This window comes from Phocoena phocoena, chromosome 14 (assembly GCF_963924675.1).
Source record: "Phocoena phocoena chromosome 14, mPhoPho1.1, whole genome shotgun sequence".
NCBI lineage: Eukaryota > Metazoa > Chordata > Mammalia > Artiodactyla > Phocoenidae > Phocoena > Phocoena phocoena.
This window is the reverse complement of record NC_089232.1, coordinates 9653166-9791949: the sequence shown is the minus strand read 5'-3', so window position 1 is coordinate 9791949 and position 138784 is coordinate 9653166. Positions and strand designations below refer to the sequence as shown.

At 54.2% G+C, this 138784-nt stretch overlaps 4 protein-coding genes across 7 annotated transcripts in view; 3 read left to right on the top strand and 1 right to left on the bottom strand.

Moving 5' to 3' along the window:
• Positions 1-12618, top strand: part of PROM2 (prominin 2) — a 16810-nt gene extending 4192 nt beyond the window's left edge. The window contains exons 4-25 of the mRNA XM_065891628.1: positions 109-158; positions 600-802; positions 898-1018; positions 1313-1376; positions 1601-1690; positions 1973-2172; positions 2567-2641; positions 3444-3507; positions 3752-3911; positions 4230-4382; positions 5316-5439; positions 5995-6086; positions 6214-6298; positions 8809-8955; positions 9445-9516; positions 10257-10349; positions 10485-10538; positions 10822-10902; positions 11125-11193; positions 11810-11899; positions 12100-12206; positions 12555-12618. Coding sequence (XP_065747700.1) covers positions 109-158; positions 600-802; positions 898-1018; positions 1313-1376; positions 1601-1690; positions 1973-2172; positions 2567-2641; positions 3444-3507; positions 3752-3911; positions 4230-4382; positions 5316-5439; positions 5995-6086; positions 6214-6298; positions 8809-8955; positions 9445-9516; positions 10257-10349; positions 10485-10538; positions 10822-10902; positions 11125-11193; positions 11810-11899; positions 12100-12206; positions 12555-12618 — 2258 coding nt within the window. The remainder of the gene's footprint in view (positions 1-108; positions 159-599; positions 803-897; positions 1019-1312; positions 1377-1600; positions 1691-1972; positions 2173-2566; positions 2642-3443; positions 3508-3751; positions 3912-4229; positions 4383-5315; positions 5440-5994; positions 6087-6213; positions 6299-8808; positions 8956-9444; positions 9517-10256; positions 10350-10484; positions 10539-10821; positions 10903-11124; positions 11194-11809; positions 11900-12099; positions 12207-12554) is intronic.
• Positions 12619-35840: 23222 nt separating this feature from the next.
• Positions 35841-108152, top strand: KCNIP3 (potassium voltage-gated channel interacting protein 3). 2 transcript variants are annotated; one of them, XM_065891677.1, is made up of 8 exons: positions 35841-36012; positions 99470-99594; positions 100045-100114; positions 100374-100444; positions 105646-105753; positions 106491-106595; positions 107429-107491; positions 107994-108152. In XM_065891677.1, the coding sequence occupies exons 1-8, from the start codon at positions 35856-35858 to the stop codon at positions 108039-108041; spliced, it is 747 nt and encodes a 248-aa protein (XP_065747749.1). In that variant the 5' UTR covers positions 35841-35855; the 3' UTR covers positions 108042-108152. The 2 variants fall into 2 exon arrangements, with proteins under 2 accessions (XP_065747749.1, XP_065747748.1); XM_065891676.1 differs by lacking the exon at positions 35841-36012 and adding an exon at positions 84890-84992 and having other exon boundaries at positions 107994-108041.
• Positions 108153-123417: 15265 nt separating this feature from the next.
• On the top strand, positions 123418-133317 carry LOC136133844 (fumarylacetoacetate hydrolase domain-containing protein 2A). The gene is made up of 8 exons (XM_065891242.1): positions 123418-123584; positions 126176-126423; positions 127852-128068; positions 131191-131250; positions 131448-131610; positions 132661-132769; positions 132882-132969; positions 133091-133317. Exons 2-8 carry the CDS (start codon positions 126182-126184, stop codon positions 133151-133153), a joined length of 942 nt encoding a protein of 313 aa, XP_065747314.1. The 5' UTR covers positions 123418-123584; positions 126176-126181; the 3' UTR covers positions 133154-133317.
• A 1069-nt stretch (positions 133318-134386) lies between these two features.
• Positions 134387-138784, bottom strand: part of LOC136133650 (glycerol-3-phosphate acyltransferase 2, mitochondrial-like) — a 9427-nt gene continuing 5029 nt past the window's right edge. The window contains exons 8-19 of one of the 3 annotated variants that reach the window (XM_065890888.1): positions 138422-138521; positions 138109-138321; positions 137649-137768; positions 137398-137480; positions 136946-137064; positions 136209-136279; positions 135877-136135; positions 135640-135788; positions 135381-135458; positions 134738-134859; positions 134526-134646; positions 134387-134422 (exon numbers count right to left, since the gene is read on the bottom strand). In XM_065890888.1, coding sequence (XP_065746960.1) covers positions 134387-134422; positions 134526-134646; positions 134738-134859; positions 135381-135458; positions 135640-135788; positions 135877-136135; positions 136209-136279; positions 136946-137064; positions 137398-137480; positions 137649-137768; positions 138109-138321; positions 138422-138521 — 1471 coding nt within the window. The remainder of the gene's footprint in view (positions 134423-134525; positions 134647-134737; positions 134860-135380; positions 135459-135639; positions 135789-135876; positions 136136-136208; positions 136280-136945; positions 137065-137397; positions 137481-137648; positions 137769-138108; positions 138322-138421; positions 138522-138784) is intronic. The other 2 variants (XM_065890889.1, XM_065890890.1) reach the window with 2 other exon arrangements.

Genomic DNA, 138784 nt, shown 5'->3' with positions numbered 1-138784 from the left:
AGGTGGTGGGAGGGCCCCCTTCGGAGAGCCCACCTTTGCCTGGCAGCGGGGGTGGACGCAGGGGCAGGGCAGTCGCTGCCCCCAGACCCAGCTTGACTCTTTTCCTAGAGCTGATAAAGGCCTTGCTGAATGAGCCATCCTCCGTGAAGGCGGATGAGGTGAGCGGCCGGGGGGGGGGGGGGGGCGCTGCCGGGGGAGGGCGTTCAGCGGTGAGCACGAGGGACCGGAGAAGGAGAAGGGCCTCGTCGGCTCAGCCCACTTGCTGGGTGTGCCCCAGGGTGGGGTGTCTGGCATCCCTTCCCCTTTTCCGTGAGCACTGCAGTCCGCGGACCTGATTTCTAACCACGGCTCTGCCCTTCAGCGGCTGTGGGGTTTGCAGGGAGCCCTAGCCTCCCTGGACTTCAGTGTCCTTTCTTTGTAGGATGGTAACACGGTGCCCCTCACAAGAGTTAAAGGAGACGCGAGATGTGTGCATAGTTCCCCCGCCGCCCCGCCCCCGAGTGTGCCTCCCTCCCCTTGGGTTTCCCTCCGGAGTCAGGCGGGAGAGGGCTGGGATGGCAGGGTCAGGACAGCCGCTCATGCCTTGCTGCCCTGCCCAGGTGGTGCAGTATGAGGCAGGCTACGTGGTGTGTGCCGTGATCACCGGCCTCTACCTCCTGGTGGTACCCGCCGCTGGGCTCTGCTTTTGTTGCTGCCGCTGCCGCCGGCCCTGTGGTGGCCGAGTGAAGATGGAGCACAAGACGATGGCCTGCGAGCGAGGCACCCTCATGGCCTTCCTGCTGCTGACCACCCTCGTACTGCTGTGAGGGGCGCCCAGGTCAGGCGGGAGGCGTGGGCTGAGGCCCAAGGTGTCCACAGGCATCCAGCCAGCCCCTTGCTCTTCCCCCATCCCTGCAGGATCGGCGTGGTCACTGCCTTTGTCACCAACCAGCGCACGCATGAGCAGATGGGCCCCAGTGCCAAGGCCCTGCCGGAGACTCTGCTCAGCCTCCGGGGCCTGGTCTCCGATGTCCCCCAGGTGAGCGCCAAGTAACCCCGCACGTGCCCCCATGAGCACCAGCCATGGGCGGGACAGAGCAGGGTAGGTCCTGCAAATTCGTGGGTACCTGCGCATGAGAGAGGGTGCCCCTTCCAGCACACACCTGACTGCCCCCTGCTGGAGAGTCCCTGTAATCCATGACGGCACCCATGGTATTCTCAGCACAGACGCCCAGTTGTGGCGGGTAGTGGGGGAATAAGGGCTGGGGAAGGGACGGGAGCCAGGGTGTCCAGTGACAGGAAGGAGCAGCCTCACAGCCCTGTGTCTGCCTAGGAGCTGCAGGCCGTGGCACAGCAGTTTTCCCTTCCTCAGGAGCAAGTCTTGGAGGAACTGGATGGTGAGGATTCCAGCTCAGGCCTGCCTTGGGGAGGCCTCTCATCCCCTCACCCCGGGCTCCACCTGGGAACACCCTCGCAGAGGCGGGGATAGGGTCCAGCTGGGGAGCACGGCGGCCACTCTGCCGCAAGACCACCCTCCGGAACCCAGGGGAGGAGGATGGTTGGGTGGGGAGGCCCCTAGTCTCCTGGGGTCCAGCCCTGCAGACTGCCCTGTGCTCTCCAGGTGTCCACGGGAGCATTGGGAACACGATCCACACACAGCTCCAGAGCACCGTGTATGAGGTCCTGGCCTCTGTGCTCAGCCTGGGCCAGGGTGAGTGTCGCTGGGGGGCAGGCCCCACCCTCGCCCAGCCCTGCACTTCTTACGCTGTCTGTGGTCCCGCCCCTGAATTTCTCACGGCTTTATCCTAGGATTCCTTGTGGCACCTTTGCCCGCTCCTGGCTTAACGTGCTCCAGGGCAGTTTCCATTATAACTACAGAGATTAAGGACCACCAGTCCCCTGGGTTTGGGAGGGAAAGATGTTCTGCCTCCTGCAAGGTCTCCAAGGATGCTGTAGCAGTGGAGACCACTCAGTCCAAATGTGGGTCTCGCAGCCCTGCAGGTCTCCGTGGACCACCTCCGAGCCCTGAACGCCACCTCCGTGGAACTTCAGGAGGGGCAGCAGGCCCTGGCGCCGGCTGTCCAGGGGCACCGGGAGCGCCTCCTGGCCCTGCTGCAGGAGCCCAGCTGCCAGGGCTGTGCAGAGGCCCTGGACAGAGCCCACGCCTTGGAGCTGGGAGCTGACTTCAACCAGGTGCAGGCCCAGGCCTGAGGCCCCTTGGGGTGAAAGGGGGTGCTCTGCCCGCTGCCCCAGGAATCCCCGGGCAGCCTCTCTTCCGGCTGTTTCCTGAAGCGGACTCCTGATCCCTTTCCCTGGGCTGCCCCTGCCCTCTCCACGCACGCAGAGTTAACGATGGTCATCCTGGCAGTGGAGTGAGAGCTTCCCTGGGCCACGCGCTGTGCCGTGAGCCTCGTGTGACTTTGCTTCTTGAGTTCTCACTGCCACCCAGGGCCTTCGAGGCTGTGGTGGTCCCCATCTTGCACACGAGGACACAGTATTCAGAGGCCTCTGCCCCCATCCTTCCCCAAGGACCCCTCCCAGGCCTCTCTGTGGACTTTGTCATAACAAGCCCCTCAAACCATTTCAGGTGCCCTCTGTGGATGATGCCCTGCATCGGCTGAAAGGTGTCCCAGAGGCCAACTTCTCCAACATGGTCCAGGAGGTGAGTGCCTGCCCCAGTCTACCCGACTTCTTCGCAACCTGGCTGGGAACTCAAATGTGAGGGGCCTCAGTTTTTCTCTTTTGGGGTGGGAACCCAGTTGAACCTAAGACTTGGGTCACATCAGGGCCTCGCCTACCACGTGGCGCCCTGGGCTGGAGGCTCGCGATGCTGGTCCTTGTGTGCACGGGGTCTGGTGGGGGAGGCAGGCCTGGAGCTCAGAAGGAAGAGCTAGGACCCTCAGGGGGTGGGGTCTGGGGATGGCCAAGGAGCGAGCACACAAGCTGAGCCCCAGACGACAGGCGGGCTCTCCTGGGTGGAGACGGGCTGTGGGAAAAGGTGCAGCATGAGTCAGCATCTATGACCCGGGGCCTGGAAAATGCCGGGCTTGGGGAAACGGTGAGTCAGTCGTGCTGGGTAACTAGAGCAGAGTGCTCCAGGAGGAGGGAAATAGGGCCTGAGGCTGGAAGAATAGACTGGAGCTGGACTTCAGGGAAACCGCCCTGGTGGTCCTGTGCAGAGTGGCTGGGAGAGATGAGAGGATGGCTAGGAGTCTACTGTAACAGTCTAAGCAAGAGTGGCGGGGACAGAAAGGAGCAATGTTTGGGGGAATTGAGTCAGGCCAGGCTGAGGGAGAGGAGAAGAAGGCACTGACTAAGAGAGCAAAGGGAAGCCTGTTTCCTGATTTCCTGGTCTGGGAGCACCGAGGGGGGATGCTCTCCCACTGGACCTGGCATGCAGGGGTCCCCCAAGCTAGGACACCCGGGCGGACAGCAGGAGACACAGCTGCATTTGCTTCCGGCAGGAGAACAGTACCTTCAACGCCCTCCCGGCTCTGGCTACCTTGCAGACGGCCGACGTGATCAGAGGTGAGGCCCTGCCCAGGGGCCAAGCTGTCTGCCTAGGATGCCCCCCAACACACCCCTACCTACGAGGCTTGTTGAGAGAGGAGTGGGGTAGTGGGGTGGGGAAGATGAAGGCTGTCCTCTTGGCTGGACCTGGACAGAGAGTGAACCATCTCTGTGCATCCCAGATGTTCTTCCTGTCCATCCATCTCCTCCCTGGGCCCCTGGGGGTCTTCCCCATCCCATAAGCCCCTGCTGCTTTGGGCAGAGCTGAAGAAGGTGGTGGCCCAGCAGCCTAGAGAGCTAAGGACACTGGTCGAAGCATTCCCAGGCTGGGAGGCGGCTTCTCGCTGGAGCCGAGCACTGGAGGAGATGGAACAGAGCAGCCGCCCCTACCTGAAGGAGGTGCAGAGATATGAGAAATACAGGTGCCTGGGAACCCGTGGGCGTGGGTGGAATGGGCAGCTCAGCTTCTCAGCCACCCTGGAACCAATTTCCAGCCCTCATCAACCCTCCTTATACTAAGTCTCCACCTCCATTTAAGCCAAGACCCCTCTCTCGTTGGGCCTCTGTGTCCCCACCTTGGCTGTGTGCCCTGGGGATCTGAGCCTGGGGACCCTATAGGAAGTCACACTTCTAAAGCCTCAGCCTTGGGGTAGTGGCCCCACCCAGCCACTAGGCCCTCCACCAGCCCCTCCTGTGCCCACTACTGCCCTTTCCGTGACGTCCCACCTTCTCTGTGGCAGGTGGATGGTGGGCTGCCTGCTGTGCTCTGTGGTCCTGCTTGTGGTGGTCTGTAACCTGCTGGGCCTCAACCTGGGCATCTGGGGGCTCTGTAACAGGGAAGACCCCAGCCACTCGGAAGCCAAGGGCAAGGCTGGAGCCCGCTTCCTCATGGTGTAAGAAGGGCTGGGGAGAGAGGGAGGGTCTCTCCCCCTGCCCCCGGGCTGGTACGTTCCTCTCATGCCCATGGACAGCTTCTGTGTAGCTGCAGGAGCGAGTCCTGGGGATCAAGAGACTGAGCTGTGGTCTGGCTCTGGGCTGACCTGCTGGGTGGCCCTGGGCAAATTATAACCCACCTGGGCCTCAGTTTGTATAAAAGGGTTGGCCTAGAGCAGGAATGCAAATAAGAAGCACTTCCCCTTCCCACACCAGTGGCAACTTTAATAATTAATGGGCACCTTTTCTCTCTGAGCCCAGATACAGCCTCAGAATCCTGCTTAACCCAGTGTCCAGGCAGCACTACCATTAGGAGGTGGCACCAGAGGTAGAATCTGTTTGCCAGCCCTGAACTAGATCGTCTCTAAGGCCAGGGCTGCCACATTCAGTTGTGCAGGAGGGTCACTGTATAAAGGTGCCTGGCCAAAGGGGTGAGTGAAATCCAGCCCATGTTTCACTCTCCAAGCCTCAAATCCTGGCATGGGGCCACGCCTGTCTCACAAAGAAGCCTTGGTCAGTGGCACAGGTCCTACTCAGATGCTGTAGGTTGCTGCCTCTGCTGGTGGGTCATGGCTGGCCATGCCAGGTGGCCCCATTGAGGCTGAGCTCTGGAGCTGGTCACCTCCATGTGTCCTCGGCCCAGAGGCCAGCAGCCCTGGCTCTTTGAGCAGAACAGCTGTGCTCTCCTCTAGGCTGCCAGGGCCAGCCAGGGCAGCAGCGGTAGAGTGGGGATGGGGGAGGATGAGGTGGGGCCGGTGAGCAGTTCTGAGTCCTCTCTCCTGCCCCGGGGCTGACTCACTGACCATGCTGGCCCCGGGATGGAGATGGGGATGGAGCGCACGGTCCAGGGCATCCTCCCTCCTGTCTCAAGCCTGTCCCTCCGCCTTCCCCAGGGGCGTGGGCTTCAGCTTCCTCTTCGCCGCGCCCCTCATCCTCCTCGTCTTCGTCACCTTCCTGCTGGGCGGCAACGTGCAGACCCTGGTGTGCCGGAGCTGGGAGAGCGGGGAGCTCTATGAGGTGGGCCTGCCCCGCTCTGGGGCCCAGAGGGATGAGGAGAGAGCTGTGGGCAGAGCAGGAGGTTTAGAAGGAAGTAGGAGCCCGAGGGGTTAGAAGGGAGAGAGAGACAGGAGGAATGATGGAGACGGCCAAGGAAAGAGATGGAAAACCACCAGTGAGAGAAAAGAGCCAGTGAGTCCCCGGAAGGCTGCCCAGGCCCCAGGCAGGGACCTCGAAGGATGGCCCCCAGACCTGAGGCCCTCTGCCCTCCTAACACTGAGTCTTGGAATTGGGGATCCTTGTTCCCTGTTGCACTGAGCAGGTGAGCCAAGATGCTGGCCTGGGTCCTCCGCTGAAGACAGGCCAGCCACCCTCCTGGAGAGTCACGGGGAGGGTCCCTGCCAGGATTTAGGGCCCTGGAGTGATCTGAGTTGAGTTACAGGCAGGTGTGGGCTGGAGTCCCAGGGTTGTGGTCTCTGCTGTGCCAGGGCAGCGTGGGACTAGGCCCTGGGAAGCTGGGTGGCCTTGCCCCCCCACTCCCCGCTCCAGGCCCGTTCCTCTGTGTCCCATCCCCAGTTTGCAGACACTTCGGGGAGCTTGCCGTCATCCATGAACTTGTCCCAACTTCTTGGCCTGAAGAAGAACCTCAGCGTCTTCCTGGCCTATCAGTGAGCGGGGAGCCTGGGCTGGGGGCCGGGGTGTGAGGAGGGGCTGAGGTGGGCATCCCATTAGGATGACGTCAGCCCCCACCTGCCCGCCCTCCTCTCGTCTCTGATGCCTGTCGTTCCTCTGCAGGCAGTGCAAGCAAGGGGCTGCGCTCTGGACGGTCCTGCAGCTCAATGACTCCTATGACCTGGAGAAGCACCTGGATATCAGCCAGGTGAGAGAACCTTCTGGAACACACTGGGGACCCTTCCTGCAGATCCCCCCTCTTCCGGTCTTGCCTTGCTGGAGGGACCATCTCCTTGAACCCGAAAAGTCTACAAGAACAGTTGAGGTGCCTCAGGGGCAGAGGACCCGGGTGCAAGCTCAGGACCTGGCCCAGGGCTACAGCCCAGGGCAGCTTCCAGAGCGTATGGGTGAGTGCGTGAATGCCTGGAGGCTCTGACCAGCTCTGAGCACTGCGCTCCCGGAAAAGCTGAACACAGGTGAGGTTGAGGCCGGACAGGGTGGTGACAGTGAGTGAGAGGACTAGGGTGTGTGTCCTGACTGAGGACAGGCATCGTCGGTTTGGATGCTGCAGTGGGAGCGGGGAGGTTGGTGAGGGAGTGTGACAGTGAAAACGGTGGTGATGAAGTTGGGTACCACTGGAGGGGGGCTCCCCACAGCCTGTTCCCTAACCATTGGACTTTGCCAGAACTTGCTATGTAGAACTGGAGAGATTTACTCACACTGGCAAGAGACAGTTCTAGAACAAAGAAAAGGAAGTGCTCCTTCACGAGAGGAGACGTACTTTGAGAGCGTGGTTCTCCTCAGGGTGCACAGAAGCTGTAAAACACCCCCTCCTTTCCTCTCTTCACGCCCAAATGAGGTGGGAGGAGAGCTGCCTTGGCTCCCAGGGTCCCCCAGGAGCCCTTCCCAAGCATATCCTGGGAAAACCACATTTCTCCCACCTGCTTCTCCCCCACCCCTCCTAAACTGCCAACTCCTGATTCTGCCTTGTCTCCAGAAACCTTCCAACTCCTCTTGAACCCACCACCTGCACCTAGTCCGCAGGCTAGCATAGCCAAGTGGTCCAGATTTCAGTCCCAACTCCACGCCTTAAACTATAACCTGGGGCAGTTTCCTTAATGCCATAGCCGTCTCCTCTTTCAGCGTCTCTAATCAGAGGAGAGGTCCACTGAGCCGGCACTGTTCTGGTGCAAGGCCACAGGGTGAAGGCTGGCCACAGAGGGCTGCAGCAGGGGGCCTGAGCAGAGGAGGCCCTGTGCTCTGCTGGCTGAAAGGGGAGGGCTCTCAGCCCTGGTCCAGGGAAGGGAGGGGTCCAGGTCACAGAAGAGTCTGGACAGATAGGGCTTCAGGTCCAGAGGGACTGGGCAGTCCTTGGGGGCCATCTGGCAACAAACCAAATGTGACCTTAGGAGAACTTGTCCTCGAAGGAGATAATAGTGAGCCGATGATGCAGAGATAATTAAGACAAGGTGTGCTTTCCCGGGCCCCACGAGGACTCCGCCCGCCTTGAGACATCTCCTTTACCTGTGTGTTACTGGTGCCTGAAATGCTGCTCCAAGACCCCTGCCTCTGAGAGGATGGGTCTTTTCTCCCCCTGGGGAAGGCAGTGTGAGGGATGGCGAGAGGTGAGCTGAGCTGGGCTCCGTACCCTGAGGCTCCGCCCTGTCTTTAGCCTCTCACCTGTGAAACACTGGGGCTGAATTTCATGCCCTTTAAATCTCTCCCAGCAATGGTTGGAAAATGTCGAGTCCCCTTTTTTTTTTTTTTTTGCGGTACGCGGGCCTCTCACTGTTGTGGCCTCTCCCGTTGTGGAGCACAGACTCCGGAAGCGCAGGCTCGGCGGCCATGGCTCACAGGCCAGCCGCTCCGCGCCATGTGGGATCTTCCCAGACCGGGGCATGAACCCGTGTCCCCTGCATCGGCAGGCAGACTCTCGACCACTGCGCCACCAGGGAAGCCCTCGAGTCCCTTTTTATTTTTATTTATTTATTTATTATTTATTTTTAAAACATCTTTACTGGGGTATAATTACTTTACAATGGTGTGTTAGTTTCTGCTTTATAACAAAGTGAATCAGTTATACATATACGTATGTTCCCATATCTCTTCCCTCTTGCGTCTCCCTCCCTCCCACCCTCCCTATCCCACCCCGCCAGGCTCGAGTCCCTTTTTAAACTGTGCTCTGTCTTAGAAATGTGATTGTGTCTATTCACTCATTCATTCATTCACTCATTTTTACACATTCAACAAATTTGTACGGCACCCACCACGCATGAGCCTCTGCTCTAGACGCTGAGGGTTTGGTACAGAGTGGGAAGATGAGGTGCCATCCTCATGGAGCTGATGGCAGTAAACTAGTACCCAGATAAGTAAATAGCACACAGGTGCTGTGAAGACCTTAACACAAGGTGACGTGATAAAGATGGGCCGGGGAAGCTCTTTTTCTTCTGCGTGGCCTGGGAAGGTCTGTGCTGCTGTCCAGTAGCCAGATAGGCGCTGGAGGAGAGCTGGGTCTCGGTGTGGGTAAGGTGGAGTTGGGGATGGGTGGGGAGCAGAGGCCTGCTGGGAGCCTGTCTGGGGCTGGGAGTGTTCAGGGTAGGGGCCCTGGATATCCAGAAGGAGGGCCCTGAGGGCCTGCTGACCCCTCACCTAGGATAGCAGCTGTGGGGTCCTGGCTCACCCACAGAGCACGGCTCCACCCTGCTCCCTCCCTCCCAGTACACTGCCAAGCTGCAGCAGGAGTTGCAGAAACTCAAAGTGGACGTGAAGAATCTGGACCTGCTGAGCCCAGCCGCCCGCCAGGACCTGGAGGCCCTGCAGAGCAGTGGGCTCGAGAGCATCCACTACCCAGGCTTCCTTGTTGAGGTCAGCAGTGGGCACCTCAGGCCAGACCACGGCAGAGCAGAGGGGCCCGCAGAGGAGCTGGGGCTCAGGGAGCTGTCTCACCTTGTCTTGGCCCTCCACCGTCCCTGGACCCCTCCACATGTCCCTGGGGCCTCTTCTGCTGGGGGTGTCTCCAGACCATGTGTGTCCCAGCTGCCAGCACCTGGGCTGGGCGAGAATGAATGTGCCTCCACCCAACAGCGTGTGTTGCTGTCCGTGGTCCTGAACCCACTGCTGTGGCGAATGCTGGTGGGACGTCACCTCTCCTTTGGGTTACACCAGAGGGCGCCTCATTTTTTTTTCTTTCCTAATGGAAAGTGTCTCATATGTTTCACAATTTCAGGTCAAACCCACTGTGACTGATGTGTCACAATAGACTTAGCTGGTGTGGGTGCTTTTGCAAAGACTGGGAATTCTGGGGCTGGGGGAGCCGGGGTTCATCCCCTCTTGGCCTCTCCTGTCCGTCTCCAGATTCAGAAGCCTGTGGTGAACATCAGCGTGGAGAAGCTGGCCCAGGAGCTGGAGGGACTGGCCCAGACCCAAGTGAGAAGGGAACAGAGACCCCACTTGGCAGGCTGGAGCCAGAGGCCTGGGAGGGGGGACGGGGTAGGAGTGCCTGGATTGGGGAGGGGACTGAGGGCCCCTGTCACCGAGGGCTGAGACTCTGGACCCCCGGCTGGGATGAAGGGTTCTGTAGCATCAGTTCTGGCTCGAGCTCTACCACCAACTGGCTGTGTGGCCTTGGGCAAATCATTCCTCATCTCTGGGCCTCGGCGTCTTCATCTCTAAAGTGAATTATCACCCACCTCAGATCAGATGACATCAGATGTGGTCTGACATCGCACAGCTGGGCAAGCATTGCTAGGTGCACACCGCTTGTGGAATCTGCTGGGACAGATGCTGTGAGGACAGCCTGATGGATCAGATATCATGACAGTTGCCTCTAGAAGCTTAAAATGTACTGGGAAAAGTAGCACTTTGTATTTATAAATATAGAGAGTTTAAAAAGTTCTCTTCAAGGCAACTCATAGACACCCCTCTCCTACCCCCCACGATGCGCAGAGCAAGCTAGGGCCGGACCTGGAACTTGGGCTCAGGCCCCCAAACCAAGATCTGGCCAAGGAACTTAAGGAGCCCTCAGTTTTCTGCCTCTGAGGCCAACCTCTGATTCCAGCACTTTCCACGTCCGTCCAGTATGTCTGGTCGAACGGTTTGGTGAAGGATGTGTCGTCAAAGCCTGTCTCGGCCCGGGCAGAGTGCCATTCTGATATGTCTCCCCTCAGGGCAATACTGTGCTGGGGCAGCAGCTGCAGAAGGAGGCCCAGGGGCTCAGAAAGCTCCATCAGGAGAAGCTCCTCCTCCAGCAGAGGCTTGTGGTAAGTCTGGAGGCTCAGGGAGTCCAGGACCTGGAGAGGAGATGCAGGGAGGGGGCAAGGAGGAGGAGAGGGATGCTGGGAACCCTCCCTCCTACCACTTCCTTCCCCTGACCGGCCCTGATCTCTTTTTCACAGGCTAAGCTCAACCTCAGTGTCCATGCCCTGGCATCCTCTGCCCCACTTCTCCAGGTGGCTGCTGGGGATGGATGGGGTGGGGGGGAGCAGGTGGGCAGCAGAGGGAGCAAGAACGTGCGGTCCCAGCTGGCTTGGGACCTCACCTGCTCTACCCAGGCCCCCTGGAAGTTGAGGGTGGGGTGGGAAGATCCTTGAGGACCGCCATATGTGTCCTCTGTCCTTAGGGCCTAACACCGCCCACCCCAAGGTGAGTATGTTGTGTGTCGTACGTTGAGTTAATGAATGGATGAGTGAATGAGTGGCTGTTCCCTGACCGAGACCCTCTCCTCTCCCCCAGCCAGAGACCTCAGATGTCCTGGACAGAGTCACTCACCTGAAAGGAGAGCTGCCTACCTGGGCCACCCGTATCCTGAAGAATGTGAGTGGGAGGATGGGGCAGGGCTGGGGGGTGGCTTCAGAGTCAGAGGTGAGTTGAAGGGTTAAGGCTCGCAGGGTTCCCACCCCAGGATTCTCCAGCCCTGCCCCCTCACCGTGGCTCCCAGGAAAGCCAGCTTGACCTGTCCTGATGGTGCCAGGCATGGAGGGCAGGGGTGTTGGCCCTGGGACTCCGACCAGCCCAGGGCTCCTCTCTTCCCTGCAGGAAAGTGAGTGTTTCCTGACCCGGGAGATGGGCTACTTCTCCCAGTACGTGGCCTGGGTGAGAGAGGAGGTGAGTGTGGGCTCAGACCCTCCTGGCCTCAGGCAAGCTTCCAGCGGTACCAGCTGTTCAACCTCCTCTGCCCCCTGAGAGCCCCTGGGGGTGCCCTAGGCCTTCAGGATTGAACCCAAACTCCCAAACCTGGCATCTGGCTGGCTGGGTTCTGCCCATCCCCCAAACTCTGCCATAGCCCTTCTCTGAGGCCTGAGCGTGGGCCGGGCTGTCTACCACCCACACTGGACCGGCAGGGGTCTCGCTTAACCCTGAGTGTGTCTGTACATGCGTGTGCGGGTATGTGTGTGTGCAGGTTTGTACGTGTGTGCAGTGCATTGTGTGTGTGTGCACACATGTTGCCTCCCAGTGAGGGTGTGACTTAGAGAACAGCTCTGGGCACACGGTAGGGGCTTGACCCAGGCTGGTGAACAGGGTGGGAAAGGCAGGAGGTGAGCGATGAGCTGATGGCAGTGTGTCCTCCCTTCTCTGTGTTGCCACATCCGTGTGTCTGTGTACAGCTGTGCAGTGGCTCCCCACTGTGTCCCTGGGCCTGTCTGTGTCCCTGTCAACCTCCCTCTGAGCACCTGTGCGTCTGGGTGTGTCTGCATGTACCTGCCTCACGTTGACACCACAGGTGACTCAGTGCATCACCACCTGCCAGCCCCTCTCCACAGCCCTGGACAATGGCCGTGTGATCCTGTGTGACGTGGTGGCTGACCCCTGGGTGAGTGCCCCCCAGCCCATCAGGGCTTGTGGACGTGGAGGCCCCCACGGGAGGGACAGCGTGAGCGGGGCCCTGCCCCGGGCCTACACCCCCGCCCTTTCCCTCAGCTCTGAGAATGCGTCCCCGTGCCCCACACTGAGTCAGCCGGGGGACTGGGGGTGCCCAGACACAGTGCGTTGACCTCACCTCCTCTGTTCCAGAACGCCTTCTGGTTCTGCCTGGGCTGGTGCGCCTTCTTCCTGATCCCCAGTGTCATCTTCGCTGTCAAGACCTCCAGATACTTCCATCCCATCCGGAAACGGCTCAGGTGAGGAGGCTGCCAGGTCTGTGGGTGCAGCAGGGGCCCAGGCAGGAGCCCTTCCGGCTGCTGGGCCCGGCCCCTGCTGCACGCCATCTTGAGACCTCCAGGCAGGGGAGACTTACGCCTAACGCTGAAGTCACACAGTCTGAGGAGCTCCGGGGCCAGAAAGTCTTCCATGTGTCTACCCTGAATCCTTCTTGCTGCAACACATACACCAGACCTAACTTTTGGGCACCCTTGCTACCCCTGAAGAGCTTCTGAGGCAGGAAATTCCGGGCTCTGGGCTTGTTCCTGTGTCGGGGCTGAGGGCCTGGGCCTGGGGGCCTCACTCACTCACTCCCTGTGATGCTGCAGTGCCAGCAGCTCTGAGGACACTCAGCCCTTCCACATCCCCCGTGTCACCTCCCTGAAGCTCTAGGACCGCAGTGAGTGAGTTTCCCCCTGCTTTATTCCTTGGTGCCAAGGGTGGGGCTGAGAAGGGAAGGGAAGGGTTTGGGTTCTGGGGTCTCCAGGGCCCAGGAGGGCAGGAAGGTTCTGGGACTTGGCTGGGACTGATAAGCCTGAGCTCAGCTCCTCCCCTCCCTCCTCCACCCCCTCCCCTCCCCTCCCGTCCCTCCCCTCCCCCTCCCCTCCTCTCCCTCCCCTCCCCCTCCCCTCCTCTCCCTCCCCTCCCCCTCCCCTCCTCTCCCTCCCCTCCCCTTCCCCTCCTCTCCCTCCCCTCCCCTCCCCCTCCCTCCCCTCCCCTCCCCCTCCCTCCCCTCCCCTCCCTCCCCTCCCCTCCCCTCCCTCCCCTCCCCTCCCCTCCCCTCCCCTCCCCTCCCTCCCCTCCCCTCCCCTCCCTCCCCTCCCCTCCCCTCCCTCCCCTCCCCTCCCCTCCCCTCCCCTCCCTCCCCTCCCCTCCCCTCCCCTCCCTCCCCTCCCTCCCCTCCCCCTCCTCCCTCCCTCCCCTGTTTGTTCTTAATCCACAACAGGGATATGGACGCAAAGTGATGCATGGGGCTGCCTGCCTTCCCTGCTGACTTTGCCTGGACCAGAGGATTTCTGTCGCTTTTGCCACCAGAGCCCAGGCTGGCATCCAGGCCTGGACTGTCCTCCAATTCCAGTTACCTGAGCCCATCTTGCTACTCCCTTTGCACCCCTTTCTGCTCACGACCCCTTCATTCATGCTCAAAAACACACTTACCTTCTGTTGAATCTCAGAGCAAACAGGTTCCTCCAGGTGTGTCTCCCTCATCCTCCTTGCGGCAATATATTAGCTCCAGGAAGAGCCCGTTCTCCACCTAGTGGAACCTCCTCTTCAGCCCCTTGGGCAGGACACTCTGTCCCATCGGCCCCTCCCCCTGCCCATGCCTCCCACTCCTCTCCAAGCTCCTTGCCCCTTTTCCTCCTCTTCTCTGACCCCCCACTTGCCCCACTTCACTCTGTGCCCTCCCCAGCCCTCACTTCCTCCCCCCAGGGAAGCCCTTTCCCCCCCTTTGTCCCCTCTTTACCTGTCCCCTTACTACCTGTCGGCCACAGGGACCCCTCCTGCCCAACCACACTAATCAGGTAAAGCCACTAGGCAGGCCAGGGGCCACCATGGCCTGGGCCTGGGCCGGCTGCAGGCTCTGCCTCGTGGCCCCTGAGCCCTCCGCTGCTCAGGGGGTGGGGCCCTCCACAGACCCCGGCCTGGATGTCTGGCCCCCAGGGGGTGTGGGAGGCCCGTGTGAAGGCTGAGCCCCCGTCTGCACCTTGGGCTGGAAGTCACACTGCTGTCCCTCGGCTTAGGGAGCACTGACTCCCTAAGAAGGGACCTGGGATGTGGGCTGGAGCAGGGGCTCCCCCTCAGCTCCCCAGAAGGTAGCCTCTTCCACAGTCACCACCCAGCTTTCCAGGAGAGATCTGGTGGCCACAAGAGGATTTTGCACTGTGGCCCTTACCTCTTTTATCCTATGCCCCTGACTGGGCATCACCCCTAGTCCATCCCTGTGCCCTCCCTGCATGCTGGACCCTGAGTTCCAGAAATGGGGAGGAGGAGGGGAGAGAAGAGGTGGACAGGACCTCGGATCCATTGAAGTGTTCTCACTTGGCTAAGTCTTGGCCTTGGATCCTTCAGCTCTCCCAGGCTGGGGCCCTGGATGTGGTTTGTGCTTAGTGAGTGTTTGTGGAGAGGAGAATCCAAGGCCTCCTCTGACCACAGGCATCCAGGGGTCACCCCAGTAATCAGCAGGTGGGGAGTGGGGCCCACACTGAGAGCAGGCAGACTTGGGTTCACACCTGGCTCTAACGTTTGGTAACCAGGGCACCTTGAACATGATCCATGGGTCCCCTAGACCTCAGTTTTTCCACCTATAAAATGGGGAAAATAGTCATAGCCGCCTCCTAGGGTTGTGAATAATGTGACAGTGTGTGGAAATCCCTTGGCAGGGGCCTGGCACAAAACAAATACTCAAATGCTGCTTTTTTTTTTGCCATGACTGCTCTGGGCCGGGGGCAGAGCTGGGTCTGGGCAGATACAAGCGAAGAGGGAGATGGGTCCCTGTTCAAAGGAGCAAAGCCCTTCAAGATTAGAGTCTGCTGAGTTTCAGAGGGTGTCTATGTTTAGTTGCATCTTACAAACCAGCAACAAATTTGCTACTAGAAATCGGGATGGTGCCTACACACTGTATTGTCACTACTGCATGCACACTCTCAGACCAGCATCCTTGAATGTAGCACAATCGCCTCTTCTGGGCTTTTCCCAGAGGATTCTTGGCTTGCTTTTCATGTTGCCCTGTGTGGGGAACTGTAGCACCCTGCGTTTTAAGAATGAGATTGATGGGATAAAAATAGAACTAGAAAATGATTAAAAACTCATTTCTAGTTCTCTATCAAAATTGCCTATCTTACCTTTTATGTATCTGAGCAAACAAATATGGTTATTTTAAAGTTCAATAACTCCCTAATATGGAGCCTCTGTGAGTCTGTTTCCAGTGTCTGTTGTTTCTCTTGGTTTTTGTTAGTATTGTCTTGTCTCCTCACATACTTGGCAAAAATTGAGTGCCACACTTTGTTTTTTTTTCTTTTTTCTTTTTTTTTTTTTGCGGTTTGTGGGCCTCTCACTGCTGTGGCCTCTCCCATTGCGGGGCACAGGCTCTGGATGCACAGGCTCAGCGGCCATGGCTCACGGGCCCAGCCGCTTCACGGCATGCGGGATCCTCCCAGACCAGGGCATGAACCTGTGTCCCCTGCATCGGCAGGCGGACTCTCAACCACTGCGCCACCAGGGAAGCCCAAGTGCCACACATTTTATATGAAAACCTGTAGAAATAATTTGAGGCACAGAATGAAATTATCTTGCTCCATGAGGATTATGTTTACCTCGGGCAGATGCCTTGGGATCCTGCAAACCAGGTTGTTTTACTTTACTTTCAGGGACTGAGATGATTTGCAGTCCCTTGGAGCACTTGTCTATTTCTAGTTCATTCATATTCTGGGGGTGAAACCCTCTGGGGTCCCAACCCAAAGCATGAAAGATTTGCTGGGTAACCCCTGTTCTTGGTGGGCCTAGTTTTGACCTCCTTAGTCCCAGAGGCTGTTAACAGCTCTGCCCAGCACCTTTGCAGTATCTTCTGGGTTCAGCAGACCCCCTAGGGAGAACGTAACCCCAGCTGCCAGCACACATCTCTGGGTTTCCTTCTTTTCCCAGAACTTGGCCCTGTGATTTTTTTACTGCCTTGTTTGCTCCCTGATACCCCTGAATCAAACTTTAGAATATATATATTTTGAGCAGCTTTTCGTTGTCCTCAGTTGGGAATTTAGTCCAAATTACCTAGTCCAGCATGATCAGAAGTTAATAGTCCTAAAAAATTAACTGAGGTTCCCCCTGTGAATTGGGAAAGGCTGCCACTCATTGAATTTAGTATCCAGAAACCTTGGCCTAGGGCATTGCACACGGACTTTTCAAAGGAGCTCAGTTCAGAGCATCACTGTGGGCTCTGGTAACCTGGAGGTGGGGTGGCACTCAGCAGATGACAGACAGAAATAGCCTCAGAGAGAAATATATTACATATTTTCCCAGTTTTAAAATGCTGGGATCCTACAATGCTCATCCTACGTTATGTGTGAAACAAAGCCCCTTCGAGGTCACAGTCTCATCTGTTCTTATGACATTCCCTGAAGCAGGTGGGGCTCATCATCCTGTTTCACGGTTGAGCAGATGAAGCTCTGAGAAGCTCTGTGGCTGATTCAAGGTCCCATAAGTCGAAGCCCTGCCAGGCCTTGATTCAGATGCCCTGACCCTGGTGGCTCTGGAGGTTTCCTCCTGGGCACGCTGTCAGCCGCGTTCTCTGTGGGTGTGTGGGAGGGAGGCTCCGTCTCCCAGGAGATGTGATCCGAGTGTCCTTGCTGTCCCTGTAGCAGGAGGGATGACAGATTGGAGGCCCTGGGAGTTCTGCCAGCCTGGCCATCCCAGAGCAAAGGCCATAAGCAATGAGTGGCAGATTCTGCCAGAGAAATGCTACATGGGCCAGGGTGTCAGGTCCCAGGTGGCTGGCCAGTGTAGTTCTGTCTGGCTCCAGGTGTGCAAAGGAAGGGCCATACGGTTAGGGGCCTGCTTAGGCTCCCTGAGGGGACAAACAGAGTTTCATTTATTGAGCTCTGAGTATAAATCGGAAAGTGTGCCGAGCACACACGTGTATTAGCTACGAGATAGACACTGTTATTTACCTATTTATGGTTGAGAAAACTAAGGCACAGGACCGGATGCGGGCTGAGTAGAAAGGGCACAACTTACCCCAAAGAATCAGCTGATAATGGTGGCACTTTATAATTCAAGGGATACCTGCATTCTCTGGGTGGTCAAGGCCAGTGTCCCTCTTACCCTCCTGGACCCAGGGCCTGTGCTCTGAGCTCCCAGTGCCCTGTCTCTCCAGACCTGAATGCAGGGACTGAACCAGGAGTCTGGTGGCCAGCCTGGGCCACACCCCAGGAATGCTGGAATGAAGCCTCTTCTCCATGGCCCCTAATCCTTCCTTGCACTCCACGGCTGTGCCACCCCCGGAGCAGTTAGCAGTTACCCATCTTACAAACAGCTCTGCAGCACCAGGGGAGGGGAAGGCAGGATGTGCACAGAGATGAGCCCACCCGGCCCCCGACTTCTGCCCAGCAGCAATGACAATTTCAGCAGCCGGAGCCCTCACCATACTGACGGTACCCAGGAGTCAGGCTTTGAGGCTGGGGGAGAGATTTGGGGGAGGCGAGATGAGCCCAAGGGGATGGGTGGGGGACCCTCCCTTCGCATCAAGCCAGAAGGAAGGGGCTTTAAAGAAAGCCTTCAGAGCCTTCCAGGTGTCCCCTGCAGTTTGAGAAATCCAGCAGACGCGTCCCAGCCCCACCTGCGAGGTCTAAGGCACAAGAGACAGGCCGGCTGCTTTGCCGGCAGAGCCAGGAAGAAGGCTGCTGGCCCAGACAAGAGCCTCGTGGGAGGGAGGGTCAGCTGGAGGCTGCCTGGGGGTGTGGACAAGCCTCAGCTGTGCAGAGATGGAGCTGCCTGGGGGGGGCTCCTTGGCACCCCTGAGACCTACGTGAAGTACCCTGGTCAGGGGGAAGCTGCAGAGGTGCCCAGTGGTGGCCAGGCTCTGAGGACACATGGAGGTGCCCGCAGGAGGGAGAGGTATAGTTTCCAACCTCTGCCAAACCCAGAGTGGCGTTCAGGACAGCTCCAGTGGGAGGCCCCAGCCCACCTGAGCTGGGCGGAGGCCTGGGCTGTACAGCAGAAGGGCTGGCCTTGAGCGGGCCGGACCCCAGCTGAGACTGTTGTGTGAGGTGTCGTGAACCGCCGAATCTCCCTACCAAGCGGCATCCCGGGTCTGCTAGGTTTCCATCCAGCCGCCGGGCGGCGGGCAGCGGAAGAGGTTTCCAGGGCCGGTGGAAGACCCAAATAAGGCTGCATTCGGTGGCTTTCCAGTTCCACAGCTGTGCCAGCTCATGGTGACACCAGAGTGCTGTGGTGTCCAGGGAAGCACTGTTTTGGGGCAACAGACATTTCTTGAGCTCCTGTGGGGAGGGGTTTCCACATGCCTGGTGAGACCCACCTCCACCCAGAGGGGGCCTTCCTCACAGGCAGGGGCTCTTGGTGGAGCAAGGGCCCAAACCCTGAAACTGTATTGAACATCTTTCTGTCTGTCTCTGTCTGTGTGTCTGCCTCTCTGTGCCCCTCAGCCAGGGGAAGGCAGAACCAGGGCCCGAAAGGATCTGGAAGAAACATACAGACTGGGGACTCCATGGGGCCAGGTTTGGAGTACTGAGGAGGGGGGGTTTGAACCTGGGCCTGGAGTGGAGAGGATTGTGTGTAACAATTGAGGAAGGTCCGGAAGACCCCCAAGGCTTGTGGGTAGGGGTGGTGTGAGCCCCTCACCAAGATGGGATTAGAGTGAGGCCCTGAGCCAGCTCAGATGGCTTGCCACTGCCTCTTCTCAAATGCAAGCTACTCAGCCTTCCTCCAGGCTTGAAATGAGCCCCTCCTTCCCCCTTCCACACTCCTGCATCCCCGGGCTCGCCACTCTGCAGTGAGGAAAACCACAGCTGAAGCCTATCAGGCTGGAGTTCGTGGCCGACAAGGCAAGGTCGTCCTGAAGCCTTCCTTGATCTTTTTCGGGTCTGATGCACTGCCAAAGAATCTCCGGAAACTCCCAGACATTCTCAGGGAGAGTTAGCCGCTGCCCACGTGCCCACACCACTGTCGGGCGTGCTGAGGCCCACGTGGGGAGCCCTGCTCTGGGGTGTCCTTGACCTCCACGCTCTCCTGCCCTTTCTCATCCCTGCATTCCCCACAGGCCTGTGTGGGACCAGCTGGAAGCGCTCTAGAAAAGCCCCCGAGGGCGCTGGGGGAGGAGGGAGGATGGGGGGCACAGATCACGGCGGGGCACCCCCCATGTGTGTTTTATGAGGTGCACCCCCTTGGTGGCAGCTGAAGTGGGAGGTACCCCAGGCCCAAGGGCATGGGGGCCTGGCGGGGGAGGGCGGCTGCCCTGTTTTCTTGTAGCTGGAAGCTCATTAGCTTGTTAATTGAGAAGAAAGCATCTCTGGGTAGCAGAAGTTCAGTCCTGACGCCAAACCTGGGGGGAGGGGCATTCTCTGGTTCCACCTCCGAGCACCAGGCCATAACTAAGGTCAGGCCTGTCCTGGACAGCACGGCTGGCAAGTGTCCAAGTTGATGTTTGGAGCGTGGGAGGTTTGGCGGGTCTTAGCCGTGTGTTCACTTAGGGGTGAAAGGAACAGGCTTTTTGCACCAGCTTTGCCACTTTCTAGCCTATGACCTTGGGCAAATCCTTTAACTTTTCTGGGTCTCACCCTCGTCATCTGCAGAGATAATGACACTTCGCTGCTGAGGCCACGGTGAGGACTCAATGTGTTCAGGGAACCCCTGCTTGTTCAGAGCCAAGGTCACCAGGTGAAAAGGCCCCCAGGCTCTCAAGGAGCTCGGCCTCTGAGCCTGACCCTGCAGCCGCCCTCACCTCTTCCAGGCCACAGCCATGGGCGGCGGAAGGGGGGCCAGGGTCTGCTGAGTTCCTGCCTGGCACGAGGCCCAGGCGGTCCTGGAAGTCCAGCGGGGCTAGACACACGGGCTGCCTCCTGTCTAGAAATAGTCGTCCTCCCTCCATGGGCAAACAGCTCCAGACTATTTTCTTCCTCCCACGATCTGAAAGTTGGAGCTGATTGGCTGGCTCAAAAAAAAAAACACCCAAAAACAAAAAAAGAGAAGGACGTGCAAGTGCTCTTGTGTGCCCAGAAGAGGGGGTGTCTCAGGGCTCTGTTTCCAGGGGAACCAGTGGCACAGGCTGGCTCCTTCCTCAGGGTGCAGAAAAGAGAAACTTGGCTGAGGTTCCAGGCACCTGGCTCCTGGGTGGTTTCCCTGGGGGATGAGCAAATGCCCAGGAGTCTGCCCTCCTGAGGGGCAGCCAGGGTCCCCCCTCCCCAGGATGCTCAGGGGCCCTCACCCCTTTCCTCCACCACCACAACCCCCAGGAGGTCTGGTCAGGTCCCTCAGCTGCCCTGATGTGGTCCCAACCTGAGACACAGACGATGGGAACAGACGCCAGGCTCCCTGGAGTGTATAAGGAGCTCAGGTTTGGAGAGGGCTCCCCTACGGCAAGGACCAACGTGCAGTGAAAGGAGATAAGTAAGCGTGGGGCACCCATGAAACTAGTTGAAGGACCCCTGCCTGTGACCCACGTGACGTGGCCCTGGTAGCCATCACCATCTCTGGGTGGTGAGCCCCCATCAGTGGGGCCATTGAGGGCCCAGTGCCCAGAGCGATGTCTCCATCAGGAGGGTGCTCCGGATGCCAGGGGTGCCCAGGGGTCATCTGCAGGGTGGCTGGAGGGACACCAGGGAGATCCCCCTCCACAGCCCACCTGGACTGCAATGGCCCGAGGTCATGGGGGGGGTGTCACTCCACCTGGTGTCCATAGGAACCAGTAGGATGAGAGAGGGGGCAGCAAGGAGGGGAGGGCTGGCCTCTGCGCGCTCCACTGCCACGCCTCCCCGTGCTGGGACAGGAACTTGTGCCGGAGTTCCCTGCCCCCAGCCCGGGCTCTCGGCAACCCCCCGACCTCTCCCCGCTCCAAGGATGGGGAGCAGAGTGTATGCTACAGACAGACGGGGCGGGAGAGGGGGACACAGAGAGAGAGAGAGACCCCCGGCGACAGGCTGAGAGGGCAGGGTTAGGAGTGGTTTATACCCAGAGAATAGGACGGAGAGGCTGGGAGAGAGACGGAAAAGATGCGAGAGGGAGAGGGAGAGACACACACGGTGGGAGGTTGAGCGGGGGAGGAGACAGAGCAGAAGGGGCGGAGCTTAGGGTAGAAGCGCGCAGGGAGGGCGGGTGGACAGGGGGCGGGCGCGGAGCCGCCGGTAACAATTACGTCTGGGTCCCAGCAAACATGAGGCAGCTGCCCGCCGGGCCTGGCAGTCCTGTTCTCCTCGGCTGCGCAGTGGGGAAGCCGGCAACAGTTTCCTCCGGTGCCCAGGATGCAGCGGGCCAAGGTAGGCGCCGGCGCGGGTGGAGAGCGGGAGCTTCTGGGGGTTGCCCCGGCCCAGGGAGCCTTGCTGTGCCTCCACCTTTGACCCCAGCCCCTGCTGTCTCCTGTAGGGTCGCTTTTGGGAAAGTAAATGTTGGGGTGTCCTGGCTGGGAGGCTAGACTCCTGGGGCCCCGTTTGGACGGCGGGGGCTTTAGGTATTTGTGGAACTGAAGCTGGACGGAGGAGGAGCTTGGGGTCAGCCACCTGGTTCAGTTAAGTCCCTGGGAGTGCTGACCCTGAGCCTGGGCCCATGGCCTTTTGCGTTGGGGGAAGGCTGAGTGCTGGGAGGCCGTGTCTTACGCTCGAAGGCTGGTCAGTGAGTGCATCGTCTAATTATCCAAGTAATTAATGAGTAGCCACTTCCTAAAGGGCTAGGAGACCCCTGACAAGGACGACTGTGATTAGTTCCCACTCTGTGGGGCTCTTGGGAAGTTGGAGACAGAGAGTGCAAGGAAAATGCCTGGAACAAAGTTCAAGAGATGGTAGTGAGGTGTTGGGAAGGATGAAGGATAATTAAATGAAGAATAAAGAGGGAAAGGAAAATACGCTAACCCCCAGAATAGTTAACACTCAGAACATCTGTCCTGATGCCTGGCCAGCTCCCCACATGTTTGGGACAGTCTTGCTTTGGAGGGAAGAAGAAAGACCAGGATTAGATCTGGCTGATCGTAACAGAACAGATAACAGTGGTTTGAGCAAGGTTGCTTGCACTTATCTCTCATGCAGAAGTCCGGAGGGAGGCAATAGAAGGCTGGCACGGAAGCCCTACGGTCAGCAGGGACTAGGCTCCATCTGTCTCACTGGCTTCTATTCTTGAGGCTACGTTAAGGTCCAAAATGGCTGCTGGAGCTCCAGCCAGCACATACAGGCAGCAGGAAGTAGAAAGAAAGGCAAAAATAAATCTCGACTAAAATCAGGGTTTTATGGGTAAGGAAGAATGGATACTGGGCTGGCATCTGGCAGTCTCCCCCAACTCCACCCCATCCCCCCAGAGATGGATTCCTGCCTCTCTGTCACCCATGGGGTCTTGTGGCTGCTGATTCCAGGCCATACTACCCCAGAGCCCCAGGCCACCCCTGCTCTGTCTGCTCCCTTGCTCAGGGGTGCCAGGAGGATTGGCAGAAGTGCTGACAGGAAACCCTTCGAGGCTGGCGACAGGGCGTGTTGAGAAGGTATTTTCTCTCCAGGCACCTTAAGTCTCTCCCACAACCTTCAGGCAGACAGGGCAGAAGTAGAGAAACTTAGCACCTTGTTGCACGCACGCTCACAGGCCACGTGCTCACTGCACACACGTGCCACAGCTGGCACAGGTCACACGCATCCAGGGTCGTCAGTATGAGCGTGCAATGCACAGCCACGCCCTGTGACTGTGCCCACAGCTGCCTGTGCTGCCTGAGTGCACACGGAGGTGGGGATTTCCACAGAGTCAGGCTGCACGCAGGTGTGCACGCAGCCCACCCTGTCCACCAGGCATGGGACAGTCCTCCTCCTCTTGCCTTTCCTCTGCTGGCCCTACCTGCCAGGAGGCCACTCCCTGTCCCTGCCGGATGGGTGGAGTGAGTGGCTCAAGTCCCACAGGTGCATCTGCCCCTTCCCTTGGCCATTGTGACCCCACACTGGCCTCCGCCTTCCCTCACAGCCGGGCCCCAGCGGATCTCGTGGTGCCTGCCGGGGGCCTTCCTGCAGCTGGGCTGGCCAGAGGCTGGAGTGGGCCCCTCACCTTCTGGTGCTGGGCCAGGCAGGGACAGTGGTCTGAGGGAAGCCACCATTGGGTCCCTCACCAAGGTCAGCAGAAGGATTATGAAAATCACCTTCCCCTCTAGTGGCAACAGGGACTACAGTTCAGAGCACAGGCTGGGAGTTGCCTGACTCATCCACCCTCAGTGCCTGTCACTGTCATTTGTGGATCCTCACAATGTCCTGGGAGGGCAGGCACTGCCACTTCCCCTTTCACAGACACGAGGCTCCAGTGCGGTGGGGACAGGGGGTGGGGATGGGGGCTCGTCCAGCCCACCACCAGGACTTGAGCTCTGTGAACTCTTAGGAGAAAGGAGCAAAGAGAACTGCAGGCTCTGCTTCTGGGTCTTCAGGGAGTGATGTCTTCATGACCCGGCATGTCCATCAGGACCCGCTACCTGCTCCGGTTCCTGCCTTCTTGTGGGGCATTTGTGGGAGGTGGGCCCTAATCTTCTCCCCTGTTTCCAAAGTAATCAGAGCCCTGAACTGTACTGGGGAGTGTGGTGGCTCTGACTCTTCTCTAGGTGGAGCCTGGGACAAGGTCAGGGCTGAAGGGCAGGAGCCCTGAGGTGGCCACTCCTCTCTCCATGGTCTTTCCATTAGGCTCTGCACCTGCATTATTCCCCTGGACCCCCAGGCAGCCCCGAGGTCGCTCTTGGTATTGCACTCCCTTTACAGATGAGGAAACTGAGGCCCACCCATGATTGCAAGCTATAAAGTGTTACAGCTGGGATTTGAACCCTGCTGTGTCTTGCTGTAAAGCTCAGTTGCCTAGGGCTTGGGGGGATGGATGGGGAGGTCATGGGAGAAGGCTACAGGGAGAGAGGGGCGTGCCTGTGACCAGGCAGCTGAGGAGGTGCCCCATCCCTGTGGGGGCTGGCTCCATGGCGTTGTGGCCTGTTGCACCCTCCGAATCCTTTAGAGAGTGCACATAAGTCAGATCCCACCCCTGGCCACGTATCCCGATTAGCCATGTGACCTTGAGCCAGCCACAGCCCCTTGTCTGGGCTGCAGATCCAGAGCTGCAAAGGAAAGGACCCCAGCGTTTCGAAATCAGGAGCCCTCTTCTCATCAAAATCTTCTGCAAGAGAGGGAGCTGCTTTGCCACCTCGGGCTGGCTTGGGGCCCACCTACTCTCCCGCCCCACCCCAAGGCATCTCTGGTGATGGCCAGGAGTGCTGCAGAGCCCTGAATGTGGCCTCTGTGAGGAAGAGGGGCAACCTTGGTTTCCAAGGCAAAGAAAGGAGAAGGGAAAGAACTTGGCAAGTCTTCCTTTGCTGGTCCTCCAGCCCCGGGCCGGAAGGAGACAGAGCAGAAAGGAGGGTGCAGTGTGGAGTGAGTCACTGTGTCGCCCTCCCCATCTCCCCATCCCCAGCTTGATGTTTCCCTGGAACGGGTGCATCTGTCAGCTGTGATCAGCCCACATCCTAGAGCGCCACAGAGCGGCCATGTGACAGGGAGAGAACCAAGGGGACCTGCAGGCACCAGAGTTGGAGGGGCCTTGCTGAGCTGAGCTGGGCAGGACAGCTGAGAGGGGCCTGTCCCGTCTCCCGGTTGGCCCAGCCTCCCCGCTCTGATCTGTTGCCTGAAGTCTCTGCCCAGCCCTGCCCTCCATCAGGCTGGCCCGCGCCTGTGCCGTGCTCAGCTAGGCAGAGCAGCTGCTGGCCTTAGCCGGCCTCATCTCCAGCTCTGCGGCCGGCCCCTGTCCTCCCCTGCTTCCAGCTCATGCCTCCGGGGCAGGCAAGGGATAAATCCGAGTCCCGACTGCTGGTGCTATGCCTGGCCCTGTTTTAAGATCCTCGCTTGGGACTTCCCTGGTGGTCCAGTGGTTAAGACTCCACGCTTCCATTGCAGGGGGCGTGGGTTCGATCTCTGGCTGGGGAACTAAGATCCTGCATGCTGTGGGGTGAGGCCAAAAAGAAATCCTCCCTCAAGATGGGCACTCTGGGCAGTGAGCCCAGAGAGCCACATTCTAGCCCCAACTCTGCCCAAGTGACTCCGTGAGCTCGGGCAGGGTCCATCCCCTTCCTGGGCCTCAGTCTCCCCATCTGAGCCTCAGATGCGCTCATAGCCTCTGCCAGACCCCCACTTGAGGTCGGGCCCTGTGCTGAGCAGTGGGGGCTGGGTGTAGAGGTAGGGGGGCCACCACCAAAAGCTCCAGGATGCTGTGATGCAGATTGCCCCGCCCCACACATACGCCTCCTGGCCTGTCACGAGGCCCACCTCCGCTATTTGTAATTGAGGAGCCCGGCCAGGAGCGAAGGTGGTTGCGGAGATAACACAGCTGCACCTCGACAGCTGTTAGCCCAGCTCTGCATCAGCAGATCTGGGCTCGGTCCCAGCCCCCTCATGCCCTAGCTGTGTGTCCTCAGACAAGTTATTTAGCTCCTCTGTTCCATGGTCTCCTCGTTTTCCTGGAGGAAATATCAGCGACCTCCTAGATAAATAAGATCCTACACCAGCCCGCTTAGCACAGCCCCTGGTGCATCGCAAGAGCTCCGTAAATGGTGAGAGTGTCAGTGTTATCATTTTGGGATTACTGAGTAGAGCCTGGGAAGGGCACTCCAATGGGAGAATGTTGTCAGTGAGTAGCTCGGAGTCCATCCCTGGGTTGATGAGAAACCCTCATTGCCTGGGCAGCAAGAGGCACGTGAAGAGCTAGTGTCCTGGCCGAGGTGGCAGCATTAGAGGCAGGGCAGGGACAACCCAGTCTTCCCCTCCCCTGCTCCAGTGCTCTGGGAGGGGCGGCACCCAGGCGTGTGTGTGTGTGTGTGTGTGTGTGTGTGTGTGTGTGTGTGTGCGCGTGCGCACGCCTGTGTTCTTCAGGGACTCATGACAATCTCAGCTCCCCGCTCAGGAGGCAGGCCGCCTGGCCCGTACCTGTTGGTGCTCAGGGGTGGGAGGAGAATCGAGGCTCCCCGAAGCCTCCCTATCCCAAATCCTCGGGGCCCGCACGACACAACGCCCATTGCCACTTCCTGCCATCTGTCCCAAGTGCTGGAAATATAGCACGCAAAGATGAGTGGGCGCTCAGTGAGCTTGCCTGAAGGAGCACCCAGGGATGGGGTCAGGGCACCAGGCAGCCCCGCAGCTCAGCAGGGCTGCACGTCCCCGCTGGCCCAGGCTCTGGCCTTGAGGCAGCCCCAGCCCCGCCCCGGGAAGGAGGGAGATTGTGAACCCCAGACTCCTCCTTCCCGCAGACAAGGCCCAGAGTTTCCCATCCGGTGGGATAAGCCCTCTAAACCTTAGCTGCACTTTCAGATTGGCTGAGGAGCCTTATAAAAGTAGAGCAGCACGGGCCCCACTGAATCAATAATGCAGCCCCCGGGCAGGCGGAGATGGGGAAGTCTCCCAGGGGATTCTGAAGGGCAGCCCGCTGAGTGGAGCGAGTTGGGTGTCCCCGCTGATGTCACTGGGCCCTGGGCTTGGCCCTGCCCCTTGCGCTGAGCATCAGAAGGGTGAAGAATAGTGCTAATCACTCCTGCTTGGCGGGGGATTGTATATGTCACCTCGTTTAACCTTCTCCATAGTCCCGTGAAGCCCTGTTATTATCCCCAATTTACAGATGAGCAAACTGAGGATCAGGGTGGTCAAGTACTCTGCCCAAGGTGGCCCAGCCAGGAGGGGAGGGTCCAGGAATCAAGTCCCTGTCTGGCTGACCACAGACCTCTTCCCACTGTACTGACTGAAATAACATCAACCGGCTTGAAATTCCCCCTCCTCAGCTAAGTGTGTCTTCTGAACCAGCATCCAGTGGGTCCTGGTGGCTCTTACAAAACTGTCCATGCTGTGTCTCATGCATAAATGCCTGTAAACGTTTGGGAGAAGTTAGCTGTGCCTCTTGCATATGCATTGACTCAACAACATTACCTCTGAGGAAGGGAGCCTGGATGTTCTCGCCCCAAAGGCTGCCACGTGCCCACAGGTCACCTCTGCCGAGCCTCCTCTGAGATGCTCTTTGGGGGTTCTCTGGAGCCCAGCTGACGAGAACCACAGAAACTGAGCCAGCTGCTCAGTGGTCTGGCCTTGGAGTGCCCCTAACGGCCTGACCAGATGGGCTTCCACAGGGCGGAGCTGTGCACGCTGGGCATGGGGCAGTGAGCAGGGTCAGCCACTCTGTGGACTGCTGGCCTTTCTGGGGGCCTGTTGGGGGTGAGGAGCCACCAGGTGGGATGTCCCGGTCCAGGTGCCAGTGGTTTGTTTAAAATGGTCTGGTCTCTTTCTATGGGGTGGTGAAAACTCTCAGATGATGGTTGAGAATGGAGCGTCCTCGTGGAGAATCTGGACCACATGTGTGGGGAGCTGGAAGGCATGAGGTCTTGTTCTGCTTCCAGTACCCATCTCCGTGGTGACGATGTCACAGTTACTGAGGAGTCACCTTGACCCCTCCATCACTACCTACACCTACAGCAGATCCTAAATACTCATCACGCTGATATTTCCACCACCCATCCCACCGCCTGCGCCTGGCTCAAGCCCCCCACCGTAGTCCCCTCAACTTGGGCAGCCCCTCCTCATTGTCCCCCAGTTCTCCTCCACACTCCACAAGACCACCTTTCTGAAGGTGACTGACGCTAGCCTGGGGAGCTGGGGTCAGGGTGTGCCCTGGCAGCGGGAGGCTGCCCCAAACCCCCCAACTGGCAGGTCTGACCACCATCTAGAACAGTGCTGGCCAATAGAAATGCATTACAAAGCACAGGTATCATTTTAAATGGTCTGGCAGACACATTAAAGAAAGTAAAAAACAAATTATTTTTAATAATATATTTTATTTAACCCAATGTAAATATTATTTCAACGTGTAATCAATATAAAAATTATTAGTGAGCTATTTTACATTCTACTAAGAAGGATTTGAAACCCAGTGTGTATTTGCACTGATGGCACATCTCAACTTGGACTAAGCCCATTTCAAATGTTCTGTAGTCACATGCAGGGAGTGGTCACTGAACGGGACACCTCAGTCCGTGATCAGACTCCAAATGTCCTAGCTGTCTGTACTCTGCCTTCACCCATTTGGTTTTATCTGCCACAACCTGTGCTATTGTTTCTTATTTTTCCTTTAAATTAACTCACATTTTAAATTTCAGTAAGTTCATTTAAAAGGGAATCTGTAGGGGCTTCCCTGGTGGCGCAGTGGTTGAGAGTCCGTCTGCTGATGCAGGGGACATGGGTTCGTGCCCCGGTCTGGGAAGATCCCACATGCCGTGGAGCGGCTGGGCCCATGAGCCATGGCCGCTGAGCCTGCGCGTCCGGAGCCTGTGCTCCATAACGGGAGAGGCCACAACAGTGAGAGGCCTGTGTACTGCAAAAAAAAACAAAACAAAAAAAGGGAATCTGTAAATCATTATCATAAAAGGATAGCTAGTAGCAGTCGCAGCAGTAACCATAACAACGCCATGAAAACAAAACAACAGCATTAAATTCCAGCCCCTCCCACCCTCCCCCACTACGTGGGCTGCTGAGTCTCAGAGCTGGAGCTAGAGGGATGCTGCGGGCACCCAGAGTCTAGGTCATCCCCTGTACCAGGCACAAGATTCTCCCAGATGCTCCACCCGCTCCAGCCAAAGCCCAGCAGGACACACCTGAAGGTGAACTAGTTGGTTGACTCCTTGTTGCCCTTGACTGAGAGAGAACACGCACCACGGGTAACATGGTGAGCTTGGTGAGAGGGTGTGAGAAAGTCCTATTACAGGATCTGGGCTTCAGCTGGGCAATTTGCAGGAGGGCGTACGGAACCTCGATCCACGTCTCCCCCCATCCCGAACCCCTGGCCCACTAATCGGTTCCATTTCTAAAATGTTATTTTGAAGTGTTGTATAAATAGAATCATATAGTATGTGACCTTTTGAGATTTTAGCCGTTCCCATGGTACGAGTGGTATCTCCTTATGGTTTTAGTTGCATTTCCCTGATGACTAATGATGTGGAACAACTTTTCATGGGCTTATTTGCCACCTGCACGTCTTCCTCGGTGAAATGCCTGTGGCTGTCTTTTGCCCATTTTCTAACTGGATGCTTTGTTCTTTTACTGTTGAGTTTTGGACGTGAGGGTCTCTTGGGTGTCGGGCTCTGTGATGCGGAAGGGCAGCGCACACCGCAGGCCAGGGCCAGCTCTCAGAGCTGACATTCCAGGAGAAAGAGAAAGGGATGCACCTCGGGAAACAAATAAATAGGGTAGGTTCAAAAGCAGTGTGCTGGGAAGCACAGCAGGTGTTGTTATGGATGGTGAATGGCAGCCTAGAGAGAGGGGTCTCCCATCACCTGGTCTGACTGAGGCCTGACAGGGACAATGTACAGGAGCAGTGTGCAGGGGGAGGGGGGAGGAGTGGACAGGGGAGGGGGGAGGAGTGGACAGGGGAGGGGGAGGAGTGGATAGGGGGAGGGGGAGGAGTGGATAGGGGAAGGGGGAGGAGTGGACGGGAGGGGGGAGGAGTGGATGGGGGAGGGGGGAGGAGTGGATAGAGGGAGGGGGGAGCAGTGTGCAGGGGGAGGGGGGAGGAGTGGATGGGGGAGGAGGGAGGAGTGGGTAGGGGGAGGGGAGGAGTGTGCAGGGGGAGGGGGAGGAGTGGACAGGGGAGGGGGGAGGAGTGGACAGGGGAGGAGGGAGGAGTGGACAGGGGAGGGGGGAGGAGTGGACGGGGGGGCGGGGAGGAGTGGGTAGAGGGAGGGGGGAGGAGTGGATAGAGGGAGGGGGGAGCAGTGTGCAGGGGGAGGGGGGAGGAGTGGATGGGGGAGGGGGAGGAGTGGATGGGGGAGGGGGAGGAGTGGACAGGGGAGGAGGGAGGAGTGGGTAGGGGGAGGGGAGGAGTGTGCAGGGGGAGGGGGAGGAGTGGACAGGGGAGGGGGAGGAGTGGACAGGGGAGGAGGGAGGAGTGGACAGGGGAGGAGGGAGGAGTGGACAGGGGAGGGGGGAGGAGTGGACGGGGGGCGGGGAGGAGTGGGTAGAGGGAGGGGGAGGAGTGGATAGAGGGAGGGGGAGGAGTGGACAGGGGAGGAGGGAGGAGTGGGTAGGGGGAGGGGAGGAGTGTGCAGGGGGAGGGGGAGGAGTGGACAGGGGAGGGGGGAGGAGTGGACAGGGGAGGAGGGAGGAGTGGACAGGGGAGGGGGGAGGAGTGGACGGGGGGGCGGGGAGGAGTGGGTAGAGGGAGGGGGGAGGAGTGGATAGAGGGAGGGGGGAGCAGTGTGCAGGGGGAGGGGGGAGGAGTGGATGGGGGAGGGGGAGGAGTGGATGGGGGAGGGGGAGGAGTGGACAGGGGAGGAGGGAGGAGTGGGTAGGGGGAGGGGAGGAGTGTGCAGGGGGAGGGGGAGGAGTGGACAGGGGAGGGGGAGGAGTGGACAGGGGAGGAGGGAGGAGTGGACAGGGGAGGAGGGAGGAGTGGACAGGGGAGGGGGGAGGAGTGGACGGGGGGCGGGGAGGAGTGGGTAGAGGGAGGGGGAGGAGTGGATAGAGGGAGGGGGAGGAGTGGACAGGGGAGGAGGGAGGAGTGGGTAGGGGGAGGGGAGGAGTGTGCAGGGGGAGGGGGAGGAGTGGACAGGGGAGGGGGGAGGAGTGGACAGGGGGGGCGGGGAGGAGTGGGTAGAGGGAGGGGGAGGAGTGGATAGAGGGAGGGGGAGGAGTGGACAGGGGAGGAGGGAGGAGTGGGTAGGGGGAGGGGAGGAGTGTGCAGGGGGAGGGGGAGGAGTGGACAGGGGAGGGGGGAGGAGTGGACAGGGGAGGAGGGAGGAGTGGACAGGGGAGGGGGGAGGAGTGGACGGGGGGGCGGGGAGGAGTGGGTAGAGGGAGGGGGGAGGAGTGGATAGAGGGAGGGGGGAGCAGTGTGCAGGGGGAGGGGAGAGGAGTGGATGGGGGAGGGGGAGGAGTGGATGGGGGAGGGGGAGGAGTGGACAGGGGAGGAGGGAGGAGTGGGTAGGGGGAGGGGAGGAGTGTGCAGGGGGAGGGGGAGGAGTGGACAGGGGAGGGGGAGGAGTGGACAGGGGAGGAGGGAGGAGTGGACAGGGGAGGAGGGAGGAGTGGACAGGGGAGGGGGGAGGAGTGGACGGGGGGCGGGGAGGAGTGGGTAGAGGGAGGGGGAGGAGTGGATAGAGGGAGGGGGAGGAGTGGACAGGGGAGGAGGGAGGAGTGGGTAGGGGGAGGGGAGGAGTGTGCAGGGGGAGGGGGAGGAGTGGACAGGGGAGGGGGGAGGAGTGGACAGGGGGGGCGGGGAGGAGTGGGTGGGGGGGAGGAGTGGACGGGGGGGAGGCGTGTGCAGGGGGAGGGGGAGGAGTGGGTAGGGGGGGAGGAGTGGACGGGGGGGCGGGGAGGAGTGGGTAGAGGGGGGGGGAGGAGTGGATAGAGGGAGGGGGGAGCAGTGTGCAGGGGGAGGGGGGAGGAGTGGATGGGGGAGGGGGAGGAGTGGATAGAGGGAGGGGGAGGAGTGGACAGGGGAGGAGGGAGGAGTGGGTGGGGGGGAGGAGTGGACTGGGGGGGCGGGGAGGAGTGGGTAGAGGGAGGGGGGAGGAGTGGACGGGGGGGAGGCGTGTGCAGGGGGAGGGGGAGGAGTGGACGGGGGAGGGGGGAGGAGTGGAGGGGGGGTGGGGGGGGGGAGTCGTGTGCGGGGCCCGGGGTCGGGGGGAGCGTGTGGCAGAGGAGCAGCAGGTGCAAAGCTGTGAGGTGCTCGAGCCGGGCATGTGGGGGCACGCGCAGAACAGATGAGGCGGGCAGTGAAGGCGAGATGGACTCACAGGATCAGGTGGGACTGACTGAGGGGTTTGCAGGTCCGCACAGGCCCTGGGTTTTACTGGCACGCAGCAGAAGCCACTGGGGCCTCGAAGCAGGCTGGTGGGGGACTTAATTTGCGCTGCAGTCTCCTCACCAGCCCAGGCCTCGTCAACTCTGTCACCTCCCTGCACAGAAGCATCAGGGAGTGAGGTGGTGTCGCCTTGCGGGGCTCCCTCCTTCGATGCCCGAGAGCCCCCCTGTTCAGGAGGAGGGAGTCCGGAGCGGCCATTAACATTCCCCGCCGGCCCCGGCAGACCCTCCCTCGGACAGACGAGTGTCAGCTAGTCATGAGGATGAGCCGGTGGTCACTCCCCCGGCCTCCTCCCTCCCGCACCTTCTGATGGGCCAAGTACACGGGCCTCGGCCTCTCCTGGCATTTGTGTGGCCCTGCTCGTGCCCAGCCACTGTGGGCCCTTCCTCTCCTCGCTGTCAGGACCCCCCTCACCCATTTCAAGTGGGAGGCCATCCCAGGCCCTGCCTGTGGGCCTCACAGCGGGGTCCTGGCCCTCAGCCGGCTGGAGGACATGGCCCAGGGCTCCTCCACCCTCGTCCAACCCTCTCCACCAGGAGAGGTACTCCTTAGCCTGGGACATTAGTAAACCATTACTCTGACATGGCTGGGGGGCTTAGGAGCCCCTCGCCATCTTCCAAGGCCTGGCGGGGGCCTGGCCCAGGGAAGCTAAGCAGGACTGCCTGAACTTTGGAACCAGGAGGCCATGAGTGCAGTGTGGCCCTGGCATGCCCCCAAGCTTCTCTGAGACTTAGTTTCCTCATCTTTAAAATGGGCATGGTGTTTTCAACCTCCTGGGGTTGTCATGACAACGAGGTGACCTTAAGGCCCAGGATAGACATGCATGAGGGGGGCTCTCAGCCCCGCCTTGTGGGCCCTCCCAGCCGTCCCAGGAGGACAGAACCCCGGGCCACCGGCTGGGTCTCCCCACATCAGCTCAGGCCTGGCTGTAAGAGTGCCCAGGACTAGCCGCAGGCTCTGTCAGGGCGGCCCCTGCCAGCAGCGCCAGCGCTGTCCTGAGATGGGGGGTGGGGTCCCTACAGACAGCTCCTGCCTGAGAAACTGAGGGCCACCTCAGTTTCTCCCTCTGATGTTCTCTCCTAAGCCCATATGCAGAGCCTACAGCAAAGAATTCAGGAAATAATGAAGCACCAGCTGCCCAACTTCCCCCTACCCGCCTCCTGGACGGAAAGAAAGACTTTATTCATCGAGGCCGTTTCTCTCCTGAAGCAGATCATTAATAATGGAGAAGGTCTCTCTCTCTGACAGCCTGGGCAGCGCCTGTGTGCACGTGTGCGTGTGTATGGATGTGTGTGCATGTGTGTGGATGTGTGTGTATGGGCGTGCGTGCGTGTGTGTGTATAGGGTGCCTCCCTCAGCATCCCTGGCACCCTGGGGCCCCTGGCCACCCCCGCTCACCCCCTGTTTCTGCCCCATTGGGATGGTGAGTGCCCACCTTAACTATGGCTCCGGGCACCACTAACCGACCCCCATTGGCAGGCTGAGCCTTGGAGAAGAGGAGGAATGTGGTGGGTGCTGCCGAGGGTGTGTCTTGGGGAGGTGGCTTGCGGGGGTGATGACTACAGGAGGGAAAGCCAGCAGCTGGGACCTGGCTGGGACGGTCCTGAAAGTCAGGATAAGGGGTTTGGATGTTGTCCTGTCTGGACGGCCACTTCACCGAAAGCTGACCAGGAGGCCAACCGCCCAGCCCCAAATGTGGACGGGCCTCATGGGGTCGTGAGCCAACTCAGCACCTGGAGGGTTCTCCCTCCTAACCAGAGCCTGCAGGAGGCAATGCACCAGCCTCCCCTCACCTGGGCATTCGCACAAACTCCACAATTTAGGGAATATTTGTAGGGTTTTTCTTATTCCTCAAGTTCAGGAAAGCCTCCCTAGAGGGCATGAAAGAACCTAAAAGGCCAGAAGCTTGCTTTCCCAGCTCTCCTTGCAGCCAGGGATTAGGCATATGACCTGGGCTGGGACAATCTGACCCCTCTGCTCTTGACCTTGAAACTGGAGCTAGTGCCTCAACCGAGACTCCCCCAGCAGCCTCCAGGTTCCAGGGGCAGCAGGGCCATCACACCAGTGGGGGGCCCCAGGCCCAGTCCCCCTGGGATGGCAGTGCTATCCCCAGGGTCGTGTTATTCAGCAACAGCAGAGGTGCCCTTGCTGTCCCATGGGTGACCATGGCTGAGGTCTGGCTATCCAGCAGCTTGCTTCTTGCTCTGGTCTGTCTTCCGAGCCTGGCTCTCTGTCCTTCCCGGGGAGGACTGGCCTGGGCTCCCCACTGCTGATTCCTTTCCAGTTACCATCAGCCTGGGTCCGTCTCTCTGCTTCTTGTACCTGAGAACCTAACCGAGGCAGGGGCTGCGCTGGGGTCTCTGCATCTGCAGAACTTGCTCGAATGTACATCTGTTTGTGATTTATTTCGGACACCCATATACTCTTCAGGACTGTACAAATGTAGCACACGTGAAACCCCACAACCCTGGAGGGACATCACCAACCCGTCACCCCATTGGCCATTGTCCTGGCCAGTCAACCCACCCCCTCAGAACTGGTACCCACGGGGGTGCGCTGCTTCCTCCCATGTCTGGAGCTCAGACCGCGCATCCCGGGTACCATGAACCTGGGGCTACCTGTGGCAGCGACCCAACGGGCCAGGCCACACCTATGGCACTGCCACCCCAAGCAGGAGGCATGGCACAAGGGCAGCAAACCAGACTCAACAGATGCCCAGAGGGCCATCCTGCTGCCAGCCTGGGCACTGTCTGTAGGGACCCCACCCCCCATCTCAGGACGGCACTGCCACTGGCAGGCCAGGTGCGGGTGCTCAAAATATTGATGTAGGAAAACAAATCTCACCACTCCGGGCCTCCACTGTGACCCCGGGCTGTCCTTTCCCCAGCCACACTCACAGCCCAGCATCTTAACATCCCACCCACAGCTCCCTCCTCCAAGATTCTACCCATCAGTTTTGTTTTTCGGGTTTTTTTAAGTCTTTTGAGTTTGTTACAATATTGCTTCTGTTTTATGTTTTGGCTTTTTGGCTGTGCGGCATTAGGGATCTTCGTTCCCTGACCAGGGGACCAGGGATTGCACCTGTACCCTCTGCATTAGGCAAAGTCTTAACCACTGGACCACCAGGGAAGTCCCTCCCCCATCAGCTGTTTGAGTCGTTTCTTCAGATGGTTGCACAGAGTAGATTAGTGGGTTGCATCCATGTGCCCCCTCCTGGGGAGGTCCTCGGGCCTTTGATGCAGCCTCGGTTTGCCTCAAGGTGAAAAAAGATCGAGGACTCTGGCGTGAAATGAGGAGGCCAACTTTGCTGTGTGACCCTGTGCAGATCTGCTCCCCACTCTGGGCTTTAGTCAGTGAGGGGTTTGGGCTGTGATCTCTAAGGGACTGTCTGGCTCTGACAGCCAGGCCCGTGCCAGGGTCGGGGGTGTTGATGAGTAAGTCTGGACCCTCACCTCCCTCCTTCCAGGGGCCCCATCATGTAACAGACCAGGGTGCCCAGTGGGGGAACCCCTGCCCATAGACCCTGCCTTCAATCGGGAGTTCTTCCAGCAAATTCCTACTGCACAGTCCGTGCTGTTGTGGAACTATCGGTGCAGGGACAGACCCAACTCCCTCAGCTTTAGAAGCCACGGGGGCTTCCTGGGGGAGGTGACTTGCTAGCGGGATCACCTTTTCCGTGTGGAAGTGTGGAAGGGGTGTGTTCACAGAGCAGCCTGGTGTGGCTGGTGGGGAGTGTGTGTGGGAGCACAGCGTGCACAGAGCCCCACGGTGGCCTTTAACGTCATTCTCAACCCACTCCTCCAGCTTGGATCACTGGCGCAGCTTCTTCTAGCGGACACTGTCTGTGCCTGCGAGGTGGCCTCGCCACGCAGTGACCAAGGGCTCTTGGAGAGAGAGTGGGGCTGCTAAGAAACCGGGCAGGAGATGACCAGGGGCGGGGGCAGCAGCGGGACTGCGGGCTCCTGGCATGCATCCCTGAAAGGCAAGCCCCTGGGTGGAGTGAAGGACGGCCTGGGGATGATGGGGGGGTCCCCTTGGGGAGCAAGGGCTCAGGGCCGCTCTGCCTGTTCCTGCTGCAGGAGGTGATGAAGCTGGCAGATGGCAGTCTCCTGGGGGACCCCGGGCGCACACCGCTGAGCAAGGACGGTGTCAAGTGGCAGCGGCCGAGGCTCACCCGCCAGGCCCTGATGCGGTGCTGCCTGGTGAAGTGGATCCTGTCCAGCACAGCCCCGCAGGGCTCAGGTAGGGGTTGGGCTGGCTGGGAAGAAGGTGGGGGGTCTGTTCTGAGCGCAGAGACCTACCCTGGGACCCCAGCCTGGGCCACACCACCTCTGCTTCTGCGGGGACATGTTTCTATTCTTTCACGCCTGTGCCCATTCATCGCTGCCTGCTCCCGCAGGGTGCTGACCTCAAGGCGGGGCCCAGGGAGGTGGGGACAGATCGATAGGACCGTGCTGGAATTTTCCCAGCTGGGAGGATGGAGCGGGGCTTCAGAGCCTCGCCGGCCGGGTGACCTTGGGTGACACAGTCTTCCTTTCTAAGTCCTGTGTGTAAAGGGGCGCTGATACTCACCTGCAGGGTGCAAACACGTGCAGGGGCCTGGGAAGGAGAAGGCCCGGACTTCAGCGCCCCCTCGGTCCTGCCCAGTGCAGCCCAGGGGCTGGGGCTGGCTCTTTACCTCATGCTGCGTTCTGGGAGTTTGTGGCAGAAATGGATGGCCGGCACTTGCTGTCGGCGACATTTGGTGTCTGTGATGCAGGGGGGACCTCATGCAACCCCTATACTCTCACACACCTACCACACACTCACACTTGTGCACACCCACCAAGTGTGCACATACCACCCACTCACACCTGTGCACACCCACCAAGCACATGTGGGTGCGCACACATCACACACATAGGCGTGCATGAGACTCTGCCTCTTTGACTTTAAGGAAAAGGTGAAGACTTGGATCCTGACAGCTGTGTCTTGTTCGTTGTCTCAGACACTGTGTTTTCCAGGGAGCCTCAGTCCCCTTGCCTGGAGAATGGGTATATTCACGGCCCCAGCCTCCCAGGCTTGATGGGGTGGGGCCAGCAGTGTGTGCGGGCCAGGCCCCTGTCCTTTACCTGCACACCCACTCTAGGGGCTCCCAGCATGCTTCCAGTCCCCTCCCTTCTGCTTCCCTGAGCCCCTGCTACCTGTGCTGCTCCGTCACCCTTTTCTGACCGTTCCGTTACCCAGAGCAGCCTCCATGGAGGCCCTGGGGCCTGTGAATACACACATGTGGGGTCCGTGTGTGCTCTCTCTCTCCAGCTTCTTGGGACGATGCAGAAACGTGAGGTTACTACAATTTCATACAAACAGCTTAACTGGGAAGCTCACATCATCACGGGGCTGTTTTTCTGCAGCAGAGTAAAGCAATTGTTTTCCATTAGTGTAGGAACAGGGAGCAGAGGTGAGCCGTGGCGCCCTCGTGTGGCTGGCCTTGTGCACCCGACGGGCTCGGGTCTGCTCTGATGGGCCCAGCCTCGCCTCGCTGGAGGCCCAGATTCTTTTTATTTTTTTTAGACTTACGATCTGAAGAATTTTATTTTATTTATTTACTTACTTATTTTTATACAGCAGGTTCTTATTCGTCATCAGTTTTATACACATCAGTGTATACATGTCAATCCCAATCGCCCAATTCATCCCACCACCACCAATTTTATTAAAGTATAGTTGACTTACCATGTTGTGTTACTTTCTGCTGTACAGCAAAGTGACTCAGTTATACATATATATACTTTTTCATATTCTTTCCATTATGTTTTATCACAGGAGTTCCCTGTGCTCTACAGTAGGACCTTGTTTATCCATTCTATATATACTAGTTTCCATCTGCTAATCCCAAACTCCCAATCCCTCCCTCCTCCACCCCACCTCGCCCCTCGGCAACCGCAAGTCTGTTCTCTATGTCTGTGATTCTCTTTCTGTTTTGTAGATAAGTTCATTTGTGTCGTATTTTAGATTCCACATATAAGTGATATCACATGGTATTTTTCTTTGTCTGACTTACTTCACTTCGTACGATAATCTCCAGGTCCATCCATGTTGCTGCAGATGGCATCATTTCGTTCTTTTTTACGGCTGAGTAGTATTCCATTGCATATATATGTACATCACAGCCTTCTCCATTCATTCGAGGCTCAAATTCTTACTGGCCTGCATCTCCAGGGTCTTCTTGGCAGCAGCTCAGGCTCCTCCTTCTCCCCCCGTGGATCTTGCGGCCCCTCCGTGACCCCGGTGTCTGTCTCTCCCTCTCCGGTCCTCGGCATCCGGCACCCACCCCACTCCCAGGCCTCTCTCCTGCTGAGCCCTGGCTCCAGCTTCCAACTTCCAGCAGAAACATCTGGCACACGGTGGTCTTCAGAATGGGGCTGGGGTGTGGTGTGCCCCCCTTGCTGAGCCTTTTGCACACCTGAGTGTGCGTGGACACGGGGAAGAGCAAGCCCGGGGGGCAGGATGGGTGTGTCTGGGGTCGCAACGAGAGGAAACGGGGCCGAGGGGACCACGCCCACGGGTCCCACCTTTAGCTAGATGGGCTCCTAGATGGCAGCGTCTATTCCCGTCAGCTCCTTCTAGAGCCGTGTGGAAGCCTTTGCTGAATGGCTGGTCACGGCCATGCAGCAGTGCGGGTGGGGAAGGGGTGCAGGGCCCAGGACACCACCAAGGGCTCTTCCCAGCCCTGCCCATTCCCCTGGTGACATGTTTACCAGGCACCCTGCCAGGCCATGTGGAACACACAAAACGCAATCCTTAGTTGTGTGAGGCTGGCACGGAGGTTCACTCTGTTTTACTAAAAGTAAAGAGCAGACCGACTCTCAAGAAGGTCACACGAGTCAGCGGGTCCCACGGGTCAGGGGCTGAGCGAGGTCTCTGACCTGGAGAGTCTTCCATGTGCTGTGGGCTGGGCGCCCACTCTGATGTGTGTCTTCCCTGACTTTTCTCTCGGGAGCTGCGGGAAGGCGGGGCTCGGGGTCTGCGGAGGCAGCAGCCACCCTCCCAGGCAGAGGAGCCGGGACCCCAGTGCACCCCTCTCTCCACTGAGCATCGCTCCCGGGCCTCAGCTCTGCAGTCCCATCACATCCCTCGAGGACACCTTGCTCACACCAAGGGCTCCGTGTGCTCGTGAAATGATCAGCCGTGTGCGGACGAGGTGCCTCTGCTCCTTCAGGAGCCTCCTGGGGCTCTGGGTGCAGAGGACAATCGTGCCATTCAGTGTAGCTCTGTCCCCGCGCTCAGCCTGGCCCAGCTGGGTGTCCTGGGCTGGCGCCTGCAGAAGGCGGGCGGGTGACCGGGACGCTGCACCCTTGTTGGCGGTAGGGGTGGTTTCCATTCAGCAGAGGCGGCCTGAACCACAGACTTCTGGGACATCTTAGAGCAGGACCCAAGGAGCGTGGCCCAGTGGAACACGAGGGTGGCCTGAGCCTCGGCAACTCGGCAAGGAGTGGGTGGGACTCAGGGACCAGGTGGCATGAGGACAGGGGGCCAGGCCAGCTGCTGCTGCTGCACCCTGGGGGTCACCCCTGGGCTGTAAAAGCCCCAACATGGGGTCGGGAGCCAGTCAGCAGCGATGGCCTTTAAGATGGGTGGTCCTGGGACCGGGCCGCTCAGAGCCGTTGGCGTGGCCCCAGAAGTGCATCCCTCCCCAACGCTGGGAGGCCATCCTCAGTGACCCAGGGGCTGGCACTCTGAGCTGCTCTGCTTATCTCCCCGGCACCGAAAGTTCCTCCTATCAGAATGTCAGGCCCCCTCTCCAGGGGCACGGCTGAGCCACCAACCGGACAGACGCGCTTCTCAAGTCTGGCTTGCACGAGGACAGTGGGACTGGGTGCCTTTAAGTGTAAGCCTGGAATAATAATACCACCCACAGAGTAACCTGGGGTCTTCGTGGCAGACGCCTGAATCCAGGCTGGCTGGTTTAAGCAGAGAGGCATTTACTCTCGGCTGTTGGGAAGTCTGCAGAAACTCTACAGGGCCAGAGAAGGAGGCCTGGATGTGACAAGGCCAGGGCCCTGCCTGCTGCTATGGGAAACACCCCATGTCCCAGCCCTTTCCGGTGGGGACGCCGGAGCTGCAGCCACGCGCTCCTGTGTGGCAGTGACCATTCCCCACGCAAGGGACACATTCCTGCCCCTTCCCCCAAAGTGCAGACCCAGATTCTCAGGCACGGCATCCATCTCCGGGAGATACTCATTTCTCCTGGGGTTTGTCACCCCCATGTAAAATCATAAAGTCGCCACCACCACCACCAGCACGCATGATAAAAGAGTGGTAGTAGATACCAAATGTGAAATAGATAGCTAGTGGGAAGCAGCCGCATAGCATAGGGAGATCAGCTCCGTGCTTTGTGACCCCCTAGGGGGGTGGGATAGGGAGGGTGGGAGGGAGGGAGACGCAAGAGGGAGGGGATATGGGGGTATATGTATGCATATAGCTGACTCACTTTGTTATACAGCAGAAACTAACAACGTTGTAAAGCAATTATACTCCAATAAGTATGTTAAAAAAAAAAAAAGAGTGGTAGTAGAAAGGTACGGGGATGAAAAAGTTAATTAGCTTGTCTGTAATACATAAGGATATATAACTATATACTAACAGAATTTTTTTTTAATTTAAAAAAATTTATTTATTTATTTATCTGGCTGTCTTGGGTCTTAGTTGCGGCACGCGGGATCGCCGTTGAGGCATGTGGGATCTTTCGTTGTGGCGCTCGGGCTTCTCTCTAGGTGTGGCATGAGCGTTTTCTCTCTCTAGTTGTGGCACGTGGGCTCTGTAGTTTGCGGCACGCAAGCTCTCTCCTTGAGGCGCTTGTGGCGCGTGGGCTTAGTTGCCCCGAGGCACATGGGATCTTAGCTCCGTGACCAGGGATCGAACCCACGTCCCCTGCATTGGAAGGCAGATTCTTTACCACTGGAGCAGCAGGGAAGTCCCTAACAGAATTTTAATGTGTTTGAAGCACCAAGATATACTCAACATCATGTTTCAAAGTGAGATGCCAGATCAGGTGCAAATTTTCAAGGATTTATCTGAAAACTGTATATGGCTTTTGAAGCTTTTACCCTTATCAAAAGTGTAGAGGGCTTCCCTGGTGGCGCAGTGGTTGAGAGTCCGCCTGCCGATGCAGGGGACGCGGGTTCGTGCCCCGGTCTGGGAAGATCCCACATGCCGCGGAGCGGCTAGGCCCGTGAGCCATGGCCGCTGAGCCTGTGCGTCCGGAGCCTGTGCTCCACAACGGGAGAGGCCACAACAGTGAGAGGCCCGCGTACAGCACAAAAAAAAAAAAAAAAAAAAAAAAAAAAGTGTAGAAAGTTGAATGGTTAGAGCCTGGAGGGAAGATGATTTGTGAAGAGGATTTCTCTGGAGAGTTCAGCCCCCCAGTGTGAAGGAGAGATGCTTCAGTTACCTTTTGTTACCTAACAAAATACTCCCAAATGTAGTGGCTTAAAACAACCACCATTTTTTTCTCCCAATTCTGTGGGTCAGGCCTTTGGGCGGGCCCCCCTACCTTCCCTCCGATGGTACTTCTACTCCACGTGGCATCAGTTGTGATTACTCACTTGCCTTTGCTTAGCTGGTGACTGGGCTGGGCTGGGAGGTTCAGAAAGGTTCCACCCACACGTCTGGTGCCTCAGTGCCTGTCTTACTCCACATGGCTGCTTGAGCATCCTCACAGCATGGTGGACTCAGGTACAAGATGGCTGACTTCCAGGAAGAGGTGGTCCAATAAGTAAGGCAGAGAGTTCTTTTTTTTTGTTTTTTAGGCAGACAGTTCTTGAGGCCGAGGCTCTAGAACTCACACAGCATCACTTTTGTTGCATGCTATTGGTCAAAACAATCATAGGCTTAGCCTAGCGGAGGGGAAATAGACTACCTTTCCATGGAATTGCAGTATGAAATCTGTGGCCATTTTAATCCACCGCAGGGCCCTCAGCTAAGAACCAACCCATGGTGGAGTGATTCAAGCTCTCATTCTTGAGCGATCTGAGCCCTCAGTCATCCTACCTATAACTCCACCCCACCCCCACTTACTTTCATCCCTGTATTTGGCAATATGAATAGGTTGCGTGGTGAATTCACTAGGTCTGAGACATAGTTCCCATCCTCCACCCCATGTAGGGGTAGCACCTTCTCCCCTGGATAATTGGCATTATTCATCCCAGCCAACGCCCTTTCATGTCAGTTGGCCTGAGTGGTGTGGGGAGCCCCAGATGGCCAGGTGACAGTCTCAGCTCCCAGTTCAGCAGATGCACTGATGTCTCCCCTTTGGAGAAGCATTCTTCTTCTTTTTCTTCTTCTTCTCCTTCTTCTTCTCCTTCTTTTTTTTTTCTGGCTGCGCTGTGCGGCATGTGTGATCTTAGTTCCCTGACCAGGGATCGAACCCCCGCCACCCGCATTGGGAGTGCAGAGTCTTAACCACTGGACCGCCAGGGAAGTTCCAGCATTCTTCTTTAGGAATCTCAAACCTCTTATCCAGAGCCCAAAGTATCGGAGATGAGAAGCAAAAATGCTGCAAGTATGTGGTTGGGGCTGGTGCTTCCGTTGGTTCTGGACCCATTCTTCTGGCTGGAGGAGGAGCATATATGGTGGCACGTCCAGGACAGCACCTGCACCTCACCACTGGCACTGGAACCAGTGCACGGTGGGCTCTTTTGCTGTCCTGTAAGTCCAGCCGCTTCTGGGCATGGGGAATAGGGGGAGGCCCGTGCGTCTTGTCAGCACTGGCCTTTGGCCACAACTCTTTGCTGTAAAATGAGTCTTTGAGTCAGTAACAATGATGCATGGGACACAGCGATGGGCGGTGTTGTTGGCAGGAGCAAGGTGGGCAGAAAGCGAGGTCTGTATTCAGAATGAATGTCAATTCCAGAAAGAGTAAACGATGGTCCCTGCCAGCGTGGAGCTGACCTGCCACCTGGTGGCTGGCTTGTCGCCCTGCTGGCAGGCTGGGCACCCGACAACAGCTGTAGCCAGATCAGCCCGGTGAGGGGAAGTTCATTTCGTGGACCCATGAGTAATCTTCGTCCCCCATGGTTCTTCGTTCATGGCCAGGAATACAGGCTGACTGACGTGCACGGACAGGCCATCTTGTCCACCCGACTCTCGGTGCCTCCGCAGGCCTGGCTGCCCTTTGGACAGCGTCCACAAAGGACTGTGACACCTCACACCTCCTAGTCACCACTCCTCCAATCTTCTTCCCTCCACCTCCTTGACCCCTGAACGCATGCTTACTACCCACCCCTGAGTCAATGTCAATCTGTACCTCAGGCCACCCCTCCTTCCAGACAACTTATAGTTGGTGCCAGCATTTCTTGCAGCTCTGTCTGTAAATTACATACACGTGCTTTTCCTCCTCAGACGGTCTTAGGGACTCCCCATGAGGCCACAGGTGTGGGTTGAGGGGAAGGTGGCGATGCAGCTGTTAACCATGGGGGTCTGAGCCCCATTTATGAGCAGACACCTACCTGAGCCTTCTAGACCCCCGACCCTGAGCTTATACATAGCGCCTGTGTGTGATGGTGACGTGCTGTGCATGCCCCTTTAGAGCTGGGGGAGAGGTGGACACTTAGTTCCTGATGGGCAGCTCAGGTCTCAGGGTCACCTGGTGTCCCACAGTCGGGCCTTCCATCTCCCCGAGGGCCCAGGAGTGAGCCAGAAGTAGTGTCAAAAGAAGAAGAGATTTTTGCCAAAGAAAGCATGGCTTTGCTCAAAAGCAGAGGCTCCTACCGGGGCCCACCCTGGGCCCTGCAGAGCACCCTAACTTTCCACAGACACACTGTGTGCCATTGAATGTGCTGGGTCATCAGGCCCAAGGGGAGAGCTGCTTGTTACGCAGCCTGGACCTGCTGCACAGCCTTTGCTTGTGCCTGGAAACAGTCTGGAGCAGCACAGCACCTGTGGTACACAAGAAGCCCCTTGTGTACGTCCTTTCACTGGCTAGGAGTGCAGGGTACAACAGCTGGTCTTTCACTTTGGAAGGAATGTTTTTACTTGCCTGCCAACAGAAACCCCAAACAACAGTAGCTTACTTTAGACAGAGGTATGTATCTCCTATCTGAGAAATCTGGGCTAGGCAGCGGCTGGCACTGGTTTAGCAGCTTGGGGATATCAGAGTCAAGGTCTAAGGGGTTTTTTGCTTCTTCCCTCACAGTTGCAAAGTTGTTGCTCTGGCTCCAGCCATCATGGCTTTGCTCCCGACAAGAGAAAGGAGAAATCAGGGGAAAGGAGGAAGTGGTGATGCCTACATCAGGAAGGCAACACTCTCACAGAAATCTCTGGAAGATTTATGCTTACATTTTACGGGCTAGAGCTGAGCCACCCTGACTGCAAGGAAGGCAGGGGATGGCGGTTTTTTTCAAGCTGTGCACATTTCCACCCCCAACGAAATCTGAATTCTGTAGGTGAAAGAGCAGAGGAGAATGCTGCAGTGCTGTTCTCCGCCACACGTACCTCGTGGGGTTGTTTTGATGCCCAGAAGGGCCTTAGCGAGCTGCCTGCGTGCACCGGGTGCACCGAGAATGTGGGCTGTGGGTCTTCAGCAATGCCTGCTCCAGTCACATCCTTGGTTTTTCCTTATCCCCCTCAACACAGGGATCCCTTCCCATCTCCCTTTTCTCCACTCCACAGAGGCACCGCAGGGCTGGGGCTGGGGTCAGTGAGCAGAGGGCAGAGGTGAAGAGCTAGCCAAAGGCCAAGGCCCCCACTCATCCCCCAGCTCTGTCCAGGGTCCCTGGCCCCTGAGCCTCCTGGGCAGGGGGTGGATGGGAGCAGGGCTGTTCCCTTTCTGGCTGCACAGAAGCCCCAGGACCTAGGTGAGGCCCCTTTGCAATGAGATCACACCCTCAGCCGAAAATCACACCAGTGGCACCTCCCCCATTGCTGCTGGGAGCTCAGGAGCAGTGCCCACCCCCGCCCTCATGCCCTCCCAGGAGCCCTTCTGCCTCCAGGGAGATTGAGCACCTGGGTCCGAGGAGCCAGGCGAGGGGCCGGCCCTGGGGCAGGAGCAGGGCTGACCCCGGCAGGGCACCGGCCGGCCCCCGGGGGCTCTGGGCTGGGCTGAGGGGCAGGCGGCCCTGGGAAAGGCCAAGAGAGGGCAGAGGGCAGGGACAGAGATCAGAGGAGAGAAGGACAGGCCAGAGAGGCCGAGACACGGAGGGACAGGCTGGGACCCACAGGACTGGTACTGAGACTGAGAGACAGACCAGAGGCGGGAGAGAGAGAGAGTTCTAGAGGAAAGACTGAGTGCCAGGCTGGGAAGACGCAGGCAGAGGGGGCACAGAGCAGGCTGGGGGGCCGGTACTGTGGCTGGTTGGGCAGAGCGAGGGCAGGAGAAGGGCCCCCGGGCCAGGCCTGGCGATGGCGGGGCGCGGCGAGGCCCCTGGCGCACCCAGGGGGCTGCCCTGAGGCTGCAGCTGTGCCAGCACGGCTGCAAGAAACACCTGGGCAACACCATCAGCTTCTCCTTCCGCTTCGTCTCTGGGAACCTGACTCGAGATGAGGACTGCTCTGGCAGGACTGGGGGCAAGGGGGCAGGAAGGGGCAGGCTCGGGGTTTAAAACTGTGCCCACTTTGAATGGGGCAGGGGTGACGGGGCACAGCGGTCCTGAGAGCGGGACTGGAAGGGATGCCCAGCCTTAGAGTCCTGCCCGGCGGCCGGTAGACAGTGAGTGCCAAGCCCGGGCTCCCCCACCCGTGGGCCTGGGGAGGGAAAGCAGGTGGGAAGGGGGCTTCCTTCTCCAGGGCACACCGACTCAGGCACAGCGAGCATAGGCTGGGAGGGGGCTGGCGGCTCTCGGGCCGGGGGTCCTCTCCCCTCTCCCCTCCCTCACTGGGGACCCCTCTCCTCTCTCAGCAAAGACAGATATGACATCTGTAGCAAGGATTAAATAAAACAAGCAAGCGTGTAGAAAGGCCTGTGTCTAGAAAGTACTCAATCAGTGATAGCCATCTTTCAAAATCTGTAAAACCCACCAACCTGGAATTTCTAGCAGGGACGCAGCGGGGGGCTCCCCTGGAGCCTGTGCTCTCAGACTCAGGCCTGCGGAGGAGCCCCGAGTGGGAGTGACTCCGGGCAGGCTGGGTCCCACTGCCCCTCTGCCTCCCTGCCTGCCCCACCCCGAGCCAGGTGCTCAAGGGCTGAGCAGGACCTCGTCCCAGGCTGGGCCATGCGGACCATGCAGACCAGGCACAGGGAGAGGGGCTCCTGCGTCTGGGGCCCTGCAGTTTCCTTGGCAGGACGCCCCAGGAAGGGCTGGTGTCAGGAGCTTCAGACCGTGGAAGGAGAGACCTTCAACAGCTTGGGTCTTGTGTGTCCTTTTGTTCTATCCTGTTATTGGAGGGATGCGAAGGAAGCTAAAGAAATCACGATCCCCTAAAGAGAAATCAAATTAAATCTCTAACACATAAAGATGAGGCAGTGGAGACATGTGACATGTTGGCTTTTTAGCCAAAGCTGAAAGCTACTTATGCTGCTCAAAGAAGCTCATGGCCACTGAGGGACAAAGGGCCAAGCGAGCGGGGCTAGGCTGGAGCACCTGACCTTTGTCCCCTCTCCAGGGGCGGGTCCCCCATCTTGTTCCCTGCCCTGTCCCGAGTGCCTAGCACAGAACTTGGTGCTTGCCTAGCACAGGCCCCAAATACTTGTCAAATTAATGAATGCTCTTTTAAGAAGGATCAAAATTAAAAATTGAACATATAATCAATCATCTCAAAATCGGTCGAATAATAACGGTTTAAAACCCTCAAAAGCAATAATAGATCTCTAGGAATCAGAAGACAGGATTCTGATACAGTGAAGGTTTGCAGAGGGAGCTCAGATGGGAATGTGAGTCTAAGGCAGGGGGGCAACCTCAGGGACCTCCGGGGGGCACTTGGACCACTGCTGCTGCTGGGAATGGGAGCCCAGGGTCACCCCGGGCTTTTCAAGAGAAGGGAAATGCCTTCTCTGCTCACGGTGCCTCTAAGCCCTGCCTCCCAGCTGCTGCGAATTCCTCTCTCCAGGCTGTCCTTTTGGGGGAGGATGGAACTTTGAAGATGGTGGTCCTTGAAGAGAGATGCCTGGGGGCTGGGCCCAGGGGCAGAGGGAGGTGCCTGGCATCTCAAAGCCTCTGGCCATGATCCTTCTAGCTACTCCCATGTGCTCCAGCTGGCTGGTGATTTGGAGCATCTCTCCTGCCCACACTGAGCCCCTCCTCACCTGTCCAGCCCGGCAGGGGTGTAGGGAACGGCACCAGCTCCGCAGGGCGTCTGGAAGGGTCAGTGAGCGCCCTGGCTTAGTGGAGTTTCAATCCACAGGCATCTTTACTGCTGGTAGCTTTATGCACCTTTTCTAAACCTTCTTACCCGTCTGATACCGCTGCAGGTTCATGGGTGCTCTCTCTTGCTTCCTCTGTGTCAGTCTTTCTGGAAAGGGAAGGAGGATACTGCAGGTCTGTGTCACCTAAGGGTGCAGTCTGCCTCCCGGACCTCAGGTCCTTCATCTGACAACAATCACAAAGGCCTGGGCTTGCTGGTCTCCCTCTGAGCCCCTTCCAGCTCCGGGGAATGCTAGCTCTGGGATTCACAGGATGGCCAGGGTGGGAGGAGCTGCCTGGGGGCAGGAAGCGGGGAGGTGGGACGTGGGCAGCCGATAAAGTGCAAATACTTGACATCAACATATGAAACAAGCTGGAGGAAGCGCGGCTCTTTGTCACCTCTGAGCCTTTCAGGTTTGCTCTGTGGAATCGCTCTTGCCAGCCATTCAGATGAAATTTTGTGCACATCCTGTGGTCATCTTTCTGGTGTTAGCGGGTACTCAGGAAGACTTAGAGCTCCAGACCTTCATCCACCCCGGAATCTCCTCCCCCTGGCTCGTTTCAGGCTTAAGGCTGGAGCAATAGGGCAGGGCGTGGGCATCTCTGAGCATCTCTGCTCTTTCTCCATTCTGCTCCTGCGGGGTTCCGGGGCCAGGCCAATGCCACCGCCCAGTTGTTGTTTCTCACGCCCAACTGTTGAGATTTCCCCTCTCCAGGCAGTCTTTCTCGGAGGAGGATGGGCCCCCAGCTCTCTTCCACAGCGTCCAAGGGAGCCCTGCAGAAACACACCCTCTGCCTCCATGACTGTTGCTATGTGGGTATCCACGTCCCTCCCATCACCCTGGGTACTTCTGGCCAGTGTAGCCATGACCATCACCCTGACCTCTTCCAGGTGTGCGTCAGACCGACCTGGCCCTGCATCCCCCAGACTCCAGGGACACGTGCCCAGATCCCCACAGGCTTCTCAGATGCCCCTCACTTGGACAGAGGACCAAAGCCCCCCTGTGGGAGGAGGAGGAGTGACACCCCAGCACACCAGCCAGCCTTTCCGGAGACATTCCCTTCCTTTGCCTCGCCAACATTTCTCTTCTCTGGGTGAGGAGGGGTGAGTCACAGAGTCAGTTTCTCAGTCCCCTAGTGTGACCTGCAAAGCTGATCTTGGCCTTTGGACCTCTGCCCAAACTCAACAGGAACAAAATCACATTTAATACCTGGACATGAGACATGGAGTCCACACCAAGGCGGGGAGAGCCCTGTCTTCTGGGCCTCACACCGCACCCTGCAGCGGGTGCCCAGACCCGGGGCTCCCAGGGACAAGGCAGGAATGGGGCAGAGGCTGGGAGGGGCCAGGAGAGAGGGCTTGGGCTCCAGATTGAGAGAGCAGAGACCCAAGGTTACAGACAAAGTTGGGCACAGCTGGCTTGAATTGTCAAAGCATCATTCTTGATGTGTTAAAAATATCATTCTCCTACAAATAGACAGCATGTGTCAGGTTCTATTGAAGTCCTTAATGAGGCAACCAGCAGAGTGACAAAGCTGATGCGAAAGAGAAAGAAACACAGGGAGTTCTAGAGAGGATGGAGATAAAAGGAACACAGAGGTACTGCTGCTCAGGTACGAAACTAGGAAAGATCCAGGGCAGTGAAACCACCACCCTCTGCCACAGAGGAGAGGAAATCATCACATCTTATCAGCTTTACAAGCTTGTACGATGTCTGGGCCCTAATCAATTGCACTGCTTAGTTCTGCTCCCCTGGCCAGTCAGATGCCCTGGGCAGGCACTGGACAATGCCCCAGCAGGGCCCGGAGGACCATGCAATGCTCTTGGGCTTTATTTCCACATTTTAAAAACAATTTTTTTTTTTGCGGTACACGGGCCTCTCACTGTTGTGGCGTCTCCCGTTGCGGAGCACAGGCTCCGGACGCTCAGGCTCAGCGGCCACGGCTCACGGGCCAGCCGCTCTGCGGCATGTGGGATCTTCCCGGATCGGGGCATAAACCCGTGTCCCCTGCATCGGCAGGCGGACTCTCAACCACTCTGCCACCAGGGAAGCCCTAAAAACAATTTTTAAACAGCAAAGAATCTTAACTCTGCCACTCATAGCTGTTAAAGGGTAAAAGGTAAAAAACACACTAAAGGGAGTTCCCTGGTGGCCTAGTGGTTAGGATTCTGGGCTTTCACTGCTGTGGCCTGGGTTTCAATCCCTGGTCAGGGAACTGAGATCCCACAAGTCCTGCTGTGTGGGCAAAAAAAATTCAAGAGTTTATTTGAATTGGGTAGCACCAAACCAAAGGTGGTTAGGAGTGTTCCACTGACAGGAGCTAATGGGGAGGTTTTTATAGAGAAGATGCAGAAGCAAAGCAAAGCAAGGAAATTGACTGGTCATAGCTTAAGCAGTTGTCTTATTTGGGAGAGCCTGTCTCTCATTAGTTGTTCATAAGTTGCATTTTCCCAGATTTAAGTGTGTTGACTCTGGCTTAGGTTTTGGTTTGTTTACATAAGCTGCCAAGGCCTTAGAGGCACCTCAGTCCAACAGCCTCTTAAGTACTTTAACAATTCCTCCCTTTTGGTCATCCTCTCATGCATGAGAGACTGACCAACAATTTGGTATTACTGCCACTGTCCATTACCCTCAGGGGACTTATCTCATTGTGAAATTCATAGGTTATGATGTCGGGCCATGGGAAAATTGTTTTTGCTTTTCATCTCGTCCATCTTGTTCCTGTTTCTGACTTGCTTCACTTAGTAGCATCATCTCTAGGGCCATCTATGTTGCCGCAAAAGGCATTATTTCATTCTTTTTTATGGCTGAGTGGTATTCTATTTTTTGTATATAGAGAAACCATCTGATGTACTGCTGATGGCTTCAAACTTGCATGTAAGACCTCTAAGAGAACATAGGCCCCCAGGGAGAATACGGTGGTGAATGTCAGGAGGATAAAACCAAGAGACTGAGTTTGCTCCTTAGTCAGGGTCCCCATGAACCAAACCAGTTGGTATCAAGTAAATCAAAGAATGCACCTGAAGAGGCATCAACCTTTTTTAATCAAGTGGCTTGTTTGCTACTTTCTTGTATTTGAGTTTCTACTCTACCAGAGTTGTTGATCCAGGTACAACAGGAGGTCATTGCTATGGCACAGACTCCTTGTTCAACCAGCAGATAATCTAAAGCAGTTCTGTTATCTGAAACCGTTTTATCAGCTCAAAATAACCCATAAGCCAAAGAGCCATATTTTGGGGTGGCAGAGTTTGTTACCCTGTGTTCCTTGCCTTTGAAATTTCTCCAAGAAGTCTCACAGTCTAGAGTTCAAGTTGGTAGATGTCTCCGTCTCACTGAACCAGTCTCTTAGTACTGAGAGCAGGTCAGTTCAGTTAAACAGTTGAGTCTCATTTCCCGAAGAGGTGTTGCTGAGTGGGTTTCCAAAATTAAGCCTATATGGTACAAGCAATCGTATTTAATAAGACGTGTTTCTATGGAAACAAAGGAAAAACAAAGGATAATGGTTGGAACAGGTTATAGATCAGTTTCTGAGTCCAGAGGACAGCCAGTCGAGAAGATTTCTGGATGTTGGGTTCCTAGATGTTGGGCTCAAAGCAGCTTTTGTAGTTTGAATGTCTCTGGTCATATCATTGGATGTTCTAGTGAACTTTCTCAGTGGACCACACAGCAACAGGCACAAAGTTTATCCATCCGTGAGCTGATGTGGTGATTTCTCTGAAGTTCGTATCAAGTCGTTCAGCTGTAGTTTGCAGGGCTTGGGGAAAAGGACAGTTTTTATTCTCAGAGATTCTAAGTCAGAAGGGTGGAAGAAAATTGGAAACATTAGTTTGGAGGGTTGTAGCCAGATATTGGAGGAAACTAGAAGAATGTAGGATCCGGTGTAGTTTCCAAGTAGATAACAAAACCTCAAGACAATGAATCTGACCTCCACAAGGGGGTGTTAAAGTTTTCTACAGAAACATAATTTTTCTCTCTACAATTACCCTTCTAATCACAGTAAGATGAATTTCTTTTCAAAATAAGCCTAGTCTCATTAAACTTGGCCTGATTATTTGCATAAGAGCAGCAAGAATAGTGACTTTATGCCTATTCTTTTTTTTTTAATTTTATTTATTTATTTTTGGCTGTGTTGGGTCTTCATTGCTGCACGTGGGCTTTCTCTAGTCGCGGTGAGCGGGGGCTACTCTTCGTTGCGGTGCGCGGGCTTCTCATTGCGGTGGCTCTTCTTGTTGTGGAGCACGGGCTCTAGGCGCACGGGCTTCAGTAGTTGTGGCTTGCAGGCTCAGTAGTTGTGGCACGTGGGCTCAGTAGTTGTGGCTCGCGGGCTCTAGAGCACAGGCTCAGTAGTTGTGGCGCACGGGCTTCGTTGCTCCGCAGCATGTGGGATCTTCCCGGACCAGGACTCAAACCCGTGTCCCCTGCACTAGGCAGGTGGATTCTTAACCTCTGCGCCACCAGAGAAGCCCCTATGCCTAGTCTTAAAGATGATATTCCATTTAAAGCTTGGTGATACCTCAGGCTTTATTGGCTCAACCCTAGTTTATTAAATTTTTAAAAGCCTCTTTAGTCTAAGAAGCCAAGTCAAGGACTTGTCCAATTTTGTCCTGTTACAAAGAGGACAGATTCTTATTGAACTTATGCAAATACCTACATTGTCATAAAAAATAAGAATATTCAATAAGAGTTTCTGAATCCTGCAGAGATCAGGTAGAGAGAAGAAGATAAATATATACGATTTCTGTTTACAAAAGTGTACTTTACCAAATTGCTGTGATATAGATTACTTAAATCAAAAGAGAAAGGGGGTTCTTTAAATCTGAAAACAAACCATTGAACAATCAGCAATGTTTCAAAGTCATAAAATTTATAATTATCCTCATCAGTTCATTCATTCTCATGTAATTAATTCCTTTCCTTTTCTTTTCCATTATGATTTACGACAGCATATTGAATACAGCTCCCTGTGCTATACAGTAGGACCTTATTTTTTATCCATCCTATATATAATAGTTTGCATCTACTAATCCCAAAGTCCCAATCCATCCCTCCTCCACCCCACCTCCCTCTTGGCAACACAAGTCTGTTCTCTATGTCTGTAAGTCTGTTTTTGTTTTGTAAATAAGTTCATTTGTGTCATATTTTAGATTCCATGTGTAAGTGACATCATATGGTATTTGTCTTTCTCTTTCTGACTTACTTCACTTAGTATGATAATCTCTAGGGCCATCTACGTTGCTGCAAATGGCATCATTTCATTCTTTTTTATGGCTGAGTAGTATTCTATTTCATATATATATATATATATATATATATATATATATATATATATATACCAATCTTCTTTATCCATTCATCTGTCAATGGACATTTAGGTTGTTTCCATGTCTTGGCTGTTGTAAATGGTACTGCTGTGAACACATCGGGGTGCATGTATCCTTTTGAATTAGAGTTTTCTTCAGATATATGCCCAGGAGTGGGATTGCTGGATCATACGGCGACGCGAGGAACCTCCATGCTGTTTTCCATAGTGGCTACACCCCTTTATGTTCCCACCAACACCATGTAATTAATTCTTGATTAACACTTGACCTTGGGTCAGTAGTTTTGTGGATTCATCAGTTTCTCCATCAGAGTTCTGAAAATTCTGATTCAGTTCAGCGGTATGATCTTAAAGTTATCAGAAATCTGTACTTGTAAGAATTCTTTCCATGAATCTCTTTAAAGAGGAAGCACTTTTGCAATTGCATCAGAGTAAAACCATAACTGTCTATAAATGTCAAAAGACTTAAAAGTGGCCATGGCTAAATATCTGATGAGAGTTCATTATAATGCAGCTAACGAGGAATTTTTATTGTTTCTGTGACATACAACATTTTAAGGTAATAACTAGAATTATGATTATGTTACACCAGGACATATCAGATCTCTAGGAATTTTATACAGTTTCTCATTCTAAAACAACCAGTTATTCTGCTTTAAAACAAAATAACTCTATTTTCCCTTAAAATTGCCTTTCCACATTCCACACCTTTTCTTACCAAAACACATCCTACTTTTATTGTATACAGAGTCATTTTTCTTATTACTTCTTGTAGTTTTGATTACATATATCGATCAGAATTCTTAACCCTTAGAAACCTTAATTTCTATTGAAACCAAGAAATGAGCCATTGTGGACTGTTACACCAGCGTTCTGTACATTGGCAAACTTATCGATACATTTCATAACTTCTAGAAGCATATTCTTCCTCACAGTGAGCTAAAATACTGAAACATTAATTACTGAACATAGGTTTATCTACTTTTGGCTTCTTATTACGGGGGGACTAAAGATATTTGGGTCTATTAATAAACATGTTTTGTGTTTCAGTATTTTATCTTATTTGAAAATTGTTTGGGAAGGCAGTCTCATATATGCAGTCTTTTGACCCCCTCACTCAGCCGCATGAGAATGGACCTTGGACCCAGAACACTTTTTTACCAGGAGATAAAGAGCTCACACAGCTTGTGCTGGGCTTTTCACCTTGTATGGGAATATCCCTCCTTGTTTAACTTTCTGAGTATTCCTTTGTCTCTGCTTAAAGCGTGTGCGTCCTGTGGTAGCTGGCCGACCCACTGTTGTATCTGTCCTCTGAGAGGAGGGGACAGGGTTCTTCCACTGTGGCATGAGAGGAGTGCTCATAGATCACTCACTGCCCTGTGTCAGCTGCCAGAAGAGTCCTGCTGGCCATGGGGAACCAGTCTCCATTATCAGAATCTATCTTGCTTGGTCTCTTCTCTATGTAAGTAAAGCGTTCCATCCAGTGCTTGACTGTGTTGTTTTCCTTGGAGACGCCAATAGAAGAAGCTGCAGTGGGCAGAAGTGTTTAGAATCCTTCCCTGGGATTGGAAACCAGCACTCTGTGCTCTTCTCCCTTGGGACTGGTAAAAAGAATAGGTGGGCTTTGAATTGCTTCTATAGCTGCTTTTTCTGTTCTTGTAAAGACGCAATTTGAAAGGCAAGAGCAGTCGTTTTCAGTTCCTCAAAGAACTGGGTTGCAGCCTAAATGATATCAAGGGCTGGACCCACCCATCCAATTTGTTTCTTTATATCAGGGAGATTTCCAACTAAGGTGGAAATTAAAAGGTTTCTATGTTCTAGATTTACAGCTGTGTATCTTTGGAACGTGTTAACACATGGTTCCACAGAGGCTTCAGAATACTGTCTTTCCCTCTGGATACATAGTTCTATATTATTTTATTTTATTTTTATTTTTGGCTGCGTTGGGTCTTCGTTGCTGTGCGTAGGCTTTCTCTAGTTGCAGTGAGCGGGGGCTACTCTTCGTTGCGGTGCACAGGCTTCTCATTGCGGTGGCTTCTCTTGTTGCAGAGCACAAGGCTCTAGGCGTGCGGGCTCAGTAGTTGTGGTGCACGGGCTTAGTTGCTCCGCGGCATGTGGGATCTTCCCGGACCAGGGCTCGAACCCATGTCCTCTACATTGGCAGGTGGATTCTTAACCATTGCGCCACCAGGGAAGTCCCATAGTTCTATTTTAGCTTAGGAAAGAAGGCTTCAAAAAAGTTCCTATCAGGCTCTGAATATCAGTCTCCAATTCAGCCAACTTCTGACCATAGAGTTCCTCTTAAAGAAAAAAAATCCTTTCCAATATCTTACCATCAGGTTTTAGCTGGGACAAACAGCAAATATTCCTGGCAGTACTGAACTCTTTAAAAGAGACAATTTTGATTCATTTAGTCTCAGAAGCTTCTGTGTGCCAATCAAAAATGCATCCCATTTTTCGGGGCAAGTTTGGGGCTCCTTTAATCTCTAGGGCATCTTGTACATGGATAAGCTTATCTAGTTAAAAGTCCCCCACTGCAGCCACTGTGATTCAAGATTATCTTAGTTAGGTTAACCCACTTGTTCAGACAGACACAGGTTCTGGGCCTATAATTTTTTTTTTTTTTTTTTTTTTTTTTTTGCGGTACGCGGGCCTCTCACTGTTGTGGCCTCTACCATTGCGGAGCACAGGCTCCGGACACGCAGGCTCAGCGGCCATGGCCCACGGGCCCAGCCGCTCCGCGGCATGTGGGATCTTCCCGGACCGGGGCACGAACCCGCCTCCCGTACATCGGCAGGTGGACTCTCAACCACTGCGCCACCAGGGAAGCCCTGGGCCTATAATTTTTATATATATAGTTAGCCCAGATAGGGGAGTCCCAGACTCTTTGGACTCGGAGGGACCCATTTTCTCCTTCCTCTCCTTTCCTTAAAACAAAATTTTGCTTTTCTGAGGCCTTAGTCCAGTTTAAGTTTGACCCATTCCAGTTTAAGTCTGAGAAACATTTATAATGTTTAAGGTGGACCCAGTGCAACTCTGGACCCAGTCTGGTAAGAGAAATGCTCAAAGTGAGGGAGCTCATAATGCATAAACTGTGGAGCTCAGTTATCCAAGAGGGACTTACCCATGACCTTTAGGTGCATTGAGAAAGCAGTGCGTGCAAAGGGCTCAACGGGTGGCTATGCCTGGTTGCATGTTGCTCCAGGGAACCACTGGAGGGAGGTCACCTTCATATCCCACTTTTGACACCAGAGCTGTTAAAAGGTAAACATAAGCACACTGAAATTTTCAGTAGTTTATCTGAGCATACATTGATTTGAATCAGGCAGTGCCAAACCAAAGACGGTTGGGAGCACTCCACCAACAGGAGCTAGGGGAGTGGTTTTATAAAGAAGATGCAGAAGCAAGACAAGGAAATTATTTGATTGGCTATAGCATACGTGGTTGTCTTATTTGGGAAAGCCTAATTAGCTGTTTGTGACTGGTTGTTCTTAAATTTTATTTTCTCGAGCTTGAGTACCTTGACTCTGGCTAAGGTCTTGGCTTGCTTCCGTAGGCTACCAAGGCATTAGAGGCACCTCAGTCCAATGGCCTCCTTGTTTAAATATTTAACCAAGCTCTGCATGAAGCAAATTGCTTCTCACCTCTCGGAACCTGTTTCCTCCCTCATCTGTAAAATGGTCACAAGAATAACGAGGTCATTAAGAAGACTGTTAAAAAAAAAAAAAGAAGACTGTTGTCGGGACTTCCCTGGCAGTCCAGTGGTTAAGACTTCGCCTTCCAACGCAGGGGTTGCTGGTTCGATCCCTGGTCAGGGAGCTAAGATGCCATATGCCTCACAGCCAAAAAACCAAAACATAAAACAGAAGCAATATTGTGACAAATTCAGTAAAGACTTTAAAAATGGTCCACATCAAAAAAAGAAATATTAAAAAAAAAAAAAGATTGCTGTCATATGCACACGAAAACCTCTACACCTGTGGCATGGCTGTTTACCTTCTCCACTGTGATACCATGGTGGTCTCCTATACTGGCTTACCTTGTGTTGGTATGTGGCTTTGGGCAAGTTATTTGGTCTCTCTGAGCCTCAATTTCCTCATCCATTGAATAGATACAATAGAGGGTGATTTTGGGGATTCTACCAGAGTCTGTAAAGGGCTAGGGTAACGCTATCCCTTGTGGTTTTAGAGGCATCGCTGGTGATAATGGGGATTTACTGTGTGACTCTGAGCTGGAGTTTCCCCGCTTTCTGAGCCTCAGTTTCCCTATCTGTGAAATTAGAGCTGGAGAGGGAAATTTTCAAGGCCAAGAACCAGCTCTAAAATCTGTGATTTCTCCCCATCCCCTTTACCCAGGCACAGGGGCCTGGGAGCTTGGGATGTATTGGGCTGGCCAAAAAGTTCGTTCGGGCTTTTCTGTAACATCTTGCGGAAAAACCTGAATGAACTTTTTGGCCAGCCAAAATATTTGTGACTCCTGCCTTTACAGCCACTGCCCATTCCTGCCTCTTCCTGGCTTCTCCTTAGATGCTCCTTCTGGGTCCTGAGAGACCCTGTGCCCTTCCAGCATTCAGAACGCCTCCCAAACCTCTCCCCAGGGCCTTGCTAACAAGGTTAAGTTCATTAAAAGTCAACCTTGAGCACCTTGACTCTCTTCCTCAGCGTTAGCAGGGAGGTTGGCGTTCTCCAGACGGATATAATGGGCTGCTGTGGTCTCCACCTCTGCACCGGCCTCTGCCGACCTGGCCTCCCCCACTGCCTGCCTCCAAATGTCCATATCAAAATAGGCAGGAGGGGGTGGATGGGGATGCAGAGGAAGGGGTCGCTGGGCACTGACTGGAAGGGTGGGCAGGGGGACCCTAGAAAGGTGTTTGGGAGCCACCCGCCCAGACACAGGGGCCCAATGGTCCTGGTCCTGTGTCCGCATGGTGTGTGTACTGGGGGGTTGGCCCTGCAGCTGTGGGAGCCAATTCCCTGCCCTCTGGGGTGGAGGAAGATTGGGGGTTATTTGGGGTGGTGGGGAGGGAAAACAATAGTTTCCAGATGCTCCAGGATGGGAGGAAACGTTTGTGCGGCACTTGGGGCAGCTCAGGGAAAAGGCAGAACCCTGGTGACCAGGTGGTTGGAGCTCCCGGGCTGACGCTGACAGGCTGGCGAGCCTGGTGCCCACCGGCCTGGCCACCACTGACTGCCTCGCTCCTTTCCTGCCAGTCTCCCTTGATAGGCATTCCCCCATGTGCCCACCAGGGGGCAGAGACGAGCATGTCCACCATGCAGGACTTTTTTTTTTTTTTTTTTTTTGCATTATGCGGGCCTCTCACTGTTGTGGCCTCTCCCATTACGGAGCACAGGCTCCGGACGCGCAGGCTCAGCGGCCATGGCTCACGGGCCCAGCCCCTCCGCGGGGCACGAACCCGTGTCCCCTGCATCGGCAGGCGGACTCTCAACCACTGCGCCACCAGGGAAGCCCCATGCAGGACTATTTTAATGTTAAATCACCAGCTCTGCATTTCCTGCCACCAACCTGCCCTATCCACCCCGCATCTTCACACCTTTGGGGCTTAAGGACAGAGGGATCTGGGCTTCCCTGGCTGTCAGCTCTCTTCCAGGACACATCCCGTCTCCTGATGCCCTGAGCTAAGCCCAGGGCTGGCTGGGGATCCTCTCCCCAACAGGCCTCCCCTCCCCGCCGCTGCCCATGAAGTCACTGAGCCGGGGTGTGCCTGGGTGGCAGTGCTGCCTTCTCAGGTCACCTCCAGAGGCCTCAGGAGGGCAGGGTGAATCATAGGGTGTCACAAAGCAGATCTTCTTTAGCTGTCCTCCTCCTGTGGATAAGGGACCAGGCTCGGACAGGAGCCATGGGTTTGTGCCAGATGTGGAGTGGGCGGAGCCTATAAGGATCTGATAGGAATGCTTCCCAGGATGGACAGACCAGGCTCCTGACTGCCAGTCCGTAGGCTGGTATGGGTCTCCAAGGTGAAATTCAGAAAGATGGGCAGTGAACTGTCAGTAAACTAAACAGTTTCCCTTCTGATGTTTCACATCATCATTCTCTTTTGAAATAATGCCGAAGGTAGAGAGTAGTTAGGGTTTTTAAAAATATGTTTGTTTTTCATGCCCTTGCGTTGCAAAACAAAAGACGACACCGTTATGACCTCTTCCCAATTTGGAGGGAAATATGAGGGGTCTATGTCCCTGCCTGGCTGAGGCTGGGCTGGGAGGTCGAAAGGGGGCTCCAGTGATAGGAGTGACAGGCAGCGGCCAGGGACGAGGTGGGGAGGGCAGGTGTGCTGGCTGGGCCTCCCTGCAGAGCAGGGTACAGCCATGTTGGTGGGTCCACAGGCCTGGGCCCCCCATTCTGGTGACCTAGAGCTGTCCCTCCCAGAGAAGGACAAGCTTAGGATCGGTCCTGAGCAGTGACCAGAATCCTGGGACTGGGGAGGGGAGTGACAGACATCACACAGGCCTTGGAACAGAGCACAGCCAAGAGTGGGTGAATGAATGAGGGAGTGAGGCAGGGAAAGGAAGAAAGGAGAAACCAAGGAAGCAGTCGTCCAGAGTATTGACCCAGCACAGCCCAGCGGGAGGGAAAAGCTAACGGAAGCCTCGCACCATCTCCAAGTTTGCAAAAGAAAAGAGAAAGAGAGCAGTGAGAGGGTTAGTAGAAACTCACGAGCCATGGGCAGCCCCGGGGTCTGGCTGAGAGCGGGGCGATTGCAAGCGGGGGGCCCCCCAGCCGGAGAGGAGGCTTACAGGGTAAGGCCACCACGTCCCCTCCCCACCCCCAAACAGAGGGGCTGTCCCCCAGAGGCGAGGGAGAAGCCAGAGCGGGGGCAGGTCAGGGGTGGATGGAGAGGCTGGGAGCATTGGGCTGGAGTGTGACAGTTTGGGGAGAGCAGGTCCCCCGCCAGCTCTGCTCCATCAGCCAGTAACCCCTGCAGATGAGTTCACCTCTGGGAGCCTTTGGCCACACCTGTAAAGGTGGGGAAAGCACCTGAGGTTAGCTGCTCGTTCCTCTCTGCCTCTTCTCAGTTCCGTCTCTCCTGCCAGAGGTCTCTCCCTGGAGGTGACCCCTGCAGACATGCTCCACCCAGTAAGCAGTCAGAGGCAGCTTTGCAAACTGGAATAAGTCACTGGCTTGCCAACCCCCCCCCCACCCCACCTCAGTGGTTTCCCTTGAACCTTGAATAAGTTCTGGCCCCGCCCTGCTCTTCCCGGGAGGATGTGAGCCCAGGTCATACTCTTGGTTTTTCTCCCCCTTCGAATGTCAGCTCCTCCAAGGACTTGCCCTGTCACAGCACCACCACGCCCGGCCCATACCAGGTGCCTGATCAAATGCATTTGCAGAGATCACTCTGTCTTTTGGGGCTTCAAGTCAGACTCTGTTCACTGGATCAAGAGCTAGATGCAGATCTAGGAGGCTGCTCCTCCAGTTCAGTTTTGGGGACCCTGGGTCAACCAGCCAAGGCCAGACGTCCTGCCAGTCAGACTACACTGCTGCCTATGCGTTACGCTAACCACGTCCACTTCATCTCTGCCACCCAGGATCCTAACGGCCCCGTGGCATTCAGGCATCCCAGTTCAATGACTCTGAGGTGACAGGCAGGCCCCCTGCTGGCTCTCTCAGGAAACGTGCCTGGACACGCAGGCCCGCACATAAACACTCACACCTCCTGGTACACCGGGAAGCGGGGGGCATCGTTTCATGTACGGCCACAGTCTGTGCGGCTTTGAGCACCTGCTGTGGCCTGAGCAAGGGGCCGTCCCAGGTGCAGAGGGGACTGGAGTGGCCAGGTGCTGGTGCCCACGCCTTTGCCCTCAGCTCATCCTCACGCTGATCCTGCCAGGTGGGCATCACCGTCACCCTCACCTTCCAGGAGTGCCTGAGGTCGACAGAGGGAGGTATCTGGCCATGCGTCCAATGCACGTCTATGAGGCACCTACTGCACCTGGCACAGAGCAGGGCTTGAGGACAGCTGGGAGGGAAGAGGAGCCGGGGAGGCCTTGCCCTCTGCCCACCCCATGCCCGCAGGGCCCCGTCGAATCTGTCCCCCCAGACACACCTGGGAACCTGCTGTGGTTGGGCTGTCGGGGCCTGGCCTTAGTCGGGGATATTTGAAGACCTGCTGCCAGCCTGTGCTGGACAGATCTGGAGCTCCGGGAGCCCTGCACCCTCTAGGGAGGATGTGGGGACAGAGGCAAGGGTCTGGGAGCAGTTTATCCTCGCCCCCGACGAGGATCTCAAAATCACCCCTCCCCCATCTCCCCTGGGCCTGGGAAGATGCATCAGATATCAGTACAGCGGCAGACTCCGCCCCTCCCCTAGCCCCTGTGGCCTTCCTTACTCTTGGACCTGCCTAGTTTTCCTGGTACAAATGGAGAAACAGGCCTGGAAAGACAATGTGAACTGGCCAAGATCTAGGTCTGGGAACTCCCAGGACTGTGCTCTGTCCTCTACTCCACGCAGCTGTCTTAGCCTCAGTGTCCGTGTTCGGGAAATAAGAGGGACCCAGACAGGGAGGCTAGGGCCCTGCCTCAGCGCTTTGAGCAGGACGGTGGGGTGTGCAGTGGGCGGCTGGAAGGTGGCTGAGGTGTCTGTGGGGCGGCTGGAAACCACTATGCGCTGTCTCCGCCGCGTGGGTGCGCGCACGTGTACGTGTGTGTGTGTGTGTGTGTGTGTGTGTACATGTGCTCACCATCTACATGTCTGCTGCGATCCACGTGGGCTTCATTGAGGAAGAGACCAGGTGCTGTTCCTGGAGCGACATCCTCAGTCCACGACGAGAGGGTCCTTATTTTTTTAATTAAAAAAAATGTTTGGCCACGCCGCACTGCATGCGGGATCTTAGTTCCCCAACCAGGGATCGAACCCGCACCCCCTGCAGTGGAAGCGAGGAGTCCTAACCATTGGACCACCAGGGAGGTCCCGAGAGGGTCCTTAGAGATCAGTTGAGCGCCCCCTGGGACAGCCTGGTCCGTGCAGGCCCCCTTCCAGCATGGATCTCGGGTGCAGGGGCTGCTGGGTAGAACACACCTGGCAGAGCAGTAAACAGAAGACCAGCCTTTAGATATGCCCTCAGGCATGTGGGCGGCTGGCTGGGGCTGGGGCACCTCTTAGCGGCCTGTGGAAGGAAGAGGGGGTACCACAGAGGAGGAGGAGAGAGCAGAGAATGGGTAGGTCTCAGCGTAGCCCTGGGGTTCCTAGAAAGGGCGGGAGGGACATGGACTCCAGTCCTAGCTCTGCCATTTACCAGCTGTGTGACCTTGGGCAAGTCACTCCACCTCTCTGAGCCTCACTTTCCTCATCTGTAAAATAGGGAGTGAAGACAAAGAACTCTCCTTTCTGGGCTGCTGTGAAGATTAAATAAGACACAGCACTTAGCCCAGGAGTGTCTGGCACACAGTGAGTACATAGTAAATGCTCTGGCTCCCGGCTCAAGGCCAAGCCTCCGGGCAGCCCCACACCAACCATCTCGCATTTCTGGGGCTCCTATTTAGAGCACCCCACTTCTGAGACTTAAGCTGATCCTGTATTTTAACTGAGCAAGGGTCCAGGGTAAGACTGGAGCCCCAAGCATCTGCTCCCAGGCGGGTGTCCACCTCCTGACCCCCTGGGCCCGGGCCAACAGGACTTGCATTTACCCAGTGCTGACCTCCTGGGCGCTGCATTGGGGGGGCTCACATGCGCTGAGGTGGGCGTCATCAACCCATTTCACAGATGAGTCCAGAAGACCCGGGAGGTTGAGCAGCCCGTGAGATGTGACCAAGCTAGGAGGGCACTTCACAGCCCGTGCCCCCGGGGAGCCTATGGCATGGGGGCCCCTCACACAGGACTGGCCAGTCTCCAGGGGGTGCGTCCCTCTGGGCAGCCTGATGGGGGTGTGTTGGGCAGGACCCCCGTGTTAAGTACTGGCTGGCGCACAAATTCACAGTTAAGCCGAGTAAACATTTGCAGCCATTATGGCAATTGCCTTCGATCCTGTGTCCTGCTGTGGGAGAGTCCCGCTTACGCACGCATTCTTAAAACCCGCCTCTTCTCTCACACGTCTTTAATAATTCAGCTCCCCACACAAACCCGAAAATGCCAACTCAGGGCCTTCCTCCCCACTCTGGGCCTTCTCTCGTCCTGCTTGCCAGGGGGGAGGGGGCCCTCACCCGGGTTCTGCCGCAGACCCTGCCCCCCTGCCTGGCCTGCTCTCACTTCGGGGAGGGGCCCAGGTTTCCGGTGTTTCCCCCCGCTCCGGCTGCTGTGGCCACAGGGAGGAGCAGCTCGAGCTGCTGAGCTGCAGGGCTGAGCTGGGAGGGGCAGGAAGGTGCGGCTACAGCCCTGCAGCGCTGAAGAATGGAGGGGAGGGGCGAGGACACCAGCTTTCTTGGGGTGACAGGGGAGCCCATCCTGAATGGGTCCCTGGAAAGGCCTCAGGCCAGAAACTGCTCTGGCCTGGGCCTGGGGGCTGCGGGTGGAGTCAAATCAATATTATAGCATCTCCGGGCCAGGTCTCCTGGGCTGGGTTTCCCGGCTGGCGGTGCTCCCCAGCGCCCTCTGGGGGCCATCTCCGTAAAGGGGGACTGGGGGGCTGCACTGGATCCCATCCCTGCCTGGCTGGGCGACCAGGGGCTACTAGAAACACCACTCTGAGCTCTACGTCCCTTCTTCCTCGAGGTCCAGCCAAGTTGACACAGGGGTGCTAAGGAAGAGTTACCTGATCCCTCAGGCAGAGCGTCTGCCCAGTGAAATCCTCATGGCCACTTGGGCCAGGCCCGGCTGGGCTGGACACCATGGCGGGAGCAGCAAGGAGGGAACCAGCGGTGGTGGCCTGTCCTAGGCCAGCACCCGCCGCTGCAGAAGAACAACTGGGCCAGGGCTTCCCATCCCGGCGAGGTCTCTGGGCTGGTGCTGCTTCTGTGTAACCTTCCAGGACCCCCTGCCCTCCAGCCCCAGGCCAGGCTGAGAGCATCCCGTTGTATTTTCACTCTGCAAGCCCCCGAGTTTGTTTACCAGGTGCTGTCCTGGGCCCTGGGGACACAACAGGGAACTAGACAAATCAAAATCCCCGTAGAGTTTATAGGATATAAAATGAGATTGATAAGTAAATGATAGTTAGAAAAGAGTAGGGCTATAGAAATTACACAGGGCAGGGAAGATGGATAGGGGCTCCCAGGGCAGGGCTTGGAGGGAACGTGACATTTGAATACAGACCTCAGGCGGTGACAGAAGAGCCAGAGGGGAAGCTTTCCAGGCAGAGGGACGGCCAGGGTCAAAGCCCCAGGGTGGAGGCAAGCGGGTGTGTCTGTGGAACAGAGAGGTGGCCCATGTGGAGATGCTAAGAGAGCCTGGGGGCAGATGGCGAAGCACCCGTGCGCCCCTGTGGAGGCTCCAGCTGTTCGTAGGAGTGAGGTGGAACCCAGGGGTTTGAGCAGCGCAGTGCCAGGAGCTGCCTTCTGCTCTGAGCTGCCCCTCCAGCGGCTGGTGGAGAGTAAGCCGCAGGGGCTGGGAGGGTGGCCGGGCTGTGCGGATCACCGGTCACCAGGCACCACGGGTTGGGGCAGGGTGGAAGTAGCAGAAGTATGAGAGGCAGGCGGGTCCTGGAGGCATTTTGAAGGTGGAGCTGAAAGGATTTACCGATGGACAACTTGTAGAGTGTAAGAGAGAAAGAGAGGAGTCCAGGATGACGGATGGGTCAAGGGTTTTGTCCTGAGCATCTGGAGATCTGAGCGCTTATTTACTGTGGTGGGAAAACGCTCCGTTTCCCCATCGGGGGTGGGGCGCGGTAGCTCGGCTCCACTGTGTTCAGTTTGAAACATCTAAAAACATCCCACCGGAAGTATTGAGTAGGCGTTTGGTAATTGGCATATGAGAGAGGTTGGCACTGGAGAGAGAAAATTGGGAATCATTAGCACAAAGATGGGATTTAAAGTTGTAAGACTGGACGGAGGTTGTTCAGGGCGAGCCAGGCACCAACGCCAGCGCTTAAAGGTCTCTGGCTCCTGTGCCCACCCCCTGAGCTTGGCCCCTGGCATCTGCAGAAGGGTTCTCTTGTTCATTCTATCCAGAAAAGCGCTTATCTGTGTTCCAGACCTTCATTTTGTGCTACACATTGGTTGGGATGAGGGCCCCCAGCTTTTCACATGCTTTTTGGTCTAGAGGTGGACCCCCGAACCAGCCGGCCAAGTAGTGGAGGGGAAACCCCACGGGCAGGCCAGGCACCAGGCCCAGGCTGGGCCAATGACAGCCTTTCTCGGATTTTTTGACAGTGAGTGGCCCCAGGTCTGGAACAGAGAGGCTGTGACTTACAGGCCTGGTGTCTTCTAGTAACCAAATATCACGCCACGCGGAAGAAGCCATTTGGGGAGAGTAAGGCTGATATGCAGAGTCGGAAGGTGAGACCCAGTTTGAGCCCATGTGTCTGGTCATTCTTGTCCTTTCTCTTCCTGCAGTTTGGTTTAAGGGCCGATAAATCCCTTTGCTGAGCAAGTTCGATCAAGGGAACCCTAATACAGCATCTCAGCAGTCAGATGGAGAGAGGAGGCATGGACAGGGGAGCCAGGGATGCCCAGAACACAAGGGAAAGACCGACTCTCCTAAGCTCTGGACAGATTGCCCGGAGCCAAGCCTAAGAGTGGCATGTGACACACCAGTGGTCACTGAGGCCGGGGCAGCCTTCACTGGGAGAACGTACGGGTGATCCCATTGTACTCAGAGTCCACTGTTTTTTTTTTTTTCCCACCGTTTTAAGATATACATAAGGCCCATCTTGGTTCATTTGGGTTCCCGACAGAGGTCTGACTTTCCTTGTTTGTTAATTTCCTCCACTAAGAATCAGGGAAACAATGAATATATGGATTAGGTTCATTTGCAGGTAATGGGGGTCATTTGGGGGTTGAAGGCTCAGGGGTGCTCCCTTCCCATTCTGGGCTCAGGCCTTTACAAGGTCCCTTGTTTGGTGCATCCTTAGCAATGGATAAACCAGAGTGCATGCAACTGGAGAGCTGAACCGAGGTGGGCATCTCCGCTCAGGGCCCAGCACACACCAGGGCTCGGCAAGTGTCGCCTTCATGAGTTTTTCTCACAAACCTCAGAGAGGTGGGAGTTACTGAGATCTAGCTCCTATTGGTTTACGTGTTGGTTTACTGGGCTGAGACAGCACGCTGCATATATACTTCCAGCTCTCCTAGAAAGGCAGAAAAGAGAGCCAGAAAAGAATGAAGAAGGGGTACCCTCAGTGGGCCAGAAATTATGAGGAATCCCCAAAAGGCAGAAGGCAGGTGGGATCACACTGAAGAGGGAAACCACCGAACAAAGGGACATAGAGAGTGCCGCAGCCTTTGGACTTGGGCGGGGGCAGAAGGGGTACAGAAGTAGCAGCATCCCAGTGAGGACCGCCCCTACCACTCGTCTGTGTGTGGAGGTGCCCACACCAGACCAGAGCTAAGTGTGGGCATGTGGACCTGAGAAGCAGAGCAGTTGCCCGGGGTGACTGGCAATGCCCAGGGAGCACAGGGATCCTAGTCCCAGAAGATGGGCCGTGGGTACACCCCATGCTCCGCCTACCCCACCTGCCCCATCCTCTCTGCAGGGATGGGTCCATACGCGCTTTACAAGCAGATGTGGACGCATTCCCGAGAGCCACCCAACATTTGAGGAAAACCAACAACATCAAAGAGAGACGTTAAGCTCAATGAAATGAAGATAACACAGAGTTACTAAGACCAACGAGAGAAAAAGTATAGAACAGAATGAGTATAATTAATATTCTCAGAGATCCGGGAAGAGGTTATCTGCATACAAAAGCATCAACGATCTTAGAAGTGAAACTATAATTGCTGAAATGTAGAAAATGTCGTAGATGGGTTGAATAGCAGAATGATTACCCTAAAAGGCAAGGCACTGTAGCCTAGAATTTCTATCAAGTTATATATACTAAAAGATAAAGAGATGAAAATATGAAACAGAATTAAAGGTCATGGAGGAGATTTCAGTAGGTCCAATTTTCATCTAAAAGGAGTTCCAGAAAGCAGACATTGGGAAAACAGAGAGAAGGAACTATTAATAGAAAAATTCTGAGCATCATTTTATTTAATCTTCCCAACAATGCAGTGAGGAACCCAGAGGAGATGGGAAAGGGGCTTTTGCAGGTCCCCACTGCTAGGACGAGGATCTGCTCCCAGGTCTGCTTGACTCCAGAGCTGGGCTCACGCTAAGACACGCCGGCTACTCCCTACAAGCTTACACGGGAGAACAGTTTCTCCAGGTGTGGGCCATGGGATCTTAATATGTGTTCCGTGAAAAGGGTTCTGTTGCAAACACATTTGAGAACTGCTAGCAGAGGCGGTTTGATGAATCGATGGCCTCTTTATATTTTGAAAGCGATGTGGTGGCTAAGAGCCCTGGCTGGCTTTGGAATCATTCAGACCTGGGTTCTCAATGTTTCTCTGCCTCTTTCTTTCTTTTTTTTTTTTTGGATGACGTTTGGGAAGACATTTTGCACCATCACCCTACCCTCCCACCCTGCCAGACCTCAGTTTTCCCATCTGTTAAATAGGAATCATAGTTACATCCCTGACATCCCTGGCTGTCTTCCAGGCTTTAGGGGCCAGAGGAAATGTTAGCTGTGAAACTGCTCCTAACGTATAAGATTGTACAAATACAAAACATCCCGTCTCCCGTGAGTTCTGTCCCTAAATCCTCTGTCTGCTTGCTGCTTCGGGCTATGATGGGCGGCTGTACAGACTCAACGTTTCACACACAATTTATTTGGACTGCAGTCTGTTCTTTTGGTAAGCATGTGAGTGATGAGAAGAGGCCAGGTTGCTCACTTCAGGGAAGCCCTGGGCGGCACCTGTCCTTGTGCCCTGGACACTGGGGTACAGCACAGGGCAGCCAGAGGCCCGTCCCTCCTGCTGCTGCAGTGGCGTGGGCTGTGCGTGCTCCCCCCACCCCCTCAAGCTGCTTCCAGGTTTTATTTATTTACAGTAAGTCCCCTATGTACAAACCTTCAAGTTGTGAACTTTCAAAGATGCAAACGTGCATTTGCACGTCCAATCACGTAAGTTAGTTCACGTGTCTGGCATACGTTTTCACATGCGCGCATCCTCTACAAGTGGTCGTGCTTTTTGGTCCTGTACTGTAAGATTAAAAATATATATTTTTTATTTTTTGTGTTTGTTTGTTTTTTATGTATTATTTGTGTGAAAAGTTTTATAAACCTATTATAGTACAGTACTATATAGCTGATTGTGTTAGTAGGGTACCTAGGCTAACTGTTGGACTTATGAAAAAATTGGACTTACAAATGTGCTCTTGGAATGGAACTCGTTCGTATGTAGGGGACTTACTGTATTTAGTTAGTTAATTAATTGAAGTACAATTGCTGTACAATACTATATAAATTACAAGTATACAATATAGTGATTCACAATTTTTTAAGGTTATGCCCCATTTATAGTTATTATAAAATAGTGGCTATATTCCCCATGTTGTACAATATATCCTTGTAGCTTTGTGTGTGTGTGTGTGTGTGTGTGTGTGTGGTACGCGGGCCTCTCACTGTTGTGGCCTCTCGCGCTGCGGAGCACAGGCTCCAGACGTGCAGGCTCAGTGGCCATGGCTCACGGGCCCAGCCGCTCCGTGGCATGTGGGATCTTCCCGGACCGGGGCACGAACCCGTGTCCCCTGCATCGGCAGGCGGACTCTCAACCACTGCGCCACCAGGGAAGCCCCCCTGTAGCTTATTTTATACCTAATAGCTTATACCTCTTACTTCCCTACGCTTATATTGCCCCTCCCCCCTTTCCTCTCCCCACTGGTAACCACCAGAATGTTCTCTATATCTGCGAGTCTGCTTCTTTTTTGTTATACTCACTAGTTTGTTGTGTTTTTTTAGATTCTACAGTAAGTGATATCACATACTGCAGTTAGAGTGGTAGCTGTAGAGAAGGCAGACCAAATGCTCCTTTGCCCTCAGGATGAAGCCCTGTCCCAACTCAAGCTTGACCCTGGGCCCCTGCCTGGCCCCGCCTCCTACTCCCCCCCCCCCAACCTCGGCCTCTGCTCACTACGACCACGCTACTGGCACCCCTTCAGTCCCACACCGCACCCACCCCTGCTCTCGCGCTGTGGGGCACTCTTCTGCCCTGGAGTTCCATAGCCTGGCCCATCCGCTCCAAATTCTCCTCTCACCCTTCTTTGCCTTCATACCTCTACCTGGACACATCCAAGCTCCCTCTGGGAAACCTGCTCTGGGCCTCGAGTCTGAGATGGGAGCTCCTCTGATGTTATTTCTCCCATCGCAGTCTTTGCCGTGTCGATTATAACTGTTTCATTGTCTGTCTCCCCTCGAGAATGTAAGCTCCTTGAGGCCAGTGGCCGTGTCTGCCACATTTAATACTGTATCTTCCAGGCACAAGGTAGGAACTCAGTAAAATATATGTTGAATGGGTAAGCGCATGAAAGAAGACTCTTCTAACTCTGAACTCTCCAGATTGAAGGAAGAATCGAAAACCATTTTTCCTCCTCTGGGTCCAGCTAACAGACTCCTCTGGGCCCTGACCTCTCCTCCGTGATGGCCTCACAAGTACCCGCCCTTCGGCAGTCCAGCCCTATGAGAAGGAAGAATGCTTGGGTGTTTCCAAGGAACTTGTCAGTGCGCGTGTTCAGGTTAGAATCCCGATACTTCTGGAGAGCAGCACGCAGGGCAAGTCCTGCAGCCTCTGTTATTTGCAGTTGTGATTGGGGATACTGATGGGGGCGCTGTGAGGATTAAATGCCGTGATGTATGTCAGTGCCTAGCGCATAGTAAGCACTCAATAGATGAAGCTGCTACTATGATTATTATTACCCAATTCCCTCACTTCACTGAGCTCAGAGAGGAGGATGGACAGGTTGGGGCCACAGGCTGGAGGCAAAGGTTGGACTCAGATCCTGGACTTCCAGCTCCCGGTCTGGAGCTCTGGCTTCTCCCCTGCTGTTTTCCATCTCAGATCCCAAGTCATTCATCTGCATCCAGCTGACGCAGAGCATCTGTAATAAACATACCTCCCTGAGCTGCCAGAGGCCACCGCAGAAGACGAGAAACAGACACCAAGCATCCCAGATGGAAATTCCCCAGGACACCCTTGGGCCCTCAGCTCAAGTTCAAACAAAGAAATGCTTATGTCCAGACATCTTCACAGATCAGCAACAAGGATGTGACTTGAGATCACTTAGCATCGGTGTCATAAAGCATGAGGATTGATGACCGCCTGTGACTGGGGTGAATGCCAGGGGGAGCAAGCAGACTCTGAGTTGGCCATTGATGTTTCCCGTGTATCTTTTGCGCACAGGGCCCCAGCCTTAATTCAGCGCGGCGTTAAAATACCAAGGCACTAGTTGTTATGTCCATGGAACCCCTCAGTGCAGAGAGCACTCTCACGTGCCTGGGCGCACCTGAGTCTCATGACAACATATGAGAGGGTGTCCTTGGGATTAAGGAATCCCCGACTTTGGAGATGAAGAACTGAGGCCCAAGGAAATGAGAAGCAATGTAACTTGGGTTACACAGCCCTAGATCTCCTGACCCACCATTACCCAGTCCTCTTGCCAGTACAGAGAGATGGGAAAGCCAAGTTCAGCCAAGAAATATAAATTTACCCAAAGAAACACAAATCAACATGGTGGACATTGCATAATCTCTAAGGGTCTGAAGTGAAGTTGCTGAGAAGCACTATGGATGGCCTTATCCATGTCATTCTGGAGCTGGTTGGTTCCCCTGGGCTGGAGCTGGGTAAGGTTAAGAAAAGACACAAGAAGAGATGAGAAGTCCTCCAAGTGACAGAGGGAATGGGAATTGTCCATCACGGTGGACCAGGGATAGGATGAGGGGCCCTGAGAACACGGTGCCCTCAAGCATCCCTCCTTCCATCACTCATTCAGTATTACTAGACTCTTGTAAACCCCTGGGACATTAGATGGGGATTGGGATATGCCTTGTATGGGGCTGGAGGCACGAAGACAGATCCTCTCCTTCTGACCAAGGGGGAATCAAACAGGTCACTGGGCAATCAAAAGAGAGTTTTCCCATAAGTAGGCAGTGAGGGGTCCACCATCACAGTGACACTTGGAGATGTGTGCACATGGTCAAGTAGCTCAGTTCTCTCATGCCTTCTAAGTCTCTCCAGACCATAAGAACCGTGGGACCTAGAACTCCTTAATTAAGGAACAGGAAGTTCCTTTCGTCCCAGAGACCACTGGCCCTAATTCTGGTCTGAGATGCTGAGAGATCCCATGATTCCTGTGATGGGCAAAGACTTATTCCTAGAAGCTGGTTCCAACATGGGGAACTTCATCTCTTTAGTACTTCTTGTGGAACATGTCTACTGATGACAAATTCTCTGTTTTAAACTCTGAATGTCTTAATTTTTGCTGGGTATAGAATTATAAGTTGTCCTCTTTGAGTACTTTTTTTTTTTTTTGCGGTACGTGGGCCTCTCACTGTTGTGGCCTCTCCCGTTGCGGAGCACAGGCTCGGACGCACAGGCCCAGTGGCCACGGCTCACAGGCCCAGCCGCTCCGCAGCATGTGGGATCTTCCCGGACCGGGGCACGAACCCGTGTCCCCTGCATCGGCAGGCGGTCTCTCAACCACTGCGCCACCAGGGAAGCCCCTCTTTGAGTACTTTGAAAAAAGTGTTATTCCATTGTATTCTGGCTTCTATGATTTTTGTTGCAAAGTCTATCATCATTTGTACTGTTATTCCCTTGGATGTCTTTTTTCCTCTGGATGCCTTTAAGGTTTTCTCCTTATGTTTGGTTTTCAGCAGTTTGGCCATGACATGCCTAGCTGTGGTTTTCTTTGTATTCATTCTGCCTGGGTTTTGTTAAGCTTGTTGAAACTGTGTGTTGATATCTTTCATCAGTTTTGGGAATTTTTCTACCATTATTTCTTCAGATTTTAATTCTGTCCCTTTCTCTCTCTCCTCTTCTTCTGGGACTCTAATTACACATTTGTTAGGCTTTTTAAACTTTTCCCTTTGTCCCATATCTTCCTTATATTCTTTTCTGTTTTTTTTCTTGCATTCATTTTTCATCCATTCACACGTAATTATTGTTATGGTTGGATTTACCTCTGCCATCTTACAACTTCTTTTCTAATTGTCTCCTTTTTGTTCTCCCTTCCTCCTTTACTGACATTTGTTGTGTTAATTACTGTACCATTTAAATTCCCCTATTGATTTTTTTTTTTTTTTTTTTGTGGTACGCGGGCCTCTCACTGTTGTGGCCTCTCCCGTTGCGGAGCACAGGCTCCGGACGCGCAGCCTCAGCGGCCGTGGCTCACGGGCCCAGCCGCGGGGCATGTGGGATCTTCCCAGGCCGGGGCACGAACCCATGTCCCCTGTATCGGCAGGCGGACTCTCAACCACTGCGCCACCAGGGAAGCCCTCCCCTATTGATTTTTAAAAATATTATTTTGAGTTACTTGCTTAGTGGGTCTTCTAGGGATTACAGTATACATTTTAATTTATCACAGTTTACTTCAGAATAATATTAAATTAATTCCAGTAAAATATAAAAATGTTCCTTCAATATTCTTTTTCTCTCTCCTCCTTTTATCATCACATATATTGTATCTATGCATGTTATAAGCCAAAGCATACAGTGTTATAATTATTGGTTTATGCAAACTTATGTCTTTTAAAGAACTTAAGAGTAGAGCTTTTTAAAAATATATTTATGCAGTCTTTTAAATTTATTCACATATTTACAATTTCTGGCACCCTTCATTTTTTTACTGTGGATTTAAATTGTTTTCTTTCAGCCTGAAGGACTTCCTTTAGTATTTCTCATAAGGCAGGTCTGATAGCAATGAATTCTCTCGGTCTCTGTTTATCTGGGAATGTCTTTATCTTCATTTCTGAAGGATAGTTTTGGCTGAATAAAGAATTCTCGGATGATAGTTTGTCTTTTCTTTCAGCACCTTAATTATGTCATTCCACTGCTTTCCAGCCTCCATAATTTCTGATGGGAAATCAGCTTAAATTCATATTGTTGTCTGTATATGATGTGTCAATTTTCCTTTGCTGCCGTTGAGCTTTTCTCTCTGTCTTTGTTTTTCAACTACTGACTGTGATGTGTATAGGTATGGATATCTTCATGATTATATTTTGGATTATTTGAGCTTCTTGGATCTGTAGATTTATGTTTTTCATCAAACCGGGGGATTTGGGGCTAATATTTCTCCAAATATTTTTTCTGCTCCTTTCTCCTTCTGGGACTCTCATCACATATATGTTGGTATGTTTAATATTTGCCCACAAGTATCTGAAACTCTTTTCATCTTCCTTTAATGTTTTTTTCCTCTCTGTTCTTTAGTTTTGATAATTCCTATTAATCTGTCTTCAAGTTTACTGATTCTTCTGCCAGTTCAAATCTGCTATTGAACCCCTCTAACAAATTTTTAAATTTCAGTTCTTTTCATCTCCAGAATTTCCATTTGGTTCTTTTATATTTTCTATCACTTTATTGAGCTCTATCCCCTAAGTCATTGGTCACTTTTTCATTTACTTTTTAAGATATGATTTCCTTAAGTTCTTTGAATACATTTTAATAGCTACTCTGAAGCCTTTGCTAAATCTGGCACCTCGTGATACTCAGAGACAGTTTCTTTTGACTGCTTCTTTTCCTGAGTGTGAGCTGTATTTTCTTGTTTCTTGACACGACTTTTAATTTTCTGTTGAATACTGGGCCAGGCACATGTGCAGCTCTGTGTGGCAGATGGAATCAGCTTCTGTGGGTCACCTGTGTCGTCAGGGTTGAAGGCGGGGGGGAGACAGATGTGGGTTCCAATTTGTTCTTACCTTCATTTCCTGTCCTTGTTTTTTTTTGTTGTTGTTTTGTTTTTTTGTTTTTCCTGTCTTCTGGTGCTACTGACCTACAGCAACTTCAGGGATACGTAGAGGGAACAGCCTTCCATAGACTTCTTTACTGAACTGCCACAACTGTGAAAGGACTAGTTCTTATAATAAAGCCCTTATTCCAAATCACTCATGGTAGTTCTGCTTCCCTTGGCAAACCCTAACTGATACAAAATCCCAATTCTCTGTTAAAATTTCATCTTTTCATTCATTTCTTTTTCCATTTTTTTTTTCTTTTTCCATTTTTTAAAACATATTCATTATAGTTATTTTGAAGTCCTTATCTGCTAACTCCAGCATCTGGGTCATCTCTGGGTTGTTTCTGTTAACTTTTGTCCAGTTGTTTTTAGTGGTAAGGTAAGTCTGATACCAGCTAATCCATTGTGATTGGAACTTCCTTTTCTGCACTCAAGGGAGCTGAGAGAGGTAGTGGCATTTGTATGGTTAAAAAGACCGATGTATTCAAACTCACCCATGTTCCTGCTTGGTCTCTGAGTGTCATTAGGATGTGCAACAAATCCTTTCTCTGTAATAACAGAATCTACAGCCCTCAAATGGGCAAAGGACACTGTTCTAAGTGTTTTACGTGTACTAATTTATTTTACCCTCACACTCACTCTGTGATATAGGTATTACCATTCTCATTTGTAGTTGCAGAAACTGAGTCATATTGAGGTTAAGTTACTTGCCTAAGATCACATGGCTAATAAGTGGAAAAGCCAGGATTTGAACCCATGCAGCCTGACTACAAAGCCTGCACTATTAACCTCTACACTTCACTGCCATTTAGAAACGATCTCAATTTTTTTTTACCATTTTGTTATAAGTAGTAAGTTATGAGAAAATCACTGTATCGCTGTATCAGCAGCAGAGACTTAAAAGCGACAGCTTTTCCTCCCCAGCTGCATTTGGGATGTGCAGAATCTGTCGGCTTCATTCATTCTGTCAGTGAGGTTCCCTCCTGTCCAGACCTTCCGCCTCTCCTTCAATCCAGGCCAACCTCATCTTTCAGCCAAGCTCTCCTCTGTCCTCATCGTGGGCTTCTATGCCTCCACGGTTGTTCTTGGAGCAGCAGGGCCAGAGAGGAAAGGCAGGAAGGTAGGCTGGAGAGTGCTGATGACGATTGGGGGCCAAGAAAACCCACTCGACTACTGGGCTAGAGAGTGGGGCAACCTGGAGATAGTGAGGAACAGCAGAGGACAAACAGCTGGAGACCTCAGGTGGGGACTGGACCTTTAGAAGGAAGTTCTCACCTCGAAGACTGGCAAGGAAGAGGCCTCAAGGACAGGCTGGAGGGGAAGTGGTTGTGGGGCACGCAGCCATCTCTCTGTGGCACTGACTTCAAGCCCTGGCTCTGCCTCTTACCAGCTGTGAACACTTGGGGTACATCTCGTAAGCCTCAGTTTCTCCTCAGCTTCATGGAACAGAAAACCTAAGTAATGATGACTTAAATGAGACAGGGGTTTAGTTTTCTCAAGTAATGAGAAATCCAGAGGTAGGTAGTTGTTAGGTTTAATTTGGCAGCTCAAGTCAGCAGAATCCTGTATTCTTCTCTCGTGGCTCCCGGTACCGCCATCATAACCCCATTCCAGAAAGCAGGGGGGGAAGAAACACAAAGAGGCCTATGTCTGTCCCACTCCCTTTAGGATGGTTTCCTAGGAGCCCCACCCAATGCCTTCTGCTTATATCTCATTGGCCCAAACTGAGTCACGTGGCCATCTCTAGCCACAAAGGAAGTTGGGAAATGTAGTGGGGTTTTTTGGGCAGAACACATGGTTGCCCCTCTACAAAATTAGGATTCTGTTAGAGAGAAAGAAGGGAAGAACAGATACTAAGTCTATGTAACCAGAAGTCTCTGCCACAAGGGTAAATGATGTTGTTTCCTCCATTGTTAGAGTTGATGTGGGGATGAAACCAGGTAATTCTCATAAAGCATTTAGCAGGTACCTGGCTCAGTGAATGGCGGTGCGTATTCTTGAACTTGTACTTTTATAATGGCCCATCTAAGGAATGTCTTCACAGGAGGCTGACTCCTCTGCAGACCGCTCACCAGGACCACCCATGGAGTGAGGGCTCAATAAATACCTGTGGCATTGACTTGTCTAAGCCCCACCCAAGGAGAGGCCTGTCAGTAGAGGCTGGTGAGACACAGCCCTTTTTAAGACTCTGCATTGGAGGAAATTGACTCTCTTTACTTAATATCTCTTTACTCAGAGGGTAGAGGGGTGAGACCTTGGGCCTTGGGCTTAGATACTATAAGGAGAGGGGTATTCATGCAGACACTGTTGCTTATTTGCCCGAATCTACCCCTTACCTTCTCCCTCTTTAGAGAGCTCTGGTTTCAGCCCCAGATTCAACCATGAGAAGAGCCGAGCCTTCTTCCCCGCCCCAGGGAGGGGTCCTGACTGATCTGAGCCATCACATTTGTATTAATTCGGGTAGCTCAGGTGCTGTAACAGTGAGACGCCCAAAACCCAGTAGCTTAAGAACAAAGACGTTTACTTCTCTCTCTTTGACCATCTTGAGCTCTGTGTTCAGGTTGGTCGGAGGCTCTGCTCTACACAGATATTCAGGTGCCTTCCACCTTGTGGCTTTGCCAACCCCTAGAGCTGTGTCACTGTTACATGGTTAAGGCTGGTCACCACCGCATATGGGCTCCAGCGGTAGGGTTGGGGAGGGGAAGCTATGCCCAGTGCAGTAAGGGCTCCACCCAGAAAGGGCGCACTTCACCTCTGTTCACATTCTGCTGGAGGGAACTTAATCACATTTCCAGGCCGTGGGTGTTTTGGAAATGCAGTCCCAAGCTCCATGTGTTCAGGAACAACTCTGTTTGTCACCACAGAGGGTAGAATGAATTTTGGTGGGGGACTGGCAGTCTCTGTCCCTGTTCACCAGCAAACACCTGTGCCCATCCTTCTTCCATGTCTATAGCACACTTCCTCCCAACGTAAGGGAGGTAAGGTAAGAACGGGAAACACACAGTAGACAGTGGTCCATTGCAACTCTCAAATCCTGCTAGATGGAAATTACAAATAGAAGTATCATTGCTGTCAGAACTCTCCCTATCCAAACTCAGGAACTGCACAGAGTCAGATAAATTTTTGAGCTGTCTTTCCTTCATGGACTCTCATGTTTGTTATCCAAAACTCAGGAATCTGATAGATTTGGATAACAAATTACTCATGACCTGAACTTGTTGCAGGAAGGGGGACCTCATCCAGGGCCCGAGAGTGGGCTCTTATCTAACACTTGGAAATGAATTGTCTGAGGACACACACGTGCTGACAAAGCAAAAGACTTTATTGGAAAAGGGCGCCTGGACGGAGAGCAGTGGGGTAAGGGAACCCACGAGAACTGCTCTGCACGTGGCTCGCAGTCTCAGGTTTTAGGTTTTATGGTAATGGGGTTAGTTTCCAGGTTGTCTCTGGCCAATCATCTTGCTTGTGCCCATATTTGGTCTGACTCAGGGTCCTTCCTGGTGGTGCTTACATCTCTCAGCCAAGATGGATTCCAGCTCGAAGGTCTCTGGGAGGTTGGCAGGACATATTATGGGCTGATGTCTCCTTCCTCCTTTTGGCCCCTCCCGGATTCTTCCAGCTGGTGGTAGCTTGTTAGTTCTTTGTTCCTTATTGGGACCTCCTGTTGTGAGATAGCTCATGCAAGCTGTCATTATCGTGACTTGCCAGGGTGGGCGGTTTCAGTCAATGGTTCCCTAAGAAACTCACTAAAAATAACTCTCACTATCTGACTTCAGGAAACACGTACAATGAGGATTTGTATAGGGAGGATTCCTGGGCTACCTGCCCTGGCAGTGAAATGAGAAAGCTCAACCGGCCCAGTTCTGCTCTCTGAGACCACCTACCATGTCCCCTCCTCCAAGGTCCCAGCCTTACCCTCCAGGAGGACCTTCCCTCTCCATTTCCCATTTGTGTTCATTTGGCCACATTGGAAGTAGGTGTTGGGAGGTGTGCCCTCCTATGAGGCCTTGGAGCTGCACAAGTTTTCTGCTAGTGCAAGTTGGGAGGCCCAAGAGTTATGGTAAGTCTTAATTAGACACAGGCTTTTGGGGACTAGGCTTCTGACCACAATATAATTCCCTCAAAGACTTGGTCAGTTTCTGATCCATTTGCTTCCAGTTGGTTCCTTGGTCAGTAACCATTGACAAAGTTCTCTTCCGAATATAGTTCTGACAGCTGCTCTATTTCTTGGCTTCCTTGTCCTACCCATCACTTCCTCTCACCTTTGTTTGGCTAAATGTTCGGCTGGTGAATCTTTATTTTTTTATTATAAATTTATTTAGTTAGTTATTTTTGGCTGCATGGGTCTTTGTTGCAATGTGCGGGCTTCTCATTGTGGTGGCTTCTTTTTGTCGCGGAGCACGGGCTCTGGGCGCGCGGGCTTCAGTAGTTGTGGCACGTGGGCTCAGTAGTTGTGGCTCGTGGGCTCTAGAGCGCAGGCTCAGTAGTTGTGGTGCACGGGCTTCGTTGCTCCACGGCATGTGGGATCTTCCCAGACCAGGGCTCAAATCTGCGTCGCCTGCATTGGCAGGCGGATTCTTAACCACTGTTCCACCAGGGAAGTCCCAGCTGGTAAATCTTAAAGGACCCTTGAAAGATGCTTTTTTGCACTTTTGTCTTCTGTTTGGTCCAAAAGCACTTTCCTTTTCCAGCCCTGTGAAGCCTTCAATATCTGGTATTTCCTTCTTCTCTTCCACTTCTACTTTCAAAACAGCCAACTTACACTTGATCTTTTTAAAAGTTTATTTATTTCTCCCTTAACAGCTCATGGTGAGTGGTCCAGATGGGTGGGAGGCTGTGCTCCATGTGGTCATTCAGGGAGCCAGAGCCCTTCCATCTTGTGGCACCATCCCCCCAGCCCCTTCCCAAGTTTGTCATGATCTACATGGCTGAGTCTGGTCATCAACATGTCTGGGTTCCAGCCAGTGGGAAAAGAGAAGAGACAATGAGTAGTAGACTTACTGTCTTAAGTGAGTGTGCTCAAAGCAGCCCATCACTTCCACTGGCAAGAACTTAGTCACATGGCCACCCCTAATTGCAAAGGAGTCTGAGAAATGCTGTCACTATCAGGCAGCCATGTCCCTGGTTAAGACATTTTTTTACTGTAGAAGAGAAGAGAATGAGTTTTGATGGAGGGCTAGCAGTCTCTGCTACAGTCGTGGTCTCACTCCTCTTGCCAGCAGCTGATTTAGGGATGGCATGTGAAACAATTCCAGCCAATGAAACATGAGGGATTGTTCATGAGAAGCTTAATGGAAAAGTTTTCCTTGCTGTAAGAAAGAGACATAGGAAGAGATGGTCCCTTCTTTCCCAGGACGCTGTCATGTCGGGGTGTGATGTCTGGAACTAGGCATTCATCTTGTGATCATGAGGTCAATACACTGTGGATAAGGTAGATGCTCTGTGGCTGGCAGTGTAGGTGGACACAAGATCCCAGATCCTTAAATATACTGCTGGATCTGAGCTGACTGCCCCTGGAGCCAGCCTCCTACTGGACTTCCTGTGTGTGACATGCTATAGTTCCTTATAGTTTAAGCTAATGAATGGAGCTTTTCTGTTACCTGTGGCCATAAATCTCTCACATTTCATCTGAAGCTGGGCTGGAACAGAGCTTGAGTGGATGGGTTCTGTGTGGCCCCACGGGTCTGTTTGATTGCAGCGCTTGGGTGATGCTACAAGGCAAAGAGAACTGGTCGTGGCTCCGAGGAAGCAGGCTCCTTCAGGAACAAGGTCCCTCGTGTGTGTTTTTGGATTCTTTCACATCCATCAGCTTATCAGATGCTCATAGCTCATAGTGTGACCGGCAGGTAAATGTCAGCAAGTTACCCCATTTTGCAAGAAGGAAAGGAAGGCTCAGAGAGGTGGTATGCCTTGGCCAAGTCTGTTAACAGGCTAGGGTTGGAACTAGGGACTTGGCCCTGGTTCTCCTGGACTCCCAGTCTAATGCTCTTGCTAGTGACACAGGACACCCTCTGCTGTAATAATTGGAGAAAAGGCATCGTCTGACATTTTGCAAATACTCATACGAGGCAGGTAATACCCGTATCTTCAGGAATGTTACAATCTAGTGGGAGAGCATAAACAGATAAATCAATACACAAATAAATATCTAAGTTCACACTGTGATAACTGCAAAAAGGGAACGGGATGGGGGCCACGTAGAGACTAATAAAGGGGAGGAGGGCAGGGAAGTCACCTCTGCAGATGTGACATTAAGCTGAGAACCAAAGGACGAGTAGGATGTGTGTAGGGGAGGAGGAGGAAGGGTACTACAGCTCAGGGAGGAGCCTGCACAGAGACCTGGGGATGGGAGAGTCCTGGTACCTGCAAGTGTGGCTGGGGTCACGTGAGCAAAGGAGAGGAGGAGGAGCCTGACCACATGGGTCTACAGGGACAGGGTGGCGTTGAACTAAATTCACAGGCTCTGGGGCTTCCCTGGCGGCGCAGTGGTTGAGAGTCCGCCTGCCGATGCAGGGGACACGGGTTCATGCCCCGGTCCGGGAAGATCCCACATGCCGCGGAGCGGCTGGGCCCGTGAGCTATGGCCGCTGAGCCTGCGCGTCCGGAGCTTGTGCTCTGCAATGGGAGAGGCCACAACAGTGAGAGGCCCCTGTACCGCAAAAAAAAAAAAAAAAAAAAATCACAGGCTCTGGAGCTGGACTGCTTGGGTTCAAATCCTAACGCTGTGGTTTATCAGCTGTGTGCCCTTAAAGCATTAACCACTCTGTGCTTCAATGTCTTCCTCTTGCCAAGCCCCTGCCTTATCGGGATGTGTGAGGAATGAGGGACATGAGCTGTGCTGAAGTGCCTGGTACACAGCAAGTGCTCAGAAGATGTCCGCTGCTCTTATGGGGTTTGTTATGGATTTTGGCCTTTGTTCTGTGAGTGGTGGAAAATGCATTCATCGGGACCATCTTGGTTGCAAGGGACAGCAACCCAACTCACACTGGCTTAAGCAACAATAGGAGGATTTATTGGCTCCTCTAACTGAAAGATATAGGTTTGAATGTGCCATCAGGCACAGCTGGATCCAGGCACACGGTATTGTGTGCCGGACTCAGTTTCTTTCTCTCTACATTTTGCTGTGCTTTCTCATGAGGTGACTACATTCTCAGGCTCGTTGGCCTCACATGGTGGCGGGGTGGCCACTTAGCTGCCATAGTAAGAGAGAGTGCTTCTCCCCTGCTTGTCCAGGGCCAGTCCCACGAGGTCTCTCATCATCCTGGCTCCCATCTGGTGCCCGTCCCTGAACCAATCACATGGCAGCAGAGGGGTGTTGTGGAGCAGGAAAAGAGGAACTGATGCTGACCGACCAGTCATATCCCCAAACCCCTGAAATCACTGGCCTGAGGCTAGCAGGGGCAGGGGGTTCAACAAAGGAAATCAGGGTGCTGTTACCAAATCAGGGGGAGGGATACCGAGCAGGCAAACACAACCAGTGTTGACTCCAAGAGCCACTGGGGATTCCCAAACCAGGGAAGGATGGGACCTGACATTCACCTAGAGATGAGCATTCTGGCTGCCGAATGGAGAAGAGATAGGAGGACAGAGCGGAGGTGGGGAGAGGCATTGGGGCAGCGGGTGATGTCGCGAGTACAGGGGAGAGGGACGATGGCGTGGCTGGGCCGGTTGCCACTAGGAGCAGAGATGGATGAGAAAGAGGCACGGTGCCAGAGCTAGGTGACGGACTGGGCAGGAGCGGGGACAGGCAGAGCCCCGTCTAAGAGCCGGGGGTCTGGCCTGAGCAGTTGAGACAGGGAGCTTGAGGAGGGGCTGGGGTGGGGCAAGACTGAGTGTTCGGCTTTGGCTGAGCTGCATTTGAGGAGCCCTGGGACATCACGGGGAGGAGTCCTAGAGGCATTTCTTTGGCCTGTGGAATTCTTGTCTGGTTGTTATGAAATATGAGAAGGATGAATAAATGGCATAACGCCTGCTCTGCCCAGTAGAATGTACTAGAACCAAGGGAGGCCTGCCCTCCAGAGAGTTGGGACAGGAATAACTAACTTGCTGGGCTGTTTGCAGGCAACGTGTCCCTCTAAACAGCATGTGTCCGTCCCCATTCCTCCCTTAAGAGTCGAAAGACCTCTTGAAATCCTTGGGCAGCTAGGTGATCAGCAACAGCAGGCAGGCGGCATCCAATGAATCTTGGCCAAACTGACAGTGTCCCCGCCCACAAGAGCAGCGGGGCAGCGCGGACGACACGGAAGATGTCTGGGCTGACAGCTGAGACACACAGCGCAGAAGGTGTGGCCCACGCAGCGGAGGCCTCGCGGGTTCAGGGGAGAGAGGGTTAGTGCAGGCGGTTGGTGGTGTGATCCGGGCTGGTTTCCTGGAGGCAGAACTGGAGTGGCATCAAAAATATTCCAGGCCACCCCCCCCCCCAAAATTCCAGGACAAAGGAAAACCGTAACCTGAGGCATCGGGGTGCAAGCCTAGGTTTAGAGGGCACCCTACCCAGCTCCAAAGCAGCTGGGTCTCTGAAACGTTCTAAGTTAGATCAGGACACCAGTGCCTCGGGGACCTCCAGCGAGGGCTCAGGGCCCTCCAGGCTTCCCTCGTCATCTGAGGAAGAGCCAGTGGCTCCCTCTTATTTCTCTACATCTGTGGCAGCCCTCAGCCCCCTGCCCTGCAGAGATTTCTGTGTCTGTGCCCCTCCCCTGAGCCTGCCTCTCCCCCAAGGCAGGGAGCTGGCACGGAGCACTGCCGACACCCAGCTTGCCTTTGGGGAGTGGGGGAGGGGTGAGTGCATGCCAGGGCAAATTCCGCCCTGGGGGGAGCTAGAGGCAGCTGGGAAAGGCCTGGCCTGGCACTTCATGGGTGTGGGGAGGAGGTATGGGACTTGGGGGATTGTCTGCCAGCTCCCCTCTCTAGGTCCTGGGCAAGAGGAGGTGTGACAGGTCTGCCAGCACAGCCTCAGTGGACCTAGGTTGGCCCCAGAGCTGGCAGGCCCCGGGCTACTGAACGAGCAGGGGAATCAGCTTCCCATCCATTAGGCCCCTGGCCCGGGCTGCCAAGGCCGAGCGGACATTCTGCTCTCAGCCCCGGTATCCACTTAGGCGTCGTTAATATTTTACACCGCAGAGCCAGAGATCGATGTCTCGTTTCTAGCTCAGTGTTTATGGGCAGTCACTGAAGCTTTCACAGGGGAGATGCTCGGGAGCACCAGGGGAAACTGAGGCAGGGAGCAGGGCTGGCAGCTCAGGAGGACCCGCCCCCGTTGGAGCCCGCGACACATGCCAGTCCTCGTCTTATTCAATCCTTTACAAGCCCCTGGAGAGGTTGGATTATCACCCCCGTTTTACGGATGAGGAACAGGCTTAGGGAGGTTTCGCATCGCTGGGCTTTTAACCAGGCTGTCGAGCGAGGACTGGTGGGAACGAGCTGCGACACAGGCTAGATCTTGCTCAGCACTTGAGTGTGTAAGTTAGATGGCTGGAGGCTTTTTAACCTTTCTAGACTTTTACACACAAGCAACTCATGGGCTCTAACAGAACCACATCCGCCTGCAATCGTTAGCATCTCTACTTAGACCTCTTGCCTTTGGTCAGTGGAGACGCACCACATGCCCACTTAAATGGAATTGAAAGCTGTGCATTTACAGTTCTTTAAAAATATCTCCAATAACTCAGTCTTTTCAGCAGGTGCGTTAAATAGTGAGGTTGAACTGCACAGGCGGAAAGCGACGTCACAGCCTCTCCCTGCTTCGGCTTCCACCAGGAGCAGTGCGGTTTCCTGGGAAAGCACCTGCTCTGGCATCCAGCAGGCCTGGGTTGCACCTATGTCCCCTTCCATAATCCACCCTCTAGGTCTCGGTTTTCTCACCTGTAAAATGGGGGAAGAGGAATGCCCACTGGGGGAGCCCTTAAGGATTACAAGTAAAGCTAAAGGCTTGGCTCGCTTGCAGCTCCTGTGGGGCCCTCAGCGGCGCACGCGGCGGTTTCCCGCCCTGCCCTGCCCTGGGACCTGTCCCCTGCGCCTGGGACGCAGTACACTCTCAGTATTTGTTGAATGAATGACAGAGTGGTAGTAGAGGCTCCATAAATGGAAGCTGCTATTGTTCAGGCCCCAGGTCCAAACAGGGTTAACGCTCACAAGCGTGGTACGGGGCTGGATTTCCCCCTCCACTAAGACAACAGAGAAAAGGAGAACTTGATGTTCCCAGCAGCGCACGCTTCCAGCGCCTGGAGTCTTGGGGCTGGTGAGGACACCGCGGTGCGGAGCGCCCGCTGGAGGGCAGCAGAGAGTCACGGCTCCGGCCCTCAAGTCCCGGAGTTTGGGGGCTTGGAGGATTCCGGGCCCCGCCCTGCCACGCCCCCTCCTCTCCCCTTCCTCTCTCCTTCCTTTCCGCGGCTTTCCTTTTCTACCCAGTGACCCCGGGCTGGAAGAAATCGATCCACAACGATTTAGCACTCCCTTGCGCTACCCGCGCGTAGCACTTGGCATCCGCTCAGCTCTTTCCCACAGCCGGAAAGGCAGGCACCCGCCCCTCTTTGGGGAGGAGGAGGAGGAGGCGGCGGCGGCAAGTCCGTGACTCGACCAAGGTCACGCAGCAAAGTCAGAATCTGAACTCAGCTCCATAGACTCTAATGCCAAAGCCCAACTCCCTCCTAAAGCCTCGAGCGCATGCGGGTTTCCTGAACTTTGGATACCAACTTTTCCATTTTCAGCGGGGGCCAGACGCGGGCCAAGTTCAATCTCGGGCCTTGGAATGATGGTTGTGGGAAATACCCTGGGGCGAGAGGGCTTCCCGGATCCTCCGAAGGCCAGCTCTGCGCTGGCCCGCCGGGCGGAGATTGGCGGTGGCCAGGCTCAGTGCTCCTCCGCCAGGAGAGGGGAGCCCCGACTCCCCACTGGGAGCGGCGCTGCGACTCCCTTCCTCTCCGGCCCCGGCCCCCTGCCCAGCCACTCGGCCCCACCCTGCACGGGCGGTTCAGTGAAACCGCCGACCGCGCGGCCTCCCGGGGGCTGGCCGGGTAGCGGTGGCTCGGAGCCAGACTCCGTCTGAGGGCTGGCCCGTGCGGGGCGGGGCCGCCTCCCTCCGCCCCTTCCCGGGCTGGCGCGGGGTGGGGGGGGCCGCAGGGGACTCCTCCCCGGGTGGTCGCCGCGCCTAGGCCAATGAGCGCGCCGGGAGCCGCGATGGAGGCTGGGGCAGCCGGGAGCGCCCGGGAGCGCTCGGGACCCCCGCAGACCCCGCGCCCCGGAGCCCGTGAGGCTGGAGAGGGGGCGAAAGAGGCGCAGCGCCCGCGCCGGGCATGGAGGCACCTCTGGCCCGCGCCGGCTGCCCGAGCTGCGCTCCGCGCCGCCGCGCCTCGAAGTTTGCCGGCTGACTTGGAAAGTTGCGCTCTGCTCGGCCGCCGCGCGGGGTCCAACCTCCTGGCCGGTCCCAGCTCGCCGCCGCCGCCGCCGCCGCCGCCCTCCGCGGGGCCCCGGCCCCGCCGACACCCGCAGCGCCGCCTGCCTGGGGCATGTGAGCCGCCGTCTCCCCTAGAGGCCGGGCAGGCTGCACCGGCCCCTGTGCCTCCAGAGGCAGCGCGCGGGCGAGGGGCACGCCCCGGCCCCAGGTAGCCCGGGCCGCCATGGGCATCCAGGGCATGGAGCTCTGCGCCATGGCAGTGGTGGTACTGCTGTTCATCGCCGTCCTCAAGCAGTTCGGCATCCTGGAGCCCATGTCCATGGAAGGTAATGCACGGCCACCCGCCCCTCCGCTGCCCTGCGCCGGGGGCCAGCGGTCAGAGGGGAGGGAACAGCACTTGCGCTCCGGGGTGCGGGTTCCCGGGTCCGGCGAGGAGCGGCCCTCAGGGACGCTGCGCTCCGCGGCCCTGCCCGCCTCGGCCGCCGCCCCCTCCCGGCTCCGGGGGGCTGGCCTGGGACTAAGTGGGCAGAGAAGGCTCGGGCTCTGAAGAGTTCCAGAGGGGATGGAGCCGCGGCGCTTGGGGTGGGTGTGAGTGAGATGCTGGTGACACCTTGAGAGGGCACCCCTGGCTGTCCTAGGCCCGCCGGTCTTAGCCGCCCCCAGTGAGCACGGCCGGCTTGGCCGCCCGGTGGTGGGGGGTGGCACAGGGTGAAGATTACAGGAAGGACCCTCAGCCCAGGGCATCAGGCTGCAGCAGCGAGTAACATAAAACCTCTGCTGAGTGATGGGCCGTTCCTTCGACTCTTAGCCCACAGTCCCCTTCCCCAGGCAAGGCTCAGGGATAAGTAACCAAACCCTCAGGCGCCACGTTTCGGTCTCAATAAAATATTAACTGAGGAGACAGACCTACTCTTAACTCAGACACTGATGGCTTCCCTGAGACCCCTGACAGGGACCCTTAGAGTTGCTTCCCAACCCTAGGTACCTCCCTCCCACTTCTGGGCAGGTTAGAAGGAGCCCCTCCAGGGCACACCCATTGTGAAGGGGACCTTGACCCACCAGGCCTGTAACTTATCCTCTGCGCCCTGACCCTCTGGACTGTGGGGAAGGGCCAGCCTGTCCTGTTCCTGTCACCTGTGTGCCCCTGCTGTCCTCTCAGAGGAGGATGGGCATCCTGCCTGCCTCAGCACTCTGCTGACCTTGCCAGGCTCCAGCTCCTGGGACTGAGACCCAGAGGCCCAGAGAGGGGAGGAGGAAGAACCTGTCCTTGCCGCTGGACTACCCCACAACCCCTCTCTCTGGCCTAGGGATGCGCCCCAACCCCCTGCAAACGGCTGCTGAGGGCAGGAAGGGGCCCAGGGCCAGGAAGCAAGGCCCGGCTCCATTCAGAGCCCAGGGCTGGTTCTTTACCTGAAGTCCACGGCCATGTGCCCTTCAGAACCCACTGGGCGGCATCACACCTTTTGTGGGTGAGTTCAGGAGGCCGAGAGAGAAGGGACTTGCTCAAGGGGGTTCTGAGAAATGCCACCTTGAACTTCACATTTTAGTTGGGGAAGAAAATTGCCCAAACTGGGCCTGCACTTGGCTGGATGGATGCTGACCCTGGCAGGAGGAATCTATGACAGGTGACTCCATAGGCAATGCAGGTAGGGGTAGGTGGGCATCCCACACTGCTGTGCTTGAGGACCCATGTTTCCTGGGGGCACTAGCCTGCCCACTATCCCCTATCCTTTCCCCATCTGGAGACTGCAGTGGGGTGGTTGGTACTCGGGAAACCACTACATTGCTCTTTCCCCATTTCCTGGGCCCTCCTGGGACCACCAGAGGCCAGGGGGCAGCAGCCAGGCTCACTCTACTTAGTACTACAGACCCTTCTTAACCGAGCCCACCATGCTCACAGGTCTGGCAGCCTGAAGTTTACCTTTGTGATTTCTAAGGAGAAGGGATTTCTTTACAGGGTGGATTGGATGCGTAAGACTACGGATGGTTTATTCAACTTGCTAAAAAAACCCACTTCAGGCTCTAATGAGTTTGTCTTTTCTGGTATATTTGCCCATTTGTGCCCCTTGGAGTTCTGGGGTCTCGTTGCGGTGGGAGAAGCACAGAGCCTCAGAGTCAACCAGGTCTGAGTTGGGATCCCGTCACCCACACGTACTGGCCGTAAAGCTCCTTAACCTGTCTGAAACTCAGCTTGACTATCTGTAAAGTGGGGCCAATAACTCCTGCCCCGTGGGGCTGCAGCACACTTTCGTGAGTAGGGCTTTAATGGCCCCCAGGATTGTTCCTGGTGTGTAATAAATGCACAAACGTGTGAACCATTGCTATCACCAATAATTAGCAATAGAAGGATTACTCTTAATAGCAGAACTGATTCACAGATGAAAACATTCTCTCACTCAGGCCTCCCCTGCCTGCGTCAGAGGGAGGGAGTTATAAGTACCAGATGTTCCATGTTGATGGGGAGTGGTGCCCGCTAAGTGCCTGGAAGGACCCACTGGTCAGGCAGGGTCTAGGGGGCGCAGTCATGGCCTGGGAGCGGCCCAGACCCTTCGGGCCCAGCCTGGAGGTGAGCTGGCACTGAGGGAAGAGGGCTAGCGCCCAGCTCCCCTCCAGGCCTTCTCGTGTGCAATTGGATGTGCTCTTGTCCTCTCTGAGCCTCCGTAGTTCTCATCTGTAAGAGACCAGAGTTACGGTGCCCCTGGGGATTGTTAGGAACTAATGGATTTGAGTTCTAGGGACACAGGCTTCCAGAAGTAGATGCAGAAGTTGAAAGACCTTCTTCTCTCCGCCCTGTCAGTCTCTGTCTTGGGGCGGCTCCATCGGGGGGGAGTTCCAGCCGGGGTTGGCCACTAGCTCACTGGGTGACTTTGGTGCATCTAAGCTTCTGGAACCTCAATTTCCTCATCTGTAGAATGAGGAAAATAACAGAATATTTTCTGTTATACACCTCCAGGGGTGTGGTGAGCTAAAGCACTTCGAAAAAGTTACAAGCGAGACGCAAATCTAAGGGATCTCAGAAGTGCGGGCACACGGGTAAAAAGTGAGCCTGGGCTGGTAAGCCTGGTGCCTATTTGCAAGGCTGGCCCAGCCCTGACAGCAGACTTTTTCGTCCACATCTGTGGCCCAGGGCTTGACTTTGACTAATGTCTCTCTCATCTCGGTTCAGATTTCCCAAGTTCTAGACTAGTAGCTCTCGACCGAGGGCAGTTTTGCTCCTCAGTGGACGTTTGGTAAGGTCTGGAGGCGTTCGGATGTCACGGTTGATAGGGAGGGTACCACTGGCATCTAGTGGGCAGAGGCACAGGCATTCTGTGAGGCACAGGCAGCCCTCACCGTAAAGAATGGTCAGGCCCAACGTCAGTCGTGAGGGTGAGCACCCTTGCTCTGGAAGGAATTCTGACCTGGGGCTGGGAGAACTGCCTTTCAGCTCTGATGTGGTCCCTGACCTGCTGTCATTAACTTGGGAAGATCACTTTTCCTATCTGAGCTCTGCTTCCTTGTCTGTAAGTGGGAGGTTGGATTAGAGGCACCATCTCCCCTGGGAACGTTCCCTGACCCTTCTGGATCCCTGCCGCTCAGGTTGTATTAGATGACACTGTCCTGAAATTTTCTACGTCCCTGTCCCCACCAAATGTGAGCTCTCCAAGGGTGGCACGGACTTGTGTCCATACACTTGTGGCCCCAGAGTGTGTGCCCAGCACTGCCTGGCAAACAGCAGGTGCTGAGTCTGTGTAAACCATATGCCATTTTCAGCCACAGTCGTGGGGCACCCATTGTATGCCAGGTAGTGTGACGCTGCCAGGGATGCAAGCAATGCAGGATCTCGACCCTCCCTTTAGGGCAGCCCTGGGGGATGCCGTCTGAGGCAAGGGTCCCTCTGGCTGGGGTGGCGGCAAGGAGGCTGGATTGTGAGGGCCTGAGTACAGGTAGGTGTAGAGAACAGAGCAAGAGAGAGTAGTGCCCACGGCAGAGATATGCACAGCCTGGCCCACCACCCTGTTGCTCCCTCTGAGTGGTGGCCCCAGTCCTCTGCAGCTGCCCTCTGCACAGCTGCCCATGGGGGCCTGGCCTTGCAAAGGTGACCTGGGAGCCTGGTGGGTCCACAGGCGACTCTTGGCTTGGAGCAGGCCCACGGGTCTGCTGTTCCTCCTACCCCTTCTCCTGCTCTTCTTCCCCCCGCACCCTCTGCTACCTTTGCTGAGGGCGTGGTGATGTTCCGAGCATCCTGGATTCCCTTCTCCTTGGCGGAGTCCACCACTCTTGGTAAACTGCAAGTCCCTCAAGACTCCTGCAGCCCCTGGGCAGAGTTTCCAGATCTGGGATGCTAATGACAGTGACAGTAGCCGGCATCTAGTGAGCGCTCTCTGCTCTAGGCACTTTATACACATCATAATTGGGTCCTCAACAGCAGGCCCACTTTACAGATGAGGAAACTGAGGCTCGTACCTTTTCGAACTCTGGCGCACCCGTCCTGGATGCATCTCTGACTCTGCACGGCTAGGGCGGCTTTGGACACAGCTCTGTGTCCTAGCCTCCTACACTGCAGGTGTCAGGAGTCCAAAGTGGAGGCAGCTGTCTGGGTTCATATCCCAAGCGGGAAAGGTCTCCCCCGTAGAGCTGCATGAATGTGCGCAGAGCTCATAAAGCAGGGCCTGGCATGGAGTAAGTGCTGTATGTGTTAGCTCTCGTCATTTCTTACCAAAAATGTCCCAGCCCGAATTCCCCCCAGGGTCACACATCACTAACCTGTGGATTAGAAGTTAGTGACGGGAGGATGCACTTGACAGGCACTTCACCACGGCGGGTGTCCTTCACTGTGTGCTCTGTAAGGTCCAGGCTCCTGGGCCCCCGGGCCCGGGAAAAGGAAGGAGAGAGGCAGGCTCTGTGTGGGTGGCGCCTGCAAGAAAGGGAGGTGGGCTGGAGCCCAGGCCTGATGTTGCTGTGGGCTGGGGGACTTAGGCAAGGCCCCCTCCCCACCTCCCCAAGTCAGTGCCTCGACGGTTGCACATCTAGACACGGTCAGAGGTTTCAAAGCAGCTTGATGGAACCTCAAAGGAAGCCTTACTTAGAAGCCTGGACCCCCGACACATAGAAAGGGCACTGCTCAGATTGAGAAGGGAGTCTTGCTACACAGGCCTCCCCTTACCCCACGGCAGTCCCTGGGGCTTCTCTGTGGGACCCCAAGATCTAGGTGTCGCTTGACCAGCAGAGAGTGAGGGATGAGATCCGCCAACTGGGTTCAAGAGGGGCCGGAGCCATCAAGGGTGGACAGCAGCTTGGAGTTTTGCTGCCAAGGGAAGCAAAGCTGGGTGCTGGCTGGCAGGAGAAGCAGCCTAGTGGGAAGCCTCGCAGAAGTGTCGGGGCAGCCAGGGTTGTGGGAAGGCTCCTGCATGGGGGCAGGTGAAAAGCGCCCCTCACCCAGTACCTGGTGCCCTTGGCTCAGAGAATGAAAGACTCGGAGCCACCTTTCCCGAGCCCCTGCAGGTGGGTCCTGCGCAGAGGGGGCTGCGTGGAGTGGGGGATGGGAACAGGGACTGAGACTTTTACGCAGTGGGAAGAAAGCCTGGTTTGTAACCTATCAGGCTATGGTACGACCTTGAGACGTTTAGCCTTAAAACAATTCTCTTCAAGCCTCATGCTTTCACTCCTTTGACAAAATGCTTGTTTGACAGAGAGGTGAAATCTGTATTGCTGACCCTCTGGTTATCAATGAATACTACTTAATGGGGAGGGGATGGCCCCGGACTAGCCCCTAGAGAGGGGAGGGGAGGGCTGAGCGCAGGGAGATGATAGAGGCAGGTTGACTTCACAGTTTAGCCAAACAAGGCTCCTCGGTGTGTTGAGGAAAGCCGTGCAGGTGGCTGTTTAGGTCCATTCATCGCCGGCGCACCTGTGATTGCAGGAGGAGGGTGTGATGTCTTGGGCAGCTCCTAAGAGATCTGGCTGCGTCTCCACTGAAACTAACCAAAGAGGGAGGAACCTGTGGATTTCTCCTGTGCAAGAGCCAGGAGAGGCCTCCAGCGCCCCTGGGAGCAGGTAGGGTCCCTGGTACCCGGCCTGACGCTGTGGGCGTCAAGAAGGAACCGGGCTCCCTGCTCCTGAGACGACACCCCACAGAGCCCAGCGAGGCCAGCGGGCTGGGCAGGATGCTGTGGAATCGGGCTTCTGGAGGAAGGGGCAGTCAGCTCCTCAGGAAGGAGGGTGGGGAAGGGTCCACAGAGCCTGGGAGTCGGGTGGGCGTAGAGAACTGGTAGCTATTTCCCAAACCAAGAAACAGGAGGGATTTCCCCTGCCTCTTGTATTCTGCCGGCCCAAGTGCAAGTGTCAAAGTTAAAAACTTGACTCTCACTTGTTTAGGGAACAAGCAGGAGAGCAAAGCTGTTTCAGAGACTGATGCTACATAGGAATCAAAACTGGTTGATGTCCCAAAGGGCAAATTAATAGCCAGTAACTTTAAGGGCCGTATTTTCCAAGGATGGAAATCATTCCGTCCCTAGCGGACACAAGTCATTTGCAACTTATCAGTCTGGTTGACATCTAGCTTCGCAGCACCTGGGCTCTGTTGGATAGAAAATAAGTCGAGCAGAGTTGCCTAAAGCAAGTGTTCTAGTGTGACGTTGAGAAGCCCTCGGCGATCTTCCTGCCTTATCTTCCAGTTCTGGGTAATTAACACCCGTGTCTTGGTGGAAGGCACCAGCAGTCACTTAGTCTCCCAGGTCAGAAACATGAGGTCATCCTTGGCTCTGCCCGCCCAGCCCTGGTCCACTTGGTAGCCAGGGGCAGTGGCTTCTTCCTTCCTGACACCTTCTGCAGGTCTCTCTTTTCTGTGTCACCTCATTTGACACCCAAGGCCAGAGTGGCCGCTCTGGCCCTTCCGTGGCTCCCATGCCCATATATCCCTTGGCTCACCTTGGACCCTCTGCCCAGGGTGCCCTTTGACCGTGCTGTCATTGCACCTGAGTCTTGGAGTATCACCTTTCTCTCTGATTCCCCACCCACTCCCTGCCCAACAGGTGTGAACCACACAGCACGTTGCTTCAGGAGGTAAGCCTGGACTAGAGACGTTAAAATTGACCCCCAAGGCAATAATCCATGAACCCACCCAAGCAAACATAGCTGTGGGGGATCCGCCCGTCCAGCATGTGCTACAGAGCGTGCCCCACATACAGGTACTGTTGCAGGGTTGGATGCAGCAGAGAGCCGTCTTGTTCTGCTCGGGCTGCTACAACAGAATAGCACGCACCGGGGGCCTTAAATAGCAGAAATGTATTTTCTCACAATTCTGGAGACCGGAAGTCCCCGATCAAGGTGCCAGCAGGGTTGGCTTCTGGTGAGGCCTCTCTTCTTGGCGTGCAGATGGCCACCTTCTTGCCGTGTCCTCACATGGCCTTTCCTCCCCCTCATGTTGGAGGGGGAAATCACTCTTCTTCTTATAAGGTCACCATAACCTATTGGATTAGGACCCCACCTTTATAACCTCATTTAACCTTAATTACCTCCTAAAGACCTCATCACCTTGGGGGTTAGGGCTTAAATATATGTGTTGGGGAGAGAGGGACACAGTTCTGTCCATCGCACCAGTAAACAGAGGAATATGCATATGCCCGGGAGTCATGGCCAAAGGAAGAAAGTAAAGCAGAGACGGGGGATAGATAGGAACACGGGGTGTGTGTGACACCCCTGAGGAGGTTATGATAGATCAGAGGCCTGAAAGAAATGTGGGTTTCAAGGGAGGAGCATTCGAGCCTGAGAGAAGAGCAAGGGAGTGTGCCTGGTGGGTGTGAGGGGCCAGAGGGGCCAGCGTGGCTGAAGGCGGGGGAGCAAAGGGAGGGACCTGGGAGATGAGGTCAGAGCTGGGGGCGGGGGAGCACATTTATTGGCCATTTAAGGACTTTGGTGCAGGAGGTTGTAGCATGGAGGGGTACCTGAGGATATGTCTTCAGCAGCTTCCTCCAGCACGATTTCAAAAATAGACTGATGGGATCCAGGGCAGAAGCAGGGAGAGAAGCCAGGAGAGATGATGGAGCCCTGGAGCCTGGTGGGGGCAGTGGAGGTGGGAGAGGGGCTCAGAGGCAGGTGCAGGTTGAGGGTAGCGCTGGCAGGGTTTGCGTGGGGATTGAGCGTCGGGAGGAAGGTCTATGCCCAGGGTTTCGGCATGAGCACCCACAGGATGGAGTTGTCGTCCGTTCTTGTACCAGCCTCACAATTGTTATCTCAGTGATTATGAATGTGTGTTAGTATCTGATAGGGAACACCCCCTCTTTACTCTTCCTTTCTAGATTTTCATGGATTTTTTAATTCCTCGTTATACATTTCAGAGTAAATTTATCAAGGTCTTCAAAAAATCCAACTGGATTTTTGAGATGGTGTTGAATGTACGGTTTATTGCAGGAGAAATAGCATCTTTATAATGTTATTATGGCCCTATCTAAAATAGAATGTCTCGTTTATTCAGATTACCTTTCTATACAGCAGTCCTTCGAGGTTTGCTTAATACTTAGGTACTTTTAATTTTTATTGCTATTATGAATGTTATCTTTTTTATTATTTTTAGGTGGTTATTACTGGTGTAGAAAATTGCTATTGATTTTCATAAATTAATCTTGTATCTGGCACCCTTACTGAACCCTCAGGTATATTGATTCTTTTTGTCACTCTAGGGACCATACCATCTATAAATAGTGTTAGTTTTATCTTATACTTCCCAACTCTTACACTGTTTGGGGTTTTTTGTTGTTGTTGTTTTTTGGGGTTTTTTTGCCTTTTTCAAGATTTCCTTAGAGCATTGGCCAGACATCAATTAGTGGTGACTGTGGCCAACCTTGGCTTGTCCCAAATCTTAAAGAAAATATGTCTGAGCCTTTACCGTTAAACCTAATATCGTCTGTAAATAAATATATGCTTTGCAAATATAAGCTGCATCAAGTTAATAAAGTCCCCTTTGATTCTTAGCTTGCTAAGAGTTTTTGTCTATTTATTTAATTACAAATAGATGTGGAGGTTTATCAAATGCCTTTTCTGTATTAGGATTTTCATATGATTTTCTCTCCTTATACTCTTACAAATAAAACCTTCTTGATCCTGGTGTACTTAAAAAAAAAAAATACAGTTGGATTCAGTTACCTGACATTTGGTTTAAGATTTTGCATCTATGTTCAAAAGTGAAATGGGCACATAATTTTCTTTTTGTTTATTTGTTTTTCCAGCTGTGTTGAGATATAATTAACACGTAGCATTGTGTACGTTTATGAAATGATCACCCCAATAAAGTTAGTTGGTACATCCATCACCTCACATAATTACCATTTTTGTTGTTATCGTGGTGAGAGCAATTAAGATCTGCTCCCCTAGCAACTTTCAAGTATACAATACAGTTTTGCTAACTGTAGTCCCCATGCTGTACTACAGATCCCCAGAACTTATTCTTTTTTTTTCTTTTGGGTAGTTACATTTTTTTTTCTTTAAATTTATTTATCTATTTACTTTTGGCTGCGTTGGGTCTTCATTGCTGCGCGTGGACTTTCTCTAGTTGCGGCGAGCAGTGGCTTCCCTTGTTACGGAGCATGGGCTCTAGGCACACGGGCTTCAGTAGTTGTGGCACACGGGCTCAGTAGTTGTGGCTTGCGGGCTCTAGAGCGCAGGCTCAGTAGTTGTGGCACACGGGCTTAGTTGCTCCGCGGCATGTGGGATCTTCCCGGACCAGGGCTCGAACCCACGTCCCCTGCCTCGGCAGGTGGATTCTTAACTGCTGAGCTACCAGGAAAGCCCCAGAACTTATTCTTGTACCCTTTGACCAACATCTCCCCATCCCTCAATCCCCACCGCACACACCCCCCCACCGTCTCCTGGCAACCACCAATCTACTCTCTGTTTCTTTGAGTTTGGCCTTTTTTTAGATTCCACATATAAGTGAGATCATACAGTATTTGTCTTTCTATGTCTGACTTACTTCGCTTCACATAATATCCTCAAAGTTCATCCATGTTGTCACTACTTTTCATTCTTGTGTTGTCCTTGTATGATTTAGGAATCAAGAAGACTGTACTGATCACTGGATTAGCAATATGGAGATCACTGTGATCTTAGAAAAGCAGTTTGCGTGGCGCGGTGGGGCAGATGCCCCACAGAAGTAAGATCAAGGGAGACTAGGAGGAGAGGAAGTGTTAAAGGACAGAAAAAGACACTAGCTTGAGGGGAAAGTAGGGTCAATGGAGTTTTGTTTTCTGGATTTTCGATGAAAGAAATAGCAGCTGGTTTGGGATTTTTGTCTTATTTTTTGGCCCCCAGGGGCAGAGGATTAAGTTAATTGACTATTAACTTCACGGGACAATATCAGTCTTGACCCACTTAAAACCCATCTCTTGTTTATTTATTTTTTCCCTTTTATCCCCTCCTTTCCCTCTTTGCCTAGAGGCAATTATTCTAAGTTTTATTTTATTTTTACTTTTTCTAATTTACATAGAGTACACTTTGCCTTTTTTTTTTTTTGATGTCCAGTCCATGAATTTTGGCAAAAAGATAGTCATGTCACCGCTACCACAGTCAAGATATAGAACAGTTCTGTCACCACAAAAAATCTCCTCATGCTGCCCCATGTGTAGTCAGCCCCCTCCCTTGCCCCCCAGCCTCTGGCAGCCTCTGATATATCCTCCTTCCCTGTGATATTCTATAATTTTATCTTCTCCAGAATGTCATATAATTGGAGTCATACGTTACGTGGCCTCTTTTTTTTTTTTGCAGTATGCGGGCCTCTCACTGCTGCGGCCTCTCCCGCTGCGGAGCACAGGCCCCGGACGCGCAGGCCCAGCGGCCACGGCCCACGGGCCCAGCCGCTCCGCGGCATGCGGGATCCTCCCAGACCGGGGCGCAAACCCGAGTCCCCTGCATCGGCAGGCGGACTCTCAACCACTGCGCCACCAGGGAAGCCCCAAGTGAATTTTTTTTTTAGATGTTGAGGTTTTTTTCAGGTTTAGAAGTTCCATTTGGTTCTTTTTTTTTGTTTTTTTAAATAGTTTTTACTTCTCTGCTAAGATTCCCATCTGTTCACTTTTCTTTCCCTTAATACTTTCAATGTATTGGTAGTAATTGTTTTAAACTTAATAATTCTAATAATTTAAAAACCTGTTAATTCTGGTGGCTGCTTTATCTCTTGATCATTTGGGTTACGTTTTCCTGCTTCTCGTGTCTTTTCATTTTTTATTATATGATGGCTACTATGGGTGATATATTGTAGGGAATCTGGACTATATTATCTTCACATAAAGTCATTGAATTTTAGTTTGACAGGCACTTAAATTCCTGGCAGATCCCTTCATCAGCACAGACTTTATTTTAGACTTTGTTATAATAGGTTTGTTTTAACTTTGTTCTTAGTTCTAGAGCATGGTGCTTTCTCCCAAGGCATGGCCTTTCTGGGGTTTCAGCTGAATGCCTGAAGTTCATAGGGAAGTATCTCCATTCTAGATGAACCAGAACTCCCAACTTGATTCATCATTGCATGAACTCTGATATGTCTTTTCAGGTCTCTGTCCTACTACCCCCCAACAGCTACTCACAGCTGGGCCTTACGGAGTCTCATTCAGAACACGTGTAGCCCAGCTCTTGGCCAAAGCCCCAAGGGAAATGCCACACAGACTTCTGGGACCCCGTCTCTGTGCAGTTCCCTCCTCTCCAGAATGCTGCTCTGCAAGTCCATCTGTCTCAGCAGCCCCAAACTCTGATCTCTACCTCATCAGCATTTCCCCACGTCACAGAAAGCATCCCCAGCCCATATCCAGGGTGAACGTGGAGCTCACTTCATATGTTTCCTTCCTCCCAAAGATTGTAGTCCTGTGCTGTAGTCCAAAGCCTGCTAATACTTGCCTCACATATTTCTTCCAGTTTTCAAGTTGATTGTGGTGGGAAGGCGAGTCTAACACTCACTACCCCACCATGACCAAAGTCTAGGCAGTATGTTTTTTTAATTGAGGTATAACTTACATACAATACAATGCACAGATATTAAATGTTCAGTTCAGTAAATTTTGACAACTGTATACACCCTTTTAACCACCACCTGCTGTACTGCTTTCTAATGCCATGCATTACTGTTACTTGTCCTGTAATTTCATATAAGTGGAATCATAAAGTATGAACTCTTTTATCTCTGCTTTTTTCTGAGCATAATTTTTGAGATGCATCCACGTTGTTGTATATATCAGTAGTTCATCCTTTTTTAAATGGAATATACTCTTCTGTTATGTGAATGTGCCACAGTTCCATTCTTCTGTTGATTGAGTAGTTTCCAGTTTGGGACTGTTATTAATAAAGCTACTATAAATATTCTCGTACAGGTCTGTTTGTGGACGTATGTCTTCATCTGTCCTAGGTAAATAGGTTATAAGGTTGATGTATGTTTGACTTTATAAGGATCTGCCAAGCAGTTCTCCAAGATGGTTACACCATTTTACGCTTTCCCGGACAATATATTATATGAGAGTTCCAGTTGCTCCACATCTTCACCAACATTTGGTGTTGTCGGTGTTTTTGAAATGATAGATCCTTGGGTATTGTGCGTTGGAATATCTGCATTTCTTTGACAATGAATGCTGTCAACCATCTTTTCCTGTGCTTATTGACCAGTTGTGTCTCTTTTGTGAAGCGGTCTAGTCTTTTGCCTATTTTAAAAATTGAGTTATTAAGTCTTATTTCTGTTGATTGGCAGGAGTGCTTTCTATATTCTGGAAATGAGTCTTTGCCAGATATGCGTACTGCAGATATATTTTCCAGTCTATGACTTGCCTGTTGAGTTTCTAAATGACCTTATTGCTTTTTCTCTATGTTTGCCTGTTTCCTTTTTCATTAATTTCTACTCTTATTTTTATCATGTCCTTTCTTATAACTTTGAGTTTAATTTGCTCTTATTTTTAGATTCTAGAAGCTTATATCACTGGCTTTACACCTATCTTCTTTTCTAATAAAGGAATGTAAAGCTAAAAATTTCCTTCTAAACACAGATTTACCTGCATCCAGAAAATTATGGTATGTTGTTTTCATTATCATTTAATTCAAAATATTTCAAAATTCTCTTTGTGATTTTTCTTCTCTAACCTATGGGTTTCCCCCCCGGCAGTGCAGTGGTTAGGACTCTGCCCTCTCGCTCTCACTGCCTGGGGCCTGGGTTCAATCCCCAGTCGTGGAATTAAGATCCCGCAAGCCATGGGCTTCCCTGGTGGTGCAGTGGTTGAGAGTCCGCCTGCCGATGCAGGGGACACGGGTTCGTGCCCCGGTCCGGGAAGATCCCACATGCCGTGGAGCGGCTGGGCCCGTGAGCCATGGCCGCTGAGCCTGCGCGTCCGGAGCCTGTGCTCCGCAACGGGAGGGGCCACAACAGTGAGAGGCCCGCGTACCGCAAAAAAAAAAAAAAAAAAAAAAAGATCCCACAAGCCACGCAGTACAGCCAAAAAAAAGAGTGTGTTTTTTAATTTCCAAATATTTGGGATTTAAAATATATCTTATTGTTTTAGATTCTAATTTAATATCACTGTAGTCAAAGTCTAGCACGCTGCAGGGTGAGCCCTGTGAGGCAGCCTCCCTGATGACCCACCCCGGGCCTGCAGAGCCTCACACACCTAGCCTGATCCGGCTGAGCCCTGTGCTGGGCCAGCTCAGTGCCTGGGCCTCTACCAGGAGCACTGCCTCTCAAGAGCTCTCTGCAAATTACCTGGCAATCAGGCTCTGTTGCCTTGGTCCATCCATGCACCCATTCTGCAAGAGAGCTGTTTCCTTCCTTCCTTCTCTCTAAATTTCCAGTACCTCCTCCCCGCCCCCTCCATCCTTACCCTCAAGTTGCTTCCTACTTCACAGAAGAGAATTTCCCCAGGCTCCTACCATCACAGAGCCTTGATTGCTAAGGCTGCGTTGCAGGGCTCACCCTGCAGTGGGAGCAAGCAAACAGCCGTGCAGGTAACCATGGGCTCACAGTTCCTTGGGGAAGAGGGGAGACTGGATGGTGACAGAGCAGTGGGGGTGGTGCTGCCCATTTCTGTGGGAAGTTCTATAATATGTGAGCCTGCTACTCAGCAAGGGGTAGGTATTCAATGCCGTTTCGTTTATAGCTTTGTTTTATATTATAAACTTGATATGTGCCGTACTCAAATAAATTAGGAAAATGTAAAAAAAAAAAAAACCAAAAACCCATAAGTAAAAAATTAAAGATCACCTGAAATCTACCTCCCCTGCAAAAGGTAGCCATGGTTCGTTAATATTTTGATGCGTTGTTATTAAAAAATGATCTGGTCCCTGCCCTACAGACCCTTGAAGTCTGACCTCCTACTCAAATGTGAATAAAAGCCCCAGACCCAGCGCGGCTGGGCAGCAGCACGTGAGGCTGGATGACCCAAGAGGAGTGCCCTCCCAGTTCCTGGGGGAAATCGGGGCGGGGAGAGGCGCATGGAGGAGGTGGTCCAGGAATTGGATCTTGAAGGTCGAGGTCCCCTGTGCTTGTCTTCTGTTTTTTTCCCTCCCACCTCCCCTTGTTCAGTGTCTCTCCAGGACAAGACCTGCTCCCAACTCTCATCCCCATCCCACGCTCAAGGTGAGGCCAGCGGGCAGGGCCCACTCCCTGTGAGGAGCAGGGCAGCAGAGAGACCAGGAGGCACAACTCCTGAGTGTGCTGTTCCTCTGTAGCCTGTACATTTGTGCAGTGCACGGCCTGGGTGACTGTACATGGTAGTCGCTCGAAGAGAGTCCCTCCACCCCTTACACTGGAGCAAGATGGGGCGGGGCCGCATGTTCCACCCTCCTGGTCTGTATCCCCCTCCAGACAGCAGCGACAGTGAGCTGGAGCTGTCCACGGTGCGCCACCAGCCGGAGGGGCTGGACCAGCTGCAGGCACAGACCAAGTTCACCAAGAAGGAGCTGCAGTCCCTCTACAGGGGCTTCAAGAATGTGAGTGCCCCCCATCCCCCCAGGAGAAGCCCTGATCCCCCCGGCTTTCCTGTCCCTGGCTGCAGGGTGCAGGCACACCTTCTGGACGCTTCCCATGGCACAGTGAATATCCCAGGGCCTTTATAGGGCTCGTGTTTTGTGGGAGAGCTGTCTGGGGGGTGGGCCAGGTCCTAGAGTCAGTGTTCTGAAGGCATCACACCCCCTTCTGTGTGTCTCGATGCTGGTGCAGGGGAGGAACCTGCAGAGGGACCAACCTGGCATGAGGGGATTCACTACCCCCTCCCGCCGTACCCACCCCCCCAGGCTTTCCCCAGCACGGGGCTGGTGGAGCCCAGCGGTGCCTCAGGCAGCAGGTGTCCGCCAGAGGGAGGAGAGAGCCCAGGCCCCGTGGAGTCAGGGTGTGGGACGGGGGTGGCTGGGATTACTGAGAGGGGTGCCTTCCTGCTGCAGGAGTGCCCCACGGGCCTGGTGGATGAAGACACGTTCAAACTCATTTACTCCCAGTTCTTCCCTCAAGGAGGTGAGTCTGAGGCCAGGCCCCCAGTTCCTCCAAAGTTCCCGCTTCCCTGTGGCAGCCCTGCAGAGGGTGGGCGTCCCTTTTATGGGGAGGGGACCCTCACCCACACACACCCTCCCCAGCATCCCTTGCCCGGTGCTGCCTCTATCCGGCAGGCGGCGGGGGGGACTCCAGCCCAGGACTGAGCAGCAGTATACCGAGAGTGCTTGGGGTAGGGGCTCAGGCGGCCCGACACTCCCAGCCTTGCCCTTGGTCTCCCCAGATTCCACCACCTATGCGCACTTCCTCTTCAACGCCTTCGATGCAGACGGGAACGGGGCCATCCGCTTTGAGGTAGGTCCCTGTCGACCCCTCCCACGTCCCCTGGTCCTGCATCTCCCGGCCACGGTGCCACCCCCTCAGGGCCGCCAGAGGCTCAGACGTGACCCTGGTGTAAACGGTCCAGTGTGTCACCCAGGGAACGAGTGGACTCTGCTTGGCTGGCCCTGGGCCTGACTGCGAAGTCAGTGAAATTTGATTTTGCTGTCTGGCTACCGTATTCTCAGCCTTTCCTTCCATTCCAGCCCCGCCAAGCCAAGGGAGCTGTTAAGGCACACTGAGGCGGTAGTGACCCAACGTGAATTTGCATTTGAAAAGGGGGCAGGGTTTAACTAGAGGTCTGTGCTAAGGGGATCTGGGCACCCCGCCCTGGAACTTACCCCCTTGCCCGAAAACAGGCAGAGCATCCCTGCCCGAGCAGGCTCAGGGGTCGTCCCAGCAGCACTGTGAGCGAGCCTGCCTGTCCTCCCCCCGCCCCGGCCGCCTGCCCCCAGGAGGGCCCTGCCTGGGTTCTGTGCGGGCAGCACGTGGGCTCCACTGAGGCCCCAGCTGTGGAGCCCAGGCCCCTAAAAATAGCTGCAGGAGAAAAGCTGAAACCTCTTCGGAGAGGAAAACCTTGCTGAGAGCCGGACTTGATCGATAACCCCCCCAGCTCGGCTTCCAAGGCCAAGGGCGGCTGACGGGAAAGTGAGAGAGAAAGCCCCTGTGCCAGCTGGGGTAATAATAACTCGAGATGCTTCTCAGCTTCCCTTATCGCTCCAGCAGGCCCACTCACTGACCCTCGGCCGGGGTGGGGCAGCCCAAGGCCACCGCCAGCTCTGTGACCACAGGGGTCTCACCTTCCCCGGGCCACACTCTTAGTGGATTTGTGAACTTATAGTGTTTTCAGCCTTTTTGTTTTCAGTTCTGCCTGCACGTGGTAAAAATCCGATCAGTACAAAGGAGTAGACAGGGAAAATTCATTTTCCTTCCCTGGTCCCACCCCTGTGGCCAGTTTCTTGTGTGTCCTTTAAGAGGTACCTGAGGCTCCTGGGAATGAAGTGTGAGAAGCAGTTGTGTGACAGACCCAACCAGGACTTTGGTGATGGTTTCTCTTGTTCAGGAATCAGATGACCAGACAGCTTAGCAGGGCCCCCGCATAGTGGCGGGTGTCAGAAAGGTCTCTGTCACCCTCCTGTGGCCGCCTCTCTCACCATGGTCCCTTTACGGTGGTCGATGGTGGGTCTTTGTTTGGGGAGGTGCGGGGGGCGCTGGCGCTGACCCCCTCCTGCTAGGCACCTTCTCAGAAGGTCATGCTTTTCCCTTTTGAAATTAATTCCTCCGATTTCTTATGGGGAGGTTTGTTTACCTTGGGGACCTTCTTGTTTGTTTACCTTCGGCATCTTGATATCAATGCTCTGCTCTAGGAGGCCTTTTTCAGGAAGGGAGGGGGGCGTGTATCTCCCAGGGGCCTTCCAACGGGCAGGGCCTAATCCTGGGTGCACCATGGGTGGGGATCCCTGTGGTCAGGAAGGATCCAGAGGGGTTGGGGGGAGACACTCAGCCCTCCTCGCTACCTCAGACCAAACCTCTCAACGTGCTCTTAAAACGGAAAGTCAGGTCAGCTTATCAGTATTTACAATGATCCCAATCCTTTGTGTATATTCTTGGGATAATACACATACATATTAATTCGAGTTTATTGATATGGTGAAATATTGTAACTTCCCTGCCCTCACCTGAAAGAGTAAGTAAACGGCAGAACATGCAAACCTCAGCCCTGGCGGCTACCCTGTCCATTACCTGCCCCTGCAGTACCTCGCTCCCCGTGCCACTGGCCAAATGATGGCTGTGGTCAGCGCCCTCGGGAAGGCCTGCAGCCCCGTGACCTAATCACCCCCACCCCACACTGAGCTCCTGCTCTGCACTCTGGGCTGTCCCAGCCGGTGTCACTGAGGAGCCCCTCAGAGACAGCACAGAGCAGGGGCTGTGGATATGACGGGCTTCATACACCTCGGCATCGAGACCAAGGAGCTCCGACGAGCGACAGTCCCACGTGAAGCTGTGCTGTGTGCGGCTGGAAATTTAGAACCAGCAAGCACCTGGACGTGGGCTGGCCAGACTGGGGGTCATCTGTGTGCGACTGGGGACGGGCCAGTGGTCTCGCAGGGGACATTCCGACCCACCTCTCTCCTAGCACCGTCACTATTATACTACACACCTGCTAAGGGACCCCGAGTAAGGACAGTCCTGAGTGTGGCTGAGTGTGGCTGCACAGCATCTGAGGAGACTGGATGGGAGGACAGTGGTGCCGGGGTTCCCCCATGCCCACGCGGGAAGAGTGGGTCCTGTGCGGGAGCCACTCGTTCCCTGGTGCCCAGCTTAGGAGTCCGAGCCTTTGCTTCCCACTGGGAAAGCCCGTCAGACCCCAGGGAAGCGGCGTGATGTGGCTTCAGGGATGCTCTGAATCTTCACTACTTCTGTAAATCATACACGAGCTCAGCTTCAGTGGTGGCATTCCTCAAACGCAGGCACATAAGAAATATCACACTGTTTCTCCCTTCGTATATCTTTATTTTCGTCACTTATACACACACAGGACTTTCAGGCTCCAGTAGACTTACAGGATGTGCTTTGGGACAACAGCAGTTACCACCCCCCAGATATGCCCGAAGAAGCAACCACCTCCCTTGTTTTAGCCGATTGTCACTCTGTCTTCTTGTCGCCTAACAGCATCGTGTTATTGCTCCTTCCCGACTGCCCAGCTTTAGATGCTGCCCGTTGACTCCCTGCGCGGGTGAGGAGTTGGGTCTTCTGCACACATGCCTTTCCCATCCCCTGGCTTTCCAGGACGATGGAGTTCAGATTGGATAAGCGCTCTCGGTTTACTCACGATGTGAATTTGTTCCCCAGATGAGCCCTGCAGTGAACTGTGATTACGTTCCCCTTCCCTGCACACGTTTTTATTTTGCCTTCAGTTAACTGTGGTCCCGATTTGTCGTTTGCCTGGTGTCCGTGACCTCATCAGTGATTCAGCGCCGTCCTTCTCCAGTCATCTGAACGGGCATCTCCCTAGCCTTTGACCAGCTCCATCATCCTGGTGCTGGGTGCCCTCTGGGGACCTCTTCCCCTCTCTCCTGGTTTGGGTCTCCTGGTTCTGGAATCCTTCATCTTCTTCTCCCTTGCTTTACTCTCTCTTTTCAAAAGCATGTCTTCCAGGAGTTTCCTACAGAAGAGTACGTGGGAGGTAATTTCTGAGCCTTTGAACGCCCGGAAGGGACTTCGTTCCGTTCTCACCCTTGCTTGATCCGTTGTGTGGGACCGGAGCTACGGCGGAAGCCGTCCTGCTGATTCCCGACCCTGTGTACAGGACCTGATCTTGTCATTGTTGTTGTTGTTTCTGTTTGGTTTTGTTTTCCTCTCTGGAAGCTTGTAGGATCCTGTCCTTGCACCTGTTTTCCGAAGTGTCTCGTGATACGTGCCTGCAGATCACACCGTGGGCTGTTTCCCTGCATCGTTAGGTCCTCGGCAGGACCTGAACACTCAGTCTTCCCTCATTGCCTCTTGGACACGCTTCCCTCTGTTTCCTCCGGCTCTTCCTGGAACTCCAGCTGGTCAAGTTTCGGTCCCTCTGGAGTGGACCTCTCATTATCCGCTTTTCTATCCTATTTTCCAGCTCTGCCTTTTCACGCTGCTTTATGGAAGATTCCACGTGCTTTTCCAGCCCTTCTTCTGAGTCTGTCATTTTGCTTTCTCATTTTTAATTCCCAAGAGCTCTTTCTTGTTCCCAAGTATTCCTTTTTTATAGCATCCTATTCTTATTGTAGGGATGCCAGATATCTAATCTCTGAATCTAATAGTTTATGTTAAGTATTTTTTTCTCCTGGAATAATTTTTTGTTTCATCCAAACTGCTTTTCTCTGTTTCCCTTAGTCTTCCTTTCTCATGATACAGGCTTCCTCTAATCCAGAAAATCTAAAATTTGAGTGGGAGGAATTCCCTGGCAGTCCAGGAGTTAAGGCTCAGTGCTTTCACTGCTGGGGCCTGGGTTCGATCCCTGGTCGGGGAACTAAGATCCCGCAAGCCACATGGCGTGGCCAAAAAGATAAAAAATAAAATTTGAGGGCTTCCCTGGTGGCGCAGTGGTTGAGAGTCCGCCTGCCGATGCAGGGGACACGGGTTCGTGCCCCGGTCCGGGAGGATCCCACATGCCGCGGAGCGGCTGGGCCCGTGAGCCATGGCCACTGAGCCTTGCACGTCCGGAGCCTGTGCTCTGCAATGGGAGAGGCCACAACAGTGAGAGGCCCGCGTACCGCAAAAAAAAAAAATAATAATAAAACTAAAAAATTAAAAATAAATAAATAAAATAAAATTTGAGCGGGACCAAGCCCCTTGGTGCAAAGCCCTGTCCCTCCCTGCTTGTCCTCCATTCCCTCCCATAGACAGCCCTTCTCTGCTCCCCTTCTTTCGGAGCAGCCTGAAAGGACCCCATGGGGCAGGGAGGGCTTAACCTGCAAACCTTCCGGAAGGGGCAGGAAAGACTTGCTTTCTACCGTTATAACAAAACAGTTGAAGTTTTCACACGGAAGCCATTCAAACGTTCATTCACATTAGTAATAAACTGTCTGTCACACCTGTGACTGCACACAGGTATGGCATGACCCCAGAGCTGAGCACTGTTAGTTTAGTTTTTTTTTTTTTTTTTTTTTTTTTTTGTGGTACGCGGGCCAGCGGCCATGGCTCACGGGCCCAGCCGCTCCGCGGCACGTGGGATCCTCCCAGACCGGGGCACAAACCAGTGTCTCCTGCATTGGCAGGCGGACTCTCAACCACTGCACCACCAGGGAAGCCCCTGTTAGTTTAGTTTTTAAGCTGTAAGTTTTTAAGCACCTTGACACGCAGACACTTGGTAAGGTGAAAATAGAGCACCCCCTTCATTAAAGGAGCACCCCGAGGCCTTCTCTGTCAGCGGCAATGCATTAAATGGGTTTAAGACACCATACGTTTGAGTGTCTTTATTTGAGATGATCAGTTCCAGCCACTGTGCCATCCCCGCCACACACACACACACACACACACACACTCACACTGTATTGACCTGATGGACACCATCTGCCCGCTCTGTGTTGGAGGTGCCTCACCTATACAGGTGTGAATTTCAGTGGAAGCCACACCGCGAACTGGAAATAGAATCTGAGCGCTGGATCGTCACTCCTCCCCCTCCCCTTCCTCCACAGGACTTTGTGGTTGGTCTCTCCATCCTCCTGCGAGGAACAGTCCACGAGAAACTCAAGTGGGCCTTTAACCTTTACGACATTAACAAGGACGGCTACATCACCAAAGAGGTACGGGGGTGGCTGGGGAGGCTGGGAGTGACCTGTATGCCCCCCACCCCACTGCGCTATATCCCCAGCCTCTCTCCTCCTCTCTCCTGCTGCCCTGGCTTCCTGTCCCCACTCCCTGGCCAGAGACACAGCTCACAGCCTGGCCTTGGAGGGGACAGCAGCCAGGACCTCTCCTCCTCTCCCGGGCTCTCAGGCCTGGATACCTGGGTGCAGGGGACGTGGAGCTTTGGTGCCCCTCACCACGTGTCTCGATCCCGTTCAACAGGTGTCCTGGATCATCCTTTCTTACGGAGAGATCCCGAGGGAGACACAAGTGGAGAAGCTGGGAGCAGGGGTGGGAGCTGGCCTTGTCTCCCACCAATTGAGGGAGAGCAGTGTGGTCCCTTAAGGCAGGGTGCAGACGGGGGCAGGGGGGTCCCTCACCACACAGGCCCACAGTCTGGCTTCGTCTGGCCCAAACATTTTTCTGTCTCTGAAATAGTTGCTACAGTTTCAAATTCTGGAGGTTGCATTAAAAATCTAGCTCCAACTGCTCTTGGAGAGTTAGAAGCTTGCGCTGAGTGGACTGGGTGAGGGTGAGCTCGCCTCTCTCCAGCTCCCACAGCCCTGGCCACTCACTCACCACCGCCCCTGAGGTGCCCCCCACACTTGGATGCAGCCCCTCCCCTCAGACCCTCGAACCCTCACCCCACCTCCTTACAGCCAGGCTCAGGCCAGCCCCTCCGGCCCCCCTGCAGGAGATGCTGGCCATCATGAAGTCCATCTATGACATGATGGGCCGCCACACCTACCCCATCCTGCGGGAGGACGCGCCCCTGGAGCACGTGGAGAGGTTCTTCCAGGTGAGCGCTCCAGCCCCGGGCTGCGCGGGGAAGGGTGGCTGGAGGAGGAAGGGGCTTCGGCTCTTAGGGCAGTGCTGGGCCTGCCACTCCCCTCTGTGGGCCTCCCCGCTCCCACGAGGAGGTTCAACTTGCATCCCCCATCGGGCTGGTTGTCCGGATCCCAGGGAGCGAATTAAAGCCATCCCCGCTCACTGATCTGCCAAACTGCATCTCAGAGCAGGCAGGGGCTCCCAGACTGCAAGGTCGCCGACACCCCCCAGCACTGTTCTTGTGCCTTCCAAGAGCTGCCCCCCGCTCCGCCAGGGACCTCTCTGCAGGAGAGGGTTGGGGTGACTGCTTTGTATCCATGGGAACTGACGGAACCAGGGCTCCGCCTCCCACTTGCTGGGGGTCCTTTAGACATGCCTCCATCCTGACTGCAGCTGCTCCGCCTGCCCTGGCTGCCTGTCAGCAAGGTGAGGGGTCCGACGAGCACAGGGCTGCTTTCTGGGGAGCAGGAGCCCAGGAGAGCTGGGGTGGGGGGTGGGGGACCTCTCTGGGAGGAGGCCAACGATGAGGGCCAAGGGGCCAGAGACCGGGTGGCAGGTCAACAGAAACTTCCAGGAGAGAGAGAGAGAGAGACCTCTGGGAGGAGGGAGACCCCAGAGAGGTCGGCTGCGTGGTGGGCGTGGCTGGAGAGGCCACTTTACGTGGCCTGGATCCCGGGGAGAGGACAGAGGGGACGGGTTGGGGTGGAAGGAGCCCACCACCCGCCCCCTGGCACGTCCTCAGGCCTGGGGCAGGGGCCGGCCCGGTGGGACACAGACTCACTGAGGGCATGGCTTGACTTGCAGAAAATGGACCGGAATCAGGACGGGGTGGTGACCATTGATGAGTTCCTGGAGACCTGTCAGAAGGTAGGCGGCGTCAGGGCTTAGGGACCCCCGTGTGCCGCCCCTGCCAGCCCACAGCCCAGCCGGGCACACGTCCCTCAGCGGCTCGCCTCAGAGGGGAGAGACGTGGAGCCCTCAGGACAGGGTCACACTGCGGGAAGGAGCCTGGAGCCCCCGGCATTGCTGCTGACACTCCTATGCAGAGCGCCTTCAGGGGGCAGGACGCTGGGCCTCCACTGGCCTCGGCCGTCGGCCCCGCCCCTCGGGTGCCCCCGGCCTCCATCTGGGTGCTCAGCCGGGGGCGGGACGGCTTGGTCCATCAGTGAGTTAACAGCTCCCAGACGGCCTGACCATCAGGCCATGGGGCTGGAGACAGGCTGTGCCTGACAGCTCCCCCTTCGCCCAGTGAGACAGGCAGAGTCCCTGGAGGGTTCCAGGTCCCTGACGAGAATCTGCGCACAGTGATGTTGGATTTGGGCCCTGCTAGCCCGGAGCTGACCGGGCCTCTCGTCCTCTCTCCATGCAGGACGAGAACATCATGAGTTCCATGCAGCTGTTCGAGAACGTCATCTAGGACGCTTGTGGGGGAGGGGTGTCCCTGAGCGGCTGTTACCACCTCTGCCCCAAAGATGCCAGGAGCAGCCTCCAGGAGAAACTTGTTTCTAATATATTTGCACAAAGTGAATAGTTTGCTGCAGACACACACACACACACACACACACACACACACACACACACACACATATGCACATCCTTCCTCTGGGCTCGCAGGTGCGGGGGGACAAAGGTTAGGGAGGGGCTGAGTCTGGCTGGGACCTGGGTCCAGGTGACGAGAGCCACACAGCTCCCACCAGCCCCCTCCCAGGCCTCCGGGTGAGCAGCTGAAAGAGCCATGTCTTCAGGCCACTGGCCGCTGTGTGTTGCCTCCCCTGCCAAGGAGGGTCCAGTCTCTAGAGCAAAGGCTGCTCCCGTGGGAGCCCACTCGCCCCTCCTTTCTGCCACCCTCCTTTCCCACCACACAGGGGCCAGGCTCCGGAGGCTGCTCTGGCCTTCTTGTTCCCCAAGCCACTCCCTGCCCACTGACTACACTTCCAGGATGGCTCTGACCCCAGGACCCCGGAGGGGCAGCTGGGTGTCAAGGGAGTTCAGACTAGGAAAGAGTTGGTAATTAGAGGCAGCTGCTTTCTGGAAACGTTTCCCTGGGTCCCAGGACGCCAGCCAGTCCACGGAGCTGGTGGGAGCCCCGGTGGTGAGGGACCAGTGAGCTCTGTTCTCCTCCACCCCAGGAAGGGGGCTTTCTAGCTGGGGATGGGGTTTCTTGGTGGGGAATCTGAAGGGAACTTTCTGCCAACTCCACCTCCCCTCCCCCAGGCTGGCTCAGTGGGGATGCAGCAGGGGGCCTGCCCGCACCCCTCAGGCACCCAGGTCATTGTGGGTCCTGAGAAGAGGTCACATGGCTCAGAGCCTAGCCCCCAGGAAGCCCGGGCGGGCAGAGCAGGCCTGGGAAGGGATTTCTCCCTCCCTCTTTCCTGTTGGCCCCCGTCTCCCTGAGCCCAGCAGCCTGGATGAGCCCCCTCTTCCTGGTTAGGGTCCTGGAGCCTTGTAGCCGTGCTTCCACACAGACTCACCCCAAACCCCATACAAAAAGCACAAACGCCCCCAGCAGCTCAGGCCGCAGCCCACGAGGGGAGCCCATGTCCTCCTGCTGGGCTGAGGGCTGGGTGCCACCAGCCCCCATCAGGTGGCCCCAGGGTTCTCTGGAGAGTCAGTTCTGTGCCTCAGAGCAGTGGCGGGCTTGAAGCCCACCCCCCGCCCATCCCAGCTCACCAACGTTCAAAAGCACAAACCCCGGGGATTCTGCTTGGCTGGGTTCTGCTCTGAGGATGGAGGCCGGCGTCAGCCTGAAGCCAGCGCCAACAATGAGGGCCAAGGGGCCAGAGACCGGGTGGCAGGTCAACAGAAACTTCCAGGAGAGAGAGAGAGAGAGAGAGAGAGAGAGGCTGCTCCCACCTGCCCAGGCCGCCCCAGGGAGAAACCCAGCCCCAGGCAGTACGGACCGTCCCAGGAACATTCCCAAAGCATACATTCCATCGGCTGCCACCCCATCTCTGCCCAGGCCTGGCCCTAGGGTGACAGGGCCCTCAGAGGAAGGGCAGGGTGGCGGAGGCCATGGAGATCGGCCTGGCTCGGCCGCAGGGACCCCTTGGTACCCACACACAGGTGGTCCTCCCCCTTGGAGTTGCACTGACACCCATCTCCAGTCTGACTGGGGGCTCCCTCTCCCCTCCTCCAGGAGGGCATCAGCTTTCCCCGGCTCAGGGATATTCTCCCCCATCCCCATCCCCACCCCCTCAGCCCAGCCCTCCCAGCTGGTGTGGCTTTGCTTCTCAGGGGCCAAGGCCAAAGGAGAGGGTCACCACCATGCCCTGCCCACCCCAGCCTTGGGCCAGACTGGCTGTACGTCCAACCAGGAGGGGTCTGGCTCCCACTCTGGGATGCAAATTGGCCGCATGTCTGCATGGCAGAAAGTGTCTCCCTTGGAAGCAGCCTAGGAGGGTGGTGCCTGTTCTCAGCGCCCACCAATATTCAGTCCTGTATATTTTAATAAAATAAACTTGACAAAGGAGAGGGACTCTTGTTGGCTTTATCCCGGCTCTGAAATTTGGTCCAGCCCCTCCCATCCCTGCTATGAGGCATGGCCTCTGCCCAGGGCCACACTGGTAAATGTTTAACATTCCCCGAATTGTAGCGTTTGCCGATTTCCACACTCAATTTCAAGTTCCCAGTGTGCCATCAGTGAAGGCGGAGCGAAGAAGAGATGCCCGCGGTTGGGAAGCATTTATGAGAAGCTCCAGCCCTGCAGCCTGTACACAGAGCCACGAGGTAGGGTAACTCCTTGAGGTGCCATTTGTAGTTCGTTCCCAAGTCACTTCTCTCTGCCGGTTCCAGGAAGTCGTTTCTGCGTGTCCCCTTGGCTGGAGGGTGCAGGTCACAGGGCAGAAGCAGAATTTGCCTGAAGACATCTTCCTTTCCTGGGTCAGTGAGGGTTATGCTAGAGGAGGGGCAAGAAGTGGGAAGCTGAGGGGAGGAGAGGAAGGGGTTCCCCAACTCAGGGATGGGGAGACGGAGGTTCTGAGGGGTCCGCTAGTGCTTCAAGGGCCAGCGCCCAGGCCATGTGACGTCACCTCCAATGTTTGGCTGATGGGTGTGTCATCAGTAACCGGGAGGATAGATGGCGGGAGCCCCCTTCCACCACCAAACACACCGAAGGCTCCAGTCTACCGGAGCCCCAGGGCCTTGGCACAATCCAGGCAAGGGAGCCCTGACCTTGCTGCCTGGGATGGGATGTCCTGCGTTTGCACGGGCTGGCCACTGCTGAGAACGTTTGCCGTGGCCACAGCCTGTTGGGCACAGCCGGGAAAGCTGGGCTGAAAGATGTTGGGGCCCCCTCAGCCGTTAAAGAGTGGAGCCAGGACTTGGACCCAGGCGGGTGGCTCCAGGCCGGGTGTCAGCACTGAACTGCCCATTTCCCGATGGAGCTTTCTATTTCATCTTAAGCATGTCTTTACCTGGCTGAGCCTCCGTTGCCTTGTCTGTAAAATGAGCAGAACAATCTGATAGGATTGCTCTGATGATGGATGATGATTATTTACTAGCCTCTCTGTAGAAGGGTGATTCATGTCAATAAGCCGCCAGAGGAAGGACAGACCTTTCGGAAGGAGTTTCCAGGTGCTGCAAATGAATCTCTGATGGTCTCCAGTTGCCCTGGAAACCCCAAGGCCCATTTGGGGGCCAGCTGGCTAAGGCTATCCATACACCCCACCCTCCCACCACCCCTCACTGTGTGGCCGCACTGACCTGCCCAGGGCCAGGAGTAAGAGCTGAGCACCCCATGGGCCTGGCTTGACTCCTTCATTCTCACAAAGACCTATGGAGGAAGGCCCTTGTTACAAACTTTACGGCCTCAGGTTCCCTGGAGGCAAAACCTCTGGGTCCAAGTGCTTTGCTTCCCATTGACCACCAGGGGGCGACGGTACCACACACCAGCCTTGTCACCAATTTCTTGCCCTAGGGTCGCCCCCCAACACACACCGTCCCTCGAAACTGACTTGGAAGGGAAGCTACTTGTCATTTCTTTCAAGACCTCAAAGACATTTTCATATTCCAGCCTCATTCTCCACTTGGTTTTCCCTCAGAAAATTATATCAAGTAATGATTCCACAGGCACACACAGAGTCCACTGAGCTGGATACAGTTGCCAACCCAAAGTGGGTCCTGTGCCCCCTCCTAGCCCTCTCGCCAATTCACAGGGGCCCTGGCCCTTCGGGTTAGGGGAGCACCAGAGGCCAGCCAGCTCCGGTTTCACGTGATCAGCTATAATCGCGTGGACTTTGCCTGAACAGAGAATGTGCAGACTTTAGCTGCCTGCGGAGCGAGCTCTGTGGGGTTCAGAGACTGAAGAAGAGAGCGGGGTAGAGTCAGGGTCCAATCTGCACAGGGAGCAGTGTCTGTGGGCCGGAACCAGAGCCAGCCAAGATGAGGGCAACTGGAAGAAACTACCTTGCCGTTGGCCAGAGCCGCGAGGTCCTGGAGGGACCGTGTAATGGGAGTGGGCCTGGCAGGAAGGCCCGGTGTGGCCCTGGAAAGGATTCAGGGCCTCCTGAGCAGGCACCTGATCGTGGCCCTTTCTTGGGTGGTGGCACCAGCCGGGGAACCATCCTACCCACAGATCGCCCCCTGACAGCTGCCCCGACTGCCAAGGGCCGCCAGCCTTAGAACCGGGCTCCCTGCCAACTGCGGTGTGCCTTTTTGTTCCGTCTGTTCCTCTAGCAGGAAAGGCCACCTTCCCTCTAACTCTCCTGCCCCAGCCCTACCTGCCTTTGCTCTTACACAGCGACCCGGGCACAGGGCTCCCTCTGTTCAGCTTTCTTGGCTGGCTTTGCACATTATTGAACCCCTGTGGTTGCAGGATCTACGTCTGCCCATCCCCCTGCCTGACATGGCCTCCTCCATTCCCCTGGCAAGAAAAGGCCTTTGGGAGCTCCTCTCCCACCGATGTGGGCGCCATGGGGGCAATGAGGAAGGTCAGCTGATTGCACCTCAGTCTTCTGCCTCCGCAGCATCCTCCCTCTTCTCCTGGCAGCGCCTGAGGGTCCCTCTTCCACTGTCTATCCGTGCAGTCCTGGGGTCCACCCGACCTCCAAGACCAGGCCCAAGTCAACTGGTGCATTACCCACCCCCCTACTCCCCAGTCACAGTGGCTGGCTGGGGGGCGGGCAGCCAACCTGATTGCCCCTGATGAGGCCCAGGGAGACCTGTGCTGGGAATGCTGGGAAAGACGCTGCTCCCTCCCTATCTGAAGCTGAGGGGGGAGTCCTGGAGCTGTTGTTGCCGTTTGGCCACTATGAGGAGGCATGGGAATGCAGCCAGTGCAGAAGATGGCCTGATTGAGGGGTGAAGAGGAAGAAAACAAGACTGGGGGGGGTGGTCAGCCCTTGAGCTCAAAATCAAACTGCACCTCAAGCAACCCCCCACTCCCCAATCTCTAGACTCTTCAGTCATAAGAGTCACTAATAGGATTCACCCTCCCCCCGAAGCCAGTTAAAACTGGGTTGACTGGTACTTTCAGCTGAAAAATTCTCGACTGCCACGGCCACTAACGTCAGGCTGTGGTGGTGAACGTGCTTGGCAGACTCCAGCGGGCCGTGAAGGAAGGGGGGCCAGGGGCCGGCACGCCCGGCGCTGTCTCCCCTGCCTGGCTGCGGACATCTTGCAAGCATTCCCCCCTGGAGCCCCCCACAAGACGGGCACCCAAGACGGGTGGCACAGGGGGAGGGGATTGATCAATAAGGCTGCTGCACCGAAGGTCATAGGGAAGGACGCCATGGCGACAGCCTGGTGGGGGAGGAGGGAGGCGGGGGTGTGGGTGTCTCAGGCCCTGAGCCTGCAGGGTCAAGGGCCAGCTCTCAACGGCACCAGGGTCAAAATCTCTTTGAAACAGCTGTGCTGGCTGGCAGTGTAGGGCGCCTCAGCCGGCCTGAGCAACATTCTCATAGCACCAACAAGACTATTCCTTAAAAGATAACACTCCTTCTTGACATTGTAAGGGGCCACGATGACGCTTAGGTCTGGACTGTGTAAACTGTCAATAATGTGTCATTTAATGTCCAGCCCTCTGCCTCAAAAAACTGATAGAACCATGCCTTGACTTCTAACGAGTGGAACGGTTCTCAGAGCTTTCTGAGATGCTGTTCCCAGGTTCTAATCCTCCATTTGACTCGAATAAAAATTTTCATTTCTTTCTTAGGTCGACTAAGTTTTTCATTGATATGCATGACATAGCCGGCAGGATATCAGAGACACCTGCCAGAGGGCACCTGGAGTTTACCCGGAACCAGAACCAGCATGGCCCATTGAGCCTCACCGGCTTCTCGGTACTCCTCAGGTGTTCCGGGGAGTTCTCCTGATATCCGGATCTCATTGTTTGAGTGATGATCCTGAAAATTTTGAGCTGCTTCACTTAAGACTTGGAGTCTTTAGGGGCACCCGTGCATTTCTTAGGCAGGACCTAGGGGGTTTGGGTAAGAGGCCCAGGGAAACATAGGTGGCTTTTTGTTAAAATGGGCTTAAATCGAAAAACAAAATGAGTTGATATATGGTCTGAACAAAACTTTTGCTACTGAAATGAGAGGCTGAATTCTTCAGCTCTGAAGAATAAGGGAGACCCAGTCAAACCTTAAGTAAATACTGCTCGTCCGGGCAGACGGGCAGCGAGACAGAGGCTGGTAACCTAGCGCTCCGAGCACCCCTGATGGTTTTAGGCTGTCACAGTTACTGAATTAAGTCGTATGGACCCTGCTCGGGCCCTAGCCTGGCCGAGGCTCTCTGCCTCTGCAGGGGAGGGTTCTTTTCCCCTTAGGGTTCAAGTAGGCAAATAAGGAAACCTAAGCTGAGATGGACACAGCACAAGCCGCATTCAGTGGCCAAAGACTGGAGAAGCAGGAGCTAAGTTCATAGATCAACTTCTCGCCCACCTGGTAAGAGGGGTTTAATTAAAAAAAATAAAGCAAAGGGAGGAGGGATGAGGCTAATAATGGGAAGGCATATGCATTAGTCTACTGGGGAAGGGGCAGTGCTTTCTCCACCCCCTTTTTAGCCTTTTTTGGTCCAGGTGTGTCATTTACTATGCTAAAGTAGTGAAATCAACATGTAATGAGACTCAGGGTGTGTTGGAGGTCAGATTCATCACCATCTTGTGGTCCCAGCTGGTTCCATCTGGGGTTTGTTTGTAGCTTCCTTTCTTATCTCTGGACCGTTTAACTTAAAGGTTGACATTAACTCGGGCTAAAGGTGGGCTTGGCAGGTTTGAGCAAAGACCTGGAGCAGCTCTGGTAACACCAGGGAGACTCACCAGGCCATGTAAGTGTCCAACTGACCCAAGGGTAACTCCTCAGCACACATGCAGTCCACCACACTGTCCTCAGAAAGTTGTTCCGATCGTAACTCATATCTGAATTAGGCCGCAAAATTAATACTGGGAAATTATGCCTCAAAGGCCAGACAGCTTCCATGCAAACAGCCACCTGTGGGAATACCAGCTGGATTTATATATACTTGCAAGTACTTAATTGGGAACTAAAGGAAATCGGGCCCTAAAATGGCCAAGATGGGGTTCTTTGGGCACTCCAAAACAATTTTGAGCGCACAGTTAAAGCCGGCAGTCTTCTGGATCTGCGCCTGCAGGGTCTACTGGAAACAACAGTGGTAAGTGCTTTTCACTTTTCTAAAATTAGATTAGCAAGGAAAAATATTTGTAGGGCTACCTCCTTGGATCCTTTGAAGTGGAGAAACATCTAAATTGCTGAAATTTTAGGGAGCTCTCATCTTAAATTATTGTACCTTTTTAAATTGGTATGCAGAAGCCCCCAAAGGCCTCAAAATTCCCAAATAGCCTCACTGAAAGACTTGTACAGGCTAATCAAAGATTAATGGTATAAAAGGTGCCTAAAACTCTACTGCTCCCCTCTATCTTCCTTTATTGGGGTACTCAATTTTCTGTCTGAATTGCCTTTCCACTCAGAAGACCCTATTAAATCATTACCTTTAGAAATGGAACCACCTGAGGCTGTAGGCAAATCTCTTCAGATCAAAGGCCGAACCAGGGGCCACAGTTAGTTTAAAGAACTTCTTAAACCCAGGGAGGCTCCACAAAAGTGTTTGTAAATGGATTACCAAAATGAGAGGCTACCGGTCTGAATAAACTGACCATAGCTGAAGTTTAGAGCCTGATAGGAATTTTTTTTTGAGGGAGAGGGGGCTTTTCCCTTAAGCTAAATGAGGGAAAGTAAAACATTCCAGCATAGGAGAATGGGTATGTCAGTCCTTTGCTATCGTTGAGGAGGCCACCCAATTCTTTGAGGAATTAAAAACAACTATCCTGGGCTTCCCTGGTGGCACAGTGGTTGAGAGTCCGCCTGCCGATGCAGGGGGCACGGGTTCGTGCCTTGGTCCGGGAGGATCCCACGTGCCGCGGAGCGGCTGGACCCGTGAGCCATGGCCGCTGAGCCTGCGCATCCAGAGCCTGTGTTCCGCAACGGGAGAGGCCACAACAGTAAGAGGCCCGTGTACCGCAAAAAAAAAAAAACAACTATCCTTGTTTCACAAATCTAGTCTTTATAGGGCCGGAGGTCTGGCTCCAGAAATAATCCAAAGCTCGCCAATTCTTGTATCACATTGAAGAAAGAAATTCTATGAGAAGGTATATGTTTCTAGAGGTTATAAAATACATTCATAAGTGCCAATCAGGAAATCCTGATATGACAAACAGTTCACAATTACTTCTTGGTTTTCTCTAGAGGTTAAGGTTTTAAGGTTAAGAATTATAACATATGTAATAAAGCTACTAAAATAATCAGGGAAACATTTCAATATGCAAGGAAAATACGAGGCGTGTTTTCAGTGGAAGGAGGGTATAAAGAATGGAAATACATTTTGTTCTGAGTTGTTGTTCCTGGGTTATAATCCTCAATTTGGCTCAAATAAAATTTTCCATTTCTTTCTTAGATCAACTGATTATTTTTTCATTGACAGATGAGTAGGAGTGAGTCAGGTAAAGGGGTGGAAGGGTGGGGAGACAGCCCTGCCCAGAATCAGGGGCTGGGTTGATGAGGCCAGAGCCCGGATCGTGGGCGCAAAAGCGGGTGAAGTGGGGAGGGCAGCAGGACGGAGACGCAGGCCGGGGGCAAGGTCCCCTGAAGGCTTCGGCCTGGTCCTGAGAACAGGAAGCCACTGATAAGGGTGCTGTCACATGAGTGTTTTGAAAATCCCCCTCTGAGTGAAACTGGATACCAGATTGGAGGAGGCCGAGTGGACGCAGGGACCCAGCCGAGGGGGCTGATGTGGTCTGTCATTGCTGCAAAGCTGTCGTGGATTATCATCACATCCCATAGTGATTCTGGTTCAAGGTCTTTTGTGCACTTGCAATCAGACAGTGGCTGGGGAAGGGGTCATCTGATAGCTGCAGTGTTTACGGCAAATCAGGGCGGGAAGTCACCACGTCGGACACTAGGACTGTGGAGCCTATCCATACCCTCTTCTGAGATATCTACTCTCCTTTCGAGAAACAGCTCTGGCTCGCTCCTGGGCTTTGGTAGAGACTGAACACCTAGCCATGGGCTATCAAGTGGCCATGAGGCCTGAGCTTTCCGGAGCAGCCTGGGTGTTGTCGGACCCCCTACCCGGAAGGTTGTATGTGCAGCAGCAATCTGTCGTCAGTGGAAGCAGTAGAGAAGAGGCTGAGCTTCAGCAGGTGTGAGAGGTACAATTAAGTTATAGGAGCAGATGGCTCAGGTTCCTTTGAACCAACTCCAGTCACGCCGCCTCCTCTGCCTCAACCCGTGACTGAGGCTTCCTGGGATATTCTTTAGGGTCCATTTACTGAGGATGAAAAGACTAACCACAATTGAAAGATGGGTCTGCATGATATGGTGCTGACACCTCCCAAAAGTTATAAGCTGCAGTATGACCATTTCCTTCGAGGATGACCCTGAAGGTCAATGGTAAAGAAAAATCCTCCCTGTGCATAGGACTTGGGCAGCCTATTTGATTTTCTGGAGCAGTAGATGAGCAGAAGTTTGAATCTACTGGTCATTGATTCATGATCAGTTGCTAATGGTTTGGCTTCATGGTCAAGGGCTTGGATGGAACAGGAACGGAAGATCGGAGAATTAGTCAGGGTTCACCAGAGAATAGAACCAACATACGTAGATAGAGAGAGAGAGAGATAATTTTAAGAAATTGGCTTCTGTGATAGTGAAGGCTTTAAATGTCCAAACTCTAATGGGGTAGGTTAGCAGGCTGGAGATTCTGGGAAGAGTTGCAGCTTGAGTTGAAAGGCCATCTGCCAGCAAAATTCCCTTTTGCTTGGGGGAGGTCAGTCTTTGTTCTATTAAGGCATTCAACTGATTGGGCAAGGCCGACCCACAGTATGGAGGGCAATGTGCTTCGCTCAGAGTCCACTGATTTAAATGTCAATTTCATCCAAAAAACACCCTCACAGAAACATCCAGAATAATTTTTTTTTTTTGCGGTATGCGGGCCTCTCACTGTTGTGGCCTCTCCTGTTGCGGAGCACAGGCTCCGGACGCGCAGGCCCAGCGGCCATGGCTCACGGGCCCAGCCGCTCCGCAGCATGTGGGATCTTCCCGGACCGGGGCACGAAGCCGTGTCCCCTGCATCGGCAGGCGGACTCTCAACCACTGCGCCACCAGGGAAGCCCCTCTGCTGATTTTTGATGGTTCTTTATAATATCCTAGATATGAGTTCTTTGTTAGATACGTAGTTTGCAAATCTTTTCTCCCGGTTCTTTCATACTCTTAGCATCCTTTTGCAGAGCAGAAGCTTTTAATTTTGATTAAGTCTACTTCATCGATCTTTTTCTTATATTATGTTTTTGGTGAACATCTATGAAACTTTCACGAAGATTATTGAACTAGCCTTGCATTCTTGGAATAAAGCCCACTTAGTCATGGTAGAGAATTATTTTTATATATTGCTGAATTATATTTGCTAATGCTTTGTTTTGAATCTATAAGAGATATTGGTTTGTAGTTGTCTTTTTTTTTAATACTGTCTTTGTTTTTTGTTACCAGGGTAACACCAGCTTCATAAAATGAATTAAAGCATTGTTCCTACCTCTTCTATTTTCTGGAATAGATTATGTAGAAATTGGTGTTTATTCTTTAAATATTTGGTAGGATTCTCCAGTGAAATCATCTGGGACTGGATAGTTCTTTTTCAGGAGTTTTTAAACTACAGTTTAAATTTCCTTAATAGATATAGTGTTATTCAAATAATCTATTTCATATTGGGTGAATTGTGATAGTCTGTATTTCAAGGAATTGGTCAATTTCACTGAGGTTGTCAAATTTATGTGTGTGTACTTGTTTATAGTGGCCTCTTAGTATCTTTTTGATGACTTCAGGGTCTATAGTGATATCACCTGTTTCATTCCTGATATTGGTAATTTGTGTTTTCTTCTTTTTTCCTTTGTCATTCTTGGTAGAAGTTTGTCATTTCATTGATCGTTTCAAAGAGACATCTTTGTGTTTCATTGATTTCCTCCACTATATTTCTGGTTTCTATTACATCGATTTTTTTTTTGCTCTTTATTATTTCCTTCTTTCTGCTTGCTTTGGGTTTATTTTGCTCTTCTTTTTCTAGGAGCTAAGCTTATTGATTTGAGAATTTTCCTCTTTTCTAAAATAAGAATTTGGAGCTATACATTTCCTTCTGAGTACTGTCTTAGCTGTGCCCCACGAATTTTGATATGTTACTTTTCATTTTCATTAAGTCAGCCTCCATGACACCCAGGGAGGAGAGGATCTTTGTTACTGCCCAGCAGGGTGGGAGCTTCAGTTCCCCACATGGCCTCCACTGTGAAGGGTGACCTTGCTACTGCCCAGCAGGGAGGACCGTTCAGGCTCCCCACTTTCCCTTCTCTGATCCACCCTGCTCACCACTCTGACATGGGGGAAGGGTTGAGGCACTTCATTACAGCCTGGCAAGGGTGAAAATCTAGGCTCCCTACTCTGCCTTGTTGGTGGGCATGGGACCACAGTTTTTTTCTGCGTCGTCTGGCTGGAGTACAGCAGTTATTATCTAAATTTTCTGTTTTGCTAGGCTGTCCCTTTGCTGGTCCTTTGACTCAAGAACAGGATTTTCTTGGGGCTTTTTGTGTCTGCACCCACTGGCATTTCCAGGCTGCCAGCTTCCTCAGGACCAAGTCTGGTTACATGAGAAAAAAGAACCCAGAGAACTCACTGCTGCACCATCTCACTGGTGTGCAGACCCCAGGCCAGTCTGCCTCCTCACCTCCTTTTCAGAGTCTTGTGTTTGCCTCGTACAGGCTTTTAGCTGTACGTAGCAAGAGGAATAGGAACAAGTGTTTCTCCATTGTTCTGGATACAGACGTCCTCTGGCTGATTTTAAGATTTTCTCTTTTTATCACTAGTATTGAACACCTTGATTATGCTATGCCATGGTGTAGTTTTCCTCATGTGTTTTGTGCTTGGGGGTTACTGAGATGCTTGGATAGTGGCTTTATAGTTTTCATCAAGTTTAGAAAAGTCTCGGCCATTATTTCTTCAAATATATATTTTTTTGTTTTCCCTTCCCTCTCCTCTACTTTAGGAATACAATTACACATATATTAAGTGGTTTGGATTTTCCCCGCAGCTCACTGATGGTCTTTTCAGTATGTTTAAATCATATTGTACTCGATTTCACTTTGGATACTTCCTAGTGCTATGTTCTCCCTTTTTAAAGAAAAAAGTTTGCTGGAAACACCTCTTTGGGGGAGGAGACACCACACTTCTCAATAAAGAGAAACATTTTTACAGTCTGGAGATCTTTTTTTTTTTTTTTTGTAATACCTATTATGCCAAGAATTTATAGGGAATGAGTTCCAACAGCTCAGGCTCCTTTCCATGGTTCTCACAGGTGCAGAACCAATGCCTGCATTTCTCTGGGTGGAGCCGCCTGGGTTTCAGTTGAGCCCAAGTACCTTTTGCTCTGGCCGCCTTCTTTTTTCTGATCGTTTTCCTTCACATGTTTCAGGAAGCTGTCTCAGCTCCTAGAGTGCTTAACATGTTCAATACGTACGTTAATTTTCTTGGCAAGACTCTTGCCCTTGTTTGTTTGCAACAATGCTGGCGGCATGTTGGGAACACACCGTAGGCTCTTCCAGTTTTGCCGTGGGAACAGCGGTGGGCTTTTCTTTTTGAGTAGTGCCAATCCCCTTGATGTCAACATCACCTTTCTTGTAGATTCACATGTATGTGGCTAAAGGAACAACTCCATGTCTTCTGAAAGGCCTAGAGAACATTTATCTATCGGAAGCCTCTCCTCTTTCCTTTTGTGTTGGTCATTTCGGCAAATTTTCAGAAGATAGAGGTGCCAGCCCCAAAGCTAGAGCTATGTTTCCAAATTCACTAATCTTTTCTTCTGCAGTGTTGAATCTACCATTAATCCAGATTAATGGTATCTGGATATCTCAGATATTGCAGTTTACATCAATAGATATTGCAGTTTACATCAATAGAAGTTTGGTTTGGGTCTTTTTTTTTAACTCCCCTGTCTCTACTTTTTTTTTTTTTAATATTTATTTTGGCTGCGCCGGGTCTTACTTGCACGTGCAGGATCTTTGTGAAGGCATGCAGGATCTTTAGTTGCGGCATGTGGGCTCTTAGTTGCAGCATGCGGGATCTAGTTCCCTGACCAGGGATCGAACCTGGGTCCCCTGCATTGGGAGCATGGAGTTTTAACCACTGGACCACCGGGGAAGTCCCTCTACTTAACATTTGAACACACGGAGTACAGTTATAAAAAACAGTTATAATGTCCTTGTCGGTTAATCCTAACATCTGTCAGTTTTGAGTTGGATTAAATTGCTTTACTATTCTGAGTCATGTTTTCCTGCTTCTTTCCAAGCTGGGTAACCTTTTTTTTTTTTTTTTGCGGTACGCGGGCCTCTCACTGTTGTGGCCTCTTGCGTTGCAGAGCACAGGTTCCGGACGCGCAGGCTCAGCGGCCATGGCTCACGGGCCCAGCCGCTCCACAGCACGTGGGATCTTCCCGGACCGGGGCATGAACCCGTGTCCCCTGCATCGGCAGGCGGACTCTCAACCACTGTGCCACCAGGGAAGACAAGCTGGGTAATCTTTGATTAGATACCAGATCTCGTGAAGTTTACCTTGTTGGATGCTAGATATATTTTTTAAATTTTCTATAAACATGATTGAGCTTGGTCTGTGATGTACTTAAGTTACTTGGAGACAAGTTTGATCCTTTTGTGTCTTGATTTTACGATTTGTCAGGCAGGACTGGAGCATTGTTTAGTCTGGGTTCATTATTCCCCATTATGGAGGCAAGATCTTTATGCGTACTCTACTCGATATTCCATGAATTCTGTGTCTTTCCATTCAGACTAGTGGGAAGAGGCACTGTTCCTGGCCCTGTCAATCTCTTAACACTGTTCCCTCTAATTCTTTCTGATGAATCTTTCCCTGGTCTCAGGTCGTTGCCTCACAGGCATGCACTGCTCACCACTCTGCTGAATACTCGAGGGGGAACATCTGCAGATCTGTGTTCCCTTTCTGCCCAGGTCTCCTGCCTAGTACTACGCCAGGCTCTCTTTAGCATGTTCCCTCGATGACACTCACACCCCAGGTTCCATTTATGTCTCTATGCTGACCTCTATCTTCAAGCCAGACAAGAGCAGAAGCTCCAGATCCGTGTCTCCAATGGCCCACCCTGCAGAGTCCCCTTGAATGTCCCATGGGCACACTAAATACAACCCATCCAACACTAAGCTCACCATCCTCCCCCCAGACTTGCTGCCTCTCCAGAACCCGTCTCCATGAATGGCACTGCCATCTACCAGGCCAGAGACCTACGAGTCGGCCTTGCACCTCCTTCCGCCTTACTCCCACCTTCTGTCATCACTGAGGGCCATCAGTTCTGCCTTCTAAACATCTCTGGACTTTCACCATCTCTGCCACACACCAAACCACCACTGCTCGCAGCTGCACCACTCTTAACCCAGACACATTTCCTTGAGCAAAACGTATCAAGTGCAAGTCTAACCACGGCACCCCCCACACCCCCACCCACCCCCCGCCCAGTGAGGACCTTCCAGTGGCCTCCTGTGTGCTTAGATAAGGCTCAAACTCCTTTCTGGGGCAAATAAAGCCCTTGATGATCTGCTCCTTGATTAAGTCTTGGGCTTCTTGCCCAGGGCCCCTCGTATGTCTTTATGCCTGGAGAGCTGGATTGTAACTGTTTAATTAAACCACCTCTCCACTAGAATGCCTGTTTTCTAACGATGGAGGTTATGCCTCCTACTACCCTGCGCACAGTCCATATAGTGCGTAACAAGACAGGGCTGCAAAATGCTGTAATTTTGCTTAAGAATGCCGTCTTAAGGAAAATACTTCCGGCCGCAGGTTCCCCATATGTAAAGTCGGTGCAATCATCACTCCTCTCTTCTCTGATATGGCACAATCAGTAGACAAAAAGGGCTGGCTTTGTCAACCAGCGCGCCAGAATTTGGTCTCCACGCATTTCGCTCAACCATCAGAGCAGGGCCTGGCCCAGATGCTGGGCCCGACGCGGGCGAGGCCAGCGAGGTGCCCAGGGCGCAAAATGTCAAGAAGCACCCCCTTTCGGGTTCATGCAAGCGCACGCCGCCCCGAAAGCGAGTGCCTTCGGGCATGTGGCGTCCGGGTCATCCGGCTGGCTTCGCCTGCTTCAGGTCCGCACCCACAGGCCTGCTGGAACGCGAGAGAGACTACCCTCCCTCGGCCGCTGGGCCCGCCCCCTATGCGACTTGGCTTCCGGCACCGAACTAGACGCCCTGCTATTGGCCGTTGTCCCGTGACGTCACCAGGGAGCGCCCGCCTCTGCTGACGCCTTATTTAGAGGAGCCGCGCGGCGCCCAGGGCCGCAGCGTTGGAACTCCCGGCAGCTTGCGGTGTCTGGGACGTAGTACCTGTGCTCAGGCGCCCGGTGACCTTGGCCTCTGGCCCGCGAGTCCTATCCCGACAGCACAGGGCGCCAGGTAGGTTAGGTTTAGGCCAGACGGCGGGGTGCACCGGGCCTCAGCCTTCCTCCGGGCCTCCGGCTGAGGGCAGGACTGGACTCTGGTGCCCGGCCGCTCCGACCACACGGACTGGGCTGGCGGGCCTTCTTGGGCGCCCACTGAGTGCAGGGGATGGAGCTGGGCATACAGGGGAAGTGGGGGACTGGCACAGGGGCCCAGGCGAGTGGATGGTGGGACGCGGTCCCAGGTGCAAACCTTTGTCTCGCCTGCGCCGTTGCCGCTCCATGTCCCTGCCTCTTTGCTTACGGACCCTTTTCCAGAGTTGGATTGAGCTCAGGCTCTGCGGCACAGTGGTTCCCGCAGGAGCAGCGGGGCCACTTTCAGGTATCTCGGCAGGTGACTTCACCTCCTTCAGCCTCAGTGCCCCTTCTGTAAAATGAGGCGCTCAGCCTGAGGGGATTGCTAGAGGGCGGAATGAGAACCTGCAAGGGCCTGTCATGTGGGAAGGGCAGTCAGTGGGGCCTGCGGTTATCTGGGAGAGCAGGTGACCAGCCTTATCCCTGAGGCAGTAGCCAGCAGGAGATCCAATTTCCCCTGGGGCATGCAGGGTGTCTCTGGGCCTCCAGAAGATTTCCTGTTGGAGGTTCCTACTTCTCACCACCACCTCTGGGCTAAAGTGTCCAACTCCTCACCTGGACTTGGATTCAAGTCCCAGTTCTTTCCTGTCTTTGGGAACTTGGGCAAATCCCTTATCCTCTTCGAGCCTTAGTTTTTTCATCTGTGAAATGGGACCAACAGCCCCTACCGTCCACAGCTGTCAAGAGAATTAAATCAGCCATTGTAGGTAAAACAGAGTAACACCTGGCACGCAGTGGGATAATAATCTTAGTGTGTGGAGTATATGAGTGCATACACTTCAGCTTGAACAGCCCCTGACAGGGGCATGGTTGGTGCTTGTGTAAGACGGGAGGGTGGGAGGTTCAGAACTCCTGGTTTTCTGCTTAAACTCACTGGCCAGCACAGCGGTCAGATCATTGACCTGGATCTGATGAGTGTTTAACTGAACAAGGCAGATGGAATCATCAGAGAACCAGGAGTCTGGGACGACCTCCACGTGCTTAAGCATAAAGGGCTACTTTTATTTTTTATTTTATTTATTTATTTTTGGCTGCACTGGGTCTTCGTTGCTGCATGTGGGCTTTCTCTAGTTGTGGCGAGCAGGGGCTACTCTTCATTGCGGTGCGCGGGCTTCTCGTTGCGGTGTCTTCTCGTTGCGGAGCACTGTCTCTAAGTGCGCGGGCTTCAGTAGTTGTGGCACGTGGGCTCAGTAGTTGTGGCCCGCAGGCCCTAGAGCGCAGGCTCAGTAGTAGTGGCGCACGGGCTTAGTTGCTCCGCGGCATGTGGGATTTTCCCGGACCAGGGCTTGAACCCGTGTCCCCTGCATTGGCAGGCGGATTCTTAACCGCTGCGCCACCAGGGAATCCCTAAAAGGCTACTTTTAAAGGCAAGGAACCATGAAGAGGAGGGACTGTTGGGGTGGAGGCCAGACTCAGAAACAAAAGAAGAGAATGGGGTTTGTCTTTGCGTGGAGCCTAGAACTCAAAATGGAACCTGAGCCTTGTTGATACTTTCTAAGTGATTTGAGGAGCGAAGGCACAGCTGCCCCTCCTGAGGCTGACAATCACCAAGCTTTCCCAAGTAGTGAAAAGTCAAGCCCCTGCTTCTGGCATTTGATCATTGAACAGAGAGTAGCTGAGAGCCTTCTGTGTGGCAGGCACAGTGCTAGGCACTATGGACTCAGCAGCAAAAGAGACAGTTGTGGCCCCAGAACCCAGAGGGGAGACAGCCCCGTGATGCCTGTCAGGCGTAGACCCCGCCCTCTGTCTGCAGCCTCTTTCCTAGGGCAGCCTGTACTCCAGCACAGGAGCCACTAAATAATTACTGCCTGGAGAGGCAGGCGGGGGCTGCTCCTAAAAGGCTGTGACAGCCTGGAAGGGGTTCTGGCTTGGTCATGTGAGCCGTGGAAAGCATTTTAAGTAGGAGGGTAACAGGATCAAATTGGCATTTAAAAAACTACCTGTGGCAGCTGTGAAGCCAGTTTCACCTGTGATCTCTTGCTCATGCTGGGCCCCACTCTTAACTAATTCCTAGCCCTGCTCATCTTAGCCCAGCCCACACTTCCTCAAGAAACAAAGACAGGGCCCTTGATCTACACAGCAGCAGTCCCAGTTGCAGAATCCTACTTAACGGCATCCGTTGTTAACATCAGTCTCCCCTGCAGGCAGGATGGCAGGGCTGAGTGTGTCTGACCTACATTGCCCGGTGCCCCAGTGGTGCCAGCTACAGTCTAAGCTTTCAGAAAGCACTGGTTGACGGAAGGCTGGAATCCCTGGGACCTAGCTCAGTGCCTGGCATGAAGTAGTTGCTTCTCTAGAAATGTTTCATTTGAAACACGTGAAATAAGTGAAAACCTGGACCACTTCCCATGTGGTGAGCCAAGAATGGCTCATGGGGCAAAAGGACCTGGGCTGCAGCTTGAGGAGCTTTGGGCACCCCAGTGATGGTTTGGGACTGTCTCCATCCCCTAGGACCCACGTTTTTCTCCATAGGCTCCGATGCTGGTCTCTGGTAGAAGGCGGCTCACGGCTCTGCTGCAGGCTCAGCGTTGGCCCTTTCAGCCCTCCAGAGACATGAGACTGGTGCAGTTCCAGGCACCCCACCTGACGGGACCTCATCTGGGCCTGGAGTCAGGGAATGGTGGAGGTGTCATCAACCTCAGCGCCTTTGACCCCACACTGCCCAAGACGATGATAGAGTTCCTGGGGCAGGGAGAGGCCGCTCTCTCAGTGGCAAAGAGGTAAGTCAGCAGGCAGCAGTGCCCTGCCGCAGCTGCCCCATTCCCCCTCCCTCCTCCCACCCGCCTCCTTTTGCACCCCAGCCTTCGTTTCTCACCTGTTCTCTTAGTGAAGAGCCTTAGAAATCTTTTATGACAACATCCTCAGTTTACAGAGGGGGAAACCGAGGCCCAAGGAGGATGATTGACCATCCGAAGGCCACACACTTGGTGGTGGAGCCAGAATTCTACTTTGTCACACTGCCTTCCCTGGGAGATTAAGTCCCTGCTTGCCTGAGGGGCTGGAACCTGGGATCCTAAGAGGCATCTTGGAAAGCTCATTAGGGGAGAGGACTGCAAAGAGATTCTTAAAGATGGTTCTTGGGTTTGGGCTAGATTAGGTAGAGGCCTCCCTGAAGCCAGGAGTCCTGTGGAATCTGGTCTAAAGGTGTTGATGAACAGTAAATTAAAAACCGCTTTGAGGGGACTTCCCTGGCGGTCCAGTGGTTAAGACTCCACGCTTCGACTGCAGGGGGCAAGGGTTTGATCCCTGGTCGGGAAACTAAGAGCCGGCATGCCGCGTGGTGTGGCAAACAAAACCCTCAAAACAAAAAACCACGTTGAGGTGTCATTTTCACCTGTTTAACTGACAAAAAATACAGATGTTTGACAGCATACAGTGTTGGTAACAGTATTTTTCCCCTACTTTCATATTCTCGCAAGATGAGAAACTACTTCTGTGTCCCTCACTAGAGAATTGGGTGTATCTCTACTGTGCAGTAATAGGCAGCCATACGAAAACGAGGAAGCTGTATACTGTTATGGTGAGATCTCTAAAATATATATATTTTTAAAAGGTATATATAATTGTGCTATCATTTGCATAAAAAAAGATGGGAGGGCTTCCCTGGTGGCGCAGTGGTTGAGAGTCCGCCTGCCGATGCAGGGGACACGGGTTCATGCCCCGGTCCGGGAAGATCCCACATGCCGTGGAGCAGCTGGGCCCGTGAGCCGTGGCCGCTGAGCCTGCGCGTCTGGAGCCTGTGCTCCGCAATGGGAGAGGCCACAACAGTGAGAGGCCCGCGTACCGCAAGAAAAAAAAAAAAAAAGATGGGAGAAGAGTATACATAGAGTGGCTGTGAAGAGCTACATAGGACACAGTGGTTGTCTCCAGGGCTGGAGCAGCGTGACGAGGAGAAGGTGTAGAAGAGAGACCTTTCCATTATTCCCATTTGCACCTTTTGAATTCTCTTACATGGACATGTATTACCTAATGGGGGAGAGGAAATCAACACTGGATGAATATAAACAGTGTTCTGATATCAAAGGACAGTAACTGGGCTTGATTTTCCTGCTGACTCTGATGGTTGATCTAGAAAATACATTTTAAAAACTTGTAGCTGCTGCAGGATCTCCCCAGAGTGCCCTTCTCTCCTGCTCTGGTCTCTGCAGAGCCCTGGCTGCCCAGTTGCCAGTCCTGCCACGGTCAGACGTGACATTCCTGGCCCCAGTTACACGGCCAGACAAGGTGGTGTGCGTGGGCATGAACTATGTGGACCACTGCAAAGAGCAGAACGTGCCCGTGCCCAAGGAGCCCATCATCTTCAGCAAGTTTTCCAGCTCCATCGTGGGGCCCTACGACGAGGTCGTCCTCCCTCCTGAGAGTCAGGTTGGTGCCTCCCCACTGTGCCCCCGAGTCACTGGGGCCCATCACACAGGTGCTCAGCCTCCAGCCTAAAGGAACCATCTGTTGCTCATTAGTGCATTAAACAGAAACTCCAGGGGATTATACAGTAATAAGACTGCTCTCGGGGGTGGGGGGGGGGAGAAGTTAATTTATATCTTTTCCTGATTACAAAGGTAATATGCTTGCATTATAGAAAATTAGTAAAATACAGATAAACGTAAAGAAAAGTCACCCATGTTCCCACTGCCCAGGGCTTGCAACATTTATGTTTTGCTGTGTATCTTCCCAGTGTTTTTCTGTTCCTGTTTCTACTTATACTATACATATGCCTACCATTTACTTAAGTCTCCAGCAAGAACATTCTTCATGCCATGAAATATTCTCCCCTGACATTTTTTAGGTTACTGCTTAGTTTTCTGTTGTATCAATGGCCATAATTTATTCAGTAGTCCTCATATTGCTAGATAGGTTGTTTCCAGTTTTTAGCTTTTATAAGTAGTGTTGCAGTGAACCTCCTCATAGAAAGGACTTTGCACATCCATGAATGTGTGATTATTTCCTTTGAATAAACTTCTTAGAATTTGAATGTCTTTGTCAGAGTGTAGGCAGGGTTTCAAAAATCAGCCAAAGTGACCTTAAGAAAAGTTGCAAAAGCAATTTACATGTCTACCAGCAGTGTATGTACCCTTACTAATACTTTCAAATTTTTAGTTTAGGAATATTTTGGAAATTACAGGAAAGCTGAAAAAAAGTACAGTGACTACCCAGACTCTTCACCTGGATTCACTGTTAACATTCTGCCGTATTTGCTTTTCCTCTCCCTCCTTCTTCCTCCCCCGTCCCTCTTCCTCTCCTTCCCTCATGTCCCACAGGCACACACACACTTTTTTTGGAGGGGGAGTGGGAAGAACCTTTGAAAGTAAGTTATAGACATTAAGACAGTTCACTCTTAGAAACTTCAACATGCATCTCCTAAGAATAAGGACAATGTCCTACATGACCATAATACCATTGTCACAACTAAGAAAGTTAACATGGGTAATATCTGATATACAGTCCAATTGGGAATATTCCCAGTTGACCCCCCAAAGATGACTTTTAATTTGGGTCCTGTTTTGTTTTTTGGTTTTGGTCCAAGATCAGTCAAGGTCATACATTGTATTTGGTTATGTCTCTTTAGTGCCCTTTATCTACAACAGGGATCCACAGACTTTTTCTCAAAGGGCCAGTTAGTAAGTATTAGGCTCTGAGTGCCAAATAGTTTCTTTTGCAACAGTTCAGCTTTGCCATTGTGAAATATGAAAGCTGCATAGCTGATACGTGAATGAATGAACATGGCTGTGTTCCAGGAAAATTTTGTCTGCAGTAACAGACAGCAAACAAGCAAGGATTTGGTCTGTGGGCCATAGCTTGCCGACCCCTGATCTCAAGCAGTTTTTCCCCCTGCCCTTTTTTGTCTTTAATGACACTTTTTGAAGAAACCAGGCAAGTTGTCTCATAGCATGTCTCACACTCTGGATTTGTCTGGTTGGTTCTTCATGATTAGATTCAGGTTAAACATTTTTGTCAAGTTCTACATAGGTCTCTTAACCTGTTCAGGCTGCTATTACAAAATACAGAATGGATGGATGGATGGCTTATAAACAAGGCATTTAATTCTCACAGTTCTGGAGTCGAGGAAGTCCAAGAGCAAGGTGCCAACAGATTTGGTGCCTGGTGAGGGCCCACTTCCTGGTCCATAGACGACTGTCTCTTCACTATGTCCTCACATGGTAAAAGGGAGCTCTCTGGGATCTCTTTTTGTAAGGGCACTAATCCTCTTCATGGAGGCTCTGCCCTCATGACCTAATCACCTCTCAAAGGTCTCACCTCCTAATACCATCACCTTGGGGGTTAGGTTTCAGTATATGAATTGGGGGGTGGGGGGGTGGGACACAAACATTCAGTCTGTAGCAACAGGTGTGTACTTGTATTGCATCCCACTGGGAGACTCTTGTCTGGCCCTAAAGTTTGATCCCTTAGTTTACTTGATGCTCACGTGACCTCTCCATTGTAAAGGTACATTTCACTGTGGTAATTAGTAAACAATCTGCAGGGTAGACATTGAAACCATGTGACTATCTTATTGCCTCACAGTTTTTCATCCAGGGATCATCTGGTCATCCTTACCCGAATCCATTATTGCGGTAAGCGTTAGAAAAAGGTGATTTTTTCTGTCTGTGCACTTTTATTAGCTGGTACCCTGAAGAAACACTGCTTCCCTCCTTTTTTTTTTTTAACCCATGTCCCTTTAGTATCACTGTAAATTCCTGATTTTTAGTTTTATTCAATATGTCATAGTCCATCATTTACATTCTTTTTGATACTCAAAGGGTCTTAATTTGGCCAGTGAGGGCCTTCAAGGTGGCCCCCATCTGTATCACTTTCTGAGTACTTCCTTGCTGTGGCCAAGCTATTGCAGGCTCATCTTGTACTCTGTCTCAGACTTGGAATTAGCCATTTCCCCAAGGAACCCAGTTCTTTTTTGTGTTTCTGGTTGTCACTGTTAGGAAGAGCAGTCAGTTTGAAAGGCTAGATTGTTATCTATTTTATAGGGCACTTTGTGGTTTATGGAAAGGGCTGAGCATGTTCTCCTTTTTGTGGCCATGTGTGTGCGTATTTCTTTTTGTGAATTGCTATTCAAGCCTTTGGCCCACATTTATTTTGGCATGTTGATCTTTTTCTTGTTATTATTTGAGTTAGTGCATTAAAGCACTTAGAGTAGTGCCTGGCACACAGTAGGGTTAGCTGTTGTTACTTGGTATGCATCCTTTTCTGGAAGTATCAAGAGTGACTCTTAAACTCCCTCCGTGGACAAAGCTCTTCTGCAGTCGCTCGGAGAGCTCTGCCTGCCTCTAGGGGTGCTGCCTGCCACTGCCCAGTTGATGGGTCTGCACTTGATACCTCCCCTACTGTTTACTCCACTCTGGCTCGAGGTCTTACAAATGGGGACCGGCAGCCAACCCCACTGTTAAGAGGCCCTGGCCCCGAGGCAGTGTGTAGCCCCTCGGCAGAGGAGCGGTGCCCAGAGCCCGGCAGCTCACTGCTCCTTTCCCGCTCTACAGGAGGTGGACTGGGAGGTGGAGATGGCTGTGGTCATTGGAAAGAAAGGCAAGCACATCAAGGTGAGGTGGAAAGGGCAGTGCCATCTGTCCCTGGCACTGGGAGGCGGTTGGCATCTACCTGCTCCTGACCCTGCCTTGCCTCTCATCCACCACCTCTGGCCACTAACGTGGGACCAAGGCTTTGGGATCCTTTGTTACAGGGGTTGGTGTCGTCATGATTTAACCTCCAATCTGGCCAAACCCCCTGCCCCCCATAGGCCACAGATGCCATGGCCCATGTGGCTGGCTTCACTGTGGCACATGACGTGAGTGCTCGCGACTGGCAAATGAGACGCAATGGAAAGCAGTGGCTGCTGGGAAAAACCTTTGACACCTTCTGCCCCCTGGGCCCTGCCTTGGTGACCAAGGACAGTGTAGCAGGTAGGTCTCTTGACAGCCCACTGGGTGACTCCTGTTGCTCTTAGATACATCAGTGAAGAGAAAGCAGCTTTCCGGGAAATGGGAGTGAGGGGTATGGCTCCACGTGGGCCCCCTATCCCCAGCTGCCCTTTCGTTGATTGCTTATATTAGAGCAAATCTCTCAACGTGGGCCATGAGTTCTCCACTGGCATCCCCCTGTCCCCTCACCCCACAGAGAGCTGTAATTGCAGACGTGGTGAATCTGCATTCATGAAGTGAATAACGAAGCAGTGCTCTCAGGATGGGTGGGTCAGGCTTCCTCTAGCTGCCACCATCTGGGAGAGTCTTTAAGTTGGAAAGCAGCAGAGCTGCCCTTTGAGCATCACAGAGAACGGCTGTTCCAGAGCCCCCTGCACCTTCACTGTGCCCTTGCTGCTTGTACCTGCTGCTGCCTGCCTACACAGTGGCTGAGTGAGGTCCTGTGAGAGCCAGGAAGAGAGACAGTGCTTAAGAGGACAGAGCACAGCCATCTGGGTAGGGCCACGTCCATGCAGTTCAGCCTTACGCCACCCCGTGCAGTCAGTCATCAGAGAAGTTAAATGGTGATCCCTTGGCGGGGGGCGGGGGGGGGCGATTTGTGAATGTGTAAAACACTGAAAAGTTAAAAGTACTGTCTACTCGGGACAGTATTACAGGTAAGCCTTCAGGTGCAGGAGTCTTCACTACTCCTGCTTGTGCCAAGTCAGCCTCTGCTGTGGGTAGACATCTGTTTCTTAAGGCAGAAACAGCCATTTTTCTCTCCTCCTTGAGTCTGGAACATCCCCTCCTTAACCCACCCAGGGGACCACTGGCAGGCACTCTGCTCTGTGGTGGATACAGGGAGGCCTGAGGAGGCCAGTGTCCACACACAGTTCCAGGGTAGGGAGTGCCAGGACCAAGCACAGGGAATCCAGCACACAACCCTCTCACCTGGGGAGTCACAAGGTCTCCTTGTGCTTTCATCTTCTAGCTGATTGGGAGGGGTTTGAGGGAAAGAAGGGAAAACCCCCAAGTGTTGTTTTTGCATTTCAGATCCACACAACTTAAAGATCTGCTGCCGAGTGAATGGGGAGGTGGTCCAGAGTAGCAACACCAACCAGATGGTGTTTAAGACAGAAGAGCTAATAGCCTGGGTCTCCCAGTAAGTGGGATGGAGCCCTGCCCCCCAACACCCACCTGGAGGCTAAACCGAGCGCTCCATGGCAGGCTACAGCCACCTCGGCCCCTGGTCTCACCTGGCCCTTTTGCCCTAGGTTCGTCACTCTTTTCCCAGGGGACGTCATCCTGACCGGGACCCCCCCAGGTGTTGGTGTATTCAGAAAACCTCCTGTCTTTCTCAAGGTAGGTTGGCTAAATGAGGAAAGGAAGAAGGCCTGGCAGGGTGGGCTCAGACTTGAGAAATCCAGGCCTGTGTATGTGCCACACCAAAGGACTGACCGCCTCACGGCCCACTCTGTTGCAGAAGGGCGATGAAGTCCAGTGTGAGATCGAGGAACTAGGTGTCATCGTCAACAAGGTGGTGTGACGGCCTCTACCGCGGGCCGTGATCTTACGACGAGGTGGGGGCATCCGTTCCTACTGAGCCCAGCACAGGAAGAGGCCCAGTGCCAGCCCCCCTGAGTAGCTCCTCTTCCAGGTAGACGGGGAGGAGATGGTGCTCTCCTCAATAAACTTCTTTTTGGCTTCCTTTAGGATTTGTTTCAAGGAGTGAGATAGGGCATTCTCACACAGTGGGGAAGGAAAGAGCAAATACCCACAGTCACACCAAAAAGAAAGACACTGCTGAGCTTGGGAGAAGAGGACTCATCCAGTCCTCTCGTTTATCACACCAGAGGATGCAGAAAGCAAGAGAGGGCGAGGGGCAGTCAGACCTCAAAGATGTTAGAGTCCAGCTGAGGGTTTGCAGCTCCTCCCAGGCCAGCCTTCTGGCTCCAGGGCACAGCTGTGCTCTGGGGCTGGGAGGTTTTAACGCTGGCCCCTTCTCCTAGTTCTAGTCACAGATGAACTGCCGGATGAACCGTTCCAGCTTTTCCTGATTGTCCCGGCTGGCAAAGGTGGGGGACAGGTGGAGCATGGGGCCTGCAGGGCTGGGCATCTGCTGCAGCACCTGGGCCACAGAGAAGGGCTCTGAGCGCTCGCCACGGGCACTGCGCCCCTCCCCTGGAAAACTGCAGTGAGACCTGTGGCCCTGTGAGCCTCGGTGTTTGAGGGCAAACGCTGCCTCTCAAAACACCCCCAGGGCCCCACCCGGGAGCAGAATGACCCAGGGGTCTGGGAGACTGAGAGGGAGGGGAAAACTGTCCTACCTTCTCCAACAACTACTGTCACCACACCTACTCGTGGGAGACGCTGCGGAAATCCCAGGGTGGGTACAGCTGGGGCTCCCCTGAGCAGCTCTTTCAGGGTATGGGAGTGGGAGGCAGGGGGACAGAAGGGTGGAGAGACTGGCCCCCTCACCCCCAGGTCTCTGAAGGTCCAGACGGCACTGATGGCGAGATTTGGGTCCACACACTCTGGAGGAAAGAGAAGTGAAGGCTACGGAAGGGAGCCCCGGGGCCCAGCTCCTCTCCTCTTGTCTAAGGACAGGACTCAAGCTGGACCCAAAGGCCTTCTCTGTACCCCTCAGCCGGCCTTCCTGGAGTTGGGCTTTCACTGCCCACTAGGGGGAGGCAGCCACCAGCAAAACTTCCTCGCCTCCCAGGGCCTGGGCTGGCTGCTCGGGACTCACCGAAGAACCCTTCCTCCTGGGCGGTGGCCTCTAAGAACCGCAACAGCTGCTCCGCGTAGCCCGACTCTGTGGGAGAGAGAGGTCTGAGGCCTGGGGCCCCACGCAGGCAGGGCCCCCACCCTGAGCGCTCAGCCTCTCCTCAGGACGGCCGCAGTCGCGCGGGCCTCACCAGTATCTGGCAGCTGGCCCCGGTGGAGGAAGGTGGCAGCCTGCGCAAAAGCCTTGAGCAGCGGGCTGAGCAGGCGGCAGAGGAAGAGGAAGAAGTCAGGGCAGCGCGACTGCTGGCTGAGCTGGAGGGGGACAGGCCAGGGTGAGGGCAGCTCCCACTGCCTCCCTATGGCCCCCTCACCTGATGGCTTTTCCCAGCGCACCCTGAAATACCGGCCCTCCGCCTCCTCGAAGTCGTCGCTGTCACTGTCGGTAAAGTCCCCACTTGGTTTCCACAGCAGTTTCGCACTCAAACGCCGCCGCCCGGTGTCGCAGGCTGGCCGGGAGCCTGGGGTCTGAGGGCCATGGGAGCCGTTGGTCCCTGTCAGGCTGGCCAAGGTTCAGCCCCGAGGCCCCCAGGCCGGGCACAGGGCCAGCCAGGGAGGTGAAACCAGCACACGCAGACCTGGGGAGCCCAGGAGGATGCCCCAGGCCACACCAGACCATCACAGCTGTGGAGCCAACTTGTGGGGTGAGAGGAAGTGAGCACCCACCCTCAAGGGCCACAGCCCCTGTGGACAAGAAATGTGGAGGGCGGGGCTTATGCAGAAACCCTCAGGTGCATTTGTCCAGTCCTGTCACTGTAGCTACACACGGGCCCAGGGCAGATGTGCTCTGACAAGTCCCATGGCGGAGAGTGGCGAGGCAGGGACCAGGCTTCTCTCTGCTAGGCCAGGGGCTGTACACACACACACACACGCACGCACGCACCCCACACACACAAGCCAGAGGAGGAGCCCGGGCCGCCGTCACTCGGTGGGAGGCTGAAGGAGGCCAGACCCTGGGCAGGGACTTTGTCTCCAGCTGCCCTTCCTACCTCCTCAGCAACTAGGAGCCCACACTGGATGAGGCGGTCCAGCACCTCCTGACAGTAGCAGTAGGAAGACTGGCAGGGCTGGGGAGAAAGAGGCACCCATGTGGCCTCAGGAGAGCCAGGCAGGGGCCTGGCCAGAGACAGAGACCAGACCTACCGCCGCAGCACATCTTAGGGTCAGGGCTCGGGCAAGCATGGGCCCTCTCCCACGGCCAAGAAAGGGAGGCCCAGGACTGAGCCGGGCTGGTGGGAGAGGCCTGACCTGCAGCAGCAGCAGGTCCTGCGGCAGCAAGTGCAGCAGCAGCAGGATCTGGTGGTACAGCTGGTTCTGGCTCAGCAGCTCGATGCCCTGCAGCTCCCAGGGTCCCTCAGGCAGCACCCTGCCCACCAGCAACCCCCACACGGCACAGGCTGGGGGAGGAGGGGCCGGACGTGAGGAAGGAAGCCAGTTCCCTCACCCCTACACACATCCCACCCATCCCAGGCCCTAGGGACTCACCACCCACGGCCTCGCTCAGGAAGGCGGGCAGCACCTCGGAGCTCAGGCGTGCCAGGTGCGCGAGGCCTGGGCCGGGCCGCAGAACCACCAGCAAGTCCCCCTGCTGGACGCGCAGCAGGGCCACGTGCGGCCGCAGCAGGCTCAGCGTGTGCTGCACCAGGCACTGCAGCTGCCCTGAGAAGCCCACGTCAAAGCCACGCAGCAGCGTCTCCTCTGTCAGCCAGGAGAACTCCCCCAGGAGCTGTGACAGGCACACGCCCTGGGTGGGCAGCGAGGGGCTCAGCAGCAGGGCCACGCCTCCTCCCCCAGGCCCCCACCCCGCCGTGCCCTACCTTCTGGTGCTTGAACAGCAGCAGCGTTGCCATGATGGCCGTGCTCATCACCGCCGAGCTCGCCACGCAGGCTAGGGCCAGGGGTGCAGGGATGCCGCTCAGGGGCGGAGGCCCGACAGCCCGGGCCCTCCGTCACCAGGCAAGCCTTCCCAGTCCAGCACACACCTCCCTGGCAGCAGCCACATACACACCCCCATACGACTCCACCCCTGGGAAGGGGAGAGCAGACTCGGTCCTTGGGTGCCACCCTCCCCAGTGGAGAAGTGGCATTTACCAAATACATGTTGAGAGCCAGGCTGGGAGCTCAGGGACCGTCCCTGCCTCTTGCAGGTCTACTACCCACCAACCCACAGTCTCTGCCACAGAAGGGACACTTGAGAAGATGGTAATAACAGTGCCGTTAAGAGCCCCCTCTGTGCCAGGCACTGTGTTTCATCCCTTACATACATTGTTCGGTTCAGCTAATGTCACCTCAAGAGAGTGAAGTGACGCACCTGAGGCCGGGCTGGGCGGCCGCCTGTGTGCCCTCGCTTAGCGGCTCCATCATGTCCTCCCTGACTGACCCCCTCCTCAGGGGCAGGGGAAGGTGTCCCACTCTTCTTCACATGTCCAAAGTGGGCCACGCAAGAGGGGGCAGGTGCAGAAACCCACCTGGAAAGGAGGGCCCTGACGACTGGCCAGCTCTGAGAACAGAGTTCAGGAGCCTCCCTCAAAGGCCAGACCGAGGTTCCCCTCACCATTCAGGACGTGACAGCTCAGCCTCCTGACCAACAGCTGGTCCTCTTCCTTGAGGGCCAGAAGGGGCCTGGTTACTGGGGTCCACTCCTGCACCTTCTCAGTGTCGGGGACGACGGTACTGGGATAGAGACACAGATCACAAGATGAAGGGACCAAACCTAAAAACAATCATGGGGGAGCCCAGAGCTTTCTCAAACGTGAGGGTGTTTCCCATCCCCGAAAGAGGTGGGAAACCCTAGTCCTTTCCAGGCCTGTGTGCCATAACCCACACTCAACTTACAGGCAAGGAGGGGTGCCTGGCATGGTTTGAGATGACCCAAGTTATTTGGTGGGGGAAGGCTGGAGCTGGTGACGTGTTTGTGGTTCTGGGAGAAGAGGGTGCCAGCTCACGAACTAGGGCCTAAGAGCGGCCTGCCTTGCCCCTGAGACCCTCATCTTCCTCTGCCCTTACCACTGGCCCAGCACGATGGGCTGCAGCAGCTGCTCCAGGGTCTGCCTGCTGCCCCAGCAGCTTCTGGCGTTGACGGTGTATTCCTGCCCAGGACAAGGCTCTTAGGTGGTCTGCCCTGGCCCACCAGGAAACCTGCATACAGCCCATCTGAAGTAGGTAACACTACCCCTGAAGTGGCCTTGAGGACCAGGCCGCCAGAAGCCCTAGGACAGACCCCAGGTACTCCCAGCCTTGCCCAATGGGGTCCATACGTGCAGGGAGAAGGGCTGGGCCAGATGCACACGGACGCAGGCTCGGCGGCTGCAGCCCCAGCCTCGCAGGCTCCACAGGACAGCCAGAGCTCCAGTCCACAGCCCCAGTGGGGCCGAGGCCTGCAGGGAGAAAGGGGCTGGGGGAGCCGGCTTGCCTGGAGCATGCTTTCTGCTCAACTTCATCTTGGGCCCAAACTGCTATATGACCATGACCTCTCCAAGCACATTTTCTCCCCTGTGGAACAGGAGAAATCCCTCCCTAGCAAGGTCTTTTGAGTATGAAATGAGAGGATGACTGTTAACAGCCTTAGCAGGTGCCACAGGAGAATGACCCTGGGGCTGAAATTCCTTTGCACTCCCCGCTTAGCCAAGCCCTGAGGGGACTCAGCCACACACACAGTATTGTGCCTCCTCTCTGGAGATGGCGTCCACTTAGGTACCCAGGGCAGGGGGCTCTCACGTGGTATGTGTCACGGGGTGCATCTGGAACCAGGTCGTAGGTCATGGCCACTGGCACCAGCATAGCATCTGGGACTATGCCCACCTGGACCGCCTGCACCACCAGTCCCAGCCACGTCTGACCCAGGGCTGACAGCCGAGGCCCCTGAGCCCCAGGCGGCTCCTCCAGGAAGATGAGCAGGGGCTGCCCGCTGACCAGCAGCTGCTCCACAGCCTGGAAGTGGGTGGGGGGAGGCAGGTGTCAAAGCCAGCACAGCAACAGGCCCCCATACCCTGGCCTGGCCCCATAAACAACCACTGGGCATAGCACTCACCGCATGGACTACAGCCCTTGCAAGGACCCCCTCAGAGCTGTCCAGGGAGAGGTTGGCCTCTGGGGGCAGGAAAAGTCCCCCAAGTTTCTTCAGCAGAGCTCTGTGGGGCACAGGGCAGATGAGGGAAGGCGCTCAGGAGATGGGACCAAGCAGGAGGCTAGTGGGAGCCTTGGTCCACTCAGGGCCAGCCTGGGTCCTGCCTGAACACTCTGAGGCCAGGCATGGTCCTAGAGCCCATAGCTGACCCTCCGTCTGAGCCCCACAAACTGGGGTGGCACAAAGTTGAGAGCAGAGGGGCCAGGAAGAGGGCCTCCGGGGAGCTGCTGCCAGAATACCGCCTGACATCCCCCACACCCCTGTCCC

Coding starts and splice junctions, on each gene's coding strand:
- LOC136133844 (XM_065891242.1), top strand. CDS start 126,182: ATGCTGGTCTCTGGTAGAAGGCGGCTCACGGCTCTGCTGCAGGCTCAG. Junction 128,069..131,190: donor TCCTCCCTCCTGAGAGTCAG/GTTGGTGCCTCC, acceptor CCCGCTCTACAG/GAGGTGGACTGGGAGGTGGA. Junction 131,251..131,447: donor AGAAAGGCAAGCACATCAAG/GTGAGGTGGAAA, acceptor TGCCCCCCATAG/GCCACAGATGCCATGGCCCA.
- KCNIP3 (XM_065891677.1), top strand. CDS start 35,856: ATGAAGCTGGCAGATGGCAGTCTCCTGGGGGACCCCGGGCGCACACCG. Junction 99,595..100,044: donor TCTACAGGGGCTTCAAGAAT/GTGAGTGCCCCC, acceptor TTCCTGCTGCAG/GAGTGCCCCACGGGCCTGGT. Junction 106,596..107,428: donor ACGTGGAGAGGTTCTTCCAG/GTGAGCGCTCCA, acceptor CTTGACTTGCAG/AAAATGGACCGGAATCAGGA.